Source organism: Psammomys obesus, unplaced genomic scaffold (assembly GCF_907164565.1).
Source record: "Psammomys obesus unplaced genomic scaffold, mPsaObe1.curated_primary_1811, whole genome shotgun sequence".
In the NCBI taxonomy this organism is placed as follows: domain Eukaryota; kingdom Metazoa; phylum Chordata; class Mammalia; order Rodentia; family Muridae; genus Psammomys; species Psammomys obesus.
The window spans coordinates 23,836,927-23,959,816 of NW_026585797.1; the positions used below are offsets into that span (position 1 = coordinate 23,836,927).

Consider the following 122,890-nt stretch of genomic DNA (forward strand, 5'->3'; position numbering starts at 1 on the left):
CTACCTACCTACCTACCTACCTACCTACCTACCTACCTACCTACCTACCTACCTTTTCTCCTGAATTGCCTAAGGCTTAGAAGCTGTATTAAAAAATTTAGATCAATGTCAATAACCTGTTCCTACACTTATTTTCTGGTAGTCTTATGGTTTTATGCCTTATACATTTACCCATATTGAATTAATTTGTATTTGTGGTGTGAAAAGATTCTAGTTTCCTTTTCAAGCTGGGAAATCTGCTGTATAGGCACTATGTTAAGTTTGCCAACCTTTCTGTCTGGTCAATACTATCTAGACTCCTCCTGTAGGACTGCTATCTCTGCTCACTCAGGATTCTTTGCTGGAGTCAGTGCTAGGGCTGAGAGCCTAGCTGGGCTCTTCACTGGCATTTCTTACCATACCTAACAAGAGCAGTCTGAATCTTCTGAGTTTATTCTTAGGACATCTGAAAAGACTCTTAGGTAAAAGGCTGAGTTAAGCATTTGCAATGGAGCTGTTGGTAGGTTTGCTGAGCTCTCCTGAAATTACTACAAGGCAGCCTGAAAACAAACAAACATACAAACATCTCTCAAAGATCCTGAATATCACAAACTTGTCGGTGATTACAGAATTTGAGTAATAGAAATAGTAGTATCAGAAATTTAGGGCCAGCCTTAGCTTCACAGTGGATTTTTGATAGCCTAGACTGCATGACAGACTGTTTTAAAAGATTAAAAGAAAAAAAAAAAAGACCCAAAGTCCAACAAATGATGGTGAAATTAACCAAATAGTGAACACGTTTATGTATAGTATTTTGGTGAACTTCCATTTCCACCTGATCGCTAAGCTCCCTATAGTAGAATTTAAATTTAACATTTTTCTGGCTTTTGCCACATTGCTGGCCCATGCTGCCTGACCAATTGAGAAGATATTTTTGCATCCTTACTAATCCTGGCTATTGCACAAACATTTAAAACAAATTCAATTGTCTCCCTAGCAGCCACTCCACTGGAGAGAACTCCCAAATGCATATAATGGTATAAAAACGCCTGAGAGCTCTCTTCTTCCAGCCCCAGCTATGTGAATGTCCTCCACCGAAGAAGAGACATGAGAGAGTATAATTTTAGTTTCTGTTCATTGCCTTTCACCTGACAGAACAGAGCAAAGCCTTGATTGTTGTCATGGCAGTTCTGGTGTTTCAGTTCAGAATTGCTTGGCTCCATGTTCCTAGGCCTGTAGTGAGGCAAAACACCATTGTAGAAGAGCATGGTGATGCAGAGCTGAGCACACAATGGCAGACAGGTGGCAAAGAGACCAATAAAGCTTTTTATAGAGGTGTGTAGATTACTATGGGCAGAAAATTTCAAACTACCTTAAAAATACATAACCATTAGTAGCTACCGATATATTATGAATGCTTTTTATTGTTTACACTTTTATTTGCATTTATTAACTGCATACAGGAGATTTCTTTTTTTTTTTTTACTTTTTTTTATTGTTTATTATTATTAGTTACATGTTATTAACTCTGTATCCCACCTGCATAGGAAGAGGTTTCTTGATGACATTTCCATATGTAAATATGTGTTCTCAGATCTTTCCTTTAGTTTCATGTTTTTCCCCCAGAAGGAAATAAAGAAAATGTGCTGTTTTCATTGTTCTGTGGTGTGTATACGTGAATTATTTTACACAGTATGAAGATCTCCAGTTTTTTTTTTCATGACACAATTTCATTCTTCTGAAGGGATAAAATGAGATCAGAAGTAGGAATCAGTAATTCTGAAAAAAAAAATACTCTTGTCAGTTTGATTGTTTAAAAAAATAACCATTTTACACAATTATAAAACATTTAAATGACTTAAAATTTTTATAAGACCTAAAACTACAAATAAAATGAAATGAATAAATGTAAAAGAAAAACAATTTCATTTTTCATTACAGCTGAGTAAGACTTCATTGTTTATCTATACATTTTATTCATCTACTGAAATACATCTTGGCTGTTTCTGTAATTTACCTATTATGATTAGTGCCATATTATATTTTAAATAGAAAAATTAAAGCAGCAGAGAATCATGTGCTTTTTATAATAGTGAAAGAGATTAACAAAGGACTTTTATTGCTATAAAAGAAGAAAAGAATGGTCAAATAGAAGATAAGTTAAGGAAGGGGTTTAGGAGAGGCACAAGAAAGTGAAAAAAGCACATGGTAATAAACTTTGTGCCCATGATTCAACACTATTTTGAAAAAAAGAAAGAAAGAAAAATTGAAAGAAAACACAAGAAAAACTAGGTTTAGGAGTAGTAACAAGCTTTCTGGTTTTCTACAAGGTTATAGGGAATACAGACTAGGTTTCTGGGGTCAACCTCATCTCTCACCTTCCTGTTTTCTCAAAGCACTTAAAATCAATTTATGTGGTTTAGTCTCAAATTTATTCCAATTTCAAGATAATGATTGCTATGGCTATTCTTGGCTGTCTATATTGGGTATTAGCATATAGGCAGCCTGCTTCTGTGTTGCCTAGTTACCTATGATGTCATCATATGTCACCCACTAGGTGTGGTGGCAGGTATGGTTCTCAGCTGCGCATGCATAAGCTATAAAAGTACCAACCTGCCTCTTTGTCTCTCCCACCACGAGCTGCCTATAATCTGGATTCACCACTAGGCTTTCTGGCTAATAGATTTAATATAAATTCAAATGTAATTTTAAAATTGCTTTATACTGTTCTATTATATTATTGGTTCTAAAATTCATAACTCAGCAGTTACTAAGTAAAAATTTTTGCCTAGATACCCTCAAACTATAATACAATGTTAAAACTTGGTCATTGTGCTATATTTTCACTACCAAAAAAGTTCGATAAGCTTGGTCTTATTTTCTGAGTATGGTAATATTATTATGCACCTATTGTCAATCTCAAAAGACAGGATTCTTCCCTCCTCCCTGGTTTTGGGACCCTCTTCCCTGGCTACTCGATCCCTACCTCCATACATCCAACACCTGCAGATTGAGGAGTTGGTTTCCATGGTCAGCACAAATGTTCCCCTTTGTCTGAGAGACTGACCGGCATCTCTCCACTTCACTGGTGAGCGGAGGTACCATCTCTTCTCACTGACCCTCATACAGACACCTTCCCTTGGGTGAATAATCTTTTCCTACTGACATGTCTCTCAGCTTTCCCTTTCCTTTGGCACGTCCCTAGTACTAGGTGAGGAAGTGTCTCCCAGGAGTCTTCCCTGTGCCCCCCAGCACTGCGTGTGATGACCTCCTTTGCCAGCTTGTACCCTAGTACCTCCGGTTCTTCTGTACTTTGTGGGGATGCCCCAAAGACTGGCAGAACTGACTTTTCTCTTTTCACCCATGGGAATCGTGTCTTCCACCATAACCCCGGGCTCTTCTCTGAGATGTCTTCTAAATAATTTTAGATTAAATGCCTACCACCCTCTCTAAGGGCCTCTAGGCTTACACTCTACTGCAAGCAAACTTGGCCTTAATTCCTTAGATGACAGATCCAAAGCAAAATCTTTTAAGGTATTGTCAGCAATCAGGAAAATGGAGGTTCCCTCGCGTAAATAGAGGTTCCTGTGTTCAGGTCTTTTCTTCTGTCTCTATTTGCTCTCCCAAAAAGTTTCAAACATATACCTAATTTTTTTTTTCTCCGTAACCTACTTAACTTTGTCTTCTGCCTATATATACTTTCCAGTATCCTGCCATATCCACATGTTTCCTACATCCACTACAGTGCCAAAGCAGCTACCACAGGTGTTCCAGTCTGACCTCTTTGAGGTCAAAAAGACACAGCCTTTTGATTCAGATCTTGAAGTAGGAGACACACCTTTAACCTGGGCCACACCTTCTGCTGGAAGCCTATATGAAGACATAGAAGAAGGAAGATTTTGTTCTTTGCCTGCTTGCCCTCCCCTCGCTGGCACAGCCATCCCTTCACTTGCATCGGAGCTTACTTCTTTGGGATCCAGCATATACAGAAGACCAGCTGAGACAGCCAGCCTTGTGGGATTGAGCAGCAACTGAATTCCTGGACTTTCTGTTCACAGCTTGCTACTGTTCGATCAGCTGGACTGCAGCCTGTAAGTCATTCCAGTAAATTCCCTTTATATACACACACACATTATGTATGTTCTGTGACTCTAGAAAACTCTGACTAATACAATGATTAAATCATACATATGAATACAGAGGAGACTATATATAGAAATATAAACAATGGTTTGGTTACTTGAACTCATCAAGTGTTCCGTTTTTTCTCTATCCCTAATTCCTAAGATGCTTTTAAACTCTTTTCAACTTTTTTTCCCTCTCTTTTACCCATTCCATCTCAGCTTGCTGGTAAATTCTTTGAGAACTGGCAACTCATGAAATACCTGGAAAATTGACAAAGAATAGTGTAGTGTCATATCCAAATGACAGATGCTTGTACTTAATAAATATATTATCAGAGAGTTACACATACACAAAAACACAGAAGACCATAAATTTTGGAAGGCTGCCTGGGGCAAAATGAACACATCCAGTCAAGGAGCAAAGTGACAAATGCGTCCTATTAAGTCACTATTGTCAAGAGGTTTTTCTCTTCTACATTCCACTCCAACAGTGTAACACTGTATATCACATAAGGAATTGGAGGTCAGGCTGGCCAAAAGAAAAACTAGAACTCAAACACAGTAAATTATTTTAAGTACTCCAAATATAATATCATTCATAGAACACAAATAACTAGACATATAGGAGAAACATATGGTCAACCTAGTTTTAAAAGAATTTTGATTGGTTACATTATCTGTTTCCCTCTTCTGCTGCCTTCACTTTGTTAGGCCAGGGTTTGATTAATTTTAGGTGTATTACTATGATGTCATATTATGCAAATACAGAGGAAAAGATAAACCAGATCTAACTCACAATGGCCAAAAGATTCTGAAGATAGGATTATGGTGTTTTTCCTTAGTAGTTTAAGTAGCTATTTCTTCCTCCTAAAGACTAATTTCCTGTTTACCACTCAACCTCATTTACATTGGATTCTACTGAGTCTTCCTAGCAACAAATTCAAATTTGTATGTGGCCCCTCCATTGATAAACATCAACAGGGGGAATTATGACATTTCTGGAAAACAAAACAAAACAGAAAAAACAAAACAAAACACAAGAAACACTGAACCTTCTGCAAGGCCAGTTACCTGACTAAAGCCTTCAGTGCTTGTGGGGAGGCTGGGAAGTTTCAGACCCTGAATCAAATGACAATTGATCTTGGGCCTTGTTTAGCCCACTCAATAGGCATTTGTTACCAACCTCTTTAGGTGATCCAACAATTTTGTGATCATTAGGCACATCTTTTGGAATAAACAAACTGATAGCTCCCACCAACAGAACTCCTAAGAATGCTGTCAGCTAGCAGCTGAGACCTACAGCTAAGATTTCCCTGCCCCATTTTACCCAGCCTATCTCACATTCTCAATGTATGTGGGAACTATCTTAATTTATTACTTTTGTTGTTCCTGTTCTGTTACTTTAACATCTTCATAAAACTGCTGTTATATTAGAACAAAGAACTGCAGGTAACCTCACTCTTATTTGGCTTTAGACTAAACTTTTATTGCCTTTGAAAAAAAATACTGGAATTAAACACTCCCAGTAACGACTTCCTGCTACCAGTTCAGCTAACCTAGACTTCTGTTTCTCTCCATACACACCTCTGTATTCTAAAAACGTGTCATCAATCTGATCCAGTGTTTTGCCACATTATAACTATTTCACCAGAAATACATGTTTTTATTTATTTGATCCTTATCTATGATTACTGCAGAAGTCTGGGAACACCAGAATGCCATCCAAACCAAGGCATAGAGCTGACCCAACTGATGACCTCTGGATACCCATTTTCCCCCACCCCTTCCTTCCTTAACAACAACAACAAAAAATTCAGGTAGCCCAGGCTGGCCCTCAACTCTACATAGCTGAAGGTGTCCTTGAACTCTTGATCCTCCTGCATCCATTTCCCAAAGTACTGGGATAACAGCTGTGCAACATCAAGCTTGGCTTCTCTTTCTAAACAGATATATTAGAAAACAATCTGCACAACTGTAATTCTCTCACACAAACTTCTGGACTCTTTCAAGGTCTCAAGAAGCACATAAGAAGGGCAAAGACTCTTGTTCCTCAGTTCTGTAGGTTAAATCTCTGTGCTAAACTCAAACTAAAAAATTCAGCGGGACTAACCATTTCTACACTGATCAACAGGCTGTACTGTTCAGTTCTCTGATTCTTTTGAACTCTGGAGTCCTCTTTTTAAAACAGCCAAACTGTGTTTGCCCAACCCCCTGTCCCTACTGTTCGAAGTTACTGATTAAAATGTTTTAACCACCTTGATCTATTTTTTATATCATCTACCTAGGGCTTAATATGAGTCCTTTCTCTGTGATAAAATGATTCCAAAGGAGTAAAGGGGCCTGTCCTTTCAGTCGTCTTCCCACGTACCTCTTTACAGCCTGTGCCGTAAAACAGGGGTTGGAATATAATTTTTAGCTTTGTTTCTTTAAAAAGCACATGCCATAGTCATGTCACAAAAATTTGCTGAATATTTAATTTTTGGTAGATGACTTTGCCCACAGCAAATCTTAAAACTAGACAGGTTCGGTATTCTTTACCTTTTCCTCCCTTTCTCTTCTCAGCCTTCCTTTCTCTCCAGGTTTGCAGCCAAACAGGGTAGGAAGGATTTAAGTGGCCTCCTTTCCCTAGCCTGAAGCTCGGGACATCTGGGGAGAAAATTACAGAGTCTGGTGGGAAGAGGCGGGACTTCCCGGGCTGCGGGCTCCAGCAGGAGAAGGCCCTGCGGGCGCGCACGCGGAGAGGAAACAGGCCTGAGGGGCAGCGGAAACAGCGTCCGAAGCCGGTGTGGAGGCGGAAGAGGGTCGCGCGCAGCGGAAGGTGGGCTACAAGGGGCGGAAGAGGGTCTCCGAAAGCGGAAAAGGAAGTGAGAGCGAGGGGGTGTAGGCCCGTGTGTGCATAGTGAGTGGCGGTGGGGCTTCGTGCCAGTCCACGGACACCGTTCCGCCCGAGCGTGCTGTGGCGTGATGGGGGCGTGGAGCGCCTTCGCTGGCGAATCCCGAGCAGCCGCCGCGCCGGGCTGCGCGCCGACGCACTGCGCAGGCGCACTGCCCCCTGCCGGCCCTCGGAGGGAGTGCAGGCGCCGCGTAGGTGGGCTCTTGAGGTCCCCGAGGTCTCCGGGAAGATTCCCGGCGCGTTGCCGAGAACGTGGGAAAATCGCGACGTTGGCACTTGCAGAGGACGAGAGAGTTTGAGCTCAGCTCTCTAAGTTGATTTCTGTACGCTCGGGAATCCCAGTGAGAACTTAGGTAATGTTCAGTGGGATGTCTGTACTGCCTAGCTGTGAGCTAAACTACCTTGCTTATTTTAAACATTTCCTACGTATTTGTTTCGTGATGCCAGCTTTTCAGCAACGGAAGAAGAGCGGACCAACTTTGGCGGGTGTTAACTAAAGGTATCTTAGCCCTTCCCTACTTTTGTCAAATCCCCAGCAGTCACTGACTGGAAAGGCTTCCCGAGGGACGTGACAGTACTTTTTGTCTTTCTGTCTTTGACATCTGATTGTATAAAGTGCTACTACTTTCTCTTGTTCTGGGTGCTACAGGTATAGAGATATGACCAAGACTCATCGAAGACTCGCACTGAAAAAAACACCCTCACAGGGGCACTGTCAAGTAGAAATGGGAAACCTCGGGAGTGGAGAGAGAATGGGGCATGGCAACAAAACAGGTTTCTTTTGTTTGGTTTTGAACACCTATTTGAACTGTGACTTGAAAGTCAATTAGCAATTGGCCGGCTGGAGCGATGAACATTCCAATAAGGCAAATAGAGTGAGGCGATGATCATTACAGTAAGGCAACTGGGTGAGTTAGAATAAGGACGCGGATGGATGGTGAGTTTGCTCGTGGTCAGGTTCTTAAGCCTACCAGATTGTTTTAAACAAAAATCTTGGAAATTGCTTTTTGCCAGGCACTATTCTCAGCAATCCAGGTGCCTTCTTGGGAACTAAATTTTTTTAGTGGGACGTTTTGTCAAAAGAAACAGTCATGATAGTGTTCGACATAATCACAAATGTTGGTAGTGGAGATGGATTTTATGTACAGTAGGGAATTAAAGAACATGACTTGGGATTTCTGAAATTCAAACAAAAACCTGTAACGTGCTGAAATTTGGGATGACAAAAACCAAGATTTGAGGACTTGAAAGTTGTTTTCTTGGGTATGGGGAGAGGTGTGGGTGGCATGTGGAACTTGAAACAGTAAAGCTAAGAAGTATATAATTGAAAACTTGAAAAACAGGTTGTGTATTTCCTTCTAAAGTACCTTCTGGTTTCACTTTGTTTCCTTCCTTCCTCATGCTAATTGTTTAAGATATGAATTATGTTAGTTTTCTAGACCCACTTAATGATTCCGGTGCGATGTTTAACTTTTCTGGACTTTTAATGAGAACTTAGCATGTAAGAATTGGAGAGGGAAACCTTTGGTCCCAGGTGCGAGTCTTCGATGAGTCTTGGTCATATCTTTATACCTGTAGCACCCAGAACAAGAGAAAGTAGTAGCACTTTATACAATCAGATGTCAAAGACAGAAAGACAAAAAGTACTGTCACGTCCCTCGGGAAGCCTTTCCAGTCAGTGACTGCTGGGGATTTGACAAAAGTAGGGAAGGGCTAAGATACCTTTAGTTAACACCCGCCAAAGTTGGTCCGCTCTTCTTCCGTTGTTGAAAAGCTGGCATCACGAAACCAGGCCAGAGGTGCTTTTCAGCTTTGCAGTGGCTGGACAGTGATGGTGCTCAGCTGGAATGATACGCTTGTTGTCCTACCATGTGACGCGATTCAGATTTTTACCCCGTGGAGAAAGTTTTATAAAATTGTAACTGCCTCACACATTTTCATTGCCTTGTGTTCCAGGATAACAAGTCTATGACTATACTTCTAGGTACTGTACTGATTCAGAAATGTCTGTTATCTTAGCATCTGAATCTTAAACTCCACTTATATTTTTAGATAGTACACAAATTAATTGGCATCTAATATCTTATCACTTTAGCACCTAGCCATCCTCTATCTTTAAGAAAGATACACTGCTGGAGCTGAAGTTCCAGCTGGGAAACAAACTCAGGTTCTATGGAAGAGGGGTAAATGATTTTAACCATTGAGCCATTTCTCCAGCCCAGACTATTGTGCATTTTAGTTTGTGTGGTTAGAATTGGGATGAAAGTATGCAAAACAAGCTATTATCAAATTGTTAAGACTTGAGTTCAAATTGTTAAAACTTAAGTTTGTGTCAGTGGGTCTAGCAGACTTGAGCTGTACTTTGCACTATGCTGGTGTAGACAAGGAATGTGAAAGGAGTATGGAAAAGAAGAGTCAGTGTTGGGAGAGACACAGAGTAGAGAAAGAAGAGAAAAATATGGAATTAATAGAGGAATGGGTGCATGTCATAATAGAAGGCTTTCTAGGAAAAGCCTTTCTAATGAGGCAAAGCAATGCATTGCATAAATATTTACATGTTTAGTGATTTGATGGTAAGGAGGCATGATCTGATACCACTTATACTAACCATGCTAGAGTCCCCAGATGTTGGAGGGTGAGACAATATTCCTAGATAAAGTAAGCAGATCCCTTACCACTAGAAAACAAATATACTAACCTATAATAACAATTGAAATGCCAATGTTTTTAAGCTGTTATATTTTATACTTTAATTTCTTTTTTCATAAACAAAGCATTATAAAAAGGTAGACAAATTAATATTCTTTCAGCAACCACCTAAATTCTGATCAAGTTTTCTTAGAGCTCTTATTTGAAGTCATGACCAGTGTGGGGAAGATCAGAATTTTTGCTTCAAACTAATTTCTTAGTTGAGTTATTTCTTCATACTTGATCATACTCAGGAGCATACGAAACATTCACAGAGCACACACAGCCTGCGTAAGAGCAATAAACTCATTAGGCTTACTTCTGGATGTGTAGGCCACTCAACTTTTCAGTTTGAGATTTTGATCTCGAGATTTCTAGACTGAGAACAGGTCCAGCAGAACCATGGCACTTATTCTGTGTGGCTTTCTTAGAGTGAGCAAGTAAAGGCAGCTCCAGGGGGCTTTCCCCAAAATATAGAGGGTATTGTGGAGAGTAAGACTGGGCAGTGGAGAAGAAACAAAGGATAGAATTAAGCAAGCCATATTAGCAGTACCAGTAGAAACAGGCACACATTGTTTCTTCCTACAGAGAGCTCAGATTCAGTCTATGTGGAAATGAGTAGGATGACACAGGTCAAGACTGGGTTTCCTCAATTAAGTTTTCTAATAATTTTTGGTATTTACTGGTTGATTGTCTCTGGATCTGAAAGAATCTTAGTCCTAACGCATAACATCCATTAGCCTTGTAAGAGAAAAAGAAAATTATTGATATGTGTAACATGTTAATATAGGATAATATTAATAGTCACTTTTAGGGAGAAATTTAGACATTCTGTTTTGAAGTAATGGGTCAAAAAGAAAGGAGGGAAATATTTTAGGATTGGGAAGTAATGTAGCCTGTTACATTTGTGAGACTGGTTAGTTGGTTCATTATATAATGTTATATATATATATATATATATATATATATATATATATATATATATAACACATATGTATATATAATGTGTATGTATGTATATGGAGGTCATGAGAGAGAGCTTTGAATATGATGTTTTGTTAGTAGAAAGGCATTAAGAATAATCTCAATTGGATTATAGGGACATCCAGGTCTCAATAAGGCCTGAATTAGAATTAGAAGTGTCGAATTTGTTAGGTTACAGACTTTAGGGAAGCTGTGAGCACTAGAAAAATCATCTGTAGCATTCAATAAAAAAATACATTAATACATACACACACACCACACACACACACGCACACACACACATGCACACACACACTCACACAAAGTTTTCTGAGAAACTGTCCCTGGGGGAGATGCAGTAACACAAATGTCTGCTCTGTCCATACAGAGAACCAATAACAAACCAAAGCAATAATCCACAAAAGTCCGGGTTGGTGAACTAGTGCATCGATTGGGTCCCTTACAGGGGCAGGAACGACTCAATGGTGGTTGCGTCACTGAAAGCCCGCCCCAGCATGGGTAAACACTTACAAAAGCTGGAACCTTGAAGAAAAATGTGTGATTAAGTACCCTGGTCTACTTAACACTTTATCTTAATTTTTTTTTTTTTTTAAACTGGAGCTTACCTTCATTAGAGAGGTTTTCACAATTCAAGAGAAAGGCATATTATTATATCTAGATATAACAGTAGAAAAATAAGAATGAATTTGTTTTTGTTTTTTTTTAATTGGGACAACTGCATACTTCTCTCTTTTCTAGAAATGGCGAAAAGTCTTTTGACTTCATCTCTGTCTGTAAGAACAAAACTGCTACAAACTGGGGTGTCACTTTACAATACCTCTCATGGCTTCCATGAGGAGGAAGTGAAAAAGATACTGGAGCAGTATCCTGGTGGAACCATTGACCTTCAGAAGAAAGAAGATGGCATTGGCATTCTGACACTGAACAACCCCAATAAAATGAATGCTTTCTCAGGTATGAGCATTCTGCCTTCTCCAGCAAGAGAATGCCTCTAAGTCATAGCCTGCTGTCATGGTTTTTCTGGTCTTACCCTGGTGAAAAAATTATTTGAAAGTCTTGGTATTTGTTGTAGATTATATACACACAGAAACACTTTTCTATGATGTGAACCGGAAATATATTTTTATAATTATACATATGTTAATTTTTTAAAATCATAAGTATACATCTTGATAAAGATGGACACTAGTAAATCAATATGTTTTTCCATTGGGCTATGTTAACCAATACTACTTTGATATGTTTACTATCAACTAGTACTTCTAGGAAGGCAGGAGAAAGACATTTCAAAGATTTTCTGTAATTTTTTGTAACTGCCATTGTTAGTTTATACCCTTGCCTACAAATGTATTTTTTGAAATTATAATTCCATTATTCCCTCTTCCCTATTTTCCTTTCATATCCTCCCATATACTCCCTTGTTTTCTTTTAAATTCATGACCACCTTTTTCATTGTTTGCATGTGTGTGTGTGTGTGTGTGTGCGTGTGCGTGCGTGCATGCACGCATGCCTGTATGTGTGTACGTGTGTCCCTAAATATATAAGTGTACCCCGCTCAGTCTGTAGGATGTTGCTTGTCTGTGTATGTTTTAGGGCTGACCACTTGGTATTGGACTAATCAAGTGCTCTCACCTGGGGAAGATTTTTCTTCTGCTTTGATATTCCTTAATCACCTCTAGTTCTTTGTGTGGGGTACTGTCCTCATGCACTTTCCCTTTTCTACACTGGCAAGTCTATTGGTGTCGTCCTTGTTCAGGTCAAATTTAGGGAAGTATGTTAGGATACTTCATGGGTATAGCTTCTGACATTTCTAGAAGACATAGCCACAAAGCAAACTTCTTCTTCCTCTGGCTCTTAGAATCTTTTCACCCCTTCTTCCACTATGTCCCTAAACCTTAGGTGCAGAAGTTGTATTGTAGATGTATCTGTTGGGACTAGGCTACACAACTCTGCATTTTGATTGGTTGTGGTTTTCAGTACCCCTCACTCTCAAATTAATAGCATCTTTTTCTTTTTTATTATTGTTACACTCACATGTATAGATATATAAGTATAAACTGCTGTGTCCATTTTTGCTGTTTGTATGTATATGGTGTCAGTGATGACAGCTTTGTATTGGGCTCACTCTGGGAAGCTAACTTTCGCTCTCTTGGCAGTAATTATTTGCCTTTGTTCTTTGTCTAGGGGTAGGACTGTGTCCTTCCATGTTAGCGTGTCTGTTGATATTGCCTTTGTTCAGGTCTTGTTTATGCAACCATTTCTAGTAAATGGTAAATGCTGTTTCACAGCAGCCATCCTGGTATTTTCTCTCTGACCATCATTCCACCCCCTTTTACCAGGTATTCACTGAGCCAGATGTGCAGGAGCTCTGATGTAAATGTATCCACTCTGGTTGGGCTCACTGCAATCCATTGATCTCTGCTTTGTATTTGATCACTTGTGATTTTCTGTGTGGTCTCCATTGGTTGTAAGGAGACTTTTGTTTTGTTTTTGTTTTATGAGAGGTAGTAGCTACGTTTGTCTGTGGGCATAAGGATAAGATTTAGAATGTAGTGAGTAATTATTCTGGTGTAGCAAAGTGGTGGAAGTAGATTTTCTAAGGTCCATGACTTACTACTGCCAGGAATTTGGTAAGTTTCTCTACCAGACATGTTGAGTAGACCTTAAGGCCAAGTAGATGGTTGCTGGTTAACACCAATATTTGAGTGCCCCTCACTGTACCTTCAAGAATGTCTTGCCATCCCTGTCATTGTGGTTCACAGATGCCATTGCTGGGTAGAACTATTAACTGTTTTTTTCCTTTGGCAGCTTTCAGAATGTTTTCTGGTATCATGGATATTAGACCACAGGAAGGAGGCTTTCATGTTAGATCCAGCTCAAATAGTCTGAGTCCTGTGTCCTAAGTCCAGTGTATTCAGCATTATGGGCTTACCCTCAGTGTTTGAAAGACAACCAAAAGCAATACCAGTAGTCTACGTTGTTTCAGGAGTCGGTTGGATGAACCTGACCAGCCATTTAGTCATTTAGAGCTTTCTCGAGCCTGGTACTGATTCTTATGGGAAACATTATCAGCCCAGGAGGCATAGTTTCCTTTATATATACTGTGTGTGTGTATGATACACTTATATGCATTATGTATAATTTTTGGTAAGTATAAAATAATAAGATTCCTTAAGGATTTATCAAACAACATTGTTCCTTCTCCTCCTTCCTTCTTCTGTATTGACCTCCCTCCACCCTCTGTAGTTGCCTATTTTTCTGCTTTCTACTTTGTATCACCTATATCTTGCTATTCCCCTCTCAATTCCCACAGCACCCATGTTTCTCCATGTTGTATACTTGTATTTGAAGTTTTGGAACTAGAAACTGCAAATGAGAAAGGACATGTGACATTTGTCTTTCTCAGTCTGGGAAGAGTCAATATCTTTTCTAGGTCTTCTGGTTACCTGTACATTTTGTGATTTCATTTATATTTAAGGCTGAATTGTATTGTAGTATGTATATGTACCACATTTTCATTTTCACCATCTGTTGAAAGACATTAGGTTTGTTTTTGTTTTTTCCAATTTCCTAGCTGTTGTAAAAAGGGTGGCAGTGTACATGGCTGAGCAAGTATCTGGAGTAGGATTTAGTATTCTTTGGGCATATGCAAAGGAGTGGCATAGCTGGGTCGTGGTAGATTTATTTTTAGTTTTTTGAGAATTGTTCATACTGTTTTCCAGAGTGGTTGCACACGTTTGCATTCTTCTAGCATTTCAAATGTTAGGCTCAGGAGTATTTCAAGAAATGGTATGTGTTTACACATAATTCATTAAGCTGTGGACTGTTAGTTTCCAGTACTGGGCCTTTATGTAAAAGCAACTTTCATAATGTTTACAGAATTCAGAGCTCCTTGTATATAGCAGTGGTGACCAGCACAAATAGAATACCAGACACAAATGAGATTCATGTGCAGTGTTAAACATTCTAGCAGCCATCATTTAGAAAGCAAAGCCAAATAGGTAAGCTTAAGTATAATAATATAATCCATGCAACTTCCTTTATTCAAAATATTTTCAATAAAAATAACTAATAGGAGAAATGCCATGTGAGATTCTTTTCCTTTTATTTTCATAGTACGTCTTTGAAATCTGTTATTACATTTGGTGCATATCTCAATTGACCATCCAAATGTCAAATGTTCAAACTTTTTATGTAATTAATGGTGGTGGTTCCATACACTAAGTTATTTAGGGAAAGTATTAATTTGATGCATAATGTGCAAAACAAATAAAAGCAGAGTTGCTGTGAGTAATGGTGTTGTGTTAGCTGAGGTGGGGAGATAAGTGAACCCCCAATGCCTTTGCTTAAAAAGCTCAAAGCAGCAGATACTCTAAGGAATTTAGTGCTAAGGCCTCCTCCAGCTCTTAAGATTTACTGTACTAAGTGAGTTTTAAATGAACTAGTAGTATTGTTTTTATATTCGTGGCCACCATTATTGCTTACGCACTTAAATATCATGCATAATTGAAGATGTGTATTTGTCTATATATATTTATCTTTACTCTAAATGTATAGATCTTTGTTTTCTCCCAAACAATAAATAGTTTGTATGTAAAAATAATTTTCAAGTACGCAGGACATTCTTGAGAAGTTTCTATTTTAAGTAGGTTATAATTAGGAAGGATGATTTTGTTAGTTATTCGTGAGTTGATAACATTGTTCTCACATTTCTTGTAGTACCCATTGCTACTAATTACTTGAAAAATGGCAGAGTAATGATTATTGACCATGTGGAATATTTCTTCAAAAATATGTCTGTATATTTTTATGGATCCGTGTAGTAAGGCTTGGAAAGAGTACAGATTCTTTGGAAATTATAACCTTTAGATATGATCTTTTCTTTGGCTTCTAATTTTATTTTTATAGATACAAGAAAATAAAATTAATCATATTGCAGATATTATGACCTTAGAAGATAACCAAAGATGTATATATATATATACAGATTATTCATTAGCACCTCAAATGCCATTCCTACTGTTTCAAATTTTAATTTATTGTTAGAGGAAGTGTGGGTAGAATTTTGTAATCCTGTGATAACGATCAAATGTGTAAACTATTGACTTGACTGCTGGTGGACACATGAAGCTCTTTCCTATTGTGCCTCAGGGATGTCAGCTTGTCAGCCATGTCATCAATCTATTCTGTGTTTATTAGCTCTTTCCAGGCCTAACTGAAGTCTTACTTGCCCTGCTGGAAAGAGGGTTAGAAAACTACTTTGTTCCATATTTCTTTATTTCTGGTATATCATAAAATCTCACAGTCATGTTATGCTCGTAAAACTTGTTGCGCTTGTTCCCTGAGACAACATGTATTTGCTGTCTTTACCATAGAAGTATTTTTTCCTTATTGCTGTGTCCAACATTATATATCCCAATTTTTTTATTCTTAAGACATGTATGATGCATTCTTATTTTTCTATCTAAATGCATTTGTCTGGTTTCTTCAGATACATTGAGAAATGAATTTAGAATTTTAAGGTAGGGTGTGTTTTATATATCTTGTTTTATATACCACTGTATCAGCACAATAGATATTTGGCATATACACAGTAAGTAAATATTTGGAAAATATATGTCCCCATGATCTTGCTTGGGACATGAATATTTCTGGTTTTAGTGTCTTAACATATGTTCATGTTTTTCCTCTCTCATCTGATAGGTGTCATGATGCTACAACTTTTGGAAAGGGTGATTGAATTAGAAAATTGGACAGAAGGGAAAGGCCTCATTGTCCATGGAGCAAAAAATACTTTTTGCTCTGGATCCGATCTGAATGCTGTGAAAGCCCTCTCCACTCCAGAGGCAAGTATGTAGGCTATGCACTGAAGGTTCTTTCATCAGACATGGCTGAGAAAGTCATATTTCACTTATGTGGCTATTGTTATAACTCATATTTGTTAATAGCCTTCAAACAATAGTTTTGGTTTGGTTTGTTTATTTTATTTAATGAGAAATTGTAAAAATTTGTAAGGAGAATAATATAGGAAACCAAATGAATGTTAAGGTCTTACCTACAGGGTATCTAGAAGACATTTTGGTTGGCACATTGAACTGACTTATCTTTGTGCTTCAAGCAGAGCACTCTTGGGTGTGCTCATGTTTTTGGAGATGGGTGTCTTTTGCTTTCAGTATTGTTCCTGCTACTCCCCACTGGAAGTGTCCACTCCAGTGCCCACTCTGCTACTCCCGACTGGAAGTGCCCACTCTTCTTTTCTAATTTGATTGAATATTTTTAAACACAAATTTAAATTTTAGAATAATGTTAAGATTTGAAAAAGTTGCAAGAATAGTATAGAGTTCACCATACATGTCCCCTATGCCCTTTGTTTTAGCATATTCCTGTGCTATAAAGATTTATCAAAAGTTTATGCACAAACATTGGTATTTTACTGTTAATGAAACTCCACTGTATGATTTCATAAGTGGGTTCTCTAGTAGTGAAGCTCATGAAAGCACAGAGTGGAGTGGTGACTTGACAGGTAGTAAGGATAAAACATGGGGACTTTATTAGTGCTAGAGCTTAGTTTCCTAGCAGTATCTATACTGAGCAATGCTATAGTATACCCATAAGTATTTTAAAGTTGATGATCTTCCACCGAGTGTTCTCACACGCCCCTCCCCAACACTGATGATAAAGGGAGTGGGAGACAATACTAGAATTGGTGGATATACCTACAGCCCCAATGGGTGCTGATAGTTGAATTGGTGATCATTTGCAAACTCAAGTTGTGCACATTAGATATGTACTTATTTTTACATCTCAGAGTGGTGTGAAAGAGGAGAGAGGAAATAAATTCCATAAATTATTGGTATTGGTAGTTCTATTGTGTCCTTGTTGTGCTTTGGAACAGATTTAGGAGTCATCAATATTCCTTAGGTCTCTAATCTGTGAAAGTTCCTCAAGCTCTGTGTGTGTGCCTGTGTGCATGTGTATAGACTTACTCTGGAGCTCAGACTGTCCTGGAACTTTATATATATTATGTGTTCAGAGACTCAAATCTCTGAAATCCTCCTGCCTCAGCCTTCTGAGAGCTGGGATTATAGGCACGAGGCACCACAACCAACTTATTTTTGGGTAAAATTCAGAGGAGTTACATAATGCTTGTAATTTTTAGGGTATTTTCTCACATGATAATTTTAAAACTGACAAGTAGAAATTGTGGCTTTGTTCTAGAGACCTTGAGAAATCTCTTCTTAGAGTTAAGAAGGAGTCTTGTTTGTTTGTTGTTTTTAATTTTATTTTTATTAATTACAGTTTATTCACTTTGTATCCCCTCGTAGCTTCCTCCCTCTTCCCCTCCCAATACTCCCCTCCCTCCCTCTTCTTCTCCTTTGCCCCTCCCCCAGTCCACTGATAGGGGAGGTCCTCCTCCCCTTCCATCTGACCCTAGTCTATCAGGTCTCATCAGGACTGGCTGCATTGTCTTCCTCTGTGCCTGGTAAGGCTGCTCCCCACTCAGGGGAGGTGATCAAAGAGCCAGCCCCTATGTTCATGTCAGAGACAGGCCCTGTTCCCATTACTAGGGAACACTCTTGGACACTGAGCTGCCATGGGCTACATCTGTGCAGGAGCTCTAGGTTATCTCCATGCATTGTCCTTGTTTGGACTATCAGTCTCAGAAAAGACCTCTCTGCCTAGATATTTTGGTTCTGTTGCTCTCCTTGTGGAGCTTCTGTCCCCTCCTTGTATTTCTGTCTTTCCCTTCTTTCATAAAATTCCCTGCACTCTGCCCAAAGTTTGGCTATGAGTCTCAGCATATGTTTGGGTACAAGAAGGAGTCTTTTTAACTCTTTTTAGAGTTCAGAGAAGTTTACAGTTGTAAACTTGTATAGGAAAGTACAAAGGTGCTTACTTTGCAGCAAGTGGGCATAATATATTTAAGGAAATTGTCACAGTCTTAATCTAGTTTGAATGTCCTCCTTTCTCCCTTGCCTCATTATGTTACTATTCTGCCAACTAATTGCTTAGGTCATTGCTTCAGTGTCTATAGTGGCCCCCAAATGTCTGTGTAACTGCTTTGGGTTTGTTGCTATTCTTGTACAATTTCATTTTAGCTATAGTAATATATGGACAAATTACTATTTTCCAAAATTGTTTCAGTATATTTGGAATTCATCAATCCATAAAACGGATACTTGTGGTCATAGAATAGGATACTTTGCAAGACGGGAGTTTTTGTAGTAAAGATGGGTGCTGGTGCAGAGAATGCGAAGCTTGTCTTTCTTTTGTAGTTGGGTACTGCACGTGATTGTCTTGGTTGTTATTAGGAGAAGCTAGAAGGGTGAAGTTGGATCTCAGGGTACAGACAGGTGAAAACGACATCTGTGGCAGCTCTCTATACCTTTGTTCGGCTGCCTGTACCCAGACATTGGCAGGTTTGTCATTTCTGTGGTGATTCCATGGCTATTTCCTCCACTTACCTACCAGTATTTCTTCCTTCCTTCCTTCCTTCCTTCCTTCCTTCCTTCCTTCCTTCCTTCCTTCCTTCCTTCCTTCCTTCCTTCCTTTAATTTTTTAAAAAATGTGTAAGGGTATTTTATCTGCATGTATGTCCGTGTTTCACTTCCATGTCCAGGGAGGACAGAGCAAGGCATTTGATCTCCTGGAACGGGAGTTAGCAGATATTGTGAGCTATAGTAGGTGGTGGAAACTGAACCCTGGTCCCTCAAGGAATAGCCAGTGCTCTTAACTGCTGGGTCCTGTCTCTGGTCTCTGACTTCTTTTCTTCCTTCAACTCAGGAAAATATAAGTGAGTGTTTGACCTTGTGGCTTTGGCAGAATTATTATTAATTCTTCCTCCTCTCCCCCCTCCTGTTCTGCTTCTTCATTTTTGTAGTATAGTTCAGGGTGGCCTTGGACCCACAGAGATTCCCCTGCCTCTGCTTCCCAAGTGTGGGGATTAAGGTGTGTGCCACCATTCCTGACCAAATTAAATCTTATCCCTAGGTCATTCGGGCCAGTATTGATTTGTATGTTATGACACATTCATAGTAAAAAAAAAAAAAAAAAAACAGTTATTACATTCTGTGTTTGTCATTAGTATTGGTAGTATACTGTCAGCCTCAAGGAACTTTAGTAAGCTGAGTTAAGGGAGAAAATTGGAGACAAGCAATCACAGTGACAGGAAAACAAGCAGGAGTAAAACCTGCTCTTAGAGATAGAGAACCAGAATGAAGAAACTGGTGTTAAGTTGAAGAGAAGATGATAAGGAATAAGAAAAAGTCATTTAATTTGACAAATGGAGTACTAAAATGTTTTGGGACAAGGCTGAAGCCGATTATACTTGGTTGAAGAAGGTATGGCTGTGAGAAAATATGTAGTTTGTGAAAAATCTAGGAGTCAAAGCCTTAGAGGGCAAAATCCCAAAGCTCTTTATAACTTCTTCCTAGTGGGAGCAGGGGGGAGAGTCACGTTTCCCCCAGGTTACCATGAGTGGAGCTCACTCTATTCTCGGAAGCTGTAATCGTCATTCTTGGTTGTCCACTTGGTAGGGTTTAGAGTCACCATGGAAATAAACCTTTGGCATTCCTGTGAGAAGTTATGTAGATTGAGTTAGCTGGGATGGGAAGAACACCGAGAATTTGGGTGACGCTACTCCACAGGCTGGGGTCCCGGTCCTGGTGGAAAGCAAGCAGGCTGACTCAGCTCTGTCTCCTGACTGAGGGTATAGTGTTCCAGTTGCCTCGTGTTCCTGCTGCCGCTCCTCCCTTGCCATGACAGACTAAACATTATTTTGCCAGATCCCCCCTCCCTTCCTTCCTTGAAATTTTGTCCTTGGAACTTTTGCCACATCAGAGAAAAATAAGTAATTCAGGTTACTGTCTGTCTCACCTTGTGCCACACTGAGCTCAAGATCTGGGAGGGTGACACCCTCAGCACCAAGTATACTTCAGCCTCAGAGAGTTTGAAATGAAAACTGATTTTCAGAAAGATCAGCCTTGTTCTCCAAATCTGAATTTTAAAAATATTTCTTATGTAACATACTCATATTTTTGTCTTTATTTTTCTTTAAAGAATGGAGTGGCCTTATCTATGTTCATGCAAAACACCTTAACAAGATTTATGAGGTAATGTATCTTTCTTTTAAAAATAGGATTTTAGTGGTCATTACCAAGGCTTTTAGAATGCATTTTCTCAACCTGCTGAGGACATTTTATGGTGATGAGTAACTAATGATAGGAAGCTGGCTGCAGAGTCACCGGAACTAGAGTTATGGATGATTATTAGCTACCATAGTGGGTACTGGGGATTGAACCTGGGTCCGCTGCAAGAGAACAAGCACTGTAAGCCATCAGCCCTTTCTTTCTTCTTGATTTTTGTTTGTTTGTTTGTTTGTTTGTTTTTGAGGCAGGGTATTATGTAGCCCATTTTGGCCACAAACTTACTGTTAGTTATGGCAGACCTTAAACTCCCCTGCTGGCATCTTCTAAGTGACTGGATTATATGTGTGTAGTACCACATCTGGCTAGAAGTTATTCTCATTTAAGTAATCTTTTCTGTGTGGAAGTAGGGCATATTAAGAACTACTTAGTCATATTAGACCAAGAGCTTTACATTTTGGTTAGAATCTATAAAAAAATGCATACTTGGAAAGCACCTTTCATCTACCTAGTGGTGTCACACCATTGCAAGATGACTTATTTTTATGTTGTTATCTTTTAAGACAAGGTCTCACTATATAGTCCTTGCTGTGCTGGAAATCTCTAGACTTAGAGATCCACTTGTCTTCGCCTGTCATGTGCTGGGATTGAAGGTCTTTACTGACGGCCTCCACGTGTGGCCCTGTACAAACAGAAGCAGTAAGATTTCTTTTAAACACTAAATAATGCATACATGTGAGCAGCCTGTGGCCATTTAAATAGTAATGGAACTCTTTTGACGGGAATCTTAAATACTTGATATTGTAGCTCTGTGTTTAGACAGAGTTCTCCCTGTAACCCCAGCCTGACTGTAGAACCATAAAAGAGAGCAGGTTCACAGTGACTGTGCAAACAGCTGGAGAGTCTCTGGCACTCAAGGTTCATCATAGGTTCCTAATTCAGAAGACAGAGTGTGTCTCACTGTAAACCAGGCAGCAGTCCAGGCAGGTAGTTCGCTCACCTTCTGTAGCACTAGTGTGAGCGGCTGGATTTTGGCATCATCGATTTTTCTTCTGGTGGTGCACGGGTTCAGAGAGTCTCTGTCCTTGATGCTGCCCAGTATTAACACCATGACATGCTGAAGACTTAAGATGATATATAGAAATGAATAGTAAAGTTAGAATTACTCACATCCGTTTTTCCTTCAATGTACAGACTACCGTTAATAAGTGTTGCTCTGATTCAAGGCTGGGCAATGGGTGGAGGAGCAGAATTTACTACAGCGTGTGATTTCAGGTGAGATAAAAATTGCATTGCTACGGGCATAAACATAATTAGCACTTGGATTTAGTTTTACCTTAATTTCAATATTTCATATATTCTTGAACAAGATAATAAATGAACGGTTTCTTTTTAACAGTCATTGAAGTAGCTCATTTTAGCTTAGTGCAGTTATTATTAATAAGTTATAATTCATATATAAAAACGAAATATGGTGACTTTTAATAAATCAAATCCATATCAGCGAAGTTGCTAAGAAGGAAAGTCAAAGAGATACATGAAACTCTAAATCCAAGAGAATTATTCAGGAGTTAGCAACTGAAAAACGTAAGAAGAGGAGAAGCCAGGCTGTGGTGGAGCATGCCTTTAGTCCCAGCACTTGGGAGGCAGAGGCAGGTGGATGTCTGTGATTTTGAGGCTAGCCTGGACTACAAAGCAAGATCCAGTACAGCCAGGGCTACACAGAGAGAAATCCTGTTTTGGGAAAAGATGGAGGGTTGGGGGGAGGATTGAGAGAGAGTGGAAAGAAGGAAAAGAGAGGAGAGGAGAGGAGAGGAGAGGAAAGGAGAAAGGAAAGGAAAGGAAAGGAAAGGAAAGGAAAAAAAGGAAAGGAAAAAAAAAGGAAAGGAAAAAAAAAGGAAAGGAAAGGGAAAGGGACACAGATTCTACTGTGCCTGTCTTCTTATCAAGAAAGAAATTCCCTGAGATCCATTCTTTTCTGAGGTCCATGTTTTCACTGTCTGTGATATAATAAAGCAGCTTTATAGATGAGAGAACAGAGAGACAGGAAATTCTGGGAGCTGGGAGCTTTTTCGTTGAGAATGGTTTTCAGCTTTTAATAGCTAGGTACAGAGGTCATAAAATGTGATGCTTTGCACAAGCATCTTAGTGCTGTCCCAAGGACTGTGGGAACAACTGAGGAAACCACTGTAATTTTCTTATATGCTTGTTCCGAGAGCCATACAAATGGAGTAAGACAGTATTGGACTGTTCAGTATTGACAGCTTTGAGAAATGCCTGGAGCTTTAACATATAGCAGAGAATGGTGTTTGCAAGAAAGTTAGATGCTTTATTTTTAAAAATACACTTGATCCTTTTACAGTTCAAAAATGGTTTGTATATTGTACCTAGGATGGGAGGACAGCAGGGAGCCTGAGCCTGGCACCAGATAACACGGGTTTGCACTCTGTTGGCTCCTTTTACTTGTTGGACTTGGGAAAGCAGCTATTTTAACTTTTTATGTTTACCTTAAATATTTAGATACATTTCAGTGAGGTCATGAATATATATATATATATATATATATATATATATATATATTTTAGCATAAAGCTTAACCTTAATGTACACAAAATATTAAAATAGTCTTTAAATTACCTTCTCTTACCACCATTTTTTTTTCTAGTAGAAATGTCAATAAAATATTTGTCATCCTTTAAAACTACTCTTTGTTTGGTGTACTTTCAGCATTAGGACTAATCTTGGTCTTATTTTGTTTTTTAAAAGTGTAAAACTTTGTAGCAATACAATTTACATATTAAGTAATGCTTACAGAATGATTTGGTATGATTTTAAACAGAACACAAGTTCAAGTCCTAAAGTCCTCCCCCAGAATGCACATTTTTAAAAATCACTTTTTTCTTATATTTATTTTATGTTTATGAGTGTTCTATCTGCATGTACCACCTACATGCCAGAAGAGGGCATCAGATCACATTATAGATGGTTGTGAGCTACCATGTGATTGCTGGGAGTTGAATTCAGGACCTTTGGAAGAGCAGACGGTGCTCTTAACTGCTGAGCCACCTCTCTAGCGCTAAAATTCACCTTTTAAAAGGATTTATTTTATCTTTGTTTTTTGTATGAATGTTTTTCTTGCTTGTATGTGTTCCCACAGAACCCAGAAGAACATCAGGGCTCCAGGAACTGGAGTTAGGTCAGTTCGGAGCTGTGATATAGATGCTGGGAATCGAACTCATGATCTTGTCCAGAAGAATAAATGCTCTTAGCTGCCAAGCCATCTTTCCAGCTTCTAAAATCACTTTGTCTAAACGTGTTCATTCCTTCTTTTCTATTCATTGTGTAGAGTTCATCCTCTGAAATGTTGGCAAATATATTAAGAGAAAAGTTTCAGTCAATTTTTGACCCAATTTTCGATGGTAAGGACATCTGCTCTGGTAAATAGCATTTTGGATATTTCAGGTTATGTTGGTTAGAGTTATAAATGTTTTAAAAATAATCTTATATTTGCTCAGATAAATTACATCAAATGCACCCATTTTTTAAAAATTTATATTATATTTTATTTTTTATATTAATTTTATTTTCTTAATATTAATCACAGGTTATTTACTTTGTATCCCAGCCGTAGCCCCCTCCTTCCTTCCCTCCCAATCCCACCATCCCTCCCTCATCTCCTCCCTGTCCCTTTCAAAGTCCACTGCTAGGGGAGGTCTTCCTCCCCTTCCATCTGACCCTAGTCTATCAGGTATCTTCAGGACTGGCTACAGTGTCCTCCTCTGTGGCCTAGCAAGGCTGCTCCGCCCTCAGGGGGTGGGGGGAGGGAAAGGAGTCAGTCATTGAGTTCATGTCAGAAATAGTTCCTGTTCCCCTTACTAGGAATACCCTCTTGGATACTGAGCTACCATGGGCAATATCTGAGCAGGGGTTCTAGGTTATATCCATACATGGTTCTTGGTTGGAGAAACAGTTTCATAGAGGACCCCCATGCCCTGATATATTTTGTCCTTGTGGAGCTCCTGTCCTCTCCTGGTCATATTAACTCCCCCTTTTATCATGTTCCCTGCACTGTACCAAAGGTTTGGTTATGAGTCCCAGCATCTGCTTTGATATGCTGCTAGGTAGAGTTTTTCAGAGACCCTGTCCTGTTTCCCATGTCCCTCCCATTTGTCTTTCTAAGTGAGGATTGATCATCTTACCTGGGGTCCTCTTTCTTGTTTATCTTCTTTAGGTGCACATATTTTAGTATTTTTATTCTATCTTATAGGACTGTATAAGTGAGTATATATCATGTGTGTCTTTCTGCTCCTGGGATACTTCACTCAGGATGATCTTTTCTAGATCCCACCATTTGCCTGCAAATTTCATGATTTCGTTGCTGAGTAGTATTCCATTGTGTAAAAGTACCACAATTTCTGTATCCATTCCCCTGTTGAGGGACATCTGGGTTGTTTCCAGTTTCTGGCTATTAGGAAAAAGCTGCTACAAACATGGTTGAGCAAATGTCCTTGTTGTTTACTTGAGCTTCTTTTGGATATATGCCTAGGAGTGGTATAGCTAGATCTTGAGGAAGCACTATTCCTAAATGTCTGAGAAAGCACCAGATTGATTTCCATAGTGGTTGTACAAGTTTACATTCCCATCAGCAATGGAGGAGGGTTCCCCTTTCTCCACATCCTCTCCAGCATGTGTTGTCACTTGTGTTTTTAACCTTTCAAATGCACCCATTTTAATTGTGCAGTATAATAGAATTTTAATGGGTACATATAGCCATGTAACCCCACAGTTCAGATAGAGAAAAAAAAATTTTTTTTTCAGAAGTGTAAACTTCCCTATTTCTTACATTTCACTTCCTTGAAAATATGCTCACTGGTATCCACTAATAAACTTCTGCTATTGGGCTGTCCAGAATATTAAGGGTCTATTTTTACAATCTAGGTGAAGATTGCTTATTTGACAGTGTCTTTGGCCTCCCTGGAGAGCCAGCTGCCTCACACTGTGTAAACCTATTATTCCCATGTTCTTTTTTTTTTTTTTCTTGTAATTCTATATCTTATTCCTTGATCAGATATTTCCACAAATAACTTGACAACCAGGATAGAGAGGAGGCATTGAAGAGACTCGGGCCTGGGTTTAGGTATCACCACCACCATTTGCAGGTGATCTTAAGGCTTTTTTACTATTGAAAACTCAAGTTTCCTCCTCTGTAAAATGGGCATCATTGACCTGAGGCATGTAAAGGCTTTCTATCTAGTGAATAAAAGTTATTTTACAATTTACACTTATTTTAAAAATTGTCTATTTAGTTGTCTTTGTTCATTTATTGGTTCAATTATTTACTTGGGGAAATACAGTTTTGAGTTTGGTGTATGTTTGAGATTATCAGTGTCCTGTCAGATGAATATCTTGGGAAAGTTATATTCTGTTCTGTGGGTGGGTTTCACCCTGACAGTTGCATCCTTTGCATTACTGAGCTTTTGTATTTAATGCAGCCCTACTCATTAGTGTTTCCTGTGTCTCAAACATAGCAAACCATAGCTCTGTTCAGAAGAGCATTAGTTGTGCTGGTATCTTGAAATTCCTAAAGGAATCTCAAAGTCACGGGCCTTACATTGAGGTCTTTAGTTCATTTTAATTAAGTTTTGAGCAATGTAAGGATGTCCACTTTTTATCTTCTTCATGTGGGGGTAGCCAGGAATGAAATGCAGGCTGTGTCCTCTTTGTCTTTATATTGTCTTCTCAGCACACTTATTAGCCATAACATCATTTCTTCCTTGATTCCCAGTGCCTGTTTTTTTTTTTTTTTTATCTCCTCCAGCCCCTTTGGTTTTCATCACTTTTCTCATTTATAGAGTCCCAAATATGAGACCTCTGAAACATCAGCTCATGTCTTTCTTTTTTATTTTATTAGCAGCATGCTAATGAGTTTTGCTGTTATGTGAGGTGCGATCTTTCTGTGTAGGCAAGTGCAGATGAGCTGGGATTCTCTCCACCTCATCCTCCCAAATTCTGGGATTACACGATTGTACCTTTCTACACTTGGCTTTCAAAGAAAGATCATTTTTTTCTGGTATGGGATCTCATCAAGAATCTATTTTGTTTGATACATATATAGCCAGCCTTACCTTTTTGTGATTAACCTTTCTGTCTTTTTATATGTACCTGCTATATAACCAAGTGTAGATAGGTTACATGAATTAAGATCATACTTTCTTTTTTTGTTGGTACTAGGTACTGAATCATGGACACATTGGGCAGCTGCCTCCCACTGAGCTACATCCCCTGTCTACCTTTTTGCTATTTCAATTTTGAGATGAGATCTCACCAATTCACTCAGTAAGGTCTTAAAATGTTGACCCTACTTCTGTCACAGGTTTTTAAGAAACTAGGATTAGCAAGCTACATACCAGGCCAGGCCAGGGTGTTCTCCGTTTATTCAGTGTTTCAACGTCTGCCTTTTAATTGATGGATTTGTTCTGGTTTTTTTGTTGTTGTTGTCGTCGGATTTTTTTAAATTTTATTTTTCTTTATTAATTACACTTTACTTACTTTGTATCCCCCCCCCCCCGTGGTTCCCTCCCTCCTCCTGTCCCAATCCCTCCCTTCCTCTACCCTCTGCATGCATGCCCCTCCCCAAGTCCACTGATAGGGGAGGACTTCTTTTCCTTCCTTCTGATCCTAGTCAATTTGGTCTCATCAGGAGTGGCTGCCTTAACCTCTTCTGTGGCCTCGTAATGCTGTTTCCCCTTCAGGGGAGGTAATTAAAGAGCAGGCCAATCAGTTCATGTCAGAGACAGTCCCTGTTCCAATCACAATGGAGCCTACTTGGATACTGAACTGCCATGAGCTACATCTGTGCAGGGGGTCTTAGGTTATCTCCATGCATAGGAATACCCTTGAACTCATTGACACAGGAGACAACTTCCTGAACAGAACACCAACAGCACAGGCTCTAAGAGCAACAATCAATAATGAGACCTCATGAAACTGAAAAGCTTCTGTAAAGCAAAGGATACTGTCCTCAGAACAAAAGGACAGTCTACAGATTGGGAAAAGATCTTCACCAACCCTATATCTGACAGAGGGCTAATATACAGTATATATAAAGAACTAAAGAAGCTGAAAAGCAACAAACCAAGTAATCCAATTAAAAAATGGGGTACAGAGCTAAACAGAGAATTCTCTGCAGAGGAATATCGAATGGCAGAGAAACACTTAAAGAAATGCTCAACCTCATTAGCCATCAGGGAAATGCAAATCAAAACAACCCTAAGATTTCACCTTACACCCATCAGAATGGCCAAGATGAAAAACTCAAGGGACAACACATGCTGGAGAGGTTGTGGAGAAAGGGGAACCCATCTCCACTGCTGGTGGGAATGTAATCTTGTACAATCACTCTGGAAAGCAATCTGGCGCTTTCTCAGACAACTAGGAATAGCGCTTCCTCAAGATCCAGCCATACCAATCCTAGGCATATATACAAAAGATTCTCAAGTACATAATAAGGACATTTGCTCAACCATGTTTGTAGCAGTCTTATTTGTAATAGCCAGAAGCTGGAAACAGCCCAGATGCCCCTCAGTGGAGGAATGGATGCACAAATTGTGGTATATCTACACAATGGAATATTACTCAGCAATAAAAAACAAGGAAATCATGAAATTTGCAGGTAAATGGTGGGATCTGGAAAAGATCATCCTGAGTGAGCTATCCCAGAAGCAGAAAGATGCACACGGTATATACTCACTCATACAGACATATAATATAGGATAAACCTACTAAAATCTGTACACCTAAAGAAACTAATCAAGAGGGAGGACTCTTGCTAAAATACTCAATTCCTATCCAGAAAGGCAAAGAGGCTGGACATCAGAAGAAGGAGAAAAGAGGGAACATGTCGAAGCCTGACAGCGGACCTCTGAAAAGCTCTGCCCTGCAGACTATCATTGTAGATACTGAGACTTATGGGCAACCTTTGGGCAGAGTACAGGGAATCTTAGGAAAGAAGTGGGAAACAGTAAGATCTGGAGAGGATTTGTTCTGTTTTATACTCATTTTTGCTTATATTTTTTTACCAGAATGAATATTTGGGTTCAACATTCTGATTTATATTGATTGCTGGATTATACTGATTGATAGAATCCAGAATGGCTCCAAAGACAAATGACTGGGCATATCCATGAAGGATTCCTTAAATTAGGTTAATAGAAGTGGGAAGTTCCTCCGTAACTGTGGGTGATACCATTTCCTCTCTTGGGGTTCTGGACTGTATAAGAAGGGGAGTGTACGCATTGTACTCTGATGTCATACCTTTCTTGCCTTTCTGCACTCTTGTGCTCCAATTTGTTTCTTGTTAGGAATTTTGACAACACAGTGAGATGGGTAACTATCACAGATTCCACAGTCACTCTGCATTTTTGTCAAGTATTTTCTTGAGTCATAAATGAAGATGAAAGTTTTCCTAAAAAGGAGTTCTTATGGCATTAGATTTATTCATGTTGTTGTAGGTTATTCAATAGTTTAGAAACTAAGTTTTGAAAAGGCAGTCCAACATTTTGGTTCTGTTTATGTCCAACGTAAATGTTCTGTTCCATGACTTGTTACAAAATCAAAACCTAGGAAACCATGACTGTCGAAAGTGGGCATTTGGCAGCTCCTCTGGAGCCCTCCTTTACACTTAGGCACAACCTCTCAGTTCAATACATTGGTGTTGTCATAATGCTGCTTGTCATGACTTCTGTTGTTAAATTCAGTGTTCCGTAACATAAAATATGCTTTCCCATTTCAACTTCTTACACATAGGATAACAGAAATAATGTGAAAGAAGAGTCAGCAAACTCATAAGAATATTTTTGTTGTTTTTTATTTGATAATTAAGGACTTGTTTCAGTTAAATTTTACTTTTTACTTGGAAACTGTAAAATTGTTTTGATGTAGGAGATAATTTACGAAGCTCCCAACCTCTTGGAAAACCAGTTTAAGTGAATGGATTCTTGAAAGAGGTCATTTCATACCATAGCACCCTCTGCTGTCATGACTTCAGACTGCATTAGGTTGCTGCTGTGTGTTCTTTGAGGATGCAGTCACTTGGACTTTGTAGGTGATGTGAAACTAAATAGGAAAAGCATAAGTTGGTTAAATGCTTTCCTTATTTTACCTAGAGATACAAGTGCCTACAGAGTATGTAATTCAAATATGTAATTATATAAATATAAAAATCTTTAAAGAGTTCTAAGATACATGCAAACAGGTACTAATACACTTAATATTCTTCCATAGGTTCACAAGAATTTATAGATGCTCATTTGAGAAAATAAAAACCCTTTAATGTTATATCAGGTGCTCTTCAAGTGCTAGATCTTTGTATCTCTTTCATATTGATATTCCTCTCTGTAATTCAGAATAATTAGGATTCAGGATGAAAGAAAAAAAATATCAGAAAAAAACACCATTTTTTTCTTTTCTTTTTTTTTTTTTTTTTTGGAACAGGATTTTTCTGTGTAGCCTTGGCTGGCTTGGACTTGCTTTCTAGATCAGGCTGGTCTCAAACTCACAGATCTGCCTGCCCCTGCCTCCCTGAGTGCTGGGGGTTACAGACATGTGCCACCATACCTGGCTCACCACAGACTACTTAATTTTGATATACTGTGTCATTTTAGAGTTTAATGCATATTAGGATGTTACTAAATATTTGTTATATATATATAATTATATCTCTCTTATTGGATATATGCAATAACATACCTGCCGCATTTTAAAAACAGCTTTCCAGTGAAAGCATGGTCACTTTTACGCAAATGATACTATCATTAATTGAACATTTTTAGCACCTGGATATGCCAGGTATAGCTACCTACAAAACATATATGTCTTAGGTTTCTAAAATTTTTATTAGTATGTATTTTTTTTGTTAAAGAATTTACTCATAGTTAATTATGGTATCCCTCCTCCATATGAGGATTTTGCACTTCCTGTTATCAGTTACGTGTAGTCAACCACAATCTGTAAGTATTAAATATAAAGATCCAGAAGGAAATACTTCTTCAATTTTAGATTGCATACTCTTCTGAGTGGCCTGGTGAAATCTCCTGCCATTCTATTCTGTCTGCTTGGAGGTAAACTATCCCTTTGTCCAGTACAGTGCTGATGCCTGCTCATTAGTTGACAGGAGCTGTCTAGGTAATCAAAGCCTCTGTCATGGTATCCGTGGGCCTGAACTCATGTAATTTTTATTTAATAATTGCTGTACAATACAAGAGTAGTAATACTGGGAATCTTACTTCAGTATATAGTCAAAATTGGTCTAATTTATTACTGGCCTTAATGTTTTAGCTGTACTTCATTAAATCAAACTTTCCTGTTGGTATATATTTAGGGAAATTACATATAAGATTTGGTGCTAGGTGTGTTATCGTCTATAGAGAAAGGACAGCCAATAGAAAAGTTTTTTTGTTTAAATAAAGAAGAGATTGATTCTTTACCATAGAAGTTTGAAAAGCATTATCCTGGATTACTGAGCTCTTTTAAAATCCACATCCCAAGAGCAGCTATAGTATTAAAGAGGGCTCCTAGAGAATTGCCTGCTCATTGACCTTTATTACTAGCCCCAGTTACAAGGAAGCTAGTACCTTGTATAATACCTCAGTATAGATTGCATTAGTTGATGTTTTCCTCAGTGCCTTAACAGCTCTGTGATAGTGTTTTACTTGACTGCCTATAAACATCAAAAGCCTTCACAGTACTGTACTAAAAAAGTAATTTCCTATTTAAAGTATGTATTCTTGCTCCTTTTAACTTTGACTTTCTTAGCTTCAATTACCTGGAAATCATGCTGCTGACATTTTCATCCAAGCAGCTGTTCTCTTTCCAGGTGAAATGTATTTTGGCAGATGGTGATAACTTAATAATAACAAATATCCCTTTCCAACCCTGTAGTCACCAGCTGATAATATAAATCTATTGTGTGCAGTTGTCAGAAACAGTTTCTTGAACCAAAACTTTTATGTAAGTCTTTCCAAGAGAAAATGGCCTTGAAAACAAAACAAAACAAAAAAACTGGGGACTAGGGAAATAAACCAATTAAAAGAATATTAGCAATATTAGTTTTCAACAATTTTTATGCAAGGAAATATACTAGCTATGCATTGTCTACTGTTTCACTTGACCTTCATGATACCAGTGCTTTACCATTTTTTAATGTTTATGGTGTTACCTATTTTCCTAGTTTCTCTTAAGAAACCTTAAAGGCATAAATGTGTTTTCTTTTCTCCTTTTCATAATCAGTTTGAATCCTCTAGTTCAGCTTCATGTCTAGATGAACAAAGTATTATTTTTCATTATTTGGAAAGACAAAAGCATGCATCTGCCTTATGGTCTCCATTCATGTAACTGTGTTTCACAGTGTAGATACAGTTCTTTTAATTTTGAGTGCATTAAGGATTACAGAATATTAGACAAGGATTCTAGCAGACACAGTTACTGTGCTGACCTGTTAGCGGTTCTACTAAATCATAATAAAAGCTAATATTCAAAGTTTATGTGTGAAGCTACCAAATACTTTAATATTGTTAAGTAAAAGAACAACATAATGCACTATCATAGGTTTTAAAGTAAAACATATAGTTTCTCTGATGCCATGTGTGAAGGAATTGGAAAGTACGTGTTCTACGTACACATTTGACACCTAATGTTTCTATGGCAAGAGAACCACTCAATGAGTGCTGGTTTATAGACAGCCAAACTTAAGCCAAGAAACTAAGTAACTTCTTAGGGTTTAAACAGTGACGCTTGACCTGCATCCCCTGTCCAAGTATCATGCTACACTGGCGGCTCAGCAGGTATAGGTGCCTGAATTCATGCAGTCCCTCATGGCAGAAGGGGCGAACCACCTTCAACAAGTTGTCTTAAGACTGGCATGTGTGTGCTGTGCTTGGTGTGTACATATATACAAACAGTTAAAAATCTTTGCCCAGGGTGGGGAGTTGTTTTCCTGTAACTGTTCCATCCAGATAGCTGTGATAACCAACATCTGATGAGTTTCATTCATCATTCACCATTATGTCAGTGACATGCAGAATTTTTATATCAGAGGGAGTTTGTTTTATAAAATAAATAGTATGTCTTTGTAATTATAAGGGCTGTCTTTAGTATGGGTTCATAGATTCTCCCTAGCAATAAGCATTCCAGGTGATAACTAGTTAACTGCATGTGAATGCTAGAATTACTATATAAGCCTAGGAGATGGTGAAGCAGTTTCTATTTTGGGATACATCTGATTGATTCAACCCTTTCTTCTTAAATTAAATTTTCTAGGACTTGAAACTTTGTGAGGCTAATAAAGGATTTTGTCAAAGGTTTCCTGCTGAGTGCTATGTATTTCTGTCATTGTTGAGATACCTTTTGTTGTCATCAATGGATTTTCTAAAATTGTTTTATGTATATTAAATGGTGTGTCAGCACAAGCATACTATGTTATTTATAAAGAACATATGCAGGATTATAGTGCATCCTTTTACAAGGATTACTTGAGGATTTACTAGTTGTAAAATAGGATTCAAAAGAGCATATTAGGTCAGTAAGATGGCTGGGTGGGTGAAGGCACTTCCCAACAAACCGGACAACCCAACCAAGACCCATCTGCAAGACTGACATGGTGAAAGAGAGAACCAACTAATCTCCATATATATGCCATCGCATGTGTACCCACAAACATACATGAAAGATAAATGTGATAGAACTTTTCAAACATACAAAATTGACCTTGTATAATAAACCATATATAAGGATGGTTGCCTAGGTTGTTTAGAAGCAAAGGATTGCTAATAATACATGGCCATTGTGCTATTTCATGCAGCGTTATCTACATTGTATGTTAACTCCCATTATTCTCTTTATGAATTACCCTATTCATAGAAACAGTAGTCGGGGACAACCAGTAGGAACTTCCTGCTCAGTCCAGTTTAAGCTATTGCACCTTCTATACTGCTATTCCTGATTCTGCTTTGGTTTAGCTGTGATTAGTGCCAAGAGAGAAGGGTCCAGACAGTGAAGTCTATGACCTAGGATCAAGTACTGCTGTTACCAAAGCTCAATGGCTTTGGCTGAGCTACTTAGCTTCCATTGCATGTTTCTTCAACCATAAAGTGAGTGTTTATGTCACCATTACTCTGAAAATTTATTAACATAAAGTTCCTCAAATGTGAGGCTGAGCTCTTTTCAAAGCTTGGAAAAGCTAAAACAAAAATATTGCTTTCAAAAGCAAATGTTTGTTGAATAGTGTATGGTGAGTTCTAGCTGGGGATATTTTCCAACATTGTTTTTATGTCAGTGATCTCCTGTCAGACCTGAGGCACTTACTTCTTCACTGTTCTAGTATGCACATGGAGTTACAGTTCTCCGTTTTTGCTTTTACAGGTTAATGACTGTGGACAGTGTGATCAGGTTTGTCCACAAGGACATGGGTATAGTTCCAAGCTGGGGTGGCACCAGCCGCCTGGTTGAAATCACTGGCAGCAGACAAGCTCTCAAAGTGTTAAGTGGCGCTCTCAAACTGGACTCCACGAAGGCTTTAGCTATAGGTTTGGCTGATGAGGTCCTGCAGACGTCAGATGAAGCTAAGGCTCTAGAAGAGGCACAAGAATGGCTGCAGCAATTTGTCAACGGACCTCCAGATGTCATTAGGGGTTTAAAAAAATCTGTTTGTTCTGGCCGAGAACTGTATTTAGAGGAGGCATTACAGAATGAAAGGGATGTTCTGGGAACACTGTGGGGTGGACCTGCAAATTTAGAGGCAATTGCTAAGAAAGGAAAACATACTAAATAGGTTCTAAAATGTGGGTGTATTACAGGTGAGGCTGCAGCGAGAACATGGATGGAAGTGAGGTGGTATTAAAAATGAGCAGTAGAATTCATTTGAGGTTGACTGTTAATATGCTTATTTGGTTTGGGTAGCATTTTCCATATTTAAATTCATTGCTGTATTTTTCCCTTTATCATTTGTTTAAATCACTTCTACCAATTTCTACATTCCTGTAGTAATTCTTAGCCTGGACTTGTCTTTTGTAACATACTTAAGTTTGAAGGCAGGGTCTTAAACTTGCTATGTAGTCAAAGGCAGTCTTGATCCTCCTGCCACCACCTCCCAAATGCTGGTGTATATTATTGTGTCTAGCTATTCTGTTCTTTCAGAAGTTGAAATATTTTATAAAAACAAAAAGGCCTCAACAAATCTTTCATATGAAGCAGAAAGCAGGGAGAGATTTGAGAGGCATATATGAAATATCAGTCATTTTTTTCTACTCTGTACAGTTAAGCTACTGATGGGAAATGGTCCATCATTAAAAAAGGATTGGTGCATCTTTGTCTGTGAATTTGAAGCTGTCTTCTCAACTGTCTTCTATTTTAAAAGACCCACTAAACAGGGAAAACCACTATGTAGAGCACTGACTGGCTGTAAAAAGAGCTTTGCATTGTTCCCTGGAATTCTCAAGTTAATAGTAAAACAATAGTGTTGATGGGGATTTAAAAATCAAACTATTAAATATTCATGAAGCATCTTTAAACATTAATTTTCACAAGATTTATTTTTTAATAATACATAACTTTAGTTTTTGTGTGGCGATCGTTTAATAACTAAATTTAATAAAAACACATAACCTAACCTTTACATTCATCTCAGAATTCACTTCTTTAAAAGTGTATGTCTAAGAATGAAGTTGTCTTAACTAGTCTCAACAAGTAAAAGACATTCAAATAGTGACTATTTTTACTTTTTTTGTCTGTTGTAGCACTGTTACCTTGGTAATTCTAATAAAGGTTAATTTAGAAGTACATAACACATGATCCTACTTTCTAAAGGAAACAGAGATATGTTATCTCCAGAGACGAATTATCAATTCTGTGTTCACCAAAACTTCCTACCTTGCCAAACCAATATAAAGTGGGCTTATGGATCTGTAACACTTATAAGTTTTCTGTGTAGCCCAGATAGTTAGTAATACCACTGATAGAGATTGGTAAAGGAAATGGAAATAATGGTATTAGCTGCTTGAGAAATTGAAATCTCCTGGCCTTTGGATCTTTTTCATAAAATCTTTCAAAACATGTTTATTCCAAGCACAATGCCCATAGATAGGTTCTCATTGCATACTCTCTTCTAAAGAAATCAGACTCTGGTAAGGGACAATTTGAACAGAACACAATCAATTCAATCCACACCTTTTAAAAAGCCCTATAGCCAAAAACCAAAGTACCTTCATCCTTTTTCCAGACTCAAAAAAGAAACAAATCCTTTTTGATAAACTCTAGTATTTATTAAATTATAAAGTTTTCTTAATCAAAAAGAAAAATGCAGACTAAGCGAAACCTCAAAGTACAAGGACAGGACAGCAAATCTTATGGAAAGGAACGCCATGAAGTGTTACAGATTCTGAAACAACATATCAGCTGCAGCTTTACATTCCTAGCTCGGTAAGACCAACCATAAAGGAGGTGTTAGTCGTCTAGTTCTCATAGTAAGCTTCCTGTTCATAGTGATATCAACTATCTCACAGGTGCCAAATTTTAGTAATGATTTATACCAATCCATGCAGAAAAATAAAGTAGTGCAAGAGTCAGATGAGGACTGTTAATGCACAGGTACACACTGGCCAAAAGAACTAAAGAGTTAAAAAAAAATACACTATAAAGTAAACAGATGTCAAGAAAAGTGTTTGTTCTTACTGACTGAACAGCTCTCAACTATCAACACCCCAACTCCTCACATTAAATAAATTTCAGCGGAGACATGTTAGACATTTTAATTTCAGGTCTGTCCTTCCCATATCCCTTCCCACCCCAACTCCCGCAGTGCACTACTAAGGATGAGTATACTGTTATGTGGGCAGAAATTTACAGGTATCCGTTTCACCCTTGAGTGTGACGCTGAAGACATTTGTTTAAACTTCTGTCACTGTGCACTGTCCATCCGGTCTTCGGGATCTGACATTGACACTAATGGTCCCACCCCCTGCTACTGATCGGTCAGTTCCTGATCGGTCTGATTGTTCAGCTACTGTCTGGTTTGTACTGGAAACCAAAAGTCTCTGCTGGGGCAAGGGGTGCTGTGCAACAACCACGGCGGCATCCTCACTCTCACTACTGGCATCAGATTGGGTCTCTTCCACAGAGGTATCCGGTATTCTGCCAGAAGACGGTGATTCTCGATCTTCTTCGCCTTCACCTCTGTGGCTCCTTTCAGCTATGCTGTCTGCACTGAGTTGTAAATGAGCAAAAGAGTCTTCCAGAGAAGTGCCTGCATCAGGGGATGGTGTTACAGGGCTGGTTAACTGACCATCAACTGATGTAAGGGGCCTTGTAGAAGATGGCACCGGAAGCTGAACAGAAGCTCCAGTCTGTGCTGATACACTGTCCGCACCATCGGCAGAGCTCTCTCTGGCTATATTTACAGTACTAGTGTCACAGTCCAGCCTAAGTCCAGCTACTCCCTTCTTTGGTATATCTATTATATCTCGCTTAATCTTCCTGCGGCGTCCGTGTTCATTTCTCCTATACTGAACCATATTTTCAAGATCAGCAACATAGAGAAATCCAGCAATCAACATTTCCGTGCTCTTTTTACCTTTGGAAAACGCATCTTCCAGCTCCCGACTGGTGCGCTCATCATACTGCCACCACCCGTTTCTTCCTTCGTAATACCAGGCATAGTCACCATTTCCTCGACTTGCAGCCTTAAGTTCTTCTGGTGACAACAAGGTTGGCTTGTCAAGAAAATCCTCAGGGATCTCTTGTCGACAAAGAGCACATCGTTTCCCAAGCCATGAAGCGCCCTTTACACACAGATAACAGAACACATGCTTACAGGGTAGACTGACTGGATGAACACACGTTTGTAGACAAATGGCACACTCAGGAACTGTCAGAGAAGGTGCAGTATTAGAACAGGACTCATTCGCCTTCTTATTTGTAGGAAGCATATTTATTGAGTGGTCAATTTCACCACAGCCAGCCATCCTAAGAAAATGAGAAGAAAAAGGAAATTGAAGTCAGGTTTAGACTTTTCTAAATATTTAATTCACTAGCTCAAAAAATACTTAGTAATCACCTGTCCTTGCAAACCATATGCTATACAAGGAAGACAAACAAAGTGAAGAGAAACCAGCAAATTCAATGCCAGCCTGGACTACATAATACCCTATTCACAAAAAAAGAAAGAAGGGAAGGAACGTGAAAGTAAACTGGAAAAATTGTATATATAAAACCCTCTTTTCATCTGTAGTTGTATCTTAATGCAGGAACCAATGAAAAGTATAGTTACTAAGCAAAAAAAAAAAAGCAAAAATTAATCAAAGCATACATACATAGCATATCTTAAATGCTATTTCTATCCGGCCACAGAATTTAAGACAGAATTAAATGCAAACATTTAAAAGCAGGAAATCTGCTCAGAATCAGTATGAAGAGATTATGGAAAACAGCTAGATTCTTCAAATTATAACTCCAGACAACACCAATTTGCAGCCTTCACTTAATAGCAACCCTGCTTATTCAAGTCAGAAATTTAGCTCCTAAACTGCCTTTCTGCCTTACTGCATTCAAAACATCAATAAGTCATATTAATATCATCTGCTATAGGCTCAAACCATGTAGTACCCATTCGACCTTTCTCAAGCCGTCAAACATCAATTATTAAATGACTGCATGTGGTGTTTAATTCAGCCACACTTCCCCTCCCAAAATCTCTACGGATGCTATGAATGGTCTGGCTGCCACTTCTCACACCATCTTCATCTCCTATCAAAATCCTCTCTACTCAGGCATCCAGTCATCCTGTGTATTACCTACAGTGTGGTCTATGTATTTTCACATAAGATTTTGCAACTGTTTGCTAAAACAAAAGACATTTTTTAAAGCATAACCATGAATGCACCATAACTGTAAAACAAATTTAATTTTCATTTTATTTTAATTAAGCTCAAATATCTAGATCAAAACTTTTTCAATGCAAAATACTTATACATATCTTGTCAATATGAGAAGGTTCTGTCAGTGCACTTATGATCAGTGCTGAGAAAGCACAACAAAGAGCCAAAAAATGGAAGGTGCAAGCACCCACAGCAAAGTATCACATGTAGTATAAGACACAGTGAACCAGTACTAAACAAGAAATCTAAAAACCCACGTTTCAATTTCCTGTATTAACTACATGCTTTAGTCATTCAGGTAAACTGGTAGCTTAAATTTCCTTCCCTGGAAAGTACAAGTTCAGGTAAAAATTTAAAAAAATCAGTTTCTAAAGTTCTCTGAAAGTTCCATATAATCATGAGAGAAATATATAAATTTTGCTGTGAAGAGAGGAAGGTTTTGCCAACTTGGATGTAGTGAATTTAACACTGATAAAAAAAGTTTGGCACTTTAATTTATGTAGACAGACATGCACACGTTTGTGGGCGCCTGCAGAGAGGCCAGTCGAAGGCTGCTGATCACCTGGTGTAGCAGTTTCAGGTGGCTGTGAGCTGCCAGAAGTGACTGCGGGGAACTGAACTCTGGTCTCAACAGCAAGCAAACTTAACTGATGAGGCCTACCTTCAACCTGGACACTTGAACTTCCTGCCTTATTAAGAACCTACACTAACATTAACAGTGTTACAATTTAATAACAAATAGGGTGTATATGCAACTAGAAAATCACAAACAAGAGTAGTGAAAATGTGTTACCATACTAAAAGCAATGAGCAGAAATGAACGGACATAAGTTACAAAGTTTGAGATGAGCAGGTGGGGAGCTGGATGGTGGATTTCAGGCAAGTACAAACATAAGGTCCCAAATCAAGTAAACAATGAATAATAGGAGATTGAGCTAAAATGTCAGCCAGAAAACAAATCATCAAAACTGTTACTATGCTAAAGAAACATGTCTTGGTATTCCACAGACAGGAAACCACAGATGAAAAGGAAAGACAAAACAAAACAAAACAAAAACAACAAAACAGAGCCGACTAGAGATAGGAACAAAGACTGAAGAGTAAGAATGAAGGTGACAGTCCCAGAGATTAAAAAATCATGACTCAGCTGCTATTTAAATGAGTGACAGCCTCTCTACTCGTTAATTCTCGATTTTTTTCTTCTCCTTCACCTCTGTGGCTCCTTTCAGCTATGCTAAACACAGACCAACCATTTCAAACTCAACTATTGTAAGGACCTTTGCTTTTCATCCAGAATCACTCCAGACTAGGTCCACTGGCTGTAAAAGGGGTAGCCAATAAAAGTGTTTATACTTTCAAAATTCAGAAAGAAATATCCTTTGACTTTCATCACAACCCATTCAATCTTACATCCTATTATTTTACCTTTTCCTATAACACTGGTTTCTCAAAAGACACATGTTCAAAATTATACTAATCTGTAATTAGATTGTACTCAAAGGAAAGGACACAACACAGTACCTATGGAGAATAATCACAGAAATGCTTAATGTATGCATTATTTTTGAACCGTTAGTGACATTACCCAATAAGCCCCTTTACCTGCAACTTCATGTTACAGAAATCAAGGAAGTGTAACTTCTTTCTACCTCAATTGAAATAATCAAGCAAACACAGCTTAACATGTTTCTCACTGCTGGAACTTCAAACTACTTTGTCATGCTTTTTTGAAACAACAGAATTTACAGGTATAAGCATATGCTTGTTAACCCCTCAATCATCAATACCATCTATCCTTGCCCAACACAAATGAGTTGACTATGTACACCTTTTGTTAGGGTCTCAAAAACCTTCATTTCTTGACATTTAAATCAAAGAAAGTAATTCTAATAAAAATTTCTTCTCCCCACCCCTGTATGTGTGTATTTGTGTGTGGGTGTTGGTGTAGGGGTATACATGAATGAAGGCACATGTGGGATCATAAGTGTGGTCTTGTGCACATGGAGACCCAAGGCTGACTTCAGAAGTCATTCTCAATTGCCCTCTACCTTTTTCATTGAGGCTGTGTCTCTCAATGGGACCACAGCTCTCCATTATGACTAGTCTGGCTAGCCAGCTTGCTCTGGGGATGTTCTCTGTCTTCCAAGTGCTGAAATTACAAGCTGTTCTACCCACCCTGTATTTATGTTGGTGCCAAGGATCCAAACTATGGTCCTTATATTTGCACAGCAAACACTTTATGAGCTGAGCACAACACACAACTGGGAGCATAAAGGAGGAAATGGTCACCAGTGGAAAGGGGACACATTCATCTTAAATGGGTAACATGTACTTGGTAAGAAGTGTGCAAAAACTTGTCCTTATTCTATCTTATAGAACTGACACATTTACTCTCAATGCTAATGGCTCTTAGATAGATTTTAGGTCATAATCTTTTAAGAATGTGATGAAATCTTATTTAAAAAGGTTAAAACTGATCCACATACAAAATCATTTAGTTATGAGCAGTCAACAAATACATGGTTCTTAAGGACATGAAAATGGGTGGGTGACCAACACCCAAATTAAATGAGTAGCAAGAGCAAGAAAAATAGGCACAAAACCTTGGGTTACCCAATACTTAAAATTATAAACAGCTTGTAAGGGATCTAAAAAATGCTCAGAAGACAGGAAGCTGACATCCCCCACAAAAGACAAGAGGAGAGATGTTTGCCAAAGCAAGGTAAAGCAGAAACTCCTTAGCTATGCTGTGCAGCTCCACACACTGCTTTGCTGCTCTGACTGTCAGGGAGCATCAAGCTGGTTCCCTGGAACTCAGCCAGACACCTTTTATTTCCTGTTGCCCCAAAGAGAGTTATAAAATTTCTTTAACCCTCTTAGTTATAAAACACTCTGACTCCTGTTATCACTTACCACTTACACAAGCCAAAGAATCATCCACAAAACACAGCTGGACTTGTACTCTGCCTTAAGGACATTGTTTCTGGTTCAGGGTGGGGTTCTGCCAGCTGTTTGCAAAACCTAGCCCTTTAATTTTTGTACCACACTCACTCTAAGTCCTTAAGAACTCTGACTAGCATCTCAAAAGTAATTTAATGGCTTCCTTTAGCCTTACTATACTTGAACCCATTATTTTTCTAATGCACATTTTCAATTAATCTCTTTAATTTCTTTCCCTTTAGTACCCCTTCAATATCAGTACTCCTTTAACACTCTGCAGGGATTCCTTGTTGTATACATTATATGCTTGGTCAGTATTCCGAGCATCTCACATGTACGGACTTATGTGATTCCTCGAACCTCACTTCTAGTTCCACCTCAGACCTGTACTTCTAATTCAGTATTCCAAACTTCTACCTCAGTACTCTCTAGCCATCTGAAATTGACCATGACTAAAAACAAACTAACCTGCTCCCTAAATGCTGTTTTCTTTGATCTCCACCTTGGATAAATCACCATCTTTAGTTCTCATCTAACCCCTGGCCACAACTGCCTTAAAGTCTGCCTCTTCATTCCAAAACCTGTGACTTAATTCCAGACCTGTAGCTACTCCTTGCAAAAAATACTAACCTTCCAATAGACTTCAGTCTTCTTTCTCCCTGGCTTCTCCTCAGCCCAGTCATGCTTATTTGTCATCTCTCAACCTTTAATAGTTTCCTACTGTATACATAATCCAGTATGTAATAATACATAATCCAATATTCCTAAGCACAGAATTTCACGATCAGTGATGCAGCCTTTGCACTAAAATAGTTAAAATCTTAGTTACAACATGTTTCTTTGTTAGCACTTCCTAAATTTGCCTATAGATCGGAATTAGCTAGTGTGCTATTTCTGAACCCAGGGGTCTGGATTTGGATTCAGTAGTCTGTGTTTTTAAATAAACGCCCCAAGGGATTATTCTTAGAGAAATCTGGTAAACACTTTTCCAGAAAAATGACAATTTCTTTAATTCTGTTCCTTCAACACTAAAACAGACTACTCTTATATTTAATGATTAAATTTAATAACCCAAGAAAAACACACCAGGCACCTGGTGTATTTCACTCCTTTAACTCTGCCAGCTCTTTCATCCACTCTTGTATACAGTATCCATTTTTGGTGCTCTAAGCATCTTGATGCTTGGCATCTCCTTTCTTGTTCTCTTTACTTTCAGTCCTTTATGATACTAATTTCTTCATGATACTAATTTCTTCTTCTTCTCTTCCCCAAAGCATCTTATCTCAATATGGCACCTGTACTACCATTTAATTGATGACATCTGTCCCATCTGATTTACTCAAGCTACAGTGAGCTCCCTGGTGACAAGATTGATCCCCCTCCAACACCACAGACACACAGGGATGGGAGAGTCTGTCTCAATGGTAGGGAGTTGGCCTAGCAAGCACAAGGCCAAGGCCCTGAATGTGATCCCCAGTGGCGTGCAGTGGGTGTGGGTGTAGGGTGGGGGTGGGCACACAATCACACAAGATTCACCATCTCTAATTTTAAAGAAAGTGACTTATGTATCATTTTTCTCTTATCAAGTCTCAACACTGACTTAGAATGGTATGGTCATACTTTTAGTGGAGTTATCACGCTGAAAATGGAGGCAATAACCTAGTTTCTGGGTCAAACTTAGAGACTGAAATCGTATCTGCAAGAGTCCCTCTGGGCAAGGAATCTGAACACTGTAATGATCAAGACTAAAAGTCAACAAGGTTTCATTTCCCACGATCTAGAATTATGGTGTTCATTGTGGAAATATTTCATTAAAGTATAAGGAACTTTAATATGAGCAGGTTCAAGGTCAAACACTTGAAGGCTTATGACATAAAACCTAAATGACAGGAAAACACAACTAATAAAAATAAAAATCAGAGTGAATTGATATGAATAAAAAATTATGTACTAATTCTAAATCTGGTATTGTATGAAAAAATCCTTAAATTTCATGAAACAAATTTTTAGTAATTATTTTGAAAATCCAGATATCTTTCTCATTTTAATAAAAGCTGAAATGTCTTACCTTGGTTATTTAAGTAAATTACTATGCAAAATGAAGATGGAAAATGAGGCCTCCAACCTTTTAGCCTTCACTACCAGTTTCCCTATGTGAAAACGATTGGAAATCTTGATCATAATCATGTAGTGTGCATAGGACTGCTAACTCTATAAAGCATTGAGAAGTCAATAAAATTTCATTTTGCATAATTAAAACTAAACACAAGTATTATCCCACTCACTCAATTTGAGCTTTAGGAAAGCCATGGCACTAGACTCTATACTCACATTTCTATCACAGATCCCAGAGGCACTGATCATGAAAAGAAAACATCTTCTTTACTGATTGTCAGCCAACTTGGAGGATTTTTTTCTTCCACTGCTGTTTCATTCTCTGTGCTGCAAAAGAGAAACAGTATCAACAGCCATGCCTCTACAAACCAAAATCAATGAATTAGTCATTAAGTATGAGCTTTTAACAAAATATACAGGCAAATTTTATTTTAAAATTAAAGTGAAGACAAGGAACAACAATACTTTCTTTCACCACTGCTATTGATACAGTGGAAAGTCTAGCAGAGAAAATAGACTGAAAGCAATAAAGCAACACAAAATAGCAGAGAATTTCACTTGTACTGATAGGGAAAAAAAAATATTTTCTCTATATGGAGAAGTTGAATAACCAAGTCCAGCAAAGTTTTAGATTGTAAGTTGTACACACAAATACACACACCAACCAAAAACAAAACAGCAATAGTGTCTTCCAATATAATAGCAGTCAACAAAGTAGAAATCAAAGAAAAAAATCCATTTACAGCAACATTGAAAGTAATAGATTAGTTTTGATTTGACTTAAGCAAGACTTGTCTGAAAAATGATAAAAAATATTACTAAAGTAAATAAAATAGGGCTGAAAAAGGTAACCAGTGTTCATAAACAGAAAAACAAGAGAAGACAAATGCTCCTCAGAGTGATCTACAGATTGAATATTATTCCTACTAAAATCTTGTCAGCCTTTTTGCATAAACAGAAAAGCTGATCCTTAAATTCATATAAAATTAGCTAAAAGAATCTTAAAAATATAAGAAAGATGTTCAGTACTGCCACCTCCCAATGTCTTTACTTACTACAAATCTGGAATAATAAGATATGGTATGGAATTATGCATAGATAAATATATCAATAAAATAAAATAAAGAGTCCAGAAATGGGCTTGAAGAGATGGCTCAGTAGTTAGGAGTATTTACTGTTCTTGCAGAGGATCCAGGTTTTGAGACTTTGCACCCACGAAGCAGCTCCAAACCATCTATGTCAGCTACATGCAATCTGATGCCCTCTTTTGACCTCCACAGGCTGTTACATGTATGTGATTCTCACACACTTATACAGGCACATACATGTAAAAATTTGTAAATAAATCTTTTCACCAAATGAAGGAATAAACATTGTATGGCAAAATGATCATTGGAAAAGTCATTCAAGCCCATTCAATGGGGAAAGAGTATTTCCTCAATAAATGTTGAGACAACTGTATTTACATATACAACCAAGTCACATTAAACACAACATATAAAAATTAACCTAAAGTGGATCAATGACCAAATTATCATAATCAAATCCTTAAAATATTGGAAGCCAACAGAAGGTAAACTCTTCAAGCACTGGAACACAAAACACCAATAGCACAGTGAACAAAAGGAACATATAAATAGACCTTATCTTAATACATATAGAAACCCAAAGAGACAAACATTGAAAGACAAACATTATAAGCAACAGGCCTGAGAAATTATTTTCAGAAGAAGGTGACCAATGAGCACATGGCAATGTCCCAAGTGCTGACAGTCACTAGGAAAGTGTAACTCAGAGCCACAACACATGTCTACCAGGAGACTGTAGAAATTCGTGTGCATAAGGAGGCAGAAGAAGCAGAGCTTTGATGACTGTTGGTACAAGTTAATATGCCGCCGCCTATTACTGAACCCGTGGGGGTTCAGTAATTACTGCACAGCACACGATCCCACTGCTCGGTCCAAAAGAAAACCAGGACTCACACAGACAGTCACATGACAGTTTTAAGTCGGGATGGATGAAACTAAGTGTTTCTTTTCAGATGAAGGCTAAAGGAAACATGGCATTTAAGAGCACACTACTCAGAACAAAAGAAGAATGAAGTTTGTCTGATATGGATGCAACCTGAAAACATGTTGCTCAAGTGAAATAAGCCAGGCAGAAAAGGAGAAATACTGTAGTTAATGTGTAAGAATAGGGAATTTCATAAAGACCAACTTAAGGGATACCACAGACAAGAAAGAAGGGAGAATGGGGAGCACCTGCGACAAAGTACATGTTTTCTGTGGAATATGAAATGTTTCTAGAAATATACAGTAAGGATAACTATATATATATTGTGAATAAAATTAGCTATGTAGAGTTGTACATTTACAAATAGTTCAAGATTATGTCATATTTCTCACATTCTACAATAAATATTTTTGAGTAAAATAAGTTCTGTATGAACCTGTCAAAGTGGCAACAAAATATCAATAGCCCATTGTTAATATTGAATGAGTTAGCATCACTGCCTTCCTACACTGGTGCTATAAGCACATTAAGCAAAGGGTTCTCCTATTTATATGCAAAAACATATTTTTTACACCCTTTCTGCCAACTTTTTATCCAGCTGGTTGTCCCGGGAGGCCCAAACCATCATCAAGCCTCTGGTTGTTCTCACACAGTACTCCTTCCAGTGGTGTGCCCACTTCAAGATACATCATCCATGCAAAATTTACTTCAGACATTCTCATCGTCACTAATGAAGTTACCAACTGCACAGTCAGGAAAGCCAAGAGAGGGAGAGAACTTGGATCCTGTCTTCAGTTCCATAAGCCTCTCAGAGTTGGCATCTATCTTGCTAACCTATCTAAGATTCTGATGGCTACAGGTAAATGTAGCACGTGGTCTCTGAACAGATACCACCTTACCTCACCACATGTTTAAGAAAACAAAGAATTTGTTTCAAGGCCAAAGAATTTTCTCAGTAACTAACGAAACTGTTTCTAAGATATCTGCTTCAGTTTGCTCTGGCTTTAAAGAGCATTCTACTCTTCCTACCAGCTTTTACATTCTGCCTTCATGGTGCTGAAAAGTTCAGAGATATCACAGGATTTCCACTGCACATCCCTCCCACAGCCTACTCAAAACAGACACTGCCCATTTTCACACAGCACCATCTGCTCCCCATCTGCAGGTCAGAGGGAACATTTTCTGTTCCAGCATGGCTTACTCTGAGACTCCGCCACTGGCCGTGCTACATATCATCCTCTTCATGCTATGTCCTGACAGCCCACAAACATTATATATCCTGAGAATGAACAGCCCAGCTTCTTCGATGTCCTTAAATAATGCTCCAATATACATTCATTAGAAACAAGTAGGTAACTTAGAAATAAATATGCCTCCCGTTCTCTGAGAAGGAGAGAGGGGAATGGAGGAGAGGAAGGCATGAAGGTGGGACTGAGAGGAGAGGAAGGAGGGGAATTTGATCAGGCTGTAAAGTGATTAAATAAATAAAATCATATATAAAAAAAGAAAGAAACATGCGTTTTAGGGCCCTCCCACTGTAGATTCTAGGCTAGAGATACTGATGAAATGAGTCTAAAAATATAACCGTCCTTTATTTTCAACTTTTGAATTCCTAAATGCAAGTAACTTTACTTCCTCTCAGCAATAAAAAGTACCACTTGGCATTGTCTTCTAAAATCAGAAGTCACAGTCCCATTCCTGGACCCCAAAAGTTGTTCCTTCCAAATCATCTCTCATTCCCACACCTGCTCTTCTGTTATGGTCACCTCTGGCCACTTCCCCATCTTCCTTCCTTTATACAGTTCCTGATGTCATTTCCTTTCCTGCCCAATCTAGAATCGTCTGAAAGTTCTTCCCTAACAGAACCCTTGTTTAGCAACCCCATCCTGTGGTACACATAAACAATTCTCTCTGCTGAAGCTTACAATGTGCCATTCCTGGTTCCATGTCTTAGCCACTTAATGATCACTTTCTCCGGCACTACATCCCACCAAATTCTGTCGTCTTTTATTCTGAACATTCTGGGAATCTATGTCTACATACTATTATGGAACCAGCCTTAAATTTGTTCACTATACCTCTGAGTGATACATCTGGAAAATATGGACCATGATCCCCCTATACTAGTAGTCAAATTTTAGTCTTCCAGTCTATACAATAAAGACAAACTCCTCAGGGAAACAAAGGCTTTAGGTCTCTGAACCCTAAATAAATAACTCTCTCTTATTTATCCTTAGCAACCAGCCTTCCATAAAACACCTGAGTTTCATCTGAGAAGGTACTCTTCTGGAAACTACCAAATACACAAAGATAAGGAATCCTTTAGAAAACCTACAACATAACTGAGCACCACAGCTATAGCTCTAGAATCTACCAGCTTTCTATCTTTTGAAAGGCAAAGAAGTCACCTGGCTAATGACTAGTTAAGGAGTCTCCAGAATGTAGATTAAAACCTCAAGAATATAGACAGCCAAACAGCAAACAGCCTTTTCTTGATAAAGGTATGTAATAAAGTTAAGAATCGCCAGAGGAGACAGTAATCTATATACTGCCTCCTGAGAGACGGAGTTTAGGTCTGGAAAATCAAGGATACAGACATTCTGCACCTCACTCCTCATGCTATTGGACTATGACTCAGAAGCCACTTTACACTTCAACCATGTTCGTGTGTGTGTGTGTGTGTGTGTGTGTGTGTGTGTGCGCGCGCGCACAAAAACCTTGCTGGATATCTGCTGTCTATCCTTCTCTTACAGGTGGTTTACAACTGAATCAATCATCTTAACCACTTACACCAGGCACACAGATGATTGAATGGTAAACTTTGTTCGTACATTTCTTATAAAAATCCTAGATCATTGTTTAGAAGTAGAAAAGGTGCCTTTTACCTCCCAATGAAATACAAAGAAAAAAATTAGGTTCCTATTTCTAAGTCTTTACTTTTTCATGCATTTATTTACATATTCTTTCTCTTTAATAAAGCACAACTGTTCTGCCTATTCACTTACCCATCATATTTATAACTATTTTATCTCTACAACTGGTTTGTACTTAAAAGATCAAAGTAAACTGAAGCAGGTAAGTTTCAAAATAACCCATATGAGTCTTTAAGAACTCCTGTGTTTGGACAGCTAAGTGGCGGCAGCTTTTACTAGGCACTCAGTAAACAACAGCAGAGCATCTACTACGGTAAGACCACTTTCTCACCCCAATCCTACCTGTCCCTTAGAACACACTCACCTCACCTCACCTATCTACTTAAGAGTTTATTCCTAAGAGACCACGAAGAACATCCCAGGACAATTTCTCACGAGCTAATGTGAGCTCTTTTAAAAACATGGCTAAAATACTTTTACTTTGCCTTTTACACTCTTTTTTCGTATTTATTCTGCCCTAAATAATAAGATAGGACTCTTAGAAATTCTTTCCACCAATTTTAAGTTACTGATTTTTTCTTCCTCCAATGATCTTTGACAATAAGATAAATTCAAATACCACCATTATTTATTCAGTGCATTCTTAAAATTGTCTTACTTTCAATTATGCGTTCATTTTCAAAAGTTGCTGGCTCTGTCAAAGCATCCCATCAACAAATATGACTCGAGCTAAATGGGAATAACTTTCCAGAAGTACACAGGATTCACACAGTATCTCGGTGAGTGCACAGTACATAAACTTCCTAAAACACTGCAGGTTACGGTGACTTTCCCCACCCCGCTTTTTTAAATCTCACAGATAGAATTTTCAAAGTTGAGACAAAATGAATAGTAAAATTTTGGGGAAGGAAAGTGAACTAAAGTGCTCACAGAAACCTAGGTCCCCGAGGAGCAGCATCAGCACTCCCAGAGGGTTGGTTCCTGGGCAATGACTATCTAAAGCCCAGACTAGACTCACGTCTCCTGGTACGTATGTGACCGCTGAGGTCAGGGATGCATCACTGGTAATCAGTTCTGTCGCTGCATCCTCAAAACAGCCTAGGAACTGAGACTATACCATTCACAAAGAAGGACATCAAGCTCTGAAGGCATATGGCTCGGAGGTCAAGACGCTACTGATGCTTTGAGATAGGATCCAAATTTAAGTACAGTACGTCTTTTGATAAAAAAAAAAAAAAAAAAAGGCTGTCCTAGCACAGGAGAGGCAAATGCAGGAAGAGAGCCAGGAGTTCCAGGCCAGCTTGAGCTCCTGAGGCTTTATCTCAAAACACACACACCCTGTCACACTCAAAAAAATAAAAAAAAATAAAAAAAAAAGGAGGGAAGAAAGGAAAAGCTCATCACAAAGAAACAAAAAAACTTTTAGAAAAAGCTAACATTATCTAAAAGGGGCTTGTAACAAGCCAATACCTAATTTTAAATTTTCTACTAGTTACATTAAGGCTAATAAAAAGAGACAGGTTAATTTTTTAAATATACTTTATATAACTCAATGTATCAGAATTACCATTTCATTATGTATCCAACAGAAAATCCTCAATGGACTTGTATGTGTATGTGTTCTGAAATCCACATCTACTTTATATTCCCCACGACTCAGAGCTGCTGAGCTCGGCGAGCCTCTCTTATGCCCACCAACGCGGATCCATAGTGTCTCAGGTATTAACATGGCTCCTTTAAAAAAATAAGGCTAACAAACTGTTAAAATAATCAGTGAACAGAAAAACTAAACCCCGTATGATAGTTTCGCTGCACACAGATTTTAAAACAAACAAAAAACTGTGTATACATTCTGTTGTGGTCAAAGTTGACAGATTTAGGTGAGGCTGCCAAACTGACCCATTAACTACAGCCTTGCAAATTATAATGTCAAAAGGTAAAAAACAACAACAAAAAACAAAAGTAAGCAAACAAACAAACAAAAAAACCCAGAGTATACATGCCACGGAACACTCAGAAGAGTCCTATGAAGACACACACACACACATACATACACACAAAACTTATATTCAAACAAGATGTTTTTAAAGTCAGAAAGGTAATTTCATTTTAATAAAAAATTTTTTAAAAGGGGGGGGTGATGATTTCAAACTAGTGCTAGATAGTTTCAAAACATAGATGATTCAAATATAAATAATTCCTCCCATGATGATTTTTAAATTGTACACAAAACTCAAATACAAATTTAAAAAGTAACATGAAAACAGAAGAGAAACAAGGTTCTTTGCCCCTCAGCAATTGTGAAGAAATATGACAGAATAAATTTATAGAAATAGGTTTATAGATTAGCAATGAATTCAGATCTTTATCCATTAACTCAACTAAATTAAAAAACAAACTGAAAAATAAAGTCAAATGATGTTACTTAAAAATTATAACCACTAAAGAAATTCAAAATATAATCACTGGACTCCACTGTTAATTCCTCACGTATTAGGATTACTAGTAATTCCATTTTTTAAGCCAGTTAAACATTTTAAAAGTTCACTGTCCCCAGATAACAGAATTTAGTAAAATATTGGCTTTAAAAAAAAAGGGTGAAGCAAAGAAAACGAGGAACATATAACCACAATGCAAATAAAAATATAAATATCAAATTACATAGACTTGAAAATTTTCTGTTTTTCCTATTTAAAGTTAAAATTTAATTAAATAATTTATTTTTTAATCAAAATATACAAAACAGTATTGTATAGAAAACATGCCAAGGATAGGGGGTCTACTTCAAACCTTACAAGGTATATATATTTTATTTACATATGTATTTATTATAAGCACAAGCAAAGAAAGTAGAGGTCAGGTGGGATTTTATGCACACATCTAAAAACTTCCTAAGAAAGATTACCAAATTGGACAGACAGGTACTTAATTGTCACAATGTATCAAGTTTGTACTTCACCACATAGGCTTTAAAAAAAAAGCCTAAGACAAACTTGGAAACAAGTATCCTATTAAAACTCCTCAGTAATAGGGGTCCCATATTTTTGAGGGATCTTTTTGTCTCCTGTATCACTGTTCTTAAAAACAAGCATCATCATATGACTCTATTTACTGCCATCACAGTTTTCATACTAAGTGTAAACCTTTCAATTCCTTCTCTACAAATGGGCTTTGTATTTATTTCAATAAATGTCAAGAGACACATCTAATTCAACAAACACCATATTTCCTGGCCAGCAACCATTCTGTAAATAAGAAAGTCCTCTCATTAATTAAGACCTGTGACCTTGGTCAAGTCATTCAGATGCTTCTGTTAGTTCATTCTTCTGTAATTCTATGCAATTCTAAACATTTTAATTAACAGACCTTTAACCACAGGCTTTGTATTAACTAACTAGAGTCGTAAATGAAAGTGTACAAAGCAAAGGAGGCTGTAGGCTAATATAAACATAGTTTCTAAACCCAAAAAGACTGTTTCTAACCCAGTCAGCAGTTTCACAAATTCAGGCTCTGTTATCAAGAAGGCAAGAGGTTTGAAGACTCACTACCTTCCATCTCTAACACTGCCAGAAAAATGTGTTAAATCCTTCAAACTCATACATGCTAACAGAAAATGTCTAAAATGTCTTTTATTTTTAAAGATTTATTTACTTATTATTTATACAGTACTCTTCCATACAGTACTCCTCCTGTATGAATGCCTACAAACCAGAAAACAGATGAATATGAAAACATTCTTCCTATTATTTTCTTCTTCCAAGTCAAGAAATCATCTTAGATTCTTGAAGAAACAAAACAAAGACAAAACCGACAGTTCAAAAGTGACTTTACCATTTGACATGTCTCCTAAAAGAAAAAAATATATATTATTTATTTTTGCATTCCTCTTATCTAATGACCAGTTATTTGGGTCGCTTCACCACGATTACAGCTCTATTCAAGTCTTGGCTAGTGTGAAACAGAAACCTTCAAATGTTTAAGTAGCACGGTTTTCTGTCGGCCCACATTAAACAGGCCCATTTGACACATCAATAAACGCAAGTGTTCAACTCGATGACATCCGAGGCCCAAGTAAACACATCCAAAACTCCATTAGCATGGCAGTCACTCTAGTTTTCTCTCTAAAAAAGAGATTTACTTGACCTATTTTCATGTTTTCATGGCACCCAGACACTTTACACGTAGTAACTGCTGTTCTGTGTGGGTCATTTTCTTCATTTGTTTTCAAAATGCCATGTCCTTTAAAAAGTCACAGATCATTTACTGAAATGTTCTATGTATTCAAATTCGATGATAACATACAGCTTTCAAAACCCAATTTCCAAGTGCACATCCAGTTTGCAAAACAAAATACACACACACACACACACACACACACACACACACACACACACACGGGAGGGGGGGGAAACACACCCTGGCACCTGAAATGTCAATCAAAGAACAAAGCCTTTTCTACCTCCTCTTGGTATTCTTCTTCCCTAAGTTCTCTAGTATTTCGGCGTTGTAAAAAGAAAACAAAATGTTGAAAACTTGAGAAGTGCTTAAAGAGTACCCAGAGAAAAGACAAAATGTAGTTGTCAGAATGCGTATGCTAACAACTTACAGCCCGAACACCTTACCTAACCAGAGGACGGTTCCATTTCCACATCCTCACAATGTGATACAGCCCTCTTTCTCTAAAATAAAAACGTCCAGGCAAACAAGACAGCGACAACAATGGGAATCCCGTGCACTCTCGGATGGGGTGCAGGGCAAGGGAGAGGACTCGGCACCCAGCAACCAGAACAAAGCGTCAGCCTGGGCTCTCAAGATGCACCGGGGTTGGGAGGCCCGAAGCGTATTCCGACACCTCCCGGTGGTTTCGGGTTCTGGTAGCCATCAAAACAAGAACACTCGGCCGCTTCCGCCAGCGCAAGGAAGAGGGGACAGCTCGGGACGCTGGGCACGACCCAGAGGCTCAGCAGCAGCAGCAGTGGCTGCTGCAGCAGCGGCGGCAGCAGGGCAGGCGGCAGACGAGAGTGCAGCCCGGGGCCGACCGAGGCCCGGCCGAGCCGGGCAGCGCTGCCCGCAGGCCGGCCTGCGCAGTAATGGCCGGGGCCGCGCCCGTCACGGTCCGGGCTGCGCCAGCTCGGCCTCCCTCCGCGCGCCCGTCCGGGCCGCGCTGGCCAAGGGCGTCCGCGTCCTACCGGCCCCCGACCCGCCGCCGCCTCCGAGCCCCGCCCCGCAGCCCGCGAAGCCGCAGAGCCGCCCGCGGAGGCCCGCAGCCCGCGGACACCCGCGCTCGCCACACCGGTTCCCCCCCGGCGCTCACCTCCCGGCCACCGCCGCAGCCGCCTCGCAGGCTTTTCTCCTCCGCTTCGGCGGGGACGAGCGCGGCCGTCACGTGACCTGCCCGGCGCTCGGGGGCGGGACCGCGCCGGCGGAAGCCACGCCCCCCGCCCCCCGCGAGCGCGCGCGGCGGCGCTCTCTCTGCGCAAGCTGCGCGCTGTCCCGGCTGCCCTGGGCGGCGGTGAGGATGCTCTCCCTCCCCGGTCCCTCTCTCGCACGCCCGGTGCCTGGCGTATCTTGTCACCTCCTGTCTCTGAGGGCCACCGAGAGAACTGCGGGAGGAAGCTAGACGTTCAGGACCAGGAAGAGGAGCTTTCCCTGAAATCCATCGTGGTGACATCGAGAAGCGCTTGGGCCAAGTCCAGAGTTTCGTTTTGCTGTTCCCTTAGCGAGAGTTCCGCTTGTTTCTTATCAGGAAGGCATCAGCAGAGGCGCGGCGAGGACTGGAGGGTCCCTCGAGATGCTACAAATGACTCATCTCACAAATGGATAGGAAATGTAATGGGGGAAGGGACCTGCGGGGCCTCAGGAAGTCTTTAGAACCCTATCAGCATAGGAAGCTAGAAGAAATCAATCGCCTTACAAATCCAGAATAAGTTTCCCTGGTTAGTTTAAGTGTATAGTTTTAAGCATCAAAATCTAGTTCATTTTAACCGGCACGTGGTCCTTTTTTTCCGGAACAGAGTTGAGTTTTCTCAAGTTGCACAAAGTGGATCAGCAGGCCTTTTAATCTTTGAAAATAGTTCCGCATTCTATAGCTGTTACATTGTGCTTGCAACAATGTTGCGTTTTGAGATTTTTATTAACTGTTTCATTCAGAAGTGAAAATGTTCCTGGTAGTTAGTCATAGAATACCTACAAAACACAGCCTGTGCTCCAAAGGGAGGAAGAGTTCATCTGGCGACAAACATGAGCAGATGGGAATTCAGATATGAAGTCCAGAGCATGGGTTCGGGTTACTCCATTTCTTGTTATAGGAAATACTACATGAACTTGTATAGCCACAAAAAAACAGGTTATACATCAATGTATTTACCAATTACATTGATAGCACATTGGATTGGTGGGCAGGTCAGAGTGAGCATATGGATCTATTTCATAGGTTTCAGATGTTATAACATTCCTAATTTCAAAGGTTTTTAGTGGTAGGGTGCTTGCTTATTATGCTTGAGGATCAGGGTTCAATCCCTAGTACCACGCAGGAAGAAGGGCAGGAGATTAAAAAAGAAAGAAAGAAAGAAAAAAGGTTGATGTAAGCTACTAGCCAGCTAGGTTTCAGCAGTGCATAAACAAACACAACGATGTTAGGTCGGAGGATACAGTAATTAGTAGCCAATGGTTACTGTGGTGCCTCAGTTGGGGAGGAGCTGGGACAGCAAATATTTGTTCCTGTTTTCAGCATTCTCCTGTACCACTATTACAAAGTTTAGTCAGCCAATCAGATTGCAGGCCCTTCCATGCAAGTGTGGCTTTTTTAGGGAAACAGACACATACAATGTATAAAAAGTCTCTTGGTGTCAGCTACTTCAATAAATTTTTTCTAAGTAATACAATTTTCAATAACTTATGTATAGATACTGGGAGACATGTCATCTAACTTTAAGCTTAGTTCCCCGGCATATCCTTTTATTTTTAATCCCGGTGGCATACAATTCAACTGCATAATAATAGCAAAGTAACAGCAAAATGTTAATGTTTACATCAAAACTCAAGCTTGAAGAAGCAATACTGGTACTGCCAATAGGCAGGCCTTATTCCGTGTGAGTATTTTACACTCATCTATTTCCTACAATAATCTGATGTGGATCCTTTTACAATTCCCAATTAACAGAACTGGCATGTGGCTGGGGTTTGAGTTCAGGTAGAGACTCCATGAAGATGCATTCTCTAATTCATTTTCTGGATTAGGAAAATGACTTCCATAAAGAAAGTCCTGTTTGACAGAGCTAGAATCAGACAGAACATAAATATGCTGTCTGGCCCCTACATCTATTAGGAAATGGCTCTTTCATGTTGGCCTTCAGTTCCCCTGGGATAGCCATGGATTATCTAGGTGTTGGGGGTTCTATTCTGTCGCCTACTGAAAAACGTAAGACAGAAATGAAGCACCAAAAACCCAACTAAACACTTTTTCAGATTCAGGCCCTTTCCTATGCCTACAATCACTGTCATTTCAATAAATGCCTCTCTGTATCAGTGTCCCAACCTATCTTTAGTGTCTTCCTCTTTTGTTGCATATACATTTTGCAAATAATTTGTTGGCTCTTTCCATTTTCAAAATACACCCAGGACCCTACTTTTAACACTGACTTCAGTCACATTATCTCTAAACCAAACACATTAAAGAGTGAGGTCAACCCCTGCTTTTGTGTCACATACACAGTCCCCCTTGGCTTCCCAACACTAAAAAGAATTAAGTGTTTCTTTTGTGTGCACAGCTTCTGTTACTAGCCCCCAGCCCTCTCAAACAGCTTCCTGTTCCCACAACACCCTGCACACTCAGCCACATTCTTTGCAGGCTGCCTCCTGCAAAGGAGGCTTTGGTCACTCTTTCTCACAGAGGTTCACTCTTGCCCTCTGTGCTCAAATGTCTTGTTAGTCTTCTCCCTGCCTCTCTATTTTGAATGGTCATATCACTCATTTACAAACATTTCTCACTCTCCTCTCCACTTTCTCTTTCACGCTCACAGCAATGTGCATGTCTCCAGTGCAATGGATGTTATATTTGACTTACTTGTATTTGTTGAATTTTTCTCTGAGCCGAAGCATAGAACTCACAAGGCCAAGACTCTGTGTTCTGTTCCTGTGCTATGTTAGCTAAGCTCGTCAGCTTGCTGGGATTTGGGGTCATCGTGGAAACAAATCTCTGGCCGTGCCTGATAGAGCTTACCTAGATTAGGTTAGTTAAAGTGGGAAGATCTGCCTATCATGAGCTGGGGTCCATCTTGGTCTGAATAAAAAGAAAGAGATCCAAGCATCAGCCGTCACCCTTTCTGCGGCCTGTCCGTGAACAGCCACCTCCAGCTCCAGCTGCTGTCATTTCCCTGCCTGCAGGACCATATCCTAGAACTGTGAGCCAAAACCAACAGGGTATGTTATCCCAGCAACAGGAGAAAAAAAAAATACATATGCCAATTTCAGGAATAGTGCCTGCCTTTATTTAGAAAAGTTTCTCACAAAAGTCTCAAATGGATGAACGAATGCACACAATGCACATGAGAAGGTGTATGTGTATGTAGGTATGTATGCACCCCTTGATACGCTGAGTAGTTCACGAAAGAAAAGATGGATTCATGTTTTGTCAGTGATTGTAGGTGCAGACAATCATTGAGTTTATAAAATAGTATTTACCACATCCCCTACTTCCTGAACAATACTGGTGTGTTCCCATCTTTGTGTGATACAAGATGACATTTTGCAACATTATCAGGAATGTTTTCAAAGTACTTAGCTCCCAGTCATTATTAAAGAGGGAAACAGTCAAATTAGTTACTTGAAGAATAAAATTAGAGCCTAACAGATTGAAGGCATCGCTGTGACAATGTTCCTGTCATTGGCATTCTGTGTCACTGAGTTAAAGTTAAAGGAGATGCAGCTGGCTTCTAGGAAGTGCCTGTCTTAGTAGTTTAGTTCTTCGTGCTGCTCCATGAAAGACTTTCATAGATATCAACATGTCCAGGTTACTAATTCTTCCCCTCAGAATCCTCCCCAAGTGTCAGCTTTTCTTACATTTTTCCAACTTAAAAATAAAATGTATTTTATTTCCTGAAAGACATAAAATGTGCATGGGAAAAATCATGTAGGTTTCAATGGAGCACATATAAAAAGCAATGATTTTAAGAATTTATATTTAATGAACCCTGGAACCTCTCTCTTTTGACATTTGCAGAGGGTTACACAGGAAAAAAAAATTTTTTTTTTTGCTTTACAATATGGAGACAGTAGTGGCCTTTTTCAGTTCTGTCAAATATCCAGTGTTTCCCAGAATCTATAAAATATAAGCTGGGGCTAAATGATAAATGTTGAAGCAGATGTGAGAATTTGACTGTTCTTATTAAGTGAGGCATGAAAAAACATTTGAAAAATGTAAAATTATGCCCCTCTTTACATTCAATTATCTTTGTTCTGAAAATATACTTATGGCAACTGCATGATTTTTAAGTGAATTAATAATTTTTAAACCATCCTTAAATTCTGATTTCTTGTTTGGTTGGTACTGACACAAAAATAAAAGGCCTTTAGGGGCCTGTGTAGTTTTTAAGTATTAAAGGGTGTTGATCTGGAGCTATTTCAAGTACCAACTAACCATGAACTAGATTTCTTTCCACATGCCAGCAATCCTCTGATAGCTGTGGACACGCCTTTTTCATTTGTCTGGAAGCAGAACAAAACAGATTCAGGAATGCATCAGTCATTAGAGCTAGCACATGAAAAGGAATAGAGCAAGAGGGAATTTTGGAAAGCAAACATTTCCATTTTAATTGAATAATTACTCTCAGAGCAAATTCATAGCATGTTCCCCACCCGACAGCTTGACTCTCTTGTCTTACAGTCAGCAAATAATACTTGTTTCTTAAGTAGCAGCGTGTAGTTAGTAATAATTAGCCAGTGATGTTTTTTTTTTTTTTTTCTTTTACCTAACGTGATAGTGCATATTATCTTTCACCTTTTCCTTTTCTTATCCAGCCACAGAAGTTGTTTCGGTAGTAACTTCAATGAAGAGCACCTGAAATTCAGCTTGAGTATGACCGAGGGAAGAACCCAGGGCAGCAAAGGGAGCGTGGCTGAGAAGAATGTCATGAGTCCACCACAAGTCAGTAAGGGCATGAAGAGTCCTGAGACCAGAGCTGCCACTAACAAACACATTTAGCACTTCATTCATTTAACCTATGCAGACTTCGTTTTGGGCGTGTGTAGCCATAGAGCAAAGGTAAGCTATTACAGATACTCATTAATTTGAAAAAATACCTATCCAGGTGGACAGTCTTAGCTATTATGCTTGTATTGTCCCACCTGTGGTCTCTCTGGTTCACCAACACTTGAAGTGAGACTACGTCAACTTCCTGGCTTCCAGCCTGCCGATGACAGATTGTTGAATTTCAAAAGCCTCCACACACACTTGAGTCATTGCTTAGTAATACGCCTCTTTTTCTGCAGCTGTAGATACCCAACTGGTTCTTTTCCCTGGAGAACCCCGTGACCTCCTTGTTCCTTATTTCTGTTACGATCTTTGAAACCCTAGGAAACACTATTTTTGTAAGTGGGGCATATAAAACGGATTAAGCCAGTGATTGTACACCAGCGTGCCAGTGTCTGTGGAGACATCGGCGGCATGTGAGGTAACAAAGGGCTGCCATTGAAACTGCAGGACTTTTACCAAGAAATGTAGGACACAAACTCGCTGGTGTCAGTGCGGCGCCTGCAGCTGACTCATTCATAGTTCTACTATGAGGAAAACTGCCTTAAAGGTTAAACCCATACTGACAAAAAAAGGGCCTCCCTGAAGCTCCTTAAAGGCTATTTATTTTCTGTGTCTCCATTACGTGGGGTCAGCTCATCCATGTTGTGGCTCACATCTGGAATGTTCCCCAAAGCAGCATGTACTGCATGTGCTGTTGCCTTAAGCTCATGATTGGAAGGTGTAGAAATCTTTAAGAAGAGCAGGCTAGTGACAGGATTTAGGTCATGGGAGGTCTGCTTTGCAAAGGGCTGCAAGACCCTGCTCACAATCTCTTTTATTCCTGGCCATGGGGAGCATGGGTTGCTCTCTCTGTCACATGCTTGTTTCTAGAATCAACTGCTACTACAGGCCCAAAGGCAAAGCATGAAACCACTGGTGGACAGAACCCTTCAAAGCTGTGAGCCAAAATAAGCGCTTTTTTCCCCCCTCCTGGAGTTTGTTATACTAGTGGAAAGCCTGCTAACCTTCTCCCACCCCCAACATCCCACCCCCACCCCGCCATTGTTTTCACGAGTCTGGGTTCACTCAGGCAGAGTTTGCTGCAAGGAGAACAAGGTGGTCTAAGTTGCAAAGCTCCTGCACCTGGCTGCAGACAAACCCATACAGCATGTTACAAATTAGCATATCCCTGGCTCCCCTATTCCTCGGTCCCATGAAAATGGCAGAAATGGGAGATAAATGGGGCAGGTGTGTGTCTGTGTGGGGGAACCTGCTTCAAAAAATTGATGCATCTCTTGGTTTTTGATAATGTAGGAAAAGAAGTAAGAAGAAACGGCACAAGTTAGGATTAAATCCACAGACTTGTGGTTCAGCTTTCACACACAATAGAACAATCTATATTTAGATGTTCATGAAATAGTCGCTCCAAACAGACAGAAATAGAAGTGATCCATGGAGGGAGGGACAGGGGGAGGACAGGAAGAAATTCATGTACAAAGATACTGTGCAAATCAAAAGTTTGTCAGGTCATTTATTTTGGCCACACTGTATCTTAATCACTTATCTTAATCATGAAGTATTGAATAAAAAATATTATTTCCAAAGTTTAAAGTCAAACTCTGAGCCAACAATCAAATCAAGATTATAATTTTGGAAGATAATAAAACATGAATAACAAGAACAGAAGGCATTAGCGGTTTTCAAGTGTGGGCAAAAGTTAACCTTTAATAAAATGTTATGGTGTCATAATTTATTAACAAAAACAATGAATGTTAAAAAAGGAGGGGAGAATAGAGGAAGAAAAGCCTAACTATATAAATCCAGGCAGAACTGATAACCCAAATACTTTCATCTGGATTTTAAAACATAGATACAGGGCTGGTGAGACTGCTCAGTAGGTGAAGTTGTTCTGTGTGGCTGGGGTATGTAACTGCGAGTTCTCCAGGTCTTATCCAATGAATTAAAAACAAGGGCTTAGACAAATTTGAAAATGCAGCATGATAACTTTATTTGGAACTCTGCTAAAATTCTGACTATAGAGAGACATGCTCCCGAGGTTGGGAACAGAATGCGTGAGTGGGGGTACTCCAGAGCCCTCATGAGTGTGTGTACTCGAGAGCCCTGATTGTTGTTCAGGGTTCATTTGACTGTGTTCAGGAGAAAGAGTGGCTACTAAGAGGGCATAGCTCAGGTAGCTCCCTGAATTGATTTATAGATTAGGCCACGTAGTCATTCTATTTTTATTTTTCTGCTTCACATGTCTCTTCCTTAACTTTAATCATATGCATGTTCATTATGCATAGGCCTAAGATGGTAAATAGAGCATTCTCCCTGAAAGTTCCTTTGAGGACACAGTTTTTCCTTGCTGCCCAAGGGGAGGGGGGTGCTAATCTAGGCCAGATGGGCTTTTCCATTCTCCCTACCAGACATGTTGGGATATACGTGACTAAAACGTGTCTAAGTCTGATGGTTACTAAGGACAAGGATATCTATATCTATAGCTACTTGCAGACGGGGTCCAAGTTTGCCAGGTGGATTGTTTGTGGGGGGGATTATATTCATAATATGTACAGATGAAGAAGCTAGGCTGTCGTGTGTGTTATTACAAGAGAGACGCTATGCTTAGGAGGCCCGGCAGCTAACATGTACCAGCACGAGGACCCGAGTTCAGCACCCATTCAGATAACAGGTGGGTGGTTACGTGCTTGTGAGCCCAACCTCAGAAGACAGAGACAGAGAACCCAGAACAAACCGGTGCAGAGACGAGGTCCACCGCAGACAGGGCTTTGACAGAGACCCTGCCCCACTGATCAATGTGGGAGAGAAATCAAAGACAACTCCTTACATCAACTGCAGACTTTCACAGATGGATGGGCCTACCTGCATGTGAGCTCCCACACCTGACTACAGGCACGAGACTTACACAACACACACAGAAGCATGCACGCACAAAACATAGACAAAGGTCTCAGGCTGAACGGTGTCCTGTGTTTTTACCTGCCTCAAAAGTGATTGCAGTGCAAGCCTGATGACCAGAGTTCAGTCCCCCAAATACACGATGGAGGGAGAGAATCACTTCCCAGAAGTTTTTTCTCTGAGGACCACAATGACACTGTGGTAATATGCACATACACGTCCTAATAAACACAAAATACTCAAAAATCAATAAATGTACAATATAACGGAGAATCTTGGCTAAATTTCATTAGGAAGGCAGAATACAAAGAACCATTGCTCATGAACAACAAGAGAACAACATGGCTGTGGGGAAGCTAAAAGTTTTAGATAATGCCTTACTAATTTCAGTATCTTTTCTGCTTTCCTTTCTGAGAAAGCAGGTTTCTTGAGAATGGGATTTTGTGTGTGTGTTGCTCACTGTACTCAAAGCAGATGCATACCATTGGTATCAATAAATGTTTTGGGCATTATAATTTTTAAGGAACACAAAACTGACTAGAATTGAAAAACACATAGCCAGTAATCGTAGAATTACCTCAAAATATTTCTAAGACATAATTGTTAACTCTTATGCACATTCAAGTTGCCGATGAAGGAAAATTTCTCATGTTACTTAAAATATTTTATAGTTCACAAAATACTGACCAGATACTGAATTACATGATTAAAGAATCTAAAAGAATTAATTTGAAGTTTCTTATAATCAAAAAGAGTCAAGTCAAATATTCAGATCAACCACAAATATACAAGGGCAAATTTGCATATTAGTAATAACCACAAAGAAAATAAAAATTTTACATCAGAATATCAAAGAAGATTGTTGTATTAATAAAATTATTCTTGAGTACTGCTTATACAAACATAGAAAGTTTCTCATATCTCTGAAAGTTTTATACATATATAAATGTACTATTGTATATATGCTATATATCTTGTGTATATATATCAAGTACTACTAATTTTATTAATAAGAGTCTGTTTCACAAAAAAAAAAAGAACTTTACATCATTCATGTACTATTTACCAAAAATTTTGGTGGTGAGCAGAGATTAATTAGCTGTAGTGCTTGAGTCTTTATAACAAAACCTTTCTGATTAAAATGCTACCTAATCAGTCTATGTATGCGTATTCCTGATAAAGACTAAAGATCTTGTATAAGCTTGGAGCCAAGTACTCATACAGAATAGCACATTCTCCATATGAAGATTTGGCAAAATGAATGATAGAACAGGGTATGTTGCTCAGTGGTACAGCACTTGGTTAGGAGGACAAAGATCCTGGTTTTGATCCTCAGTACAGCAAATTTAATTAATTAATTAATTAATTAGTTAGTTAATAAGATAAAAGAGAATCATGGGCCTTGGTCTTTGGAAGAGAAGTCCTTTCCAGGCATAAGACATTTTAACCAATTACGGAAGAATAAGAAAATATAGTCAACACAATAAAAGTGGTAAGAGTTTGTACCCGGAGAGGGGAGTTGAAGGCTGCTGGGAGTAACAGATGTTTCCAAAGTGAAACCCATACCATACTTCATTGTATATAATAAAACAATGCAAATGCTACATTTTTTTCTGTTTTCTTTTTTGTGTCAGTTTGTTTTTCTTATCTGTCACAGTCTCATTCTGTGCACCCTAGCTGGCCTCGAACTGAATGATGAGCCTTTCGCCTCAGTTTCCAGAACGCTAGAAGTTCCATGTTGAGTCCTGCACTCAGTTTCTGCCTTTCTCTTAATATTTTAATGCTAGTGCTTTACACAGACTGTCCATATTGATCTGGGCCTGGTGAGGCACCCCTGTGATCCCAGCTATGTGAGAGGCAAAGTCTGGAGAAGCGCAGGCTCACGGCTTGCTGGCACTACACATTGAACTCGAGGCCAGCTCGCCCAATTTAGTGGTAAAGCCTTGTCTCAAATCCAAAGAACATTGGAGCATACAGCTCAGTAGTAGAGTCCCTGCCTAAAATGTGCCCCAGGTCTAACCCCCTCACTATAGAAAAACAACCAGGAAAGACTAGGTTAATTTTTACTCAGCGTAGAGTCCACATGTAGCATGAGCATGAATGTTGCCCGCTGCTCTAGTTTTCCCATCCAGCTTCCTTGTGTTGCTGCCCTTGCTGTTGATTGCCGTGACAGTTCTTTTGCTGGGCACAGATCTTCTTGTGGTCACCCCTGGAGAAACCACATCTTGATCTGGAGCAAAACAGCTCTTTCATCTGCGAGCCAAATGACATTTTATTGCTTTGGGTTTTTTTTTTTTTCCTTCTTTTATTTTTAAAGTAGTTTTTAGTTTGTGTGATTATAATCATATAATGGCCCTCTTCCCTTTCTTTTTCCAAACCCTTCTACAACCCCCACGCCCCCAACTCCTCGCTCTCTTTCAAATTCATGGCCACTTTTTCTTTAACTGTTGTCACATATGTATTTGACACAGAGGGTGTGTTTTCTCATGTCTTCTTCAGAAGGATGGAAGTTGTTTAGCTATGAACCAAATAGTGACTACTCATTCACAGGTGTCTTCTTTGACATGAGAAGACTTGACTATCAGTCATGGGTACTGCAAGCCTTAGAGGGGTAACTGTCACTACTGTCCAGGACAGAGATCTCAGCAGCCACCACAAGCAGGGCCAGCTTTAAAAGGACACCCAGGTATCAGCAGAATTACTCCAACTGTAGAGAGCAAGAAAAGACTCTTCCTCATCACCACCCTCTTCAGATTGTGTTCCGCCTTTAATGATTTCCCAGCATGACTCATCTTGACAGAATTTTTTACTTAAAAAAAGAAAAGAAAAGGGAAAGAAAAAGATCTTGCACGAAGCATGCAATGGCAACACTGTGGTACACTGGCACGTTTCACATAATCTGTGTTCCTCAGTCACGCAGTGGACATCTGCTGCTTATGTTTGCCAAGAATCCAGTTCCCCTTCCTTTGAAATGGTGCCCCAAACTCACACTGGGAAGGCTGCCCCTTCCTTATGGTATACAGGCATGGGGTTATTAAACACGACGTTCCCATTTTCTCCAGTCAGGAGATGGACATATAGCACAAACTATATGAACTCGGTGCTTTCTTTTCCTCGAGATCTGGAGCTCATAAGGATTGTGGAGAATGTTATAAAAAGCAGTTGGCATTAATTATCCCAGCCTGTTATAATTGTCCTCCAGTTTTTTTTTTCTCTAGACATATGTCAGTTCCTGACTTCAAGAATGATCCTCTGATTGTAGGTAGGGGCCTGAATTTTCAGTCCTACCTATTTCCTGTGCTTCTGAACCCACAGAATCCTAACGGATCAAGTTATCCCCATAATATTTATATTTACAGAGCTGAGTTTTATTTCTATGCCAAGGTTGAACCATACATTAATGTTATGGGACTTTTCCTGGGAAGATGTGAATGAATGTCTGTTTCATACAGACATTAAAGATAACTTAAACAATTCCACTCAAGTCTGCTGTGCTGAATCAGGGACTTCACTGGGGCAATTTATTAGGGGCATTGGTGAGGGGTTTTACTCACAGGTAATTCACTGAATGACTCAGCTCAGCATAGGTGATGGCTCACAGAATCTGCCTCTTGGGCTTCCTCTCTGTGTCAAAGACACATCTAAATGGATAAAATCCCACCTGCCCCAGCAACCTTTTAGTGCAGATGTAACTTTGGGAAGGGATTTTGTGAGTCACTTCACTTCCTGAGCTCCATGAGTTTTGTAAGTTTGGTGAATTTCCTGAGTCTGTTAGTGATCTTACTTCCTTACTCATGTAAGCCTCCTTCCTCTTTCCAGGAGGAACTATTTCAATTTGGATGAAAAAGAAATACTAAAAATTCATTCTTTGTTCACTTGAAACCCAATTAAAAATTTATGATATTAAGTGTGTGTTTATGTGTGTGTGTGTGTATGTGTGTGTGTGTGTGTGTGTGTGTGTGTTTGAGGTTTGTGTAAATGGCGTTACTGTGCTCCCATGGAGACCTAATGACATGCTTGTAGAGTTCTCTTCTTCCACTATGCAAGGTCAGGATCCAAGTTTAGAAAGGTCATCTGGCTTGATAGCAGGTGCCTGATCTAGGTAGCCCTCAAGCTCACCAGCCCTGAAGTTAAAATTTAACTGATTTGTTGTTGTTCCTCTGTTTTTCTTTTCTTTTCCCCTCATTGTTTGGATTGGGTTTTCATTGTTTGTTTTTTGGGTGGGTGAGTGATTTTATATATATATATATATATATATATTTGCTTGTTTTGTTTTTTCAGCTTTGAAGAAGAATTAGCTATGATCCTCCTTTTCCCTTATATGCATAACAAGAACCTCTTACCACCTCCCAAGTGCTAGAATCACAGATTTGCACTGCCACCCCTAGCTATCAGTCTGTATTTTTATTTGCCAAATCTGACAACTTTAATGTTAGAATAAATGAGAGTTTCAAATACTGAATCACTATTTTGAAAATTGTGCTGTGCTTTCTCCTTAGGGTTCAGATCACACAAAGTCACTCCAGGTTCACAAGCTACTTAACTGTGTTAGACATATTCCCAAATGACTTAAAAGGATTAAACATATGAAGTTGAAGTTTCGGGTTTCTCTGAAGACTCAGTTTTGTCATGTGATGTTTTGCTGGAGGCTGGCTTGTGAGAGGGCATGTGATGTTTTGCTGTGAGCTCTCTCCTGGGAGGGATGTGACTTTGGCCAGCTGAGAACATCTGTAGGTGGACTCTGAGGAGAGGAGAGATATGGAATCCCATGCACAGCGAGACTTGGCTTTTTGTATCGGCATCGCTGTGCTGATCTCCAGAGAACTTCTGCAGCCAATCCAACTGAGTCTTACAGCATCAGCTGACTTGTCATGCTGATTCCTGTTGCTGCTTGGCGTTGGCTTTTGGACTGGACTGCTGGTATTCTGAGTTTAGCAATCCCCTAAAGACCCATCAATCCTAATCAGCAGGAAGTAGATAAAAGAGGTCAACAGCCCTTTTCCCTACTACTCTATAAGGTTGGGGGGTGGAAGGGAGGTAGAGGTGTTTAAGAACTCAAACTAGGTTTGCTGAAAAAAATCTAAGCCTGCAAACATACTACGAAAAGATCTACCATTATTACAGATTATAATAATACCATTATTACTGGTTTTATATTTTAATTTTTGTTAAGTTTATTTGATTGATTTAATTAAATAATTTATGTGTGTGTTTGTGTGTGTGTATGTGTGAACACAAGCGTTCATTTGGTACAGCATACCGTCAGAGGACAACTTGTGAGAGTCAGCTTTCTCTTTCACCAAATGGACTCTAGGGATCAAACTCATATTTCAGTCATAACGGCCCCTGAAGGATCTTTTTAATTTAGTTTTTTTTTTGAGAATTTCATACATAAGTACTGTATTTACATCATTTCCACCCCTCTTTCTTCTTGATACAACTTTTGTTCCCCCCCCCCCCGTGCCCAAGTTCATGACCTCTTCTTTCAAAATGATCGTCACACAGCTTTTCTGTTTTCGTTGTGTACGTTCAATGTACATGGTACCGAGTCACATGAGAACATTCTCGCACTGATGCACATCATGTTGAGCATAACCTTTGTCCACACCTCCCCTTCCTGCTGTTCCTCCAGACCATCAATCCCCTTTATGTCTTGCACAGTTCTGCTTCTGCCTCCACATCAAGAACACGCAAGACTTTTTGTGTCTCTACGAACCTAGGAGCCACAGATAAGAGACTCCATGTTTGTCTTCCTCAGGCTGGCTTGATTTGCTCGGCGTGTGGTTATCTCTAGCTGCATCCATTTTCCTGTAAATGACACAGTTAATTCTTTATGGTTGAAGAGCTTTCCATATGTCTTTGCACATCTCAGTTTTCAATCCTCTTCTTTATTGATGGGACACTTAGACTGGCTCCATAGCTCACTTCTAGTGCAAGTGCTGAAAGAAACACTTGACTGTAAGTGTCACTGCCATGTGTTAACTTAGATTCCTTCAGGTAAATACTAGAAATATTATAGCTGGGGAACATGGAGGATCACTTGTTGGTTTTATGAAAAAACTCCACACTGGCTTCCACACATTCTGGGTTAATTTACATTCCCACCAGTAGCATATAAATGTTTTTTTTTTTTTGTCAATATCTTCAATGGCAATTGTTGTCATTGTTTTAAGATCTTGTCTTTATTTTTATTATTTATATCTATTGTTTTAGACAGGGTCTCACTATGTATCTGTGGTTGGCCTTGAACTTATAAAGTTTCACCCGGCTCTGGCTGCCCTGACGAGTGCAGGGATTAAAGGCCTGTGCCACCGCACATATGTAGTCATATGTATATGTGTGGGCTTGGGTGAGCGCAGTGCTGATGGAGGACAGACGAGGGCATTGTGTCCCCTGGAGCTGGACTAACCGGCAGGTGTGAGCCTCCAGGCCCGCGTGCTGGGATCCCTCCTCGCACCCTTTGTCAGAACAGCCTGTGCTCTTACCGTCACTACAGCTCTCCCACCAATATCATTTTTTTTTTTCTCTAAAAAGTTTTAGTTAGTTACTGAACTATTTGTTTGGACACAGAGTCTCACTATGCAGTGCTGTGTGGCTGTCTTAGAATTCACCGTGCAGACAAGGCTGGCTTTGAACTCACAGAGGTCCACCTGCCTCTGCCTTCAGAGCGCTGGGATTAAAGGCATGTGTACAATTCTTGGTTCCTTGTTATTGTTGTTGGGCTTTTTTTTTTTTTTTTTTTTTCATGACTGGAATCTCAATGTTGTTTTAATTTGCATTTCTCAAGTGGCTAACAGTATTTCATAAGGTGATTGGCCACTTGGGCTTTCTCTCTTGAGAATTATCTGTTTATTTTAATGACTTATTGATTGAATTGTTCTGTCTTGATTGTATTTTTTTTCCTGCTGGCTGACAAGTTTAATTTTTTTCTATTTATTAATTTTTAATAGGAAATAGATTTTATTCCCAAAATATGTTCTAATTGCACTCCCCCTGCGCCAACTCCTCTCTTGTTTTCCCCACTTCCTCACCCACCCAAATCCAATCTCTCTTTTTTCTCTCTCATTGGAATATAAACAGGCATCTGGGAGTGATAACAATGATAAGAATACGATAAAATATAAGTGAACAGAAAAAAAGAGCTAACGAAAAAGGACAAGAAAGATACAAAGGTGCTGAGATGTACACACTGACACACACAGAAAACCTTATAAGCACAAAGTCAGAAAACCATAATATATAGGCAAAAGATCTGTAAGGTTAAAACAATATATATAGATTAAATAAATAAATAAATAAATCCCAGCAAAACATTGTGAGACAAAAATCTTTAAGAATACCATTGAGTTCATTACGTGTTGGGCATGGGATTTGTACCTGAGTGTGGTTTGCACAACCAGTGAGACTCCACTGAAAAAAAAAAAACAAAACTAATTTTCACTTGCAAACAGTTATTAGTTGGGCATAGCTTCTGGGTTAGGAATGGGATCTTGAGTCTACTTCCCCTGTCTGCACGGGTACCCATCTGGCTTAGACCTGCGAAGGCTCTGTGCATGCTGCCCCAGTCTCTATGAGTTCATGTGTGTGTCAGTCCTGCTGTGTTTAGAAGGGCTTGTTTCCTTGGTGTCTTTTATCTTCACTGTCTCTTACAACCTTTCTGCCTCTTTTTCTGCAGTGCTCCCTGAACCATGAGGGGGCGGGATTTGATAGGGACATCCCTCTTAGGACTGATTGTTCCAAGTTCTCTCACTTTTTGCACATTTTCCAGCTGTGGATCACTGTGTTTGTTTCCATCTGCTACAGGAGGAAGTTTTGCTAATGATGGCTGAGCATGACACTGATCTATGAGTGTAGGAAAACGTCATTTTATTGCTGTGTTCCTTTAACAGAGCAACAGTACTTGGTTTCCCTGTAAGTCCCTGGCCTCTCTAGTCTCATATTCTTGGACACCTAATCAGGGTTAGGCATAAGTTCCATCTGATAGAGTGGGCCATACTACCAATCAGATAGTGGTTCGTTACTCCTCCAACTTTTGCACCACTAATGCACCAGCCTATCTTCCTGGCAAGTCACCATGGTAAGTCATTGAGTTGCTAGCTGGGATGGTGTTTGCCTTTCTTCTCTAGAGTATGCACAGTCCCTTTCAGTACCCGGAACACTAGTCAGCAGAGGTCTAGGCTCTCTGTAGGCATCAGCTCAGTTTCTCCAAGTTTGTCGCGAGTTATGTTGATGTTGTCTACAGCAATAGGGACTTAACATCAGTTGGAGAACAATCAATAACCTTGGTGATAGTTTGGGTTGAGTTTTTAAGAGCCCCTTTGTCTAACTCCATTAGTTGTAAACCATTTTCAGAGCTGGAGGTTTCATTTGGTGGTGAGAGATATCTAGTTGGAACTTTGTGTTCCCTGTCATTTGTTGATCACACGGAGACTTCTTTCATATATGTATTTATTTTAAGGAGCTTCTACTCTTTTAGGTTTCCACATCACTTCCTCAAATGGCCCATTTTTTTGGCTGTCCTTCCCCATATTCTCTTCCTTACCTACTTTACCCTCCTACTCTCCATTTGATCCTTCCATTCCATGGTTGAGCAAATGTCTCCATAGTAAGGTATAGAGTTCTTTTGGTATATGCTCAGGGATATCTACTCCCAGCTTCCTGAGGAGCCGTCATACTGCTCACCATAGGTGCTGTGCAAGATTACAATTCCACTAGCAATGGATGAGTGCTTCCCTCTCTCCACATCCTTGCTAGCATGAGCTGTCATTTGTTTTATTGGCCATTATGACCGATGTAACCGATGTAAGATTAAATCTCAAGGTAGTTTTCATTTGCATTTCCCTGATGGCTAAGGATGTTGTTTATTTCTTTAAGTATTTCACAGCTGTTTGTGTTTCAACTTCTGAGAAATATTTTAATCTGTACCCTATTATAAATTGAGTTATTGGTTTTCTTGATGTCTACTTTTTTGAGTGTTTTTTTGGTATATTTTAGAAATTAACCCTTTATTGGATGTATACTTGGTAAAATCTTTTCCCACCCTGTAGCCTGCTGCTTTGTCTGAATGATAGTGTCCTTTGCCATATTGAAACTTTTCAATTTCACAATATCCCATTTATTTTTTTGTGTTGTTCAGAAAGTCCTTACTCGAGCCAGTGTGTTTAAGACTATGTTCTGCTTTCTCTTCTACCAGATTAAGTGTATCTGGCCTTATGTTGATATACTTGATCCATTTGGAGTTGAGTTATGTGAAGGGTGATAAGTATAAATCTCTTTGCATTCTTCTACATGCAGCTATCCAGTGTGACCAGCACCATTTGTTGAAGATATTATCTTTTTTTCCCATTGTGTAGTTCTAAATTCTCTATCAAAAACTATGTGCCTATAGGCCTGTGCACTTATGTCTGGGTCTTCAATTCAATCCCTTGATCAATGTGTCTGTTTTTTGTGCTTTTTTTTTTTTTACCGATACCATGTGCTGTTGTTGTTGTTTTAATACTTTTTTTTTATTACTCTAGCCCTTTATTATAATTTGAGATCTGAGATGGTGATACTTCCAGCAGGTTCTTTTTTAAAACTTTTTATTCATTCTTTGTGAATTTCACACCATGCACCCCAATTCATTTATCGCTCCATCCTTTTCACCCTTCACCCTTGCAACTCCCCAAAAAGAAGACCAAAAATTAAAACATCAAAAAAAAAAGAAAAAAAAACATTAAAACTATCTCCGTGGAAACTGCAGTGGACTGTGTCACATAGTCCCAAATTGCTTTACTTTCAAATGTTCATTGCAGTGAGTCATTGGTCTGGTTCAAAGCCCCTGGCTTTTGCTAGACTGACTGTCAATACTGCATCCTCACTGGGACTTCTCTCAGATGAAGATCCTGTAGCTTTGGATTTGCAGGACTGGACCTTTCATATACTCTGGCAGTTCATAAACGGGCCACTCCAAGTCCTGGATCTGGGCCTGGGTGGTATCTGTTTTGTTCAGCCTTTTAGCTGAACAATACAGGGGAACAGGGACTATTTCTGGCAGGAACTCAATGGCAGGCTCTTTGACCTTCCCACCCCCCAAGGGAGGAGCAGTCTTGCTAGGCCACAGAGGAGGACTTTGCAGCCAGTCCTGAAGATACCTGATAAAACAGGATCAGATGAAAGGAGAGGAGGTTCTCCCCAATCAGTGGACTTGGAAAGGTGCAGGGAGGAGCTGAGGGAGGGAAGGAGGGTTTGGGAGGGAATGAGGGAGTGGGATACAGCTGAGATACAGAGTTAATAAAAGGTAACTAATAAAAAAATAAATAAAATTTAAAAAAATTACTAACGTATCTCTCACCCCATCCTTCATTTAAATGTAGGCGCTTGTGCTATGATTGTGCCTCTTAGTACCACCTTCACTGTATCACATAAAAGTGGGCACACTGTGTATTCATTTTCATTAAATTCTATAAAGTCTTTCATTTCTTATTTTTTTTCTTGATCCATTTTTCATTCAGAAATGAGTTGTTCAGTTTTCATGAGTTTGTAAACTTTCTGCTATTGTTACTATCCAGCTGTAATCCATAGTGGTCGTGTAGAAAACAGAGTGTTACTTGAATTATCTTATATCTGTTGATACTTGCTTTGTGTCCAAGCATGTGGTCAGTTTTGGAGAAAATTCCACGAACTGCTGATAGGGAAGTATAATTTTTGGTTGGGTGAAATGTTCTTTTAACATCTGTTTGGTCCATTTGATTTCATTTAGCTCCAGCATTTGTTTCAGTTTTTCTCTGGATGGCATGTCTGTTGGTGAGTGAGGTACTGAAGTCAGCCACAATCACTGTGTCAGAGGCAGTATGTGATATAAGCTGTAGTAGTGTTTCTTTTATAAACTTGGATTGGGTGCAGAGATATTTAGAATTGCTATACCCACTTGGAAGATACTTCCAATAATGACTCTGTAGTATCCTTTCCTATCTCTTCTGATTGGTTTTGGTCTGAAGTCTATTTTGTCAGATATTAAAATGGCTACATCTGCTTGCTTCTTGGGTTCATTAACCTGGAACATCCTTTTCCATCATTTTATCATGAGGTGATGTCTATTCTTGGTATGAAAGTATGTTTCTTGGATGCAACAGAGGGATAGAACCTGCTTTTTAATCTAGTCTGTTTATTTGTATCTTTTTATTGGGTACTTGAGAACAGTGATGTTGAGTGCTATTAATAAGCAGTATTTTTTGATTCCTGTTATTTTGTTAGGATGAGGATTTTTTTCTCCTTGTTTGATTTACTGGTATGTGATTTTTTTTTTCCCCTTGTGTTTTCTGGGTGTGATTAACCTCTTCTGGTTGAAATTTTCCTTCTAGTGTCTTCTGTAGAGCTAGAATTGAAGGGAAATACTGCTTAAATTGGTTTATTGTGGAATCTTTTTCTTTCTTCATCTATTGTGATTGAGGAAGACAACGCAATCAGTCCTGATGAGACTTGATAGGCGAGGGTCATATAGAAGGGGAGAAGGACCTCCAGAATGAGTGGACTTGGAGAGGAACATAGGGGGAGAACATGGAGGGAGGGTGGGATTGGAAGGTAACAAGGGAGGGGGCCACAGCCAGGATACAAATTTAATAAATTGTAATAAATGATAATAAAAATGTCTATAAAAGAAAAAAAGAGAAAGTTTTGTGAGTAGTCTGGCCTGGCATCTGTTGAAACCAGACTTATCCCTCTTTCCCTTTGTCTCTTTACTCTGCACTCTGAAATATAACACACTTGATTTATAAAGTCATTTCACTCAGATGCTTCTCTGGCTTGCAATTTTTTTAATTATAAAAGTAAAATGAAAGATGGCAACATGAAACCGGTGAGAGTTTGGACCCTACATAAAAGAAAATAATGTATCAGTATTCAACTTGGCTGCAGTAGTTGCAGCTCAGTGAGTCCTCAAGATGCTTATCATGTACTTTGGCTGTAAATTAATGCAAATACTTAGCATGTTTTGCTCTTGAAAATAGTTGTTTACTGGTGCAGCTGATGCCAAAGAACAAAGACATAATGCATGATTGACAAATGAGGAATATTTGTCTCAGGGAAGAGAGGCCCCGACAAAATCTTCATTCATCCATGACTTTTTTCAAGCTCATGCTTGCTCCAAGTCCTCACCCAGTGGTTCACAGAGGGTCATTGTTGGCTGAACTGTACATTCAGCAGACAGCTTCTGAATTCTGCTTCTGTGGTGCCATTTGCTTGAGCATACTGCCATAAGGAGCAGAGTTTCCTGGCATATCCCCTCTCTGCCTTTGCTACTTCACACTTTTTGTCTACATTCCTTCAGTTTTGTTTTTTCCTCTCTTAAATGTCTGTTTCTTGGAGTGCTATGCTGATTTTCTGATGTTCTCTGTCTGAGTTACATCTCTACTCACTCTCAGTCATTGGAAGTAGGGTGGTCCTTACACCCACTTCTCCTTCCAGGATGGACTCAACCTACTTTTCCTACTCTTTGTTGTAAAGCTTTGTATTAAAGATGATTTTTTTTTTTTTGGCCATCACCCACTTCTGAGAGCTGTTGTGCAACTTTCCTCAGTTTATTTCCCTGGAGATCCTAGTAGACCATGCTTGCATGCCATTTGTATGTTCTTTCTTTCTCTATTGATATAGTGATCTTATCAAAGTGACCTTGCTGAACTTACTAATATATGCATGATCGACTACCTCTCTCTCTCTACACACAAACACACACACACACATTATTATTATTATTTAATTTTAATATCTTGATACACAAACTAGGACTTCCAGTACAGGGATGAATGTTGATGTTGTGTGTCATCTCTAATCTGAAAGGAGTATACCTATGATTCCACTAAAATCTATTTGCTGAAGGTTTACAGTAAGTAGCTTTGATCAGGTTAATAATTTTTAACTTCTTTATTTTGAGTTAAAAATTACTATCACATCATCTGCAAATAGTGATAATTTGACTTCTTCCTTTCCCATCTGTATCCCCTTGATCTCCTTCAACTGTCTTATTGCTCTAGCAAGAACTTCCAGCACTATGTTGAAGAGATATGGAGAGAGTGGGCAGCCTTGTCTTGTCCCTGATTTCAGTGGGATTGCTTTAAGTTTCTCTCCGTTAAGTTTGATGTTGGCTATAGGCTTGCTGTATATCGCCTTTACTATGTTTAGATATGTGCCTTGTATCCCTGATCTCTCCAGTACTTTAAACATGAATGGATGTTGGATTTTGTCAAATGCTTTTTCAGCATCTAGGGAGATTATCATGTGGTTTTTTTCTTTCAGTTTATTAATATGGTGGATCACATTGATGGATTTCCGTATGGTGAACCACCCCTGCATACCTGGGATGAAGCCTACTTGGTCATAGTGGATAATATCTTTGATGTGTTCTTGGATTCGGTTTGCAAGTATTTTGTTAAGTATTTTTGCATCAATGTTCATAAGGGAGATTGGCCTGAAATTCTCTTTCTTTGTTGAGTCTTTGTGAGGTTTAGGTACCAAGGTGACTGTGGCTTCGTAGAATGAGTTTGGTAATATTCCTTCTGTTTCTATTTTGTGGAATAGTTTGAAGAGAATTGGAGTTAGCTCTTCTTTGAAGGTCTGGTAGAATTCTGCGCTGAAGCCATCTGGTCCTGGGCTTTTTTTGGATGGGAGACTTTTGATGACTGCTTCTATTTCTTTGGGGGATATAGGACTATTTAATTGATTTACCTGGTCCTGATTCAGCTTTGGTAAGTCAAATCGATCAAGAAAATTGTCCATTTCATTTAGATTTTCAAATTTTGTGGCATATAGACTTTTGAAGTAAGTCCTAATGATTGTTTGGATTTCCTCAGTGTCTGTAGTTATGTCCCCTTTTTCATTTCTGATTTTGTTGATTTGGGTGGTGTCTCTCTGCCTTTTAGTTAGCTTGGCTAAGGGTTTGTCGATCTTGTTGATTCTCTCAAAGAACCAGCTCTTGGTTTCATTGATTCTTTGAATTATTTTATTTGTTTCTAATTGATTGATTTCAGCCCTGAGTTTGATAATTTCCAGCCGTCTACTCCTTTTTGGTGTGTCTGCTTCTTCTTTTTCTAGGGTTTCTAAGTGGGCCATTAAGTTGCTTGAATGAGCTGTCTTGAATTTCTTCTTGAAGGCACTTAGTGCTATGAACTTTCCTCTTAGCACTGCTTTCATTGTGTCCCACAAGACACTTTTGATGAGAACTGATAGACTAAGATCAGAAAGGAGAGGAGAACGTCCCCTATCAGTGGACTTGGGGAGTGGCATGCATGCAGAAAGGGGAGGGAGGGTGGGATCAGGAGGGGAGGAGGGAGGGGCTTATGGGGGGGATACAAAATGAATAAAGTGTAATTAATAAAAATTTCAAAAAAATTCAAAGAGCTATGTAAAAAAATTACTATCACAAATGGGTGTTGGAGTGTAGAAGTGTTTTCTGCACTAATGGATTTATATGTGACTCTCACTACTAATTGTTTATTTTTGTGGTACTATATCATCTGATGTAGAAATATCTTGTCATACAGATAGCTTCAATTTGATTATGCATGAACTCTCTATGGGACATTCCCAACAGGTATGGCACACTCAAACAGATAAGCAGGCAGACACAGAAACACACACCCAAGCATTAGAAGCTCCATTTGCTAATATCTGATTTAGAAAGTTTATATCTTATGTAAAATCAGCTTATAAACTTTCCTTACATATAGTATTTTATGTCTGATTCTGGAATGGGTGCTATATTGTCATAAAATGAGACAACTCTGGAATGATTTATTTTCTATTCTTTAGAATAGTTTGTATAAATTTCGGTTGATATAGTCCCTGAAATAGTAATCCTTAGACGTCAGCATAAATCCTCATGCATATTCATCGGGCTCACACTCAGGGATTCTAATTTAGTAGGTATAAATCGGATCTTGGGAGTTTCATTTATAACTCACTGATACTTTTGTGCTGGGATCTAGACTTTAAGAACCTATTTAAAACTTGGTAAATTTTATTTGTAGATAGTGTGAGCCTGCTTATTTCATTTTGATAAATAATGCGTAGATTTTAAACTATCTACTCTCTTCATGTTTCATTTGTTTGTCTACTTTTGGTAAGTTATCTATTTTTTTAAAGAATGGGTTTATCTTGTCTCACTTCATTTTAATGGACAATCATTAAGAGAATTCCCTACAATTGTTTACATTTTTTACTGCATTGTTTCCCAATAATTTCAATTTTATTACTACTATGAATTTTTTTTTTTTTACCTCACCCATGATGTGTTTGATGCTGTCTGGTGTTTGCTGCCCAGAGCCAAGTGTGTGTGTATCACTAGTTAACCAGTGGTCAGTGGCACCAGATGCTAAGAAATTAGAATCAGTTGCAACAGAAAAATCAAAATTAAATGAACCAGAGCCCCAATAATAGGGGCTGACCCACCACTTCAAAGAGAGCTGATTTCCAATATAATTTTCACTTTCTTTCATCCCTCCTTGTTGTATTTTTACTTCTCTTCCATTAGACTTCTTTCAAGTATTTTACTTTTATGAATTTATAATTTTTTAAATTAATTATCTTATGGTTTTGTTTTTCCATCAATTTATATTTGATTTTAATTTTATTATTATTTTCTAGAATTTTCTCTTCTTTTTAAGTTCTTGGTGGATGTTTAGCTTACCAACTTTTACTTGTTCTTGGCTTGCTATATGGCATTCTAAAACTGTATTATCCTGTAAAAGATTCTTAACTGTATTTTGTGAGTTTTGCCATGAGCAAGTTTAACTGTAGCTAATAACTTGATATTTAATAATTATCATCCCACTTATAGCTTATCTAGAAACATACTCTTTATGTGTTCAGATATAAGTATAATCACAGTCTGCTCAGGCATTTCCAGGGTATCTCTTCTTCATTATTAGCCTTTTATGTCATAGCACATTAATCATTGAATCTGGAGTGTATGGTATTTATTTGGGGCATTTTGTAGACTCTTCTTTTTTTGGCTCAAAAACAATTCAACTTTTGGAACAGTCTTACGTGAGTTTGAAAAGAGTATGCTCTCCTTAGTTCTCTAAACCAGTGATAGGTCTGTTCAAACTTTCCTGTTCCTGAAAACAGTTGACTTTAACTATCAAGTTCTAAGTGAAATGTGTTGAGATTTTGATATTTTGTCATTTTCCAGTGATGCAGAATCTCAGCCCTGAGTGAAGCATTTGGGCCATCAGCTCAGCTTCACCTCCCTTTCTTTAAATTACTTGACCTCTGTGTCTGTGGTGCTAGACAGTTCTTTCTATCTTTCTGGATGGTGATAGTTCTATTAGCCATCTTTAAGAAAAATTAAGCAAGTTTCCCCCAAAAGATTAGCGTGCATCAGGGAAATATCAGTCTTTGCTATAGTTTCTAGTCTTGCAACATTCTCTGTATTTTACAGAATACCCGACTTTAGTTTTGTTCATTCCTTTCATCTGAGTCTGGAATTTTTCAATTGCTCTTTTTATTCTCCTGCTGCTTCTGTTTCTTCTTGTTCTTGTTCTTCTTGCTCTCTGTGTTCTTGTCCTTATTCTGTAATTTACTTTGGAGCCCTTATCTTATTCTTATTTAATTTCATAAAAGTACTTAATACTTTTGATTTTTCTGTGAGGATTTTTTAGAAGAAATGGAACATGTTTTGAAGAACATGTTTGTAATTGCCAATGTCTTTTGCTTCTGTCTGTTTTACTTTTTAAAAAATTTTGTTGAGATTTTGCTTATGTATATCATGCACACACACTTTAAATTTCATATGAGAAAATAAAATAATTGATATAATTTCTGTTGAATTTAGTCATTGCATAGCTATTAATTAAATTTATTAGTCAGGGTACTTATAAGGTAGTTAAAGTCTTTCGTCTACTTAACTATTCATGAACTGAAAATGACATGGCATATTTATTTACTCATCTCATAAAGTGTATCTGTAACATAATATAGCACTTGGCAAACAGTGAAAGATTAACAAATGAGAAACATCATTCTCTAAAGCATAATTTATATATGAAAAGTGGATTTAAAATAATATGTTAGATATAGGAACTGTAAACCAATCATCCATAACTAGTGGAGTCATGGACCCTAGAGGAGAACCTACTACTACCACTGATTTATTACTAATAAAGATGAAAATTTTACAACAATGTACAGAAAAACCTGACTTAGCAAAGAGAAAATTAAATTAATTGAAATGAGTCCAGAAAGAATAGTACTCTTATAAATCCAACCTGTATGTGTGTGAAGGCAGAACATGCCATGCGATGATGAATAAAATAGAATATGTAAAAATAACCCAGATAAAATTTCTAGAGATGAAAAGTGCAATTACAACTGAGATGAACAATATGCCACAGAGCATGAAGAACAGCACCTTGAAAAGAAAACTGGAAAATACGCAAGCTGTGATGGAAATGATACACAAGAAAGCACGGGAGAAACAGAAAATGGTTTTAAAGTTCATCAGAGGTCAGCGTCTAGTAGCATAACATCTAATAACTTAAAGTGCATGCAGTTAAAATTTTACAGGAAAGGAGTGAAGGAGGAGGCATTAGAACATATCCATAAACATGGCCCACCAAATTTGACAAAAGCTATAAATCTAAATGTACAGGAAGCTCAATAAAAAATCATTAGAAATATGTCCAAACACATCATAATTAAACTGTAAAAAAAAAAAACCAAAGGCCATCCTAATAACAATCAGAGAAGAAACCAAACTACAAAGACCATTTAAGAGTTACAGTAGACTCCTCTTGATCCAAAAAGGAGTGTAACAAGAGCATCCAAGTTCAGAAAGTGAGCATGGTCAGTCCACAACTTGTAAGCCAGTAAAACTATGATTCAAATGCCAAAGCAAAATTAAGCTCTTTTCTGACTAAAAAAGCTGAAGGAATTCCTTGCCAGCAGACATGTGCACCAAGAATTATAAAAGACACTTCCTGGGCAGATGGAAAATATCATTGGAAGGAAATGTGGATTTCATCTAAGCAATGGAAAACCCCTAAAAGAGCAAACGGAAGATGGATATCTTATTATTAAACAAGCTTTTCATTACCTTTAAAGATAGAGACTGTGTAAAACAAACGCAGCAGCAACGTGCTGTGATAGTTAAAGCATTAAAATATGTTACAAAGTGGGAGGATTAAAGATATGACAAAGGAAAGGAGGGGAACGCGGAGTTACTATTTCATGGTGTTTAGGCGGTGAATAAGCTTAAAAATATCAAACTCCACCAGTGTTGACACATCCCTGCAACACAAGCCCTCGGTAGCCTGAGGAAGGGGGGTCAAGAGTTCACGGACACCTTGGACTACACAGACTAAAGACAAATTGTAATAAATGATAATAACAAAAAAAGAAAAAAACAAAAACAAAACAAGTGGTAATATAGGTGAGAAATATAATGTCAAGAGTGACAGTAGAGCCACATGGATGGAGGTATCAAGGACCCTGATTACGCTTTAAGGTTTCCCTTTATGAAGTTCAAGAGAAAGAGGAGATTGGTTGATAAGGAGAATGGATTAAGTGGTTTCCATGTTATATTACTACTTCCTCTATTGTGAATGTTCCCTCTTATAGCACAATATTGATCATGTGTATGCCCAGTTATGAACAGGCATAAAATGGTAAAGAGTAGATTTTTCTCTAACTGGGAGACACAGTTTCACCTTATTGTGCCTGTGTTCAGAACTAGGATAGGCCTGGTTCTCAACACTTGGTTCTCTCAACCAACATATTAAGAATAAATTTAATTAAAATTGTCCAAATTTGGTAGTCGTGAAGAGAAGGGGAAACTTACCTAATTGTTTGGAGTGGATGTTTGTGCAGCTGGGCTCTGGCAGGGCTCCTGAGTTGCTAACAGGCTGTAGGTGCATCGTGTGATGTGGAGTGTGTGTGTGTGTGTGTGTGTGTGTGTGTGTGTGTGTGTGTGTAGGCAGGAGCCAAAAGCTGTCAAATGCATTATTGTTAGAAGGTATGTGTGTGCATAATCCAAACCAAGGGGACTCCCAAGTTGCTGAAGTATTTCCTACCTTTATGGTTTCGAGAATAACAATTATCCTGAGAAGTAATATGATGAGCCCACACCTTGCAGCTTAAAGAATGCCTAGAAGGACTTTATAGTCCATGAAATGTTGAGATTGGCAAGTTTCTCTACAAAAGGTATTCTTCATCCATGTTGATTCAAGAAGAAATGAAGTCTGAACATCTCATTATCTCTTAACTATGAAAATTTTATGATATAAGGCTTACAAGTTAATTTGAGGGTAGCTTGCTTATCTACTGAGCTATAAAACTATTTAAGAGAAAATAATACCAAATATATTTAAGCTTTTACAAAACTATGGAACATTTTCATATTTGTTTTATGATGGTATTTTTTTAAAAAAACTGAATACCAAAACTCATCAAAGAAAGAAGCCCCCTCAATTCAAAGAATTGCCCAAACAAAAAAAAAATACAGGTTGATATCCTTTATATACATATATACAAAAATTACAAACACATCATAGTACACTGAGCCCAAGATATATTAAATATATAATGTACAGTAACCAAGTGGGTTATCTTAGAAGCAATGGATTGCTTCTAATCTAAACTTTATATATATATATATATATATATATATATATATATATATATTTGATATAATATATAGTAATTAAATAATTAAATTAAGAAAATGTTCCAACATTCTCCAGTGAGCTCAGAGAAAGCACAATCCTATGATATTTTCTTTAAAGAATCGACAGAGAAGGAACACAGGAATCCTCTAAGCCAAGCGCAGTGGTGCACAAACTTGGAGCAGGAGGTAAGAGGAACAGGAGTCCAAGGCCCTTTTTGGATGCAAGTTTGAGGCCAGGCAGAGCAGTCAGAGACCCCGTCTCAAAAAGTAACGTCAAAACCAACCAACCCCCTTCCCACATTTAACTTGATGTTTTAAAGGTGTGTTCAGAAACAAAAGCTGATATAGTAGTTGGTGTGGAGAAATCAGTGATTTTCTAAGCTCAGGAACATGAGATAGGTGTGTACTTTTCTCAGACACAACATGGACAGGAAGGATTCTACTGCAAAAGTTAAACATCCAGAGGGGAATTCCCCCGTGTATATTTTTGTGTCAGTCTGTGCTGTTCGCATGCTTATAGCTGAGTGACAGGGCAGAAGAAATGTCCCATGCCACAAGATTCCTTCCCAGGAGCCATTTACTACAACCATTCCACAGTCCCTTTTGTTATAGAACTTTTGGTTGATTGACACTTTGAAAAAAAATGCAGACTGAATTTTAGACTTCAAATGCTACTTAGCATTGATCTAAAGGCACTTTTCAAATTTGTTTTAAGACAAAAATCTCAGAAGTGTTAAAATTAATATTGAATTAAAATTTCAGTACTTTTTCATGGCCCCAGCTTTTCATTTGGTAAACATAGAGCTATAAGGAAGACACTTACCCTTTCGCAATAGTAGATTTTCATGACTTTTTCACAGTCTTCAGTGTGATGCAATCTTTGCATGTTCATTCTTCCACCCTGCTTTCCCCAACCCTTGTTTATCACTTCCTGTTCCAGTATTCCCTTTTAGCTCTTCGTACCACGGTGTTCTATTTCCTCTCTCTTGAACATCCCTTGTTCTGTGACCACTTACAATTTCCTGACCTTTGTGAGTACTACAAATGAAACACATGTATCTGATAATTCAAATCTAAACTCATCAATGAAGGGAAAAAAAGTCATGTCATTTGATTTTCTGGGTCTAGGTATCACTTAGAATAATTATTTACAGCTACAAACACATACACACAGGAGAGAGAGAGAGAAAGAGAGAGAGAGAGAGAAAGGCCCCCCACTTTCTCTTATAAGCTAGCTTTGACATGGGACAGAATTACCCTGAGAGTTTGTTTACATAGATCCCTGACTACAGCATCCTAGAGACTCTCATTCAGAGCATCTAGGATTGAGCCAGGTAAATTTCACTTCCAGGTCCTGATGCTGCTTTTTATGGTCACACTGGTCTAGAAACTAGATAAGATATAACTCTAATTCTTCCTTAAGATGCCAGACGATGTATTTTTGGATGAAAACTAGAAACACTCCAGTAATTCTAGTTGTCTAAAATAGCAAAGCACAAAAATATGTGTGGTAGCCATACTGAAATATTTGAGCCCAGAGAAAAACTAGCATCCTCTGTTTAGTTAAGGATCAGGTGTTTTCTAAGTCAATAGAGCATTTGGTTGGATTGTGTGTGCAGGTTGTGCCATTTTATCCTTTTGTTGATCTTTTCCATGTACAAAGTTGACTCTTGGTTTTATCAACATCAAATGCAGCTGTTACTCCTGAGATAATAAGATATGGCTTATTCTTAGACAAAAATGGATGAGTGTCACCTCAGAATATGGACTCAGATTATCCTGAATGACAGGCCCTACAGTGGAAGAAGTTGCATTATTTTTTGCAGTCACAGAATAAAAGTCACATACCTGCTCTCTTGGCAAACATGTTGTTGGGGAATCATGTAGCTTAGCTGCATCAGAATGTGAAAAGGAATGCTCCTCATGTAACTATATTCTTAGCTGTCGTGTAGGTGGAAGCTAGCGATCAGCTAAGTTTAACAAAGCGTTCCAAAGATTCAATGAGTATTATTTTGTCTATGAGTTTAAACCCCTCAAGCATATAGATTTGAGTATATCTATGGCCTGTGCAGTTTTACTGTTCCATTCTTGTTCCCTGCTTACATTACAATCTTCTGTGGTATGATATTCAAAATGATTACTAAGATTTGCTGAGTGACTCTTATGTGCATCATGTATGCTTTATTGAATCATCTTCAAAACTCCAGAACATAGCAGCATTAACCTTTTTGAAGCATTGTTTAAGCAAATTACAGTCTTGCAGTTGCTACAGTTTTTCACTCAACTACACCAAGAATACTTTACCCACACCACCTACTTGCTTTGCATTGCTGTGCTTTTGCTCAGGAAGGAAAGAAATAAAAATAAAATTAGTTAATTGTCAGTCATATACCAGCAAGGATCCATTGTCAACTGGCAAAAAGAACACTGATGAAGTGCATGTGCTCAGATGTATTTACAGATTGAAGACAGTTCAGAAGCATGAAAGATGTCAAAATGTGCCAGAATTCAAAATCTTTAAAACATGGTTATTGTTATGATGTTGAATTGGGCATGGTTTAAATGTAGTCACAAGAAATTCATGTGTTGAAATTATGAACATATGAACCATTATGAAGTACTGGGTTTGAAATTTAATGACTTTGATGTTTATTGTGGGATGTAGGGTGATGATTATGACTAAAAAAAGCAATTAGGATAGAGTCTGGTGATTAGTTTTGTTAAGAAAAAAAAAGACCAGAAGCTACATTGACCTATATTCACAGTGTGTTAGCTTTATACACATGAGAAAACACCCAAGATAAATGATGTATAAGGAAGAAAGATTTATGTTTGTTCATAGATTTAGAAGTCTTAGGCTATGGTCCTGACACTTTGTACCTCTGACAAAGGGAGATATTGTAAAGAGCTCAACAAAGAAAATCTCCTTGCCTTATATATCCAGGAAGACAAGAAGGAACAAAAGGAAAGATTCAGAGACAAGATACAACCTTCAAATGTGTGTCTCCAGCAACCTACTTCCACCTAGGTCCTATATCTCCCAATAACACCTTCATCTATGAATTTATCAATGGAGTAGTCCATTGAGGAAGTTACCATCCTCATAATGTACTCACATGTTAACAGCACCACTAGCGACCAACCAAGCTTTCAACACATGGGCCTTTACATGGGGCAGTACATAAACCATCACATTTCACCACCTGTCCCCAGAGGCTCACGTCCATCTCAAAATTCAAAATGTGGTTAGCCTACCTGCATAGGTCCCTAGAGTCCAAGAACTCTAGCACTCTTCAAAAGTCCGACTTTAAAACTCTTCTCTGATACTCAATGCAAACTCTTAGCCATTAACCTGTATTTTAAAAAGCTTCACACATATCTATATCGGTCAATGGTATGATGGAAACAAAATTAGCATTGCCATTTCAATAGGAGGCGATGGATGGTGACACAGAAAAAAAGATGAGTCTTAAGCAAGACCAAAACAGATCATGGCAAATATTATATCTTGCCTTTCTATGTCTGCAGCTCCAGAGGTCTTGGTACCATGGCCTTTCTGGCTGCAGTTTACAGAGCCCCTTTTTAAGTCTATGTGTTCTCTACACACAGCATTCCTCTTTTTCTCGGGGCATGTTCCACGTTCTCAGAATCTTCATTGTAGCTTAGATATCACGTTCATAGCTTTTATACATCGGCCTCTCAGGGTCCGGTAAGTATTCTGACTTTGAAGATCACGGATCTTCCTTTAAAACACAGCCTTTGTGACTACGAAATTGTAGCATTGTGTATGCCTTCAACATCAGCATCACACGGATACGGCCGAGGTCTGCCATCAGCTCAAGCAGCCACAAGCTCGGCTTGAATCATGGCTACAGTGTCCTTTGAGAATTTTTGTAGCTGTACACACTGGCAGATGTGTCTCTAGGAGACCCCGTGCAAGAAGGCTTCTCTAGAACCGTCTTCCCCAGGCTCTTTCTAAGGACTATACCCTTAAGCCTGCAACGGTACAATCTAACCAATTCCTGAGATGACCACAAGCCATCTCTTCATTTGTGTCTCTGCAAAGGGTTTAGCCTTTCTTGATAATGACACTAATATCTAGAAATCACTCCCTTCTACACTACAACTTTACACCCACTTTTCACTAGCTTTATCATCCCCCCCCAAGCCTTTATATTCTTTTTGCTCATAATCTGCCTAAAGCTGGACACCAATATCCGTGTACATGCCTGAAGGATGGTCTGCCTAGAAATCTCCATCATACTAATTAGTCCCTTCACTTTATATACAATTTACAGTCAAGTCCATGGCATGTATCTGATGTAAGTTGTTCGCCGCAAGGTAACGCGAATGGACTTGTCTAATCCCTACTGGGCAGCTTATCTCCATCTGAAACCCCTCAAGATAGTCTTTCCTGTCCGCATCCTTAACAAGATTCTGGTCCTTGGGGTTCACAGCATAATCATCCATCGACACTGCCTCTTCAGCTCTACTTACAGCTTTGTAAGCATTTTTGTAGCCTACTTCCAGTTTCCAGATTCTGCTCACAAACGTGTCTGCCTGTGTGTAATCATGGCAACCACTCTCTGTTTCTGGGCACCGGTTTCCTGTGTTAGCTGCCCATTGCTGAAAGCGCTTTAAAAATGGCAATCAGCTGCCAAGAAAACGAATTTGTTTTGGTTGGATGTATCAGAAGCTTCAGCGCGTGGGTGCTTTTGGGGAGACAGAACTCCCCGCGCATCTTTGTCTCTGTCTTGTTCCTGACTGTCCAGTAGTGGAAGGTTTGGTTTCTTTAGAAACTCAATTATGTTACTTAAGTAGGTTTATTGTTTTAAACCCAAGTGTGAGATATGGGGCTGCCTTAGTTTGTCCACGGCTAATACTTGCCTCCTGCTGCTCGGAAAGAAACATGGTCTTTGCCAGCTGGAGTTAGTGAAATTCTGAGGACTGTGGGAGAGTATAAATACCAGAGAGGGTTTCAAGGAGACAATCAAAGGAGAAGAAAGAAGGCTGCTTGTGCATGTTGCTGTGTTTGCCGTTTGCTATTGCTGGTTTGCCAGATACCCTAATGACTGAGATTGGTATTTTCGCAAAGAACCCGTCGACCCTAAGCATCCAGAAATAGAAAGAAAGAGATCGATGTCCCCTGTCCCTACTAATATTTTTCTCCTACCGAGGGTCAGGGGTTTGAAGGGAGATAGAGATGTTTAAGAACCCCAAATAAAGTAGGTTAAAAAAAATCAAAGCCTGCACTGTTCCTTATTTCACTTCTCATATTCGAAGATGACGCATGTGGAACTTGTATTGTTGTCTGGTTAAATGAATACATTATAACATTACCATTTTTAAAGACACACATATTTTGATCTATTAATATATTTTTTTAAACCTCAGCCGGGGAGATGGGTCAGTTGGTAAAGACATCCCTGTCTGTGTGTGAGGACCTGCATTTGATTCTCAGCACCCATGTAAAAACAAAACAAAACAAAACAAAAAAAAACAGGCAAAGTAGGCTATGCCTATAATCGTCATGTTAAGGAGTTGAAGATGGTTTGAGCTTTGTGACTCTCTTGATGGCCTGTCTAGCTAAGCTCTGGGTTCAGTGAGGGACCTTGTCTCAAAGAACAAGGTAGAGAATGATTAAAGGATTAAATGCACCTGATGTTGATCTCTGACCTCCACATGCAGGGAACACATATGCATCTATACTCCCACACACATGACCTTTGTGCCCCGGCCCTCATGAAATTTGGTTTCTGTAAGATTCCTCCAACATCTATAGTCATTGTCTTTATACTTTTTTTTCCCTTAAGGTAAAATATATAAAAGAAAACCTCATCCAGGCTTGGTTTAGGAAGATATTTCAATTTTATTTTATTAATTAAATAACTAAATAATTATTTTGAGTGACACATATGATAGAAAATATTCCTAGCTAGCAGTGCCAGTTCTGATAATTTCTGATGTTTATAAAACTGCTTGGAAAAATTTATCTTTTCTTTATTATACAAGGCAGCATATTGTCTCAGGTAGTTTTCTTTTAATTTTAATAGCTTTTTATTTATTAAATGAAAATTTTCACACAATGTATTTTGATCCTCCTCTTTCTGCTCCCCAAATTCTTTCCAGTTCCTTCTTATCTCCACACCCATTCTACTTTGTGTTCATTTTCTCTCTTTCAAAAGAAAGGCTTCAAAATTGAACAAGTAAAAAGACAAAAATATCAAACCCACACAAACAAAATACATGGAGTCTTTTTGTACTCCTGAGCATGGGGCCTAGAGTGTGGTTCAAATACCCAGTGTCATACAATTAGAGAAAACTGATTTTCCTTCCTACCTGTGTTCTTGGTTGGGGGTGGGACTTTGTGTCCATTGTCCCTTCTCTGTGTTTGGCTTTTGCCTGGCTTGAATCTGTGCAGGTCTTGTGGAAGCGGTCACAGTCTCTGAGATCATGTCTGTGTCAGCCCTAGCGCTGTTTGGAAGACACTCTTTGCTTAGAGTTATCTGCCACCTCTCAGCTCTTCACAGCTCTCTGTCTCCTTTTCCACATGGATCACCGAGCCTGGAGGGAGGGTTTTGATAAAGATACTCCATTTAGGGCTGACTGCTTCAAAATTTCTCACTTTCTGCACATTGTCCACTTGTGGTTCTCTATGTTATTTACTGTCTACTGCAAAAAGAAGTTTCCCTGATGAGGCACTGATCCATTAGGAGTCATTTTATTGCTATGTTAATGTAGCAGAATAACAGTGATAGGCTTTCCCTTAGGTTTTTAGCCACTTAGCAGTGTCAGGCCTGGGCTGCATTTCATGGAGTGGACCTTTCATCCAATAAAAAAGTGGTTGGTTACCCCCATTCAGGAAGGATTTCTTAGATACCCACTATGCCTGACCTTGGCATTTGTGTACTGATGATTTATAAAGTGAATATGTGAAGGAAGAGGCTAAAATTATCAGGACAGGACCACAAAAGCAGCTAAGGAAACAAGTCAACATAATTCTGCCATGGTGTCAAATCCTCTACAACAAAAAGTTCACCACAGTATCTGTTTCACTTGTTTCGCTTGGAAGGGAGAAGAGGTAGTCATTTATATTTTTTTTTCTCAAGTTAGGAATTGGCCATGGCTGTGGATGGGAGATAAACAAACTGCCAGGAATGCTTTGTTCCTTTGCACTAATGTCCAAGCTGAAAACTCTTCAGGTATTCTTCATAACTCTTAGGGACTGCCAGAAAGTGAGCTCCCAAGAGAGCTTCTTGGGAAACCCAGATGCAAGAGAGTGTCCTGGCTACATTAAAATCAATATCTGTGGAAGGACAGGAATCATAGTTTGGGAATAAAATGAAATCTGTACAAATTTACCTTTAAAAGCAAATCTCTCAGTGGTGACAAATGGTATCCTCCACATTAGGAGGCCATATGTTTTGGGTCATAATCACATGATTCTATTTATCTATCTATCTATCTATCTATCTATCTATCTATCTATCTATCTATCTATCTATCTATCTATCTATCTTAGGTACTTGTTTTTGTTTTTAGAGAAAACAACATAGTAAAAAGGATTTGTCCCAAGGTACAAACCTATCATAGTTTTATTAACTCTAAGTTGATATGACTTTCAAAGAATATAGAAGCCATCTTTTGACCTCTTTTGCTGCTTGAGGCATCCCACGCCACCATGAAAACATCAAGTTGAGTACCTTAGCCCTTTTACTGACTCCCTAATTGTAGGAGTTCCAAATGGACCTTTCAAGTCACTTGTACTGCTTGCCACGTCAGGCCCTAACTTGTTCTCAAAACATAGAGGAGGCCTGCTGAAGCCAAGGGAGGAAGAAGGGACCAACCATAGTGACCCTCTTGGAATTATTCAAGTCCATTGCCTCCATGGCTCTCCTCTGTGAAAAGAGAAAGAACCTAACATTGAGTTCTAGCTTTACCAAATAATACTTCTGCAAAATAGTTCAGTCACTATGTCTTCAGTTTCTGTCAGAATTCATGCAAGGACCATGTTTAGTCCATGTAAAAGTTATTGTCCCATCTGGAAATAACTCTTCTTTCCGATTTCATGCAACAATTTGCTAATTTGCTATCTTCATCTTATTGCTTTTTTCCTTCCCATCTCCCCCTCTCTCTGTCCCTTTCTTCCCTCCATCCCTCTCTCCAGCAACCTATCTGAGAAAAGGCAGATGGAGGGAAGAAAGAAGAGAAAGAATGTCAGGACTAAGAAATACAGCAGATTTTAGTATGTTTATCCTATATTATACATCTTATATCCACTTATGAGTGAGTATATACCCTGTGTGTCTTTCTGCTTCTGGAATACCTCACTCAGGATGATCTTTTCCAGTTCCCACCATTTGCCTGCAAATTTCATGATTTCCTTGTTTTTTTTTAATTGTTGAGTAATATTCCATTGTATAGATGTACCACAATTTCTGTATCCATTTCTCAGTTGATGGACAACTGGGTTGTTTCCAGATTCTGTCTATTAAAAATAAATCTGCTACAAACATGGTTGAGCAAATGTCTTTGTTGTATACTTGAGCATCTTTTGGATATATGCCTAGGAGTGGTATAGCTGGATCTTGAGGAAGCACTATTTCTAATTGTTGGAGAAAGCACCAGATTGATTTCCAAAGTGGTTGTACAAGTTTACATTCTCACCAGCAATGGAGGAAGGTTCACCTTTCTCCATATCCTCTCTAGGATGTGTTCTCACTTGAGTTTTTTATCTTAGCCATTCTGATGGATGTAAGGTGAAATCTCAAGGTCGTTTTGATTTGTATTTCCCTGATGATTAAGGACATTGAGCATTTCTTATAGTGTTTCTCTGCCATCATTATTCCTCTATTGAGAATTCTCTATACTAAAATCTGTACATCTAAAAAAATTAATCAAGTAGGAGGACTCTGGCTAAGATGCTCAATCTCCATTCAGAAAAGCAAAGAAGATGGATATCAGAAGAGGGAGAAAACAGGGAATAGGACAGGAGCCTACCACAGAGGGCCTCTGAAAGGCTCTACCCTGTAGGGTATCAGAGCAGATGCTGAGACTTATAGCCAAACTTTAGGCGGAGTTCAGGGAATTTTATGAAAGAATGGGGAGATAGTAAGACCTGGAGAGGACAGGAACTCCATAAGGAGAGCAACCGAGCCAAAAAATCTGGGCACAGGTGTCTTTTCTCAGACTGATACTCCAAGCAAGGACCATTGATGGAGATAAACTAGAACCCCTGCACAGATGTAGCCCATGGAAGTTCAGTGTCCAAGTGGGTTCCATAGTATGGGAACAGGGACTGTTTCTGACAGGAACTGATTGGCTTGTTCTTTGATCACCTTTCCCTGAGTGGGGATCAGCCTTACCAGGCCACACAGGAAGACAATGCAGTCACTCCTGATGAGACCTGATAGACTAGGATCAGAAGGAAGGGGAGGAGGTCCTCCCCCATCAGTGGACTTGGGGAGGGACATGGGTGGGAGAGGGAGGGTGGGATTGGGAGAGGAGGAGGGAGGGAGCTACGGGGGGGATACAAAGTGAATAAACTAATTAATTAAAATTAAAAAAAGAAACACAGCAGGCTGAAAGTATTGTGTAACAAATGAGAAGAGTCAACTCTCTAAAGGAATGAACCAACAGAGAAAAACTGAACATGCAAGGACACAAAAAAGATGTTTCTCAAAATAGTAATTAGGGCTTTTCAATAAGAATGGTACAAATCCCAGTGTAGCTGACCTGGTAAAACTATCAGGAGCTATCAGGGCCATGGTAAAAAAAAAATAAGTTGAAGAATCCTAGAGCAGAACAGGTAGCCAAACTGGCTTAGGGATCTTGGGATTCCTTAGGGAAGAAAGCCTACTTCTGATTTATTTTAATATACCTCTGTATATTATTTTAATACACACACTCTGCCACATATTCACAGACTTAGTTATTGTACAACACATGACGGTGTGTGTATTGGTAAACCTATGAGTGCCATAAGAGATATTTAAACAAAACCATGGCCAACCTGTATAGAGCATCTTAATTTAGTCTTAACAGGTACTCATTTCTACATATCAAGGAAAATACATATTCGCTGGAAATAAAAAACAAACATGATAATACTTTATTACTCTGGGGTTGTCTCTGCACTCTCATGGAGATCTCCAGTGGGTTGAATAAACCTTGACCATTGGAAGATTATTTTTGTTTGGTGTATTGAACCTAAATAATCTAGAACCAAAGTTAAATAGGAGGCCCACTTGCTCTTTTTTTCTGCTTCTGTCTCTTTCTCAGTTTTGCCAACAATTCTTGAGTCAAGGAGAACACACTATCAAAGAACTGGACAATAGCACAGAAAACCAAGAAAGTGTTTGGCCCCAGGCACAGGGCAGAATCTGCTGGATTTCTTAGAACCCTCTGTGTTTTGGGGTTTGGCAGGGAAAGGAACTCAAGGGAGATCCCTTGGCTCCTCTTGTACAGCTGGGTGGAAGGACTAGCCAGGGTTATGCAACACACACCAGACAAAAGCCTTCACCATTTATGTGAAGCCAGGGCCTTAAAGTTCATGAACACTGTTGTCTTTCTATAAGACCAAATAAAATTAGCCATCCAGAACATCCTCTTTGTTTTCACAGAGAATTAGGTACAATCTAGAATTGATCCTCCTCTGAAATTATTCCTGAAGAAATGTTAAAATTCTAAGGTTCCACAGCAATGTTTGTTTTCTCCTTGCTTCCTTTCCTGCTGGTAGAATTGGTAGTCATAATTTTTAAAGTTTAGCATGTCAGTTCTAGATTTAGCAGAGTTAAATTGAGTTTGTGTTCTTAGTAACGTCTCTGTTTTTCACATACAGCTCTTGTTTGTTGGTCTGTTCCCTATTTCTGGTTGTGAGACTAACTTTGAATGTCAGAGCCATCTCTCCTGTCCTGTTTTACTATTTTGTTTGCTGATAGTCAAAGCTCAGTGAATAAAGGATTTCTCAAACTAGCTCACTAGGAATTACACCTCTATTTCCTCTCTTCTCAGGAATTTTGAATCATAGATTTGAATCTTCCAAAGACATAGAGATGATTTATTAATCAAAAGGTACCACACATTCACTGTTGTAGTATGATTATATAATGTCCTACATGGGCTCGTGTGTTTGAGTACTGGATCCCTAGATAACCATGCTGTTTTGGAAGGTTGTAGATCCTTTAAAAGTTGGAGATTTCCTGAAGAGCAGAGGACATTGAGGGGAGGTGTGGAAATTCTATAGCCTGTGTCTACTTCCTGTCAGCTTTCTGCTATCTGACTGTACATGCAATGTGATCATGTCCTCAGAGTCATAATGGACATGTCCATTCTAAAACAAGCAAACTCTTTCTCCCCTAGGTTGCTTCTAGTGAAAGCAACATGTTGGGAAATCCTCCAGAACATATTTCCATAACCTCACCTTGTAAAGACAGAGAGAAAAAGTGAAGAGAATTTTATGAAAATGTTACTGTGTGTAAAAGGTCCCATGAGGATCTGGTTTATCCCAGAAGCTATTTCCATGTCTCTTCTCCAAAAGTCTTGGGAGTTTTGGTGACTTTTTAAAAAAATTTCTGAACATTGGAAAAATGTCCTTCCAATAAGTCTTTATTTGTTGTTTCATCTAGTTTAAGGCAGCCTTTGGATGTGTATATCTGATAGAATCCTAATGTTTTTATTATCTCCCCCATAAAAGCATCATTACACTGTTTTGGACTGGAGCTTCAGGATCAAACTCCAAGTGGAGGCCTTGTTTGATGAGGTTTAGTCATGGAGAAGACCCTTTTGCATCTAAAATTGACCAGCCCTGGGTCACAGGGAAAATTCCAGAACTTGTAGAGCTTGCCTTTTCTGCTCAAACCCATTTCTTGGCTTTCATTCCATGGAAAATTCAGTTATGTACCCATTTAAGATCGCAGCCCCACTTTTTCACTCAGAATAGAAACCCTGAAGTCATTTCAACATACGCTCACCTAAATACACATGTCCAGAATTTTATTTGTGTGTGTGTGTTTGTGTGTGTGTGTGCGCGTGCGCGTGCTTTTGGCAGGTCTAAAGAAAACTTAGGTCCTTTCCTACCACCTTGTGGGTTCCTGGCATCAAACTCTGGTGGTTGGACTTAGTGGCTCATGCACTGTTTGTCTGCCTGTACAGTGGAACCATCTTGCTGCCCTAGAGTTTTATGTATTTGTTTTGCATCAGGAGCAAGAAGTAGCACCCATCTTTTTAAAGTAACTATTATTTGCACGTACAGCCAAGCCAGTCTTAAGTGAAGCAGCAGTTCAGACACAGCATTACATGTGATCCCATTCAGTAGAAGCAATATCATGAGAGTACCAAGAATGGCTCCAGTCACCACATTCTGCCCACGAGAACTGTGGCCTAAAGTACTACACTGAGACTTAGACAAAATTAGACTATGATGGCCAGCCTGTCGGTAGTCAGTTCGTAAGAATTTAAGGCATCATCATAAGACGCTTGCACTCTCCCTGGAGCTAGAAAATACAGAATTCTCATTTCATGAATGGATTTAGTCCTTCAACACGTATCAATATCTTAATACTGTTAAACCAGGTATCCACACAAAGTCAGTGTCGCCTTGTTAATACGCTGTCTGTATAGTGAGTGTAATCATGCCGATTACACTTCACTCCTTCAGCATCGGGGAAACAATTAACACAATTAATGACATTGTTTCCTCTCTTTATTTTTGGCTTGGAGTGTTCCTCATTGTCACTAGAGTGCTGCAAAGGTTGACAGATGCCCATTTTGCTGTGTCTCCAGGGTCTAGCTTTATTCCTGGCACATAGATCATCAACTAATATTTGTTAAGTCAGTGACAGTGAGACCCCTGAGTGATTATCTTACAAATTAGAGCAACCACGTGGCAAGTACTGTCTTGTAATAGTACCTAGCTAGACAGAATTCCTTATTGTAGTTAAGATTCTGGGGGAAGGAACAGTTCGTGCTAAGTCGTGCTCATTAGAACAGTCTTCTCCCAGTTGCTCTGCTTGGGGTAACACGCTCTGGTGTGTTCATTTTGTGGTCACTGACTGTGTCACTCCCGCCCCTGGAGACTGGATAAAACTGTTTGTATAATGGGCTATTACCCTCAAAATTAGGTTACTAACCAATTAGCTGATTCATCTCAAAATGGAAACTTTCCTCACTGACCTTGTTAGAAACAGATAAGCAAAGTGACTGCCTTACACACACATGTATGCTGTGAAATGGCTATGGAAATTGCACCCTAAAGAACTAAAGGTATTTTCTTGTAACGAAGAATGGGCAGCAACTGACAAAAATGAAATGAGGCCTTCAGCCACACAACCACAGGGCACTGAACATATCTACAAACTCGCGAAGGTGGGAGAAGACCTGGACCTCCTAATGAGGAATGCCTACATGTTGGTGTTTTTGTTTTGTTTTTGTCTTAAATAAGAACTGAATCAGAAGAACCAGTTAATCCATGCCGAGGTTTCTGACACTCAGAGCATTTGAATGGTTTAGGGGATCTTAGTTGTGCTTGTTGTTGTCACACTTGATGGTCATTATATTATCTTATAGAATAACCAGACTTTCTTTTGTCTCAGTATTTACAGATGACAAAATTTACTTTTGAGGGATTCAACAGCATGCAAAGGTTGGTTTACCTAGGATGTACAGCACAGGGAGAGACTTTAAAGAGCTCATACAACCAGTAGAAAATTCGATTCCACATGTTCTATGACAGAGAAGAAAGAGAACTGCAGCTATGAATGGCTCTGACCTGATGGAATTGTTTCTGTTCAGTAGAGCACAGCTTAGACACATCAATTCTCCTTAAAATATGGTGTTCTGAGACCAAGTCTTCATCTTTCACTTGCATAGAGGCACTAAACTTTAAGACCATGTTTTACTTTGTAGCTCTGATTCGTGTTCAACTTGTTATGTACCCAATTTGGCTTCAAATTCATGGACGAGGATCTCACCTCCGCACCTTGAACACAGAGATTACAGTTGTGCGCCCCAACACCTGGTTCCTACAGTTGCTATTTAAGGGTGCTTGTGTTTTCTTTATTCTTCTTTCCCTATATGTTCTTCATTTTTTCAATATTTTATTCCACCATTTTATTTGATGTAGTTCATGCTACAAAACCTCTCAGGCACCAAAGAGCATGAGAGATAGGAAGAGATAAGTGGGTTATGGAGGGGGAAAAAAGCAAAGATGGAAGAGAGAGAAAAATGGCAGACACTACACAATAGTTTTTACAACTGGGGAAGCTAAGAGTCAAAGAAGTTAAGTGACTTTCCCGAAGTCACCCACTTTACAGTTTATAAAGCATGGTACTCAAATGGGCTGTTAAGATTTAGGCATCTTCTGAGACTGAAGAGTGCTTGACCCTTAGCACAGAACTTCCCAGTCTCACCTCAGTGTATACAGCTGAGGCATACCGCTACTCAGTCTCCTCATGAGCTGATCAGGAATGCTTTGCAACAGACAACTAAGCTTATAGTTGATTTTTGGCTTTCTGCACTGTCAATCAGAAGCGGCTGATTAAATGAGAACAAGAAAACAATATTTGGATGAGTATTTTCATCCATTCTCGACAAGTCACATTTCAAACTTGGGATAAAAACAATGCTTTGAAACTGAATCAGGCTGCACCTTTACCCAAGGGAAAAAAAAATTCCAATCTTAGAGAACAAAACAAAACAAAACAAAATGACAAAGCAGAAGGGCATTGAAGGATGGAAGGAAGAGGTGAGGCAGATTATAATACAAAAATAAATAATAGATTTTTCAAAAATAAATCCGCTCTGGTGTTTGCACTGTATTTTTGCCAGTTTTAAACAGATCCTGCTTCTGTTATGTATTACAGATGCAGTCAGAGCTGTAAAGGTCTTTGAAGCATGCAGAAGAGCAGAGAATCTAGAATGTTTTGATCCACCCGCCTTGCTGTTACTTCATTTCACAGCTGGAGATAAGTAAGATTGCTTGCTCTGCACTATATCTTTTCTTCATGCATCAATATATATTTTAGAGCATCCGAGCCCAATAACTACTTTTACACATTGAGGAGAAAGGATAAGCTTGAAGAGGAAAAGTAAATCCTAAGCCGCCTCGCAGCGTCTCCCCCCACAGTCATAGCTAGTGGTTGCTCAGCTTTCTAGTTGTTCACACTGGAAAGCATTGAAGTCCTTCTCAGCCTTTGCCCCACCCCCTTTTTTGTGCACATCTCAATTATAGTCAGACAGTGAGCCAATCCAGTAGCTCACTTTCTAGAGCAGTTCTAGGCTATGGCCCTTTATTACTAGATCCACTGCAGAGCTGCCTCCTGACCTCCTTGCTGCAGCAGCCTTCTCTGTTCTCGTCCCCAACTGCATGTCAACCTAGAGCAATTCTGCTGAAACGTCACACATGCTGCGGGAAGTCCTCTGCAGCAGCTCTTGATCACTCAGCCAGAAGTACAATTCAAATCTCACTCATATCACCCTCTGCCTCCACTCCACCCTGTTTAAAAATGGTGTAGTGTCCTGGGACCTAGTAATTGCAAAACTTTTTTTAGTGGCCAAAGATGTAGGGTAAAGTTTTACAAGAGTGCACAGCTGACAGTCTCTAAATGTCTAAAATTCTGTTTGGTTGAGTTATTGTAAGGTAACTGAATGTCTAAATTTGAGTTTGGCACAGGCTTTTAAACTAGTGAAGCTCAGCGCCTAGGAGGAAATAAACCAGGGACCAAGACACAGGCCATCTTTACTTTATTTCTGCAACAGACATTTTGTTTTGTCATAAAATGTTTTTTTCTAATTCCAGCTTTAAGTTATTTCCTAGGAGTTTAATCTTGTACATCTTCATTTGTTCCTATTTTATTTTTATTCTAAAAGGTTATCTTTAGAATGCATTTATACGTAGCATGAAAAGTTGTTGTCATATAGTGTCACATGGTTTTGCTGAATTGTTTTTAAAGTAGGAAGTTCAAGGAAGCATGGAGAGAATTTCAGTTCAATGGCTACCTAACAGGAACATGATAGCACCCATCACCCTCTGGCAGAGAAAAAGGAGGAAGATTTTGAAGAATGTAACAAAGGCCAGGCATATAATGGTAATCATAGGACAATAATTGAAAATAATGTAAAAAAAATTAGATAAGAGTCTGCAAGCAGATTAAGTAATTTTCTGGCTTAAGAGAGGAGGCGTGGTGTGGTACTGTTTGGCAAGCTAGAAAAGACAGAAGGGATGTAAATTTACCACCAGGAAGATGACAATTTAGATTGCTGTAGCATATGTTTGAAATGCTATGTAGGGCACCAGAGACCGGTTTCATTTTAATTCCTTTGAATTATTCCTTAGCTATAAGGAAGACAAGGGTTAGACATTCCGAGTTAGGGCATCCATGTTAAATGTGGTTAATATCTACAAATGGACGAGATTTTCCAGTATGGTAAATAGAGGGGGGGAATCAGGATTGAGTGATACCATGGAAAAGATATAAGGAAAGGGCATTAAGAAGGTAAAGGCGAATTTCATGATTTCCTTGTTTTTATTGATGTTTTATTTTTATTAATTATTTTTATTTTTATTTTTTTACTTTTATTAATTACACTTTATTCACTTTGTATCCCCCCATAAACCCCTCCCTCCTCCCCTCCTAATTCCACCTTTCCTCCCCCTTCTTCACACATGCCTCTCCCCAAGTCTAGTGATAGGGGAAGTCCCCTTCTCTTTCCTTCTGATCCTAGTCTATCAGATCTCATCAGGAGTGCCTGCCTTGTTATCTTCTGTGGCCTGGTAAGGCTGTTCTCCCTTTAAGGGGAGGTAATCAAAGAGTAGGCCAATCAGATTATGTCAGAGGCAGTCCTTCTTCCCATTACTATGGAACCCACTTGGACACTGAACTGCCATGGGCTACATCTGTGCAGGGGTTCTAGATTATCTCCATGCATGGTACTTGGTTGGAGTATGACTCTCTGGAAAGACCCCTGTGTTCAAATTTTCTGGCTCAGTTGCTCTCCTTGTAGTATTCCATTGTGTAAATGTACCACAATTTCTGTATCCGTTCCTCAGGTAAGGAATATCTGGGTTGTTTCAGATTCTGGTTATTACAAATAAAGCTGTTATGAACATGGTTGTGCATATGCCCTTGTTGTATACTTGAGCATCTTTTGGATATATGCCTAGGAGTGGTATAGCTGGATCTTGAGGAAGCGCTATTCTTAATTGTCTGAGAAAGCACCAGATTGATTTCCAGAGTGGTTGTACAAGATTACATTCCCACCAGCAATGGAGGAGGATTCCCCTTTCTCCACATCCTCTCCAGCATGTTTTGTCACTTGAGTTTTTTATCTTAGCCATTCTAATAGGTGTAAGATGAAATCTCAGGGTCATTTTGATTTGTATTTCCCTGATGACTAAGGATTTCTTTAAGTGTTTCTCTCCCATTCAATATTTCTCTATTGAGAATTCTCTGTTTAGTTCTGTACCCCATTTTTAATTGGATTACTTGATTTTTTTTTGCTGTTTAACTTCTTGAGTTCTTTTTATATTCTGGATATTAGACCTCTGTCAGATATAGCGTTGGTGAAGATCCTTTTCCAATATGTAAGCTGTAGTTTTGTTCTGACAACAGTGTCCTTTGCTTTACAGAAGCTTTTCAGTTTCATGAGGTCCCATTTATTGATTGTTAATCTTAGAGCCGGTGCTGTTGATGTTCTGTTCAGGAAGTTGTCTCCTGTGCCAAAAAGTTCAAGGGTCTTCCCCATTTGTTTTTCTAAGAGGTTTAGTGTGTCTGGTTTGATATTGAGGTCTTTGATCCACTTGGACTTTAGTTTTATGCAGAGTGATAAGTATGGAGCTATTTGCATTTTTCTACGTGTAGACATCCAGTTAGAGCAGCACATGAAATTTGTAACAAATGGTGGGAACTAGAAAAATAATCCTGAGTGAGATATCCCAGAAGCAGAAAGACACACATGGTAATACTCACCTATAAGTGGATATTAGACATATAATATAGGATAAACATACTAAAATATATATATACCTAAAGAAGCTAAGCAAGAAGGAGGACCCTGGGTAAGATGATCAACCCTCACTCAGAAAGGCAAATGGTATGGACATTTGAAGAGGGAGAAAACAGGGAACAGGTCAGAAGCCTATCACAGAGGGCCGTTGAAAGACTCTACCCAGCTGGGTATTGAAGGAGATGCTGAGACTCATAGCCAAACTTCAGGTAAAGTGCAGGAAGTCTTATGAAAGAAGTAGAGATAGGAAGACCTGGAAGGGACAGGAGCTCCACAAGGAAAGCAACACATCAAAAAAAAAAAAAAATCTGGGCCCAGGAGTCTTTTCTGAGGCTGATACTGTAACCAAGGACCATGCATGGAGATAACAGAGAATCCCTAGAACCCCTGCACAGATGTAGCCAATGGCAGCTCAGTCTCCAAGTGGGTGCCATAGTAAGGGGAACAGGGACTGTCTCTGACATGAGCTCAGTGGCTGGCTCTTTGACCACCTCCCCATGAGGGGGAACAGCCTTGCCAGGCCACAGAATAGGAGGATGCAGCCAGCCTAATGAGACCTGATAAGCTAAGGTCAGATGGAAGGAGAGGAGGACCTCCTCTATCAGCGGACTGGAGGAGGGGTATGGGTGGAGAAGAGGGAGGGAGCATGGGATTGGGAGGGAACAAGGGAGGGGGCTACAGCCGGGATACAAAGTGAATAAACTGTAATTTATTAAAAAATCAATTAAAATTAAAAAAAGAAGGCAAAAGCAAGCATCTCAAGCAACCAGAGGGCATATTAAGTAAGGAATGAAATCTGCCTGTTGGTTTTTAGTAACCAGAAACATCTGTGAGGTGGGACTTGTGACAGAGATAATGAGGCACAGATTGAGATCAGAGAATCATAGGACGTGGGGAGGTACATGTGAGTACATAGTACTCTGAAGGAACAAGTAATTACTTGAGGGAGAGAGAAAAATGGGCTATGGTTAATGAGAATTTGAAGTATCCCTGATTTAACTAAGGTGCCGAAAGAAATGGAAAGATGTGATCCAATCAACCCCATGACGCCCAGTCCACAGAGCAGCTCTTCCACAGTGCGCATTGTGGGAGGATTTGGATTGGAAAAATGACCTTGCAAAAGTGTCTGCATCTTCTCTCTGATGTAGGCTGCATTTGCTAGGAGTGATGGAGAATGTCAAAGCAGTGAGGGTTCAAAAACATTATTGTAGGATAGGAAAGAGGACATGGAACAGAGTAACTAGAAGTTTTACGGTGTAGTGATAATCGCCGCTGATGTGGGAGACTAGGAGTTTGCAGTGGCATGAATCCATGCCATCGTGCCATTTTCTCCCCCCTCAATTGGAGTTTGGCAGCCAGATACATGATGGGAAAAGAAAGGACTGGTTGATCTCGGGTTAGATCCTGGGGTTTTAGGAAGGACAGAAAAAAAGCCAACTTACAGTCTCAAAAATGGGTTTTAAAAGTTACAGATCATAATACTTAAATGCATGAGGTAAATGAATAATGTGGACCATTTAATGTTTTCTCTTAGCAAGGAGCAATACTGATTTGCATAGTACATCTCTGTTTGCAACATCAGATATATATAAGGTTGGTATTACTATGTTTATGAATGAAGAAAATGAGCTCAGATAAATAAGTAAATGAACCAAGTATACAGATGAGAAATTAAGATAAATTTGAAACAGAGAATATTACTAGTAGACTGAAAGGCTGGAAAATTGAAGAGACTGTGGAGAAAACACTGTAATCTAAAAATGATAACCTGAAAGTTGGCCACAGTCTGAGTTGGTATCATCAGTTATGATGATACTGAGGTGGTACATAATTACTGGATTTATGGTGTTGGATTACTATCCATAAAGAAGTGCTAGTCATCAGGACAGAACACTGGTTCTCAATGTGTGGGTTACGACTCCGTTAGAGACAAAAGGCCCTTTCACAGGGGTTGCATATCAGACATCCAGCATATCAGATATTTACCTTACAACTCATAACAGCAGCAATAGTTATGAAGTAGCAACAAAAATACATTCATGCTTGAGGGCGGGGCACCACGACATGAGGAACTCTGTTAAATGGTCCCAGCGCTAGGAAGGTTGAGAACCACAGAGAGAGGAATTAGAAGAAGTAGGAAGAGGACTGTGGGATTGACATTTGCCCCCCCCCCCCCCCAGTGTGGAGGTTGGTGTGGGGGAGAAGCAGAAGTGGCATGGCAGAGAGAAACATGATTTTGTCGAATGGGAAGGTTTTAAAAACGTAACTCCCATCCTCATCCCTCAGATTCTTCCTAATCTGTGCAACTTCCTGTCAGACTTGCCCGCTCCCATCTTCTCTTTCCCTCCCAGTTTCATGCTCAGTGCACAGCACATGACTTCTAAATCGAGAAGCCTGTGACTGTTTTATAGTGCTCCAAACTCACTGGAAACATGATTCTCGATAAAACTCAGACACACACTTGAGCGGTCAGATAGTGGTTTTGAGGACACGACTAAATGGTTTCTTTTAAAGATTCCAAATGAACCCGTAAGGACACTGTTGTGGTGCCTCTGAAGAAACTTTAGCTCAGGAATGCAACTTAGATTAGATAGTTCCCAGGCCATGATATGGAGGTAGAAATATCAGAACTCCACCCTCACCACTCTGAGATGGCAAGCTGCCCTGTGACCATGGCTTTGTTAGGTCCTTTAGGGAGTCGGTTGGTGTTTTCACTTCTTTTAAAACTTGTGGTCATTTAAAACCTCTATGGGATGATCTTTGTCCATGACAACTGCTTTGTTTTAAACTTTTTAAAAATTTTTAACTTTTTAATTATATTTTTTAATTAAATTTTTATTTTTATATTAATTACAGTTTGTTCATTTTTTATCCAAGCTGTAGCCCTCTCCCTCATCCCTCCCCCCAATCCCATCCTTCTTCCCTTATCTCCTCCCATGCTCCAGGTTCACTGAGAGGGGAGGACCTCCTCTTCTTTTATCTGACCCTAGCTTATCAGGTCTCATAGCCAAACTTTTGCCAGTGCTGGAATCCCTATGGAAGAAGAGGGAGATAGAAAGACCTGGAGGGGTCAGGAACTCTACAAGGTGAATGACAGCTGCTCTTAATCCCTTGTTCATGTGTAGTTTCTTTAATGTTGGGCCATGATTTTCTCATCATTTGACCCAAATCTATCATTCTAGCCTGTGTGACTCTTTTACCATTTTGATTTTTCTCATCCCATATCTCAATTATTTCTTTTTGCATTCCCTTATTGTTTCAAATTTAAGGAACCATCCCTTCTTTTATCTCTGTCTGGGTTATTGAGGTAACAGGCAGGATGAAGGACAGAGACTCTACCATACCGTTATGCCGCTTGCTAGTTACATCACTGTTTTTTTTTTTTTTTTTTTTTTGCCAGAATTCCTTACACAGCATTGCTCAGTAAGCTACAAAGCCTGCTCTTCATAGCTGTTTCTCTAAATATTATTCATAAAGATATTCTGAGAAACTCTGCCACGTGTTTTGACAAACAGAATTCTATGAAGATTTCTTAGTATGTTTTTGTAAAAGCCTTAAGCTAAGACTGACACATGGCAGGAACGCACCACATGCAAGGCAGGGCCTGAGGTGTAGACACAGCTGTGACCCAGCCTTCCTGTGCTATCTCCTCTAGCGCTAAGTCTGGGTTTCCTGCTTCTATACCCAATGCTTCACAGTAGTTTTAGAAGGTTGTCATAGGCCCACAGACAACTGTGAGTAGTCTTTGGAATTCCCACTTGTTCTTCAGGGAATGGCTCCTTACTTAGGTTAAGGAGAATATGTTTGGAAAATAAAGCAGTTTCAAAGTCAGTTGCTTTTGAGTATGTGTGTGTGCTGAAATATTTTCCTCAAAGGATGCACAAACACAAGAAAATAGCCTTTCTGGCTTCCTGTCTGATTTTGTAAGTTAGTATCTAACTGGAAAGCAAGCATTTAACTACCATTAGCTCAGGAGAAACGTGAAGGTGTTCCTTTTACTCCAGCTTAAATTTCCACTGGGCCGAAAACCAGAATTCTATATTTACCATTGGATCTGTACTATAAACATTACATTAGGCTTCTATTTTTAGCTATTAAGTAAGAAGTTAATGGAGAGAGTTTAGCTGCATTTTTGCTGAATATGAAAAGTACAAGATACTTTGTGTCGGTAGCTGACACATTAATAAAACATCCCATTTTTAGTTGAATAGCCGAGAGCATGCCAATGTTTAAAAGAGTTGTAAGCTGCTACACAATATAACAAGGTTAATTAAATGAGATTGCATATAGAGCGCTGCTACTGAGTGGAGTTGAAAAAGCAAAGAGTATAGAGCAGAAATTGATAATTTAGGTATTTAAAGTTGTCAAATAATTTACTAGGCAATGATGTCAGCATAAAGCTTATTTTTCTTATTCATGATTTGAGCTGCTTCAAATTCCACTTTTTAACTTGATGGAGTGAGACATGGCACCCTTAAATTGATATAAGCGCTATTATTATTTTACATTTTATAGAATATCACATTTAAAACAATTTCTTTTAACTTTATTTGTGATTCCTTCATAAAATAACGCAGAATCAGTAGAAATTTCTATGATTTACGTGAGTGTTTTTATGAATTAAACTTTGTCAGAAGATCTCATGCATGCCTATAATTTGCACTGATTGCTCTCGCCCTTACTCATGCCTAACTCCCACCCACATAACAACCAGTCCCTCCTGTCTACAGGTGACTTCCTCACGCTCATGTCGTTCTGTTTTGTGATCAGCTATGTTCAGCGAGGGGCCTCACAGTGACCATGGGGATGGGACTGTAGCACTGAACCTTCTGTGCTTAACAGTGAGTACACGCCTGCGGATAGTGACTCCCCCTCTCCAGGAATCCACCAGCCAACAGTTCAGCAGGTAAGAATGCAGTCCCATGAGCTTCTCTGCCATCTTGGGCAGATGGAGTGCGGGTAGCCATAGCAGCTATGAGTTCATGATGACAATGGATATTAAGGTGACTGCATGTTTGTGGGTACAAACATAGATGTTTAGAAGGCAGTTTGATATCATGTCCACATAGCTAAAAAGCAGTAGCAGGTCCCCTCTACTTAAATCTTTCAACCTTTCAACCTTCTTTTGTTCCTGTTTTAATGTCACCTATGTTCTACTAATCCTTTTTTCCTAAGGCATCCTTCATCCTAAATACCAAATAACTTCTTCCAGGTTCCTGGCTTCTAACGAGGACTCCAAGTTAAATTCATAGATATAAAGAATCAAAGCTAGGATCCACAGTGTTTATACATTTCTGGAAACTACTTGAATATGAAGTGTTGCCTAAAAGTTGAAAAGTTTGATTTATGGTTCTAAGGAGGACCTTAGATTATAGGAGGACCTTTTCCATTGTAGCTGTAAAAAAATAAGTTAAAGTGAAATAGCGTTGCCAATTGCACATATAGAAAATGAGACAGTCAAGTGAAAGAGTGGACAGGATATAAAGAGGAAGTTGGAAAGATGTGGTGGGGCTAGTTCAGACGTAAATACTGTGGAAACTGATATTTGTCCATCAGAGTTAATAGCTTTAGTTGTATGTTGAGTCTTGTCACAGGTGAGGATAATTCTAACACTTGTCCATTAAGTTAAATATACTACAAGAAAAAGAGGCTATCAGTTTGAGAAGGAGGGGGCATAGGAGTGGTTCAAGGCAGGGTAGCTGGGAAAGGCTGAAGGGAGGAAAGGGAGCACTAAGTGAGGTGATTCTATTTCAATTAAAACATTAAGAGAAAGAAAGAATAAATGAAAAGAAAAGAAAGAAAATTACTCTTTTCCTTTTGCTTAATGGGCTAACATTCTCTGATCTACTTTTTTTTCTTTATAAAGAAGACCCATTTCTCTGCCTTGCAGACTATCAAAGTAGATGCTGAGACTTATGGCCAACTGTTGGGCAATGTGCATGGAATCTTATGTAAGAAGTGGGAAATAGTAAGATCTGGAGTGGACAGGAACTCCACAAGGAGAGCAACAGAACCAGAAATTTGAACACAGGGTTCTTCCCAGAGACTCATGCTCCAACCAAGTACAAATGCATGGAGATAATCTAGAACCCCTGCACAGATGTAGCCCATGGCAGTTTAGTGTCCAAGTGGGATACATAGGAATGGGAAGAGGGACTGCCTCTGACATAATCTGATTGGCCTGCTCTTTGATCACCTCCCCCTGAGGGGGAGCAGCCTTACCAGGCCACAGAAAATGACAATGCAGCCACTCCTGATGAGATCTGATAGACTAAGTTCAGAAGGAAGGAGAGGAGGACCTCCCCTATCAGTGGACTTGGGGAGGGGCATGTGTGAAGAAGGGAGTGGGAGGGTGGGACTGGGAAGGGAGGAGAGGAGGGTTTATGGGGGGATACAAAGTGAATAAAGTGTAATTAATAAAAAAATAATAATAAATACAAGGAAAAAGCATTAAGTTTCCTTCTCCCCACTGTATTATGGTTCTAAACCATAACATTGTTACTGAATAAATGTACTTTTAACACTGCCAAAAATAGTCACCACTGACAAAAGTACAGCAGACCTAAGTAAGTCATACCACAGTTCAGCCGTGAGCACTGGCCTTACCTACTGATGGCAGGGCTTCTCTCCCACTTGGCCTTCAATTCTCATCTGCAAGTTTCTTACATCTGATTTCTTCCTTGTGATTTTAGTGAAATAATTCATGAAAGATTATAATTTTGTCAGCTCCAGGGGGACATGTCAATATTAAATAGATTGATTTTTATTGTGACATTTGATTTTCTTATATCCTCAATGTTTCAGTATCATTATTTTCTTGGCTCTTGTCCTATTTACCTTTTGGTCCCTCAGTCTTAGATTCTTTCATAATTTATTTATTTTTTTACTAATCTTTAAATATTGATAGTTTTGCTTGGCCTTTTTTTTTTTTTTTTTTTTTCAATCCAGGATTTTTTTTTTTTTTTTTTTTTTTTTTGCCTGCTTCCTCTTACTGGATGCCATGTATCATGGCCACTTTCAATGATTCCTAGTGTCCCCTCCATGTTTTTCCTCATTGACTCAGGCTCCATTCATTGCAGATTTGACTATGATTTTATGCTTCTCTCCAGAACTGTTTCTCATAAGTTTCCTTTGCTGATTCTTAGTAAAATTTACTTGCTTATCTCCACCAAACAAAATTTTGCAAGGGAAATAAAATTATGCCATTACCTTCCATAGATGGAAAAAAAAGAACCTTATCACTGTTTTTAAGATATTGTCAATAACTTTCTGATATATATATATATATATATATATATGTACTTATATGTATATATGTATATACCATACATATATATATATGTATATATATGTGTATATATATATATATATATATAGATATATACATATATATACATATATATATATATGGTTCTAGCCTAAGTACATCCTCAATTTCTTACCAGAGTCTGTAATTCTTTGGTGCAAATTCTCCTTTACTTTTATTTCCTCCTGTGGCCTGTGTCACCCAGTCCATCATTTCTCTACTTTTCTTACCTAGCATAGAAAAAGTCAAATTTGAGGAGCAGGTTCAGGCTCACGGACAGTCATCCTTGACATCTTTTCCACCCACAGCTGCACGAGGGCCTCGTTCCTCTTGTCTAGCACATTGCTGTGCACATCAGTGAAAAACAGCGTGTGGAAATAAAGGTGCGTTTCTTACCCTCGGGAGATTAAAAGATGACAGATTGTCTCATAGACTTATATCAGGAGTATTAGGCATGCTGCCTGGCAAACAGTAGACATGAAGGGAGCACAGATGTGCGTATATAGGGCATGTGCCTGTGTGTTCACATACATGTATGTCAGCCCTTCTGTTTTAGATTGGCTTGGAATTTCTGTTTTAAAGAGTCCTCAGTAAACCTAACAAGCATCAGTTCACTGAGGACCCATTTTGTGCCTCACATGCCACATATTTTGCTTCATTACCCCTTGTAGCAATTCTGGACAGTAATAACATGTCCGTTTTGTATGTAAAGGTACTGAGTATTAGAGCTTAAGTCAATTTTTTTCCCAGGGCCAACAGCGGAGAGATTTAAATTGCACGCCTCCCTGTTCCCAAAGCCTGTGCTTTTCCCACTAATGCACCCATCAGCCCAATGCCCCAGCTGATGTCGTACTGTTCTCCAACTCTTCCATCTGAGGGTTCATCTTGGCAGCTTCTCTAGGAGGGCATCTGGCTGTCCCTGGAGGCTGTCAGAGGGGGCTGGCCAACTGGGAGAGAAAGAGGGACTGATGAGCAAATTCTCCACAGGGGGTGATCGAGGAGTGTGTGAAGAGGCACATAAAAGAAGTGCTGGTGTCCTGCCTGCTGCTTGTCTTCTTCCCCTCTGCTGCTCTGTCCTCACCTCTCCTTTCTGTCAAGTTACGGAGTCTTTATTTTTGGCTAGTTACATTTTGCTGTGTTACACCGAGAAGCACACACAAACTGAAAACACTCTTCCCGAAACTCGAGGTATGGAGCCACCTTTGCTCTTGTTTAAACCATTAATCGTGAGAAACCAGGACGATCCTTTTCAATTTATTATAACTCATCGCTTGGGTAAGTCTGTTGAGGGAGTGTCTGGAGTTTGGGCAGCCTGTCTGCTGCCCACCTACAAACGGCAATTAAGTCAGTTCAACCAAAGGCAGGGAATGTTCGATAAAATGGTTGATATCTTTTAAAAACATGCTAACTGCTTGTGCTGGTTTGGTTTGGAACATCTGAGGAATATATAACTGTATGTCACTAGGAACAGACTGTGAGAGAAGAAGCCGCATCTCAGGCTCAGCTAAATGATCTTTCTCTGCCAAATGCTACTCTGTGGAAGGAGAGACATGTGTGCTTTAAAAATACTTCCTCAAAATGAAATATTGCTATGTATTTAATGAATTCTTCAGTACAAGTTTATCTATTTTTTTTAAACATTGAGATTTGTTACTGAATAAAAAGAAGTAAATGAGGGTAGATAAAATGGGGTAATTCCCAATTTCTGTTATGATATATGTAACAAGTAATGTGTATAATATACATAGATAATATATTAATTATATATTAGTAATAGTTATTGTTATATATAACAATATATCATTATATAATGCATTAATACAATACAATAATTACACTTTAATAACATCATAACCAATACATATATTTATTATGTTTTAATAATATTAACATATAATACACATAAGTTATATATATAAATAACATGTTGTGTGTAATACTTTATGTGTATGAGTGCTTTGTATGCATGCATATCTATGCACTATGTACATGCCTGGTACCCATGGAGGTGAGAACAGGACGTCTGGTCCCTAGCAGCTGCACTTGGTGGGCAGTGGTGAGTTTCCATGTGCTGCTTGGAATTGAACACAGGTTCTCTGCAAAAGCAAGAAGTGCTCTTAACCATTGAGCCATCATTCCAGAGCCTCATTTTAATTTTTATTGGTTGTTTTAAATGAGACTTAATGATTTTATGGAGGCATTATAACCTACTTGCATTATATAAATTTCTCGTGCTTTCTGGTTTGTTTGTTTTTTTTTTTTCATTTTTTTGGTATCAGTGATATAATGCTTAATGCACTCTTTACAAATATCTTACATAAAGCATAGAAAGGATTTGGGGGACACGAGGATATGCATATTTGTAAAACTTACCTGCAGTGATTGGGTTTTTCAATACAATTATTTTGCATAGAAAGAGGGCTTGGTCATCATGTAGTCTCTTTATAACCATTAATCGCATGGGAGACTACATACAGGAATTCATACAAGAAGTTCATGAAGCTTGCTCCTTTTAAAAAATTATTTTATTCATTTTATATTCTGACCATATCCCTCTCCCTCCTGTCTTCCTGGTCCCATGTTCCCTCTCTCTTCTCCCAACCCCTGTTCCCTAGTCCTAAGAAAGGGGGAAGTCTCCTCTCTTCTCAGCTGACCTCAGCTATCAAGTCTTTTTTGGACTACCTGCATCTTTTCCTCTGTGGCCTGGCAAGGGTACCTTGTAAGAGGAAAGTGATTGAAGAACAGGCAACAGTGTCCATGTTAGAGGCAGCACCTGTTCCCCTTACTAGGGAACCCACATGGAGAATGAGCTGCCTATGGGCTACATCTGAGCAGGAGCTCTAGGTCCTCTCCATGCATGGACCTTGGTTGGTGCATCAGTCTCTGCAGGGCTCCTGGGCCCAGATTTGTTGGCTCTGTTGTTCTCCTTGTGGAGCTCCTGTCCCCTCCGTGTCCTTCTATCCCCCCCACTCTTCCCTATGCCTCCCTGCACTCTGCCCAAAGTTTGGCTGTGAGTCTTAGCATCTGCTTCAAACCTCTGCTGGGTGGAGTCTTTCAGAGAGCATCTACGGTAGGCTCCCATTCTGTTCTCTCCCTCAGTCGTGTCCAGTATAAAGCGCTAACCTTCTAAATAAATAGAATGTCATAACTACAGTGTTGTTCTCTTATGGTGGACATGCTCTGTCTTGCTGGTACATTATAATTGAGACTATGTGAATTTTTTGTTAGCCAAAAAGAGAAGACATAGTTTTTTTTTCTTTATACCAAGTACAGCAATAATTTAAACTAAACATGACAATTTTCATATCTAAGTGAACTGGTTTAGCAAAGGGATGCTTATTGTACTCATTTCAAATAATAGAAAATAAGAGAATTAGGATGTATTACTGAGACCAACCCAACTTGTGAGAAGATATTGTGAAGACAACGGTGTTATACTTGAGATTTTTAAAGAAAAACCAACTCGAGCTTTGTTTTTCTTTGGTTGATAGTAGAAATGATTGCTTAAATTAATAGAGAAATCCATTCTCTATTAGCAGTACTAAGACAAATCTGCTCTTCCCTCTCATCCCACTGCGTGCAAGGCTTTTTTTTCAGATGTTATTTCATATTTATTTTGCAATGTTTATTATGACAGTCCAAGATGTTCATGTCTTAGAGATATATTGGGGTGCTGATTTTTAGAGAGGCAGCTTCTTGAAGTAAGCTTCAATGAAGTTTACTTTGGGTGTGGGCTGAGCTAAGAAAGCACCAGAGAAATGGGGCGTGCCTGGCTTCCTCCAGTGTGTTTCTGTTATCCCTCACTTCCTTACATTAGGAGGACTTTGTTTTGTTCTTTTCTGTTTGTGTTTTTAACACTGGAAATTTTGTACAGTTCACCTTGTGAGAAATGAGCTAATAGTCGTTACCACTCAACAGGAAATGGGAGAAACTCATGGCTGGCTGGATGATAGACTAGACACGTTTGCTTGTAAGTCTGGCTGCCACTGGAGATGAAATGAGAATAGATGGAGTTTCTCAAGGCACCTGGATAGAGAACAGTTGACTGTGTATTGACAGGAACAGTGACGTTTCTCAAAGAAAACTTGGGCCAGAGACCATGGAAGCAGCCCATGTTGCTACTTGTCAATCAAGTTGGCGAGAGACACTTGTGGAAGAAAGATCTTCTCACTCTTTGTAAGCATTGCAGACTGAAACAGTATTAAGCTGTCAAGGCAGGAAGAGGAAGGTCAGCCAAGTTTTCGTTTATTTCCTTTGACTACCTCAGGGCCACTTTGAGAACTGGTAAATTACCAAACTTGATCATTGGTAAATTGAACTGCATTCATGTCAGCTTTCTATTATAAAACAATGCTATCCCTGACTTCAGTAAGATGTCTTTCCTTACTTCACTTTGTTGTGTTCTTCAGAGTGTGGTTAGATTTCCTATGAAATCCAGCTTGTGAGTAAGAGGGCAGGGGCACCAGGAAGTTGAGATTTAAAGAAGTCTGGGAAGGGCTGAGGAGCTTTCCTCTAGGCATCCACTTACATCTATAGAGGCAAGGAAGCCCTTTGCAGGGGCCTGCCTCTGGGGAACCCTACTTCCCACAGTCCTCTTCAGCACTCTGTTCTTCCCTTCCAGGGGCAATTTGGGGAGGCATGTTTTCTGAAGTATTCTCCACTCATTTTCAACATAATGTTTCTTTCTTGTGTTTCCAACAGACAGAAGGAAAAGCAAAAGCACCTGGCACTTTTTCTTGGAGGAACTGAAATGATCGCATGCCCAGAAAAAGTATCCTTGACAAACAAGTCGCCTGTAGCTAGCCATTGTACAATGGTCCTTAAGAATGCGCCTTAGGATGGAGTTTATTTTAGTTTTTGGTCCTGTGAAGCTCTACTGCATGGAATATGCCTGTGTTTTTTGTTTTGTTTTGACTTTTGTGTTTTGTCCAGTCCAAGAACTCATTTCTGGTTGTTACAGAGACACTTTTCTTCAAACTGATCATTAAATAACTCTTGTTTTAAGTGAATCTGCTATGTATATTTAATCAGCTATGTATATTTTTCTTTTCTTTTATGGGTGGGGTTACACACCAACACCTTATGTAAAAAAAAAAAAAAAAAGGAAAGCTACAACCAGCTTTTAAAAACTGTTATATTTTCATTTTGTTTGTACTAAATAAAATGTGTCAATATCTATTGTGAATGCTACGTGTGATCTATGAGTTATTAGAAAATAACACAAACCTTTCACCTCATGGAGTGATGATAATACTTTCAGAATACTCATGTCTAGCCAGGTAGCTTTACCGGGATATCCCAACACTGTCAGGACTTTGCTATACGTCAAGAATGACAGAATCTATCCTGACATGAGCTTGGCTTACTTCCTTACATGATGCCTTCTCATGGATGAAAAATGCATCTATTGGTTTGTTTTATACTCATGTCTCACAGGGACCACCCTAAACATCGAATAAGTGATCCTTATTAAACAGTTTTACTTTGTAACTTAATGATTCCTAATCTTACTTTGCCCATTTAGTATTTATCTGTTATCTAATTGACTGATTTCTTGGGGAAGGGTATTGGAAAGGGTGTAGGCATGGAAGCAAATTGTTCAGGCCTTCAAGAGTGCTTGTGAGTGAATGATCTGTTCTAATGTGATGACATAAATTTGGACCGTCCAGAGAACCTAGACAAGCATGTTCTAAAATGATTTCTTTCTTTCTATAAATAAAACCCTTTTGGATTCTATTACATGTTCTGTGTACACGACTCAAGCGTGTTTTCTTAACCCCTTCGTGTGTACATAACAAGCTGATCTTTCAACGTTCCCTAGTCAACAAACGCAAATGTTGACTATGTACACTAATTCACCCTCCCCTCTCCTCAACGTGAAAACTCCAGCATTAAAAGAAAACTAGCAATGAAGAGCAGGAGTTCTCGGCTGGAAACTGACTCACTTCTTTAAAGTGAGTCTACTTCTATGTGTCCTTCAGGATCATAAATTATACTCACTGATGGTTTGGATAAGACTTAAATATATTTGGGGGGCATTTGATGCCTTTTTTCTCTTCTTTAGTCATATTAAGGTACTGAAGTCAGATGGGTAGCAGCTTGGAACCGAGCAGGTCTGAACGACCACATCTGGTAGTACTCACTGACTCACAAGTGACTCTGGTTCAAGCTTCAAGATTTAGTTAGAGTTTATTTCACTGTTTTTGGGCATCACAGTATTTGCAGTTGTTCTTCTCATGACACTCTTAATGCAGCTCCAATGCCAGCAGCTATAGAAAACCAACCAGAGGGATCGGTTGCTTCTCAAAGGAGTGATCACCTAAGTTAGGGCTTCTGTTGCCTCCCTTTTAGGGAAGGAGCTGAATAGTTTCCTCCAAGAATGAAATCCGCAGTGAAGCATCGGTGTGAGGGATGGAGAAGGACAAGCAGTCTGTTCAATACTGAACGTTACCACATTTCCTGATATTTGCCAATTCTCCATCTTTACAAATAAAAATTAATCTCTTAATCTCTACTGATTGATTGATTGATTGATTGATTGTGTGTGTGTGTGTGTGTGTGTGTGTGTTTGTACATGTGTGTTCAGAGTCCAGATGCCATAAAGCACATGTGGAAGGTAAAGAACAACTTTGAAGAGTCTTCCCTCTCCTTCTGCTTTGGGAGTTCAGGGGGTCAAACTTAGGTTGTCAGGCCCAGTGCTCAAGCAATGTTATCTGCCAAGCCAATCTTACCTTCTCCATTTTTGAACAATTTTCATTGCCTATGATTACAGATACTGACATGCATACACCACATTATTTAATGGTTATGTAATTTTGTCGGCTAAAATGCTTATGGTGCTAATTTCCTAGAAAATGAGATTTTTTTTTTATTGTTGTTGTTGTTTCCTATCTCTGTATCTTAATGGCTCGGAAGAAAAGTCATTCCTATCTTGGAATTCCTCTTCAGTTCCTTCTGTCTATCCTTTCTCCCACTGTCACTTTCCTCTCCACCCTCATCTCTTTGTTACATGAAATAGATGAACACCGAAAGATGTGTGAGCATTAGGACATGTGTACTCAGTGTTGAGCGTGGCTGAAGACAGCGAGGCATCCTTTGAGGTTGCTTTGCCTGTTCCAACACTGAAGATGCTTTTTCTGCATTTTTGGGTATCTGCATGAGGACTAAGGAAAAGATGACAGTGCTGGTCATCACTGTGTAAACAGAGGACAACTGAATTGAGACCTACTCCAGAGTCTTAAGGGAGTACGAAAACTTGATGTTTCCCAGGATTCAGATCTGCTCTTCTCTTCTGGACTGATCTTTGTTTTTATTCAATGGCACATAATGTGCAGTTCTCCTTTTTAGTCCTCTTGCTGCTCAAGGCATTCACTTATTACACCATCATGGTGGGAGCCATAGCTGGGTTCCAATTTAGGGGTAAGTCTTATCCTGGGTCATCCCTGTAATAGAAATTCTCAGTCTTCTGCATGAGGTAGATTCTTAGATCATGACATGTAGTAGCCAATCTTGGGACTATGACTTTAGAAGATATGGTGAAAAGAGGTTGGAGTTGACAGGAGCAAGGTAAGCCTTCCAGGCTTACTGAATATGTGTATGATTTTCGGATACTTCTGTGTGCCTCAAGTCTCTCGTTTGAGAAACATGGATATCACTAACTTCTTTAGAGAGATTTTGGCATAATCTCATAGTGCATCTTCCTGAGAACATTACTGGTTACTCTAAACGAGAACCACCTGTTTCTTTCAGTTTTCCTAAAAACAAAACAAAACAACAATAACAAAACATTGGAACAAAACAATAATCTGTTAAATTAGTGAGAATAGGTATCATTGCTTAAAATGGGATTTTTTTTTTCAGAGTGACCGTTGAAGGCTCAGTGATAAATGGGACATTTACTAGGTCTTCCTTCGAAGTTCATGGCATATCACAGAAGAAGGGTGGACAGGACACAGGAGCTGAAGGAAGGAGCAGGGTTGTGGAGAAGCAACTTGCAGACACTGTAGCACTCACAACAGTTGTGCTTAGCTGCAGGAGATCTGCATGAGACTGGGGTAGTCAACAACATGTCCCTGGGGAAGGAGAGATCATGGGGTCCCCACGTTTATGTGAGGATTTATAACCTGTCAATGGAAGCAGGAACAGACAGTTTTCTGTAATGGCGAAGCTACTGGCAAGGTGCTCCCGTGCCTGTAAGCCAACCCTCCTCACCCATGGTGCTATAAGCAACACTAACTAAATTCAGTGGGAAGCACAGCAAAGCAAAGCAAAGCAGAACAAAACAGAAAGACATAAGAAGAAAAGGGAACCCAGCTCACAGGAGGAACAGATCAGCACAAGTAGGAGGAGGACAAGAGCAAGTAATGAAATGTGAAGATGATCAAAATACATTAGGCACACATAGGAAAAATGTATGGGCATAGAACGAAACCCATTTTAATACACAGCTAATATATGCTAGAAAAGAATTAAAATATTCTTAATTGATCTGACCAAGGGCTTTAATTAACCTTTCTGTAGAAAATGAATTCTGCATATACTCCCTCAGCATGTGAGGAGTTATAGCTCATATTACATTTGCTTGAGAAAGAAGCCCTTTCCCTCTAATTTTCCTGAAGACAGTTGCAATGCTACAGAAAAAGAATTCAGTCAGCCATTTTACTACTGACACACATTACCAGTGAAGATTCGCTAGGAACATCACTATGATGTGGAAGAAATGTCGAATGTTCTCTGGCCTGTGAATCATTTCCTTTCCCGACCCCCATTTCTTGTTGCAATGACTTAACTCCAAGGGGTTAAATGGCATACCAATCACTGTTGATCTCTGGGTACAAGTGCTCAGGTGATAGAAAGCTATAAATCCATACTTTGGAGTTTTAGAGGTAGAATTTGGAGACTAGAACAGGGGATATGAACTAGGTACTGTCAGATATGTGATGTTACCTACTCTCTGAATTCTATTTCTATATCAAGAATTTTCTGGACATTTGTTACTATCACCAATGCCTTTTAAATTGAGTCCAGGAACTTTTCCGTAAGTCAGTGGTGAGACTTTAATCAAGGATGGCTGCTTATTTGAGTATTATAGGATTTCTTATGCTTAAGGATCCTCCATGGTGGAGTGAAATTTTAATAGAAACTATTATCATATATCTTCATGTATATTCTATCCAAAGTATGAATAATGTTAGTTGTAATTGTTTTCTATTGTAATTAATATTTAAGTTTTACATCAAAGATATTAACATTTTGTGGTATAGAGGGCCAAATGGGAAGACATGACAACAATTTGCTTCTGTCAGCTCCATCTTGTTGGACTGTATTCTTTTCCTAGACCTTACCAGGAAATGTTGGTCAAAGAATGAAGATATTAATAAAGATAAGTACATGTAAAAATATTGTGGTTATCCACACTCAACAGGATAATGCCAAAACAGAGATACTGTTTGATACAACCAAAAGTTCTTAAATGGAGTTTAAAGTACGTAACATAATAATGTTAAACTTCTTAACATAATTCTGTAAAGTGAGGTTTGACTCCCTCGGGTAATGTAAGTTTTTATGAAGCTTGTGTGAGAACTATCCTAAATAGAGAGTATAGATGCAGTTGATTGGAAAACTTATGGCTTGCAGTTGAGAAAAGAGACACCAGAGTGAGAAACAGGAATGCAGTATTTAAAACTTTTATATCTTAAAAGAGAAATGGGAAACCATTAATCCCAGAGGTCCACATGGGCAGTAGAGTTGGCGAAGAAAGGGCGTCCAGAGACAGACAGGTAGGAGGCAGATTCAGTGCAGGTTTTTCAGAAGGCAGTGACCCTGGGAGGGCTGGCTGGAAGAATGGTCCCCAGAGCAGCTGCATGTTGTCCTGTTGTGGAAGACTAAAGGGGGTCATGAGAATCTGTGCTAACACTCAGAGGTTGCCTCCTCCTGTGCAGGACTGGCTGGGTCCTCTGGAAAACACGGCTGAGGATTTCTGCCAGGGTGACTCCAATTCCCAAAAGAGATCCACAAACTGAGGAAATACGAGAGTAAAGGCTAAGTGTTGAAGATGCAGGAGGAACTGACACCTGAAGTGTTTACCTTAAAAAAAAAAAAAAAGAACGGAGAGGGGGCAGTGACATCGTTTAGGTAGGCTCAGGTGCCTGTAATAAATTTTTTATTAAAGTAAGAAAAGAAGGTAATAATAAATATCTCCTAGCATCTCATACATAAGCTTCTATTGGCTCAGGCAATGATGGATTCGTGGAGGAAGCTCCAAGAATCTTCTAAATTTGTCAGACACCGGTTCTCCTCTAGAGCAGATTTCTTCCTCCTACTTCTTGAGTCTCTAAATCTTACCCAATAAAATAAAGTGCGCCAAGCTTTAAAAACTATGAACAAATATATTTATTGTGGTGGCTTTCTCCCCTACTAGATACACCTTGTCAGCAAGTAGTACCCCTTTAGTTCCAGGTGGACCCTTAAGCAGGTAATAGAATTGTTTTTCCCTCCTTAAGAAAGGAAACACAACTTTGCAAACATGTCACATTCGCCTCACTCTAGTTTTTGATTTCTATAAAGTCAGAATTTTTCTTCTAATAAGTATGGTTTTGCTCTTGGAAGGGAGTTACAGGTACGTGTTTACAGACTTATATAAACTGAGGTGTAGCAGATGATCAACCACACAGCCCTCACACAGACCGGAGACCTGTTCCCGGTGGCCACACCCTGCACAGTTTTGGAACATCAAGATGATCTCTCCAGCTCTATGATTTTGTCCACAGTTTGCTTTGCTCCAGTCCCACACGGCATACTTAACTCTGTTATGCTCTCAGTTTCTTGCAGAAGTACACGATGAGGGCAATAGAAGTAATCTTAAAGAACTTGCTTCTGTGATGATAAACTCTAGGATTCCAAATGCCAGGCCCTAATTCTGAGCATTCACTAGATCTCCCGGACAAACCCACCCTGTTCTTGGAGTGATGTTTCTCTCCCCTGACCTGTGTTTTCAGGGACACTGCACCTTTGAAGTTGTAGAATTATCTTTTGCTTCTTAAAGACGATTACTTGAATAACATTTTTTTTAATAGGGAAAAGATGTTTCTTCTCCAGGTGTCATCAATGTGAGGATAGCTTGCAGCTTATTGATAATTATGTACAATTTTTCTCGTCTTTCAAAAATGCACAGAAGCATATAAGGTAACCATCTGAAAGTATCCCTTCTTTGAACGTTTGGCTCTTTGCTGTTAACTATGCTTGTATGAAGAATATAGCAACTATTCGGAATGTTGTTTAGACAGAGTGGTAACTGATGTTGTCCGTTTATGGTCCTAATGGCTAGAACACCTGTCCTGGACATCTGGTTGAGATAGCAGCATCACGAGTCTACAGTAAGCTCACAGGCCTCTCTAGTGTACAGTGCTGACTGATACCGATCTCTGTTGTTTATCCTGGGCTTTTCTCTTCTGCTGCTGCTGTCTGTCTTTGTTCTCCCGCTGCTCTGGGATCTCTCTGCTGGACTCCAAACCTTTGCTGTCAGAGCTTGTTTCCTTCCTTTCTTCTTTATTAAGTTTTTTCCGTTTTCTCTCCCTTCCTTTTTTCCCTGAAATAAAAGGACATTAATTTAAAAAAAATCGTATTCAGTTATATTCTCCTTGGTTATGCTAACTTGTTAAAAAGAGAAGGTTTCCCCCCTAAAGTTACATATTATACTCATAGGTAACTATATATTCTTTAAGCCTTTCACTCTGTGACTTTGTTAAACCAATAGACTTTTTTGTGACTAGTAAAATTAAGAGATTTATTTTTACATGGTAGTCACATGCATGCTGAATGAAAAACTTTACATAATTTTTTTACCATCAGAAAATTCCATTAATATGTAAATTTATCTGATTCATATTTTATATTCGAATTTACAAATAGCAGTTATATATTTGCAAGCTGTGGTGATATTTGCATGTTACCTAAGAGAAGAGAATTGATTTGTATAACAAATACTGAAATAATAGTTCATAATGCATACCAAGATAATTATGCTTTATTTTAGCACAAACTGAAGTTAATTTGCATTGCAATTTCTCTGTGTACAGAGAGTGTTGAATGTCATTTATCAATACTGCTATGGTATAAGTTACAAGGACAGAAACTTTTTGTTTTGAAGCAATCTAGCAGGTATTTCTCGGATGTATGCTGTATTCCATGGAGGCCCTTGCCTTGAACTGGGATTGTAACATAGATTTAGCTCAGACTCATGCTGTGAGTCTGAGGAATCAACATGACTCTAAAGGGATTGGTGTGGGCAGGCACACTGTATCTCACAGGGAGCCAGCATGGATAGTGAAGTTCACTCAATTTTATTAGATAACTATGAAAATTTTTGGTGAGTATTTGGCCAAGACATCAAAATGGTTACATTTTTTTTTTCTATTTCCTTAAGAATAGACCATTAACTTTCCTTAGGTGAACACTTTTTTTAACATAAAATTTATGATTTTTAAGGACACAGTTTTTGTAAGATTCATTAACACATAGGTACCAATAGGAAGTTATTTATACCCAAATCAATTCATTATAAATAAAAACTTGGAACCAACTGGTCTGCAATGTGAGACACATCTTGTATGTTTACCCCACACTGTGAGCTATGCAAACTTTAAAATCTGTCTGCCTACAATGAGGCACTATGGATGAAAGTATTTTGGAAAAATTATTTGTGTGAGAGGACCAGAATATTTTCATGTCCTGAAACAGGCTGAAAATATTGAATTCAGTGGTTTGGCCCTTCTTGTTATATGCTCTCGTTAAGGAAGCCCAGGGAGTGGCGTTATTAATGCTTCATATGTATACTAGGCCACCTCAATCTCCCTGCATTAATGACTTTATGCCATGAGCAGCTTTGTCATGAGACTGTATTTACGAAGCCTTCCAATCACTTCAAGAAAACTTGCCTTGTTGAATTTAACAAAATACATGCCCAAGTTTTGAATGCTAGTAGGACAGTTAAAAACGAGCATCCAGAGGAGGGCGAAACAAATATGAAGTTATTTGAGGCATATAGGGCTAAACATATGTCAGCGATGGCTTCTAAGTCAGCGATGGCTTCCAAGCTGAACTCACTGATTTGCCAATTTCATTTTTCTTTCCACATTGAGGAGTATCGTGAATTATAAAGACAGAACCCAGGTCTTTTTGTTGGTTTCAATGACCACACTACATATTTGCAGAGCTGACTTGAATGAGGTAACTACACAAACAAACAAACAGAAACTGAATAGCAAATTTCCTTTTCTGACTATGTTGCATAATTGAAGCTCCATGAAGCTTCACAGGCTGAGACAATGCTAGTTTTCACACGCTGGGGTTTCTTTTTAGGAGGTGCTTGCAAGCACTGGATGACATAATATCTTTAGTTTGAGGGCCGCCTTGAGGGTGTTCAAGTTCAACTCTTTAAAAAAATAGTCAACAAAATCATTCCAAGGTTGTACAGGAATTACTGACCTCCAACAAAATGTTATTTTTTATGGAAATTACCCAGAAGTTCAGTGTTTGACATTGTTCTCCTGATGATACTCCAACACATTACAGCTGTGATCCCAGCCATAACTTTTAGAAACATATAAAACGTATTGTTCCTTCCTCAGTTATGGCTTGATTTGTATGATATTTTTTTGGCCACTTGTGGCAACAAATTCAACTTCCAAAGTATCTCTGCTTATTAGCAAACTGATATGATTAATTTTTTTTTAAAGACAGAAACATTTTGGAAGTGTCTTGAAGTTCAGTATTATGGCTTTATTATCCAAGAAGTAGCTATTTAGTCTCGTGGTGAGTGAAAAAGGAGGCTCCGCTATAGCAACAGGAAACTAGCACATTTTACATGGTTGCCGCCCAATGGAGGGTTAGTACACAAGAGGGGAAAAAAAAAAGAGATTATTATATTCTTCACAGGCCATGTGTTAGTAGTTGGAAATGTTCACCGTTTTTCTGCATAAGTAATATATTTTAACTCTTGTCCAAGAAATAAAATAGCCATGCCCAGGGTGGCTGCAGTCCATTAAAAATCACGTGCAATTTGGGATAATTTTGTAAGGTTTTCATTAAAGGGACTTCTCTTTCTATTGTAGTGACTTGGTGAGTTTTCATTGATGTGGTTAATAGTTATTTTGTGACTCTTGAAGTTTTGCAAACTAAGCATTTCAATTAAAACAATCTGGTGTGTGTGTGTGTGTGTGTGTGTGTGTGTATGTGTGTGTGTGTGTGTGTGTGTTGCTCTTCACTGACTGTGCACACGTATGGTACTCATGACTCCGTGTAGGTGTGCCTGACAGGCTTGTGAAGTATTCTAATGACTAAAAGAACTTTCGTTTTCCCTCAATGTTCTATATACAGAAGAGGTTTGAGTAGAAATCATCAAAAGAAATTGCTATTTGTAATTGAGTGCAATCTGAGCCTGCTCAAGTTTGAACGTCCTCTTTAGAACTTATGCTAAAATTTAATTGTCGTGGTAACTGGAGTTTTAAAGGGACCTTGAAGAGGTGACTGCTTTGTGGGAACTCTGCCTTTGTACATAGATTAAGGTTGCTATTGTGGCAATGGGTTATTGTAGGGATGGATTCCTGATAACAGGATGAGTTTGACTCCATTTCCTCTCTCTGCCTCACATAAACCTACCAGCCTTTCTAACATTTACCATGCAGCTGGAGGATCCTCATGAAACACAGGGGGGCATTCTTAGACTTCTGGCCTCCATGCCCATGTGATAAGTAAGCTTTTATTGATCTGTGAGAGTCTTTTAGAAAAGCAGAAAACAGACCAAGATGGTACGTGTAGAATTTCACTTGCTGTGAAGTTTTAAAATACCATTGTTAGGGCCAGAGAACACTGCTCAGATTCTAAGTCTGATTCAAGTAGTTACATAATCTTTTGCAAGTTTCTGATAAGCCTCAGGATTAACTGGTACTTCAAGTATAAACAGCCCTTTCTCTTTGCTAAACTCTTAAAGGGTAAATAACATGTTTGCAGAGAACTCAGCATGGTGCCCAATATGGTAGCAATGCGACAAGCAGAAGCTAATATTGTGACTGCATGGTATCAATGTGTTGTTAGGCTTCACCTAATGCTAAAGGTATGCTCTAACCCGAGCTGAAGTGTGGGGTATGGAGAAGAACATAGTCACTGTGGTCACCTGGCTGAGATGGAGGCAACCACGAGCAAGCACACAGGAAGGCCTGGATGGAGACGGTAGGAACTTAACGCACTTCTTCAGTGATGTTTAAGTTAAACCTAAAAGGACAGAGTATGTCTGGCTGATGAAGGAGGAGGGAAGGGGAGGCCTTGGATGACATGTCAGCGGGAGATGGCATGCAAGGACATGCTGACCTGGGACTCTGAAAGTATGCTTCTTCAGTTTGATCAGAGTCTATATATAGGATGTTACTGAGGAGTGCTGGATTCAATTGCCACATTCGGAATCTGTTCTGAAGCGTCAGTGACTGCAAGTTTTGGAAGGGCCACTACCAGAATCCTAGAGCACGATGGAGTTTGGAGATTTGGGTGATAAGTTTTGAAGGAAAAAAAAACCACACTATTTTAATATGTGATGTTTCAGTTTCCAGAAACTTGTTACATTTATAAAATCCCTAAAGAGAATGTGGCTCATATTTATAATTCAGCCTTACATTTTTATAATTTTATGGTTAGTTTTTGCCAGTTTCATACACAAATACAAACGTATTTTAGACATATTCATTCCCTGATGCTCTCCTTTAAGAGAATAACTATCAAAAAGAAAAATTGAAATCTCTGTGCACACAATGAAGTCACATGTGATTTAAGGATGTAATACAAATTATGTCACAAATGTGAATATATAATAGTGTTGAGATTGTGAAATTATTTTCTACTGATAAAAAACATAGTATTTTGCATAAGCACTGTCTAGAATCTATAGATCTAGTTTAAAACATACATGACTTTTTAAAGTACAAGTTCCTACACACTGGAATCTATGACTTAGTAGATTTTTTTTCTTTTTTAATATGGAAACCAAGGACCTGTAGTTAGCAATTTCAGTCTTTCTTTCTCTCTCTTTCTTTCTTTCTTTCTTTCTTTCTTTCTTTCTTTCTTTCTTTCT

At 39.0% G+C, this 122,890-nt stretch overlaps 4 protein-coding genes across 6 annotated transcripts in view; 1 reads left to right on the top strand and 3 right to left on the bottom strand.

Moving 5' to 3' along the window:
- Positions 1-1,435: 1,435 nt before the first annotated feature.
- LOC129670686 (uncharacterized) lies at positions 1,436-8,397 on the bottom strand. The gene is made up of 5 exons (XM_055599237.1): positions 8,364-8,397; positions 6,642-7,271; positions 3,945-4,068; positions 3,818-3,849; positions 1,436-1,758 (listed from the first exon to the last, which is right to left on the bottom strand). Exons 1-5 carry the CDS (start codon positions 8,395-8,397, stop codon positions 1,697-1,699), a joined length of 882 nt encoding a protein of 293 aa, XP_055455212.1. The 3' UTR covers positions 1,436-1,696.
- Echdc1 (ethylmalonyl-CoA decarboxylase 1) lies at positions 6,846-35,481 on the top strand. Of its 2 annotated transcripts, none has more exons than XM_055599329.1 (6): positions 6,846-6,921; positions 11,407-11,622; positions 16,372-16,514; positions 20,728-20,780; positions 22,008-22,088; positions 34,230-35,481. In XM_055599329.1, the coding sequence occupies exons 2-6, from the start codon at positions 11,409-11,411 to the stop codon at positions 34,636-34,638; spliced, it is 900 nt and encodes a 299-aa protein (XP_055455304.1). In that variant the 5' UTR covers positions 6,846-6,921; positions 11,407-11,408; the 3' UTR covers positions 34,639-35,481. The 2 variants fall into 2 exon arrangements, with proteins under 2 accessions (XP_055455304.1, XP_055455302.1); XM_055599327.1 differs by lacking the exon at positions 6,846-6,921 and adding an exon at positions 7,175-7,349.
- A 624-nt stretch (positions 35,482-36,105) lies between these two features.
- On the bottom strand, positions 36,106-54,072 carry Rnf146 (ring finger protein 146). Of its 2 annotated transcripts, none has more exons than XM_055599325.1 (3): positions 53,993-54,072; positions 44,009-44,119; positions 36,106-37,826 (listed from the first exon to the last, which is right to left on the bottom strand). In XM_055599325.1, coding segments are annotated over exons 2-3 (1,077 nt in total). In that variant the 5' UTR covers positions 44,011-44,119; positions 53,993-54,072; the 3' UTR covers positions 36,106-36,751. The 2 variants fall into 2 exon arrangements, with proteins under 2 accessions (XP_055455300.1, XP_055455301.1); XM_055599326.1 differs by lacking the exon at positions 53,993-54,072 and adding an exon at positions 53,301-53,958.
- Positions 54,073-117,144: 63,072 nt separating this feature from the next.
- The window catches only part of Rspo3 (R-spondin 3), an 85,083-nt gene continuing 79,337 nt past the window's right edge, over positions 117,145-122,890 (bottom strand). Inside the window, exon 5 of the mRNA XM_055599388.1 lies at positions 117,145-118,357. Coding sequence (XP_055455363.1) covers positions 118,164-118,357 — 194 coding nt within the window. The 3' untranslated portion in view covers positions 117,145-118,163. The remainder of the gene's footprint in view (positions 118,358-122,890) is intronic.

Coding starts and splice junctions, on each gene's coding strand:
- LOC129670686 (XM_055599237.1), bottom strand. CDS start 8,397: ATGAGGAAGGAAGGAAACAAAGTGAAACCAGAAG. Junction 3,850..3,944: donor ATATGCTGGATCCCAAAGAA/GTAAGCTCCGAT, acceptor GTCTTCATATAG/GCTTCCAGCAGAAGGTGTGG. Junction 1,759..3,817: donor AGGTGTGGCCCAGGTTAAAG/GTGTGTCTCCTA, acceptor TTTTTTTTTCAG/AATTACTGATTCCTACTTCT.
- Echdc1 (XM_055599329.1), top strand. CDS start 11,409: ATGGCGAAAAGTCTTTTGACTTCATCTCTGTCTGTAAGAACAAAACTG. Junction 16,515..20,727: donor AAGCCCTCTCCACTCCAGAG/GCAAGTATGTAG, acceptor TTTTCTTTAAAG/AATGGAGTGGCCTTATCTAT. Junction 20,781..22,007: donor ACCTTAACAAGATTTATGAG/GTAATGTATCTT, acceptor TTCAATGTACAG/ACTACCGTTAATAAGTGTTG.